At 41.5% G+C, this 144,179-nt stretch overlaps 1 protein-coding gene across 1 annotated transcript; it reads right to left on the reverse strand.

Annotated features, from left to right (window-relative positions):
• Positions 1 to 12,571: 12,571 nt before the first annotated feature.
• On the reverse strand, positions 12,572 to 100,296 carry LOC126095164 (3-ketodihydrosphingosine reductase). The gene is made up of 8 exons (XM_049909886.1): positions 100,160 to 100,296; positions 89,699 to 89,814; positions 86,564 to 86,732; positions 86,259 to 86,398; positions 54,007 to 54,201; positions 39,519 to 39,686; positions 14,140 to 14,241; positions 12,572 to 12,788 (listed from the first exon to the last, which is right to left on the reverse strand). The coding sequence occupies exons 1-8, from the start codon at positions 100,194 to 100,196 to the stop codon at positions 12,678 to 12,680; spliced, it is 1,038 nt and encodes a 345-aa protein (XP_049765843.1). The 5' UTR covers positions 100,197 to 100,296; the 3' UTR covers positions 12,572 to 12,677.
• Positions 100,297 to 144,179: the final 43,883 nt, after the last annotated feature.

Raw genomic sequence — 144,179 nt, forward strand, 5'->3', positions numbered from 1 at the left:
GAATGCCAGATCAGGACCCATGGGAAGGCGAGACAGTGCATCAGCATTCGCATGTTGAGCTGTCGGCCGGAAATGAATCTCATAATTGAAATGAGACAAGTAAAGAGCCCAATGCTGGAGGTGGTGTGCAGCCTTGTGGGGAAGTGACGTTCATGGATGAAACAAGGGAACAAGTGGTTTGTGGTCCATAACAAGATAAATTTGGAGCCAAAGAGAAAAACACCAAACTTATGAAGAGCATAAATAATGGCCAAAGCTTCTTTTTCAATTTGAGAATACTTTCGTTGGGCATCCGTGAACGTTTTGGAGGCATAAGCAATGGGTTGTTAAGAACTGTCAGAAAAACGGAGCGAAAGGACTGCACCAACACTGTATTGAGAGGCGTCCGTGGCAAGAACAAGACGTTGGCCACGTCGATAAGTAGTCAGGCACGGGGCCTGTTTCAGCATAGTCTTCAATTTCTGGGAAGCCACATCGCATGACGCGGACCAGTGAATAGGCACGTTTTTATGCAACAGGCGATGCAATGGCTGAGCCACCGAAGCAGCAGACGGTAAAAACCTGTGACAGTATGCTATTTTCCCCAAGAAGGCCTGCAGTTCCTTAACAGATGTAGGGTGAGGAAGGGCATTGATCGCAGTGTCAGTTTGCTGAAGCGGACGAATACCATCCTGAGAGAGTTGAAACCCCAAGTACATGATAGATGCCTAAAAATTTTTGAAATCTGAAGGTTACACTTAAGACCGGCAGTCTGTAAGACATGAAAAAGTGTGCAGAGATTCTGAAAATGTTCTTCAGTGGTGGAGCCAGTGACAACAGTGTCGTCCATGTAATTTATACCCACAGGGACAAGGAGCAATAATTGTTCCAAGAATCGCTGAAAGAAAGCAGGGGCACTGGCAACCCCGAATGGCAATCATTGGTATTGATAGAGGCCGAAAGGCGTGTTAAGGACCAGAAACTGCCAGGAAGCAGTGTTAAGAGGAAGTTGATGATAAGCTTCTGACAGGTCAAGTTTAGAAAACTACTGGCCTCCAGCAAGTTCAGTGAACAATTCTTCAGATCGGGGCATAGGGTAAGTGTCGATGAGGCATTGAGCATTTACAGTGGCTTTGAAATCACCACAGAGATGAATATCACCATTGGGCTTAGGCTGGTATTACACTATCAAATTTCTTTGTCAAAGATTTGATCAAAGATGTGATCAAATATTCCGTCAAATATATTTGACAAAGATCTTTGATGTAGCGCTAGAAGGGGTATTACACTGTCATCAAAGTTTTTGTCAAAGTTCAAGATGGCTGACAAAAACTTGTTATTAACCGCAGCAGTTGTACATACCCCAATTGCATTGTGTGCACATGCGGAAAAGAAGTGGGGGAAAAAATGGAACCATACATACGAGGTTGACAGTCTTAAAAGTCCTGGGATTACAACTTGATAATAAATTCAGTTGGGAGGAGCACATCCCAGAACTGCAGAAACGCCTTAACAAATCTGTTTGCAATTCGAGTGTTAGCAGACATAGGCAACATAAAAATGAAAAAGCTTGCATACTTTCATTCCATAATGTCATATGGTATAATATTTTGGGGTAAATCTTCAAGTCAAACAAAAGGTTTTTAGAGTCCAAAAGCGTGTAATACGTATTATTTGTGGAGTAAATTTACGGACGTCCTGTAGAAACCTCTTCAAAGAACTGGGTATACTAACTACTGCCTCTCAGTATATTTACTCCTTAATGAAATTTGTTGTAAATAATATATCTCTTTTTCCAACAAACAACTCAGTTCATACATACAATACCAGGAACAAAAATGATCTACACAAGGACTTAAAAGCACTTACTTTAGTTCAAAAAGAGGTCCACCACTCAGGAACACTCATCTTCAATAATTTGCCAGCAAACATAAAAAATTTAGTTACAAATAAAGATCAGTTTAAAAGGAGCCTGAAAGACTTACTAGTGGCCAACTCCTACTCCACTGACGAAATTTTTAATAGAAACAAATGATGTATTGTATTTATTCATACTATTAGTATTGTTATTTCAGCTTAAAAAAATTGACATGTTCCACATCCACGAGGATCTCCTCAGCACGGATCTATGGAACGAAAAACTAATCTAATCTGGGTGAAGCCGTGGGTTTTACGACGACACGATAAAATCATTCAACAAAACTTCTTACGTGAGCTTACAGTGGAAGATGTCAAGTGGTACATCAATTACTTAAGAATGGATGAGCATACATTCCTGTATGTGCTCAGTGAAGTGTATCCTCATATCACAAAGCACAATATTCACTTGAGAACTGCTACATCTTCAGAAGACAGGCTCACTGTAACACTCCGATTCCTTGCTACGGGTGAGGGTTATGTTATGTTAGGTTAGGTCAGGTCAGGTCAGGTCTCGTCTCCAATCTTCTTATTTTATTTTTGTATTCAGGGTGCCTCACGTTGTAAAGCGCCTCATCAGCTTCATACATCTCTATTAATTTTGCAGTTGTCGGCACACACCAATTGCATTTACCGGCAATGTTTATAAAAACACTACAGACAACAGAACGCTGCAGCGATGCTAGCGCTCCATGTGGTAACATGTCACATTGCAGTGAACAAAAGACAAGCGATTTCTTTGATCAAATCTACAACGAGGCCCTAGATTTGATCAAATATTGGACGACATTTGACAAAGTTCCTATTACACCATCAAATATATTTGACAAAGATTTTGGACAAAGATATTTGACAAAGAAATTTGATAGTGTAATACTGGCCTTAGCAACGACAATGACAGGAGAGGACCACTCACTGGAAGTGACAGGAAGCAAGACCCCTAAAGCAGTGAGACGATCCAGCTCCCGTTTGACACGATCATGAATGGCCACAGGAATGGGACGAGCCTGAAAAAACTTAGGCCAAGCAGTGGATTTGAGCATGATATGAGCTTCAAAATTGTTTGCATGGCATAACCCAGGAGAAAAAAGGGACGAAAATGTTGTTGACAGGGAATCCAAGTGAGCATAAGGAATAGCATCAGAGACGATATTGACACAGTCATCAATGGAGAACCCAAAAACGCGAAAGGCATCGAAACCAAAAAGATTCTCCGCGTTACTATGGTCGACCACAAATATGGGAACTGTGCAAACGACAGATTTGTAAGATACCTCAGCATCAAATTGTCCCAAGAGAGAAATCTTCTGTTTATTGTACGTCTGTAATTGCCTAGTGACATGTGATAGGATTGGAGAACCCAACTGAAGATACGTCTGAGAATTGATGATAGTGGCAGCAGAACCAGTATCCACCTGCATGCAAACATCCCAACCAAGTATTTTGACAGTGAGGAATAACTTCCCTGAAAGGGAAGAAGTACCATTGACAGACAACACAGAAGCAGAATCAGCGTCACGTTCATGAACATCAGGTATGCGGTCAGATTTGCAAACGGATGACACATGACCCTTCTTTTTGCAATTGTGACACACGGCCCAACGTTGGGGACAATCCTCCCGTGAATGTTTCATAAAACACCGCGGACATGAAGGAAGTTGCTAGGGGTTTTGCTACAGTTTCTTAGGGGTTTGTTTACGATTAGGCCGAGGCTGCGCTTGGGAGCGTACTGCGGCCACGTCGGCTGGCAGGGACACACCGCACGCGTTGTTAACAGCGCACAGAGGTTGTATTTCCCCAACATCACCCCACACCTCTATTTGCGTTCCAGCGGCGCAAGAAATTTCAAAAGACTGCGCAATGGAGAGGACTTCATCGAGAGTTGGATTTGCCAACTGAAGGGCACGTTGCCTAACGTCATTGTCGGGCGCCGACCGGATAATAGCATCCCGTACCATGGAATCGGCGTAGGATTCTTTGTGAACGTCAATAACAAATTGACACTTTCGACTGAGGCCATGAAGTTCCACAGGCCCAAGCGTGATAGGATTGATTCGGTTGTTTTTGAAAATGATAAAAGGCAACACAACAGGCTACCACATGCATATGCTTTTGAAAATATACGGACAGAATTGAGCACATTTCAGCAAAGGACAAAGACGCAGGACCTTTCAAAGGAGCCAATTGTGACAACAACCAATACATTTAGCTGAAATCCATGAAAGGAACAGAGACTTACATGTTTGTTCGTCCACGATATGAAATGCCAAGAAGTGCTGTCAAAGACATTTTTCATAATCAGACCAGTCTTCCGCCGTCTCATCGTAAGGAGGCAAAGGAGGGATACACAATGATGAGAGATGCCTTGCATTGGATGCCACGACGAAATCACGAACTGCCGATGTGAGAAGCATTTGCTGTTCAATGAGATCTTGCAATAGTTGCTCTAAAGTAGCCATTGAAACCAGTGGGTCAACAATGAAAAAGAAAAATTCACTACCTCGTCGCCAGTTGTTATAACGTCAAGTTGAACACACATATTTCAAGGATGACACAATACATATAAGTCACAGATCAAGTAAACAAAGTAAGACGTGTGTACAAGGTGACAGTCAAATCAGCACTGAGTCCAAGTCTAGCGGCCGCTAGCTGGCGCGGCTGCTGCATGGCTGGCAGACAGCGCCGCATGTAGAGGACGCGCGTAACTGCACGGCAGCACTTTGAAAGATCGGCAAGTCACGACACTTTGTGCTTTCTTTCTACATGTTACAATCCGATACTTTCTATGTATGAAAAAATACAATAAAATAAAAAAATCAGCAGCGTCTGTTTCAAAATGGACAAATTACAAAATGTAGTAGTAATATTCTAACAATAGCATACTAGCACTTTGCCTTTCACTATTTCAGCAGAAACAACATCATACTACAAATACCTCACTTAAATGCGTGGGCCACATATTATAGTGCTGTTACCGAGGCAGCAGCTGTTCCTTAGTGACATCACAGCGTTAGTCCATAGCAGCAGAGAACACTTACAGCCCAACCGTAGTTTTCTGTGGACCTTGGGGTCAATCATATTTGGCCCACTATAAAAAATCAGTGCTTGGGAAAATCCCTGGTGAACAGGTGGGTACAAAAGAGTAACTGCATATATTATGTTTTACTGTGTAATCAGAACATTTATCATCACCTGTATTATAATTAATTTACTTACAAATGTGTCTTGCTCATTTTACAGCTTACGAATTATTTGGGAGTAAAGGGGACGACTCACCGAAAGGCAGAACTGCTGTGTCGTCAATAGCCCACAGATGGCTCCCCACTCCCCCATAAGCCGCTAGATGCTTCCCCCCAACACCCTGCCTCATGCCTCTCTCCACCCCTCACCCCACCTCACACCCCCACGGTACACTTGCTATGCAAGAGCTAACCAAGATCTGTACCTTTTGTTTGTGTACCTATCGAGGACATAGCATTTCTGCCTTTTGGTGAGTCATCTCCCTTACTCCTAAATAATTCATAATCTCAGTTAGAACTTTCTGTACATTCTTTTTACAGATTGCTACCTATAAATACCCCTGTAGACCACTAAGTTTTGAGTACAACAAAATGCTGTTCGAAGAATTCTACAGTTTAGACTATATACAATTTAGACTATAACTTACAAACAGAACACTTAGCTTCATCATGCATTGAAGCAGCAGATATCAAATGCAGGGAAACTAAGGAGGGAATTCCAGGCAGATGCTGTACATTTAAGTACTTTTTAAGAAGAATTGCAGAACAAATTCGGATATGTTACAAAACTTTGTGCACAGTATACAGGGTGTTACAAAAAGGTACGGCCAACCTTTCAGGAAACATTCCTCACACACAAATAAAGAAAAGATGTTATGTGGACATGTGTCCGGAAACAATTTCCATGTTAGAGCTCATTTTAGTTTCGTCAGTATGTACTGTACTTCCTCGATTCACCGCCAGTTGGCCCAATTGAAGGAAGGTAATGTTGAATTCGATGCTTGTGTTGACATGCAACTCATTGCTCTACAGTACTAGCATCAAGCACATCAGTACGTAGCATCAACAGGTTAGTGTTCATCACGAAAGTGGTTTTGCAGTCAGTGCAATGTTTACAGATGTGGAGTTGGCAGATGCCCATTTGATGTATGGATTAGCACGGGGCAATAGCTGTGGCGCGGTATGTTCGTATCGAGACAGATTTCCAGAACGAAGGGGTCCCGACAGGAAGACGTTCGAAGCAATTGATCGGCGCCTTAGGGAGCACGGAACATTGCAGCCTATGACTCGCGACTGGGGAAGACCTGGAATGACGAGGACACCTGCAATGGACGAGGCAATTCTTCGTGCAGTTGACAATAACCCTAACGTCAGTGTCAGAGAAGTTGCTGCTGTACAAGGTAACGATCACGTAACTGCATGGAGAGTGCTACGGGAGAACCAGTTGTTTCCGTACCATGTACAGCGTGTGCAGGCACTATCAGCAGCTGATTGGCCTCCACGGGTACACTTCTGCGAATGGTTCATCCAACAATGTGTCAATACTCATTTCAGTGCAAATGTTCTCTTTATGGATGAGGCTTCAATCCAACGTGATCAAATTGTAAATTTTCACAATCAATATGTGTGGGCTGACGAGAATCCACACGCAATTATGCAATTGTCATCAACACAGATTTTCTGTGAACGTTTGGGCAGGCATTGTTGGTGATGTCTTGATTGGGCCCCATGTTCTTCCACCTACGCTCAATGGAGCACGTTATCATGATTTCATTCGGGATACTCTACCTGTGCTGCTAGAACATGTGCCTTTACAAGTACGACACAACATGTGGTTCATGCACGATGGAGCTCCTGCACATTTCAGTTGAAGTGTTCGTAGGCTTCTCAACAACAGATTCAGTGACCAATGGATTGGTATAGGCGGACCAATTACATGGCCTCCACACTCTCCTGATCTCAACCCTCTCGACTTTCATTTATGGGGGCATTTGAAAGCTCTTGTCTACGCAACCCCAGTACCAAATGTAGAGACTCTTCGTGCTCGTATTGTGGACGGCTGTGATACAATACGCCATTCTCCAGGGCTGCATCAGCACATCAGGGATTCCATGCTCACGGAAGGTGGATGCATGTATCCTCGCTAACGAAGGACATTTTGAACATTTCCTGTAACAAAGTGTTTGAAGTCACGCTGGTACATTCTGTTGCTGTGCATTTCCATTCCATGATTAACGTGATTTGAAGAGAAGTAATAAAATGAGCTCTAACATGGAAAGTAAGCGTTTCCGGACACATGTCCACATAACATATTTTCTTTCTTTGTGTGTGAGGAATGTTTCCTGAAAGTTTGGCCGTACCTTTTTGTAACACCATGTATAGAGTTACTGCTAGACGTCTGTAAATGCACCAGGAAAAAGTAAATGTGGCATGCCCTTTGAAGGAGTAAGCATGAGAATCATCCATACAAACTGCAGGATGACCTGAAGGATTTGTTAAGAAACCACAATGAGAAGTTACCAAAACAAGAAAACCATTACTCAAGACATATCAATGAAAAACTCTGGTTGAGTTCCAATTTGAATGTTAATAACCTTTACCAACTCTTTAAAAGAAGTGAAGGAGCATACAGATAATATATTTTCAAGGGAGAATTTAATTTAATTTACGCTTTGGAGTACCACATTCAGACTCATGGGTATTGTGACAGACCGTTCCTCTTGCTAGTTAACAGTGAATATGAATCAGAAAGAAAGAAAACTGAAGAAGAGAGCAAACAGCACCATTTCTGGGTGGAAGCAGCATATTCAGTGGTGTAGAATAATACAGAGGAGACTAGTACAAACAAACCCTATGTTATCATAAGCACAGACCTCCAGCAGGTGCTAGACTGCCCTATCTCTAACAATTCTGCAGTACTGTGTCAAGTTAGCTGTCAAACTATAATCAAGCAGAGCATAATGTTGGTGAGAGTAAGGTGTGGATGTGTGTATCGCCTGAAAATGTTTCCAGTGGGAATCATTGGAAATTACCTCTTGGCACCTGAAGTATATAACCTTTGAATTTTCAGTCCCAAAATCGGATGAAGAAAGAACTTTAGCAGTGTGGTCATATCAATGTACAAGACATAACTGGAAAACTATCTGATTAACTTGAAGTATTTAACATCAATGGAGCAAAAATTTCCAATCACAGGGCACAGCTTTTTGCCTTGTTATTGAGATTTTGCTTTAACTGAGAGAAACAAGAGGGACCACCTTGTGTATGAGCCATTTGAATGGGTCCAGATAACAGCAATTGCAAGACCAAACAACTCATTTTTCGTCTGTTACATTCAGCAACAAAATTTCATTGATCTGAGCACAACTGAAAAGCAAATCCACAAAGATCCTAAATGCAAAATAACAGACTATGTTTGGATGAAGATGCCCTCAGATTCTCCAGCAGTACTTCAGTACTGCAAGAGTCACGGCTGCTTGCAACCTTGATACTCTCCAAACTTAGCAAAACTTTGTACAGGTCGAAACAACACTACAGTTCCACCTGGGATAATTAGCTTGAATAGTCTACCCAGACTGTATGGAGCCTGAAAAAAATCAAGACTTTTTTGGAACCTGAGGATAAAGTGAAGTGACAATGTGATGCTTAATCATTACAAAACATTCTTTTGCAACAATATTTCTAGTGTTCAGTGAATTCTGTTGAACAATGGGAAGCTCTAACAATAAATAACACAATTTGTAAGTATGATTTTATGTACATAGACTGAAGTGGTAAGTGAATTTTGTACCAAGGCTGACAATCAAACTCAGGTCTCCTGCTTACTAGGCAGGTGCGTTAGCCACTAAGCCACCTTGACACAGCTGTTCACACAACTGCACAGATTACCCTGGGACCCCTGATCCAAATTCTAACTGCCATCCCTAACCTACTTTAAAATTCCCCCTTGCACACAAACAGAACTGCCGAGGCCCTCCATGTTCTGGTATAGCACCTCAGCTTTGCATGTAAATGGGGCATCCAGCCTGAAACCCAGGTTCAGATACTTATACAAATAAAATGACACAATTTCAGAGACTTTACTGATCTCATACAGATATGATTTTATGTATGTAGACTGAAGTGGCAAGTGAGAATTTGTACCAAGGTCAGGAATTGAACCCACTGTATCATTTCATTTGAACAAATACCTGCACTTGGGTTTCAGGCGGATCCCCCATTTACATTCGATACTGAGGTACCATTTCAGAATATCGAGAGGCTCGGCAATTCTTTTCATGTGTAAGGGGGAATTTAAAGCAGACTGGGGATGGCAGTGAGAATTTGGATCCAGGAGGAAGGTGTGCCAGCATAATCCATACAGTTGTGTGAACTGCTGTGCCAAGGTGGCTTAGTGACTAACACATCTGTTTAGTAAGCAGCAGACCTGGGTTCGAGTTCCAGCCTTGGTACAAACTTTTCACTCACCACTTCAGTCTATACACATAAAATCATATCTGTGAGACCAGTAATGTCTCTGAAATTGTGTCATTTCATTTTTAATCATAAATATGTTTTCTGTTTCATTATTTTTATACAGAATAAAACCAAGAAACAATATTAAATAATTTCAGTAGCATAAATGTTGTAGCCCACAAAAATGTGCAAAGTACTTCTGTTAAAGTTACAATGTTTTTGCACTGATGTCTAACGATCATCTCTCTCATCTTGATTTTAAAGATGCACATTGTCAGAATTATTGTATATGAATAACTAATGAAAATCAAACAATGGAAACTCCAAGATGGATTATCAACAATATAAGGAAAACATCAGATTGTTACTCACCGTAAAGATGACACGCCGAGTTGCAGAGAGGCACAATGAAAAGGCTATTACCACTTAGCACTCAGTCAAAGCTGTTCCAGTACTAGCTGTCAGAGATGGTGGTCAAGTGTGCATGAGGCGTGCTTGCTTGTGTAAATGAATTTGTGTGTGTTTGGTGGGGGTTCTTCTGTGGAGAAGGCTTTGGCCAATAGCGAAATCTTAACAGTATTTTCATTGTGCTTGTCTGCAACTCAACGAGCCATCTTTACGGGGAGCAGCCCTCTATCCTTTTCCTTATACTGTTAATAACTTGTGAAATCATTTAAACTGATTATCAATGAGCAAATAAGTATTTGGCAAACATTTCAGCTGTTTACTTGTTTTTCTTCCCTCCTGAAAAATTTGCATTTTGAGGGTTACAATGTTTTTGCCAGCAGGTATTAGTTTATCATCAGTGAACACCTGGAAAGGCTTCAAGAAGAGTTCAGACTTTATTTTCCTAATTGGTCTCCAGAAGATTGGCAGCGAAAATTAGGATGATCACAACTAACATGATGGATTTTCTGATGAAACTAAATTGGATTGTGGTTTGGGTGCTGAATAACAATTGCAAAAAATGGCATTTGAAGACTTTTGGACCAGTTTCCTTCCTTTTTATCTAGGAGTGGCAAAGAAAGCCTTAAAAAGTCCTCATACAGTTCTCATCTACATATGTGAGACCGGATTATTCACACTAGCTATCATGAAAACAAAACACCGCAGTCGGCTAAATGTGGAGAGTGACCTTAGATGTGCTTTAACTAGTTTGAATCCAAACATTCAGGATCGGCCTGAGAGAGAGAGAGAGAGAGAGAGAAACATTTCAAACCGTCTCATTGATGTTCTGAATTTTTCTTGCAACTTTCATCACAAGAAGTGTTAGATGTGGAAAATGTTGTTCAACTGAAAACAATATCATTAGATATCCAAGATATAAAGACATTTCTATTCTGGCTAGCAAGTTCTTTGAAGCACTATAGTTTTGTATTGCTCTACATTTGATAACCCTCTTTTATTAAAGTGTAAACTGGAGGTTATTGTCAAAGTTTTTCAAAAGAAGCAAAAAAATTAATTAATACAGGTTGTTTATAAATGAATATCACGGTTTTAACACTTTCTAATATTTATTATATTAAACTTACAGTGATAAAAGATTTGTCAAATGAAATAGCAACTAAAACAGTTTTACCAAGAACCTTATAAATGTTCAATGTGAGCTCCATTTGTCACATGGCACACATCAAGTCTACAGCCGAGTTCTTCCCAAACGTTTATAAATGTGTCTTCAGCAATTGTAGCAACTGCTGCTTCAATTCAGTTTCTTAATTCAGGGAGCTCTGCTGGTAGCAGAGGCGCACACACACACAATCCTTGGTGAAGCCCCAAAGGAAAAAATCGCATGGCATTAAGTCGGGTGAATGTGGAGGCCATGCAAAGCAAGCCCTGTCATTGGGCCCCTTACGGCCTATCCAGCACTTGGGTACAGTGAAGTTCAACCAATGGCGTACTTCGCTATGCCAGTGAGGTGGGTGGCTGGAAAATGAAGTTCTCTGGCTCATCTTCTTCCAACTTTGGGCTACGAGTGAACGACTCTCTCACTCACTCAACAGTCTCTTCACTAACTCTTGGTCGCCCTGAGCTCCACCCCTTTACGAAGGCAGCCAGTATCTTCAAATTGATGATACCCTCTACCATTGTTATCGTCACTTGGAGGATCATAACCAAACTTCAGCCGGAACGCACATTGTACAATAACTACAGATTCAGTCTTTGTAAACTGCAAAACGCATTCAGTTCACTAGTTGCCATCTTCACTACTACCGCTGTCTAGCGGATTACGGCGGAAACACTGCGCGTTGCACATGGGCCCTGGTGCCAAACACAACTGTGAGTTGCTCTTTCATTTGATGTATCATTTATAACTGTAATTTTAATGTAATAAATATTATAAAGCTCAAAAACCCCGATATTCATTTATAAACACCCTGTAGATTAAATCCATACACATAGGAGGCATGAAACATTCTGGGATTGCAAAGAGGGGCACCAGGAAGAAAAGGTTGGCAACCACTGCTGTAGAGGGTAAAAGCTGTATGGGAAGAAGGAACTGGAATACAGCCAACAAATAATTACGGATATAGGGTGCAAATGCTACTCTGAGATAAAGAGGTTGGCACAATGGAGGAATTCATGGCGGGCTGCACCAAACAAGTCCAAACACTGATTTTAAAAAAAGAAGAAGAATCATTCACACCATCCATCTCTGCTCTGCTTTTGTAATTTCCTTACCATGTCACACACCTGCAATATCACCAGGCGACATTCAGTACTGAAATGGGCAGATGTCATAATTTTTTGGCTCATCAGTGTATGAGATTCTGCAAGTATGTTGCTCTTCATGAGATCTTGAAACTGATTATTAATGGTTTTGACAAGGATATTCAAAGAAATTGATTCGGAGTTTATGAAGAGTGCACCTTGGCATTTACTTCGAGTGGTTTAGAGAAGTATAAATTAGGAGGTGAATGTGACTTCCTCCAGATCATTCTCTGGTGCTTCTGTTGTATTTGGGAATTAAGGCTTGTCATCAGCTCCATGAATCAATTTACTAAACATTTATTTTCACAAATTAAGAAGCAAAACAATTACATTTTTAAACACAGCTTGCTGTGCTCTGACTACAATACCATTACCATTAATGTGCACATACATACACACACACATGTGCATCCCAAAGCAGTCCCTTGCAACATATGTACCATCAGGAAGTGATTTGGAAGGAATAAAAGAACAACACTGAAATACTCACACAGTTCATTTTTAATATGTAATGTAGACAAGTACATTATGTAGAAATACCTATTCATATTATTATCACAAACGTATCACAATAATTTTAGTATGAGTCTTTATATGTCATTCAGTCTTCTTTGTCGGCACTTTATGATTCATACAGTTCTGAACAATTTTTTGAAACGACAGCAAATATCCAGCACCGACTAGACGAAATGGGCCCATTAGTAGCACCTGGAAAATTAAAGCAAACAACATATAAATCATGTCAAGAATAACAAATGGTTACACATAATTAATGCTTTTGCGGAAGAAAGCCGTATGTAGAGTGCCAATAAAGACAATAAAGTGAATAACTTAAGTCAGTTGTTTCATTGCAATACCGTGCATGTGTACAAAGCCTGTGAACCTTGGTTCATATTTGATGATAAAGGAAAGGAGATGATGTCAATGTCTTCCCACATTTCAGTTCCCTGACAGAAATCATTGTGTCAGAGCAGCTGTAACTTCCCATGATGACTGAAGAAAGACTATTAAATTAGCATTGTTTTTCAGAGCACATTACAGAGATGACAGAATCAAGCCAGTGGTACTGTAGGGACATTAGGACATGCTGGAGGGGTAGTTAAATATATAATCATTGTAGTTTCAGTTTGATCACAATATGCTCAAGCCTAGAGATTTTTGTGCCATGACTGAAATGAATATTAAGGTCAGTACTGTACAGTAATAGCAGTAAGCATGGGCAAAAAATCATTCACATGCTATGACTCAAGTTTTTCAAAAATATGGTTCTGCTTGTGGGAGAAGTAAAATCTTAAGAAGCCAGCATACACTTGTGAGATTTCATTCTTACAAGCCAAAGATAATCATCAGAGTAGACTGGCCATCTGGGCAAAATTGCTACGTGATTTTTATCAAAATGATATTCAAAATGCCAAAACATCAGAGGTGTGCTACTCTCACAGATGAGTCACATGCAGGTTCTTTTTTTCTTTTAAGTTTTCCTAATATTTTAGCACATTAAGTGAACTTTAATATGGGGCAATGTCTTCATGTTGATCACATGTCCCATGATCATTGGTCACTCTTCATACTGCCTTGTAGGGATCAGTTGGAACAGGCCTAAGGACTAATCCTTGAGTGGTGTTTATCATCTTTTATATGTATTTTTTAAACCTTCCTCTGTAAAATGCTTTATGTGCAGTACATTAATAAAGCTTGTGTTACAGCAGAGATAGTGCTTCTATTTTCAGTATATCCCTGTCTGTATGTAAAATGCCTATATGATGACAAAAATGGCTCTAAGCACGATGGGACTTAACATCTGAGGTCATCAGTCCCGGTGACTTAGAACTACCTAAACTTAACTAACCTAAGGACATCACACACATCCTTACCCGAGGCAGGATTCGAACCTGCGACCCTAGCAGCAGCGCGGTTCTGGACTGAAGCACCTAGAACCGTTCTATATGATGACAAACCAGCAAATAATGCTCTAGGCAATGACACACAGATAAATGCATGTTGGACGAGATGCTGTAATATGAGCATTGTTGTAATAACAGAAAAATAAACTACAAACCTGTGAAAATAATTCTATCAATGAGGTCACTGGAGCCATTCCTGCACTAATAGTCCTCAGAAGCCAACTCTCAAATCCCACTGTGCTGAAGAACTCCTTACACTGCAACAAATTTAAAAAATTTTTAGTAATAAATAATAATCATATGTCAACATGATTACTTAATAAATTAAAAACAAAGATTCCATGACTTACCAAACGGGAAAGTGCTGGTAGATACGCACAATAAAGAAACACAAACACGCACACAAAATTTCGAGCTTTCGCAACCCCCGGTTACTTCGTCAGGAAAGATGAAAGGATGTGGGTTTTAAGGGAGAGGGTAAGGAGTCATTCCAATCCCGGGAGCGGAAAGACATACCTTAGAGGGAAAAAAGGACAGGTATACACTCGCACACACACACATATCCATCCACACATATACAGACACAAGCAGACATGTCTGCTTGTGTCTGTATATGTGTGGATGGATGTGTGTGTGTGTGTGTCTCCGCGCGCGAGTGTATACCTGTCCTTTTTTCCCCCAAGGTAAGTCTTTCCGCTCCCGGGATTGGAATGACTCCTTACCCTCTCCCTTAAAACCCACATCCTTTCATCTTTCCCTCTCCTTCCCTCTTTCCTGACGAAGCAACCGGGGGTTGTGAAAGCTCGAAATTTTGTGTGTGTGTTTGTGTTTTTTTATTGTGCCTATCTACCAGCGCTTTCCCGTTTGGTAAGTCATGGAATCTTTGTTTTTAATATATTTTTCCCATGTGGAATGTTTCTTTCTATTTTATTTATATCATTGATTACTTAATAACATTTACACACTGCCTGAAAGTTCTCTGAAAGCCTCTATTCTACACAATATTTCTGCAAGTATAACTGTAGATATATATGCCTTAAATAAAATGCCTTAGAGTCCCATCCTTGACCTGTTGAACAAACAAAATCCAAAACCTGTAGACATCCGTTTTGTGGTAACTGTAATTTTCCTATGTTAATAAGTTGAGATGATCTGTGAACGCCAATTTCTTACAATGAATGTGTCATCAGTGTAGCTCCAGAACACAGTTATTTTCAAAACTGAAAACTTCAATGCCCCTCTCTTCAAATTCTCCAAAAGTAAATTATCTATCTGGAGTGGAATATGGCTTTATATGGCAACAAAGTCACTGTCTTCAAAATATTCCATAGGAGATAAAAGAAAGGCTCTAAGCACTATGGGACTTAACATCTGAGGCCATCAGTCCCCTAGACTTAGAACTACTTAAACCTAACTAACCTAAGGACATCACACACATCCAAGCCCGATGCAGGATTCGAAACTGCGACTGTAGTGGCCGTGCGGTTCCGGACTGAAGCGCTTAGAACCACTCGGCCACAGCGGCCGGCTCCATAAGAGATATTAGCAATGCATTAAACTCACCGTTATATGAGACAAACTATGTGCACAACGCAAGAACGCAGTATCAAAAAATGACACAATCGCTTTCTACAGTCAAATAAATATGTTGGGAATGAACACTGGATTTACACTGGTCATTTAAATAAATAAAACACTTGTTAGATTCTGACTACAGCCTCATGTTCTTGAGATTCACTCAGCAGGGAACTAGATCTACATCTCCATCTACACTCCACAAACCACTGTGAGGTGCATGGCAGAGGGCATGTCCCACTGAAAACCGAGTTAAGCATTTCAGCTTTCGCTTTGCTACCCTCAATTTCAGTTCCTGCCTCCCTCGCTACGGACTGGTAACTAACTTTGGTGTCACTAACAGTCTTTACATATGGCCAGAATTTATTTGGATTTTGTGACATGTCATTTGACAATATTTTGCTACAGCAGTCACTGAAGGCATCACACATTGCTCTCTTGACAGCCAAATATGTTTCATTTAGCATATCTCTATCTATAGCCCTATGATTTGTTTTGCTCTTATTATGCAGTAATCTCTGTTGCTTTTGAAGTTTCTATACAGTGCCTGATACCATGGAGTTCCCACTCATTATGAACTGTTGTACTCAGAACTAATGGACAAACCATGAGGATTTGCAGTTGGACAATTCAAGTATCCATTTCCTTCTTAGTCTTACTCTTGTACGAGTTTCTGTACTGTCTGATGCTTACCACCAATTTGACACACCCATGTATATGTATGTCACATTCACACCATTTCATTGTTGATGCATTTGTTATCAAGCCACCAAAAAATAATATGTCACGTAGGTGATGCTACAATAAAAATAAGGCATTTATGACACATATGCCTGGCATTTTGCTGTAGATATTCTGGAATATCAAGAAATAAAAAACCAGAAAGTCACACTCAAAGTCCGACACCAACTGGCATAAGCAAATGATAGGATTCGAGTCAAAACAGTAGAAATAATGAACTGGCTGCAAGCCCCAATATGGAACATTCAATTCTCCGCAAAAACTTCAAGATTCACAATAGTGCATTATTACCTAATTTTGATCTGGTTTGTCAGACAACACTGTTATTTGTTTATTGTGACTATCACCTACAATTTTACTTCAGTAGTATCAGCTATTAAGGACAGAACATTTTCAATTTTAGTCAATAGCTTTCTTCTTTTCATTAAGGTCAACATCAGGAACATATGCCAGTTTCAATTATGTCAATATCAAAATCAGGATTTTATTATCTCATAAGTTTCGCACATAAATAGACAACATAAGTAATATAACTGACTCATATATAGTGTATTAAAAATAAAATAAAATTAATATTAATATCTAACCATCATACAAGCTTATTAAATAACTCTTGAAGAAAACTTTACCACTATGAAAAATTTCATGAATAAATAACAACATTTTCACACAAGACTAGTAGGTAATTTTTTTTTGTTTTTTTTACCAAACTAGTTCCACAATGTGAAAATTTTCAGTTTTTTTTATTACCAGCCTTTTCCCCGCAGCTTCATCTTCATATGCGTTTGATGTAGATATTGAACACATCTTGTCCCTTCCCTCCTCTTGTCTACCTCTGTCTGTCTATTTCCTCCCCCCCCCCCCCTCTCTCTCTCTTTTCATCTTCCTCTTTCTCTCTTGTTGTCCATTTCCTCCACTCCTCTCTCTCTGGCCAAATCTTCCTCCCCTCTTCCTATGAACATAATCTCCTCCCTCTCTCTCTTTCCAGCTCCACCTCTCCCTCTTCCACTACCCCTCTACACCTTCCTCGTGCATCTCCCCCCCCCCCTCTCTCTCTGTCTGTCTGTCTGTCTGTCTATTTCTTCCTACCCTTCGCTCTGTCCATCTCAACCTATCTGCAGCCATGCTCATCAGCACATGTAGTCCCTGCAATACAGTTCAAAGCAGGCCAACACTACTCCCACAATATGCCTGCCATGCAGGGCAGGGTACACATCAGGGGCTTGGAAATCACTTACTTGCACCTGATGTACAGGCCGCCATGCAAAGCAGGTTGATTTTACCCCAAAACAACATGCCTGTTGTGCAAGCCTGCCTACCTGTTGGGGCCCAGAATCAGTTTCTTGCTCCTGACAGATAGGCTGCCCTGCAAAGCAGATTGATTTGGCAAACAGATGCTGTCCCTACACAGAACGTGTGTCAAGCAGGGCAGCCTATATGCCACCAGGTGCAGGAAAAAGAACACATATTTGCCTATATCTCCCCGTGCCAAATTTGGTTGAAATTGATCCTGTTTTACCTACTCCACAAAACACAATAGCATAGGTCTTCCCACTGGTCATATCGTTGTGGCCAGGTACAATGCTTCCATAGAATGAACCTCTGCCTTTGTTGACCAACACCTCCAAATACTGTCCATCAACTCCCATCCTACATTCAAGACACTGCTCACTTCTCCCACCACCTTTCCACAGTTCCTGTCCCGTTATCATCAGACTCCTTGTTGGGCTGTGGATACAACATCCTAATATACTAACATCCCACTGCCCACCATTTTTCCCAATGACATCCTGATGCCAAAATCACCACCCATTTCCAAATCCTCTTAGCCAACCCCATTCCAGTCTACAATTATTTCACTTTCAAAAGCCAAATGTATAAACAAACCCATGGTCCTGCTACAGGTACTCGCAAGGCAACAACCTATGCTAATTTATTTATTAGTCATTTGGAGGAATTCTTCCTACCAAGTCCACATCTAAATCCCCTTGTCTGGTTCAGATTCATTGGTGAAATTTTCATGATCTGGACTCGTGAGATAGCAATTTGGAACTATTCCATCTATTATGACTTCAACTCCTGTTAATCTGTAATTTTCTTTTTCCCTTGGCTTATTTCTCAAAATTTTGCACATTCTCTAAATCGCACACATGTGGAAGGTGTTTGAAAATTCCAAAATATCAAGCTGTTTCCCACTTGGATACATTATTCACGGTAACAATTTTGATGTACTGATGCTGCACTTTGTTCTACTGGAAAATCAGTTAATTACAAGTTATACCTATTTGAAAATTCCACCTCATTATATAATAACAAAAAACTTGTGAGTCAATACATATTTCTAGATATAGTGACATCAAGTTACAAAGAGTGGCAGCTCAACTTTCAAATAACATATTTCAGATTCTGTTTACTTAATTACTGAGATAATTAATATCCAATTTCAGAAGCAGCCACATTTTCCACTACAGATTTTTCCACTATGCTTGTTAAATTTCCACCTTTGCCATTATACTTCTGCAGGCCTGAATTTTATGCACAAGATTATGTACTTTACTTATTTATTAAGTCTTTACTTAAGCTTACACATAATTTACCATGATTTTCAATATGATGTTTGTATTCCTAAGTTGGGTATTCCTGGCACAGATGCATAAAATGATTCCATAAAATTTTCTAAATTCTTACACCACAGCATTTGTCACAACCCAAATTTTTATTTATACTTATAGCCCATCTTGCACAGTAAAATTTAGCCTAAAGATTTCTCAAATGGTTATGTAGTTTCTGAAAAAAAATGTGTTCATACAAAAGTCTTTAATTAGTTCAGATGTCACTCAATGTCAGTCCATCTGCATCCAGTCCTGGTCAAGTTAACAAATATGTAACACCTATGTAGAGTGTGCTCTCAGCATCTGCTCACGCAATAGCTAGTCACAATTTGTTCATGAAAATACATGTAATAGCATGAACAAAAACTCAGTAATGTCAATGCCTAAAAATATTCAAATGATTTCTGTAATTCAAATTAATGAATATTCTGACCGAATTGTGTTGTAGTTGGCAAGAGGCTTGGACTATGATTGCTTCTAGTACAAGCGATTGTTGACAATGGTAACTTTAATTAAGAACTTAAAACTAGTCATTGTCCCAACAATGAACCTTGTGGCTAATAAATGTGTGGGAAAGTGATGCCAAAACTGTGAGGTTGTATGTGTTTTTCAGTAAACACCATCCTGTACTTACGATTTTCAGCTGTATGACGACAAACTGACATGAATGTGAAGAGACTACAGAAAACAAGTTGGTGAGCTCACATTTCATCCATAACCTCAACACCTACTCCAAAATCTGCATCACCTGCTTCTTTTCAACTCAATGAGCTATCTTCCTAGATCTTGATCTCCACATCTCAAATTGCTCCATACATACATCTTTTCATATCAAGTATGGCAACCACCAACAGCCTTTATCCCTAGATAATATCCTGCCCAGCTCATGATGAACAGATCTCCCATTTCATCTCCTCCTCGAATGCCAATAAACCTGTTGACCAGCCAGTATCACCTTGACCTTAAAAAGCTCAACCACATCCTTCACCAGGGTTTTGATTATTTCTCATCATGCCCTGACATGAGGAATATCCATCCCAAAATCCTACCCACATCACCAAAAGTATTATTCTGCCACTCACAAAATCTACAGAATATCTTCTGTCCATCCCTCCTTCAATTCTGCTCTGAATACTGTACCCCATGGGTCATTGCCCTGTGGTCGATCCAGGGCAAGACGAGTCCCATATACCCCTTCACCACATCCTACCACAGTCCAGTCACAGGCACACCCTACTCTATAAAAGGCATGGCCAACTGTGAAACCAACCACGCTATATATCTGCTATGCTGCAACTACTGTACAGCATTCTTTGAGAGCATGACAATTAACAAATTGTCCACTTGCATGAATGGCCACCACCACACTGTGTCAACCGAAGACTTGACCATATAGTTGCTGAACATGTTGGGCATCACAGAGTAAATGACTTCAACAGCTGCTTCCCTTCATTGGCCATTTGGATTCTCCCTTCCAATACAAGTTTCTCTGAACTATGGGAACATGGTAATTATCTCTCCAGCATATCCTGCACTCTCACAGTACTGCTTGCCTGAACCTCTGCTAACCAGTTTCCCACTGCCTCACTTCCCCCCCCCCCCCCCCCCCCCCACCCCTCTTGCTCTCTCCTCCTCCACCCTCCCTTTCTCACCCCTCTTTCTTTCCCCCCTCCATCTTCACCTTTCTCTCCTTTCCACTCCTCCATTCCCCCTCCCGCTCTCCATCGTGCTATCTCTTATACACTCTACCCTCTGAGTTCCTTTCATCTTGTGCAGCTGCTGAGTCATCTCTTGAAAGACCTGCCTCACACTATCTCATTATCCCTTCCTTTCGTCCTGTGACCTTTCCTATCCTCTCCCCACCTCCTCCTAATCAGGCAACTGCTCTCCGATAATCAATAATCAGTCTATCAGTCTCGCTGCGACCATGAGATTGTGTGTGTGTGTGTGTGTGTGTGTGTGTGTGTGTGTGTGTGTGTGTGTGTACTTTTACTAGAGAAAGAGCAAGAGCTCAAAAGCTAGAGTGAATACTGTTTTCTGTTCTGTGTTTCTGTACACCACTCATTAGTCCACTATAGGTGAGTGGTTGCCTTTCCCTTACTTTACGTATTTTTCCATCAATGAATTTCCATTATTGTTAGTTAAGTTTTTGTCATGTTTAATTTTAATCTGTTTAGATCAAACCAATATTCCAAACTCTTTAGGGAGCCAACGAGTCTTTGGGAAATTTGTTCTGTGGTCTGACTTTCAGCAAGTAAAGAAGTATAGTCCACACATAAAACTGAGTAGGATGTTATATTTAGAGATAAATCGCTTATATAAAACAATATGATTAGACTAAAATGGTATCTTGTGGAACTCCCTGTGAAATAGTTTTGCAGCCTGAAAAACAATTTACTGACCCGACATTACCCATAATCTTTGCTTTCTCTCTGCTAAATATGATTTGAACAATTTCAAAGCACTACTGTTGATTCTGTATCCTTCTATTTTGTGGAGTAGTAGAGATTGGTTTACACAGTCAAAAGCCTTCATAATGTTGATGGCACTTGTTATACTTTTACCTTTCTGGAAGCCAATCTTATTTAACATTATGATATTAGATACTGCTATGAAATTTTGGATCTGAGTTGTACAATTTTTATCAAATACTTTTGAGTAGACTGGGAGAAGGCTTACTGGTTGGTAGTTTCTTACACCTTCCTTTGATCTTTCTTGAATAGCAGCTTTGTTACTACTATTATACTTCTGTATTTGGGAAGCATTCTTCTTCTTTTGACTGATTAATAATTACAGGTAGGGGTCCTGATATTTTACCAGCAACTCTTTTAGTTACTTTAGTGGGTATTTCATTCCATCCATTCCAATTTTTATTTCTTAAGGACAATACTACTATTCTACATCTTTTGCTCCAATTTTTCCAAATTTAGTTAGGTCTTCCCTGTTATCCTGCCTGAATCCAAAGGGATGGACATTCTCTGATTTTGATACATATATTAAAAAAACTCACTGAAATATTCGGATTTTTCAGAGGAATTTACAATGGATTTGTCACCAAACTTGATTTTGGAAATTTATGGACTGCCATCTATGACACCAACTTCATATTTATGACCTACCACACAGCATTTGGTTTATTTGGATGGCTCAGAATGAATATTTTGTGTGCAATTTCTTTTGCTGTCTTCAGCATCCTTCCAGATAGAGTTTTATACCATTTTATAAAATCTATGTTTGTATTATTTTTCAGTTTTTTAACACTTGACAGTTTTGTACCAGCCGACATCTACTGTTGTTTGTATGAAATTTTTATGGCAGGCTGTAGTGGGAAAATTTTTGCAAAAAACTTCCAAGAAAACTATCATAAGTTTTATAACTTGTATTCAATGATCTGAAAGCCAAATTACTTCTTCAAGCCTACAACAGAACAAGTTTAGGCATATTTTGTTTGCTGAGGTATTGTTTGATGCTTGTTTTCTTAATGCCTCATTTATTTATTTGCAATGCAGAATGATCAGATATCCCTAAATCAATGCAGCATTTTCTTGTATCATCAAATGTATTATTTGTCAGAATTACAGTTTGCAGTATGCTTATTTTCTCTTGTGAATTCTGTGAAATTCAACTTGAAACCAAATTGTTTGAATCACATCAATAAATTGTGATAATTCACTGTATTCTTTTTTTTGTGTATGTTAAAATCAGCAAATTTCATCCTTTTCTTTTTCTCTTTTATTAAGTTCTGTAAGAGGCTCCCCAGTTTAAGTAGTAACACCTTTGCTACTCCTTTACCAGGGATTCTATACATCAAAATTATTAGAATAATCTGCTCCTATAACTCTATACAGCATTTTTTTTTTTTTTTCAGATCACCTCACAACTGTCCTTTCAAGTGCCTATTCTTTTAAATAATTTTAATCTCTATTGCTTAGCTTATGTAAACATTTATTTTTGCTGCTGCTTTCTCTATGTCCTGCGTTTCTAAAACCTTTTTATTTCTTGAACCTAGCTTACTGTTACTGTTTTGTCCCAGATATACTTTAAGATTTGTTCTGACTCCCAACTGTTGTTGTTGTCGTTGCTGATGTTGTTTTTGTTGTTAAAAGTCTTCATTATTCCATATCCTCTTTCGATTTAGTATGACATTTAATCTTTGGCAGATTGCTTTAATCAATTTTTTTTCATTATCTCTCCTAGATTTCTAAACATGTTTTTTGTGTTGCAAATGTAGGTCACTAAAAATTTTGGTGATTTTTTTTTGTTAGCAAAAAATTTCATCTTCTCTGTGGGGGTTCTTAAACTTGCTTTCTTGGCTATCTACTCCAAGTGACTGATTTACATTTCTGTGTCTTCTAAATTTACAGAAAGTACAACACAATCATTCAGGAATGCCAAACAGTTTACTTCAACACCTTGTTTTCCTCTTCCCAGTTTCATTGGCAATACTCAGTACCCTTTTTAATTATCTGTTCCAAAGTCTTCACTGTTTAAAAATGAAGATAACTTTTTAATGTTCCATTGGCGATAATGTCATTAAAAACAGACCACAAGCTCAGACTGAGGAAGGAAATCAGCTACGCCCTTTCAAAGGAACCACTATTAATATCAGAAACAAACCCACCATCATCAGCTAATACAGCACAGCCATCAACAGTGGCAGCCAAAATCAATATCAACTGAAGAAAAACAGTCTTCTTCAGAAGTGGCAGGAACTACAGAAGCACCATCATCATCTCAATCTACAGCAGAACCACCACCACTCTGACAACAGAGTCCTTCACCAGTGGCAGCTGCATCAGCATCGCCAGAATCAGGCCATTATCATCACAAGAACAAGCAGCAAGGAAATAAACAAAAACAACAACAGCAGAAGAAGCAATAGGGAGTCAGTCATCCTCATAACAAGAGAAAAATTTCATCACCAAACCATGTTAAGGATTTTTAGTATAAACTGGAGTGAAAGAAACAGTAAGATAAGTAACCTACAAAAAGTTCTTCCTGGTCAGTTTAGAACAGATAATTTTGATGACATCATATCTAGAATTGCAAATAATAACCTTATCATGCATTTAAATATTGGAAGGTTTATCAAATAATCTGGTCAATAAGCTTCATGACTTTGAAATACTGCTAGAGAACAAAATGGTCTGTGAAGGTCATTTTCTTATGTGAACACTGGCTTAGAGATGAATATATAAATTTATTGAACAAACTTACAGATTAAGAAGTAGCAACTGGCTTCTGTAGAAACAAAGGTATGATGGCTTGAGTATTATGGTACATTAATCAGTAAAATACCATATCAGGCAAAATTTAAATGATTTAAATGAAGAACACAGATGTCAGAGTTGCTGCATGGCACTTAAGGATTATAACATGCTGATATTGAGCATGTATCGTACCCCTGGTTACTCAATATCCTGCAGTTTTCTGGTCAAACATGAAAATTTACTCCATTAACTCAAAACTGAAAAGTTACATAAAAAAATGTTGTTTGTGCTAATTTCAATATATATGTGAGAATAAAATGACAAATTTGCCTTTAAGATGAAGGAGCTGATGTCCACACATTGTTTTATTCTAAATTTTATAGAAATGACAAGTTTAGACAATACTGCTAATAGCTTAAATTACAGAATTACAGGAAAATATACAGTAAACTTAGAGATCTCAGACCACAATGCTCTATTAGTGCCATTACTTTGTGTTACCCCAAGGTACACAAATAGGAAGGTCAGAAATTTTAAACAAGAAAATACAGAAATGTTAGTCAGTAAAATCAGCCTCATCTCATGGCCATTTACTGCTCAGTCCTCAGTAAATGAAAATTTCAATAACTTTCTGGATACCTTCCTGATGGTGTTCATGAGTGCTTTCCTTTTGTAACTATAAAAACTGACTTGCCTAAGAAGGGATCATGGATAACAAGGGGTATTCAGATTTCAAGCATGAGGAAAAGAGAACTTCCTTCATATGAAGGCATAAGTCAATACAGACCCAGAATTCTTAAATTATATAAGGCAATATAAAAAAAAAATCTTTGACAAAGTAGTCACACAGGCCAAAAAATTAGTGAATAATATTTACATTTCAAATGCTAAAATAAGTTTAAGGCAATATGGTCCATTGTAAACAATGAAATAGGTATCAAAAAGGCAGACAAGCAAAACTTGAACTAGATAGTTGCAGGTGAGACTGTTCTGAACCCTACATAGATCTGTGAAGCTTTTAACAGCCACTTCAGAAATCCAAGTCCAACTGACGAACTTTCAACTCCAAATGTGTATCCTGTTCCTACTTAACCTAACTCCACTGAATTCAAATTTGCACATATATCCCATTCAGAAATAGCTGATATAAAGTCTTTGAAGAATTTAAATTCTGTAAGCTGCGCAGAAACTCCTAGAAAAATAATAGAGGCAATCACCAACAGTACTGCATAGCCTCTGTTCCTTATAATCACTCAATCTTCCGAGGAAGGATGTTTTCCTAATACACTGAAGTATGCTGAAATACAACTCATTTATAAAAAAGACAGACTTGATGATGTGGGTAATAATCAACCAGTCTCTTTGTTATCGATATTTTCCAAAATATCTGATGAGTAGCACGCAACCAGATAGTTAACTATAATAATGTTATCCAGAACAATCAGCATGCTTTCCAAGGAGGACACTGCACTGTGCAAGACATCAATGAACTTATTACAGAAATTAGTAGTAGTTTAGATAGTAAAATGGGTGTATTAGGCATCTTTTGTGACCCAACTAAAGCCTCTGTCACAGCAGATCACAAACTACTACTTTGTAAGTTACAAGCATATGGTTTCAGTGAAAATTCGCTGTGTTGGATGTCATCTTACCTATTAAACAGGAAACAAAGAGTAGTAATAGAAGAAAATGGCAAGAGATTCTTCTCAAGTTGGAAAAGGACAGAATAAGGCATGACACAAGGGTCTATCCTTGGGCCCGTTTGGGCCAATACTGTTATTGTATAATATAAATGGCATGCCAACTAACAAAAATAGTGTTTCGAGAATTTCTGCATAAATTCTAGAACCACTCAGCCTTCTACCATCTCGAACAAACAATATTTTACATATGAGTGTGAGAGCGCGGAATCCTAACTACTGCGTGTCACATGTCTGTGTGTGCAGGTTTAAATTCAGTCACAGGAAGAATGTAGACACGGCAGTCAAACGGCACTGACAACTACCTTTCAGGCAGTCCTTGGATGTTTAGTGAGTGCGTATGAGAGGACCATGGAGTATTAATGTAACTCCGTGTCAATAGTGTCAGTGGCGATTGTTAGTGAAGAAAAGAACTCTTAAAAAACTCTTATTCCAGACTTGCTAGAGGCAAGAAGTATTTCATGAATCCTGTGATACAGAGTTATGGTTATTGAGCCAACTCTTTTGTGAATGTAATTAGATTTGTTTCTGATGTGAGGCAATATGAGTGACTTACAAGAAGTCAGATGTTTATGTGAGAAGGGAGAAGTTTCTTCTGTATGAAGTACAATACATCATTAGTTGATGAAAAGTAACCTTTGAGTATCTACTTATTTCACAAGCGAAGGGAGAATTTTAAATATTCCTGTACCTAGCCTCACTATTTGGAGAAGAAGTTTAAAGAGATTCCAGAAGGCAGCAAAGAAGATCGACTGTGGACAACATGTAAGTCATCTCGTAAAAGAAGTGGAAGTTTGCATACATATTTCAACACTTTAAGTTGTCCAAAGCATTAGAATGTGGCGACCAGTGAGAAAGGACAGAAAAAAAACTGGACAAAAAAATGAGGATAGAAGCTGTTGTATGTTGCCATAGCAACTAAACCAAGTACAACAAAAAATTTACTCGAACATAACGGAACACGCTCAAGTATTTAAAGGAAAAAAAATTTGAATTGAGAAAGAGAGAAGAAGATTCCAGTGTGCTTCTCTAAGAAGAAATACACTTAGAAAACTTCGATTTAGAAGATCTGGTTCGGGGAGTGTAGAGCTCTCTCACACATAGCGGGGATGCAGATGCGGAAACCAATATTCGATGCCGCTGGCACCAGTTGCTGTTCACTGGTGCTGACCTGCCTCTACATCCGCTCATCGACATAGAGTGCAAATTCTCCACCAGGTGAGCGAAAACAGAACTTTATTGTTTTGGTACAAAGTGGTACAAACTGTTCAGTGAACTTTATTAGTGTAGTTATCTTACTTAAAGTTAGTTAAATGCTTACAAGATCTAAAGCATGCAAGAATATGGATTACATACAACAAATCGAGGAAACTCGAGAACCAGCTATGGCTATGAAAGTTAGTAGGAAAGAGCCTGACTGGTCCGAGTAAGTAAATTTAATCAACTCAAAATGCGACTCTAAGTGAAAAACTAGAATCAGTAAATTCTCGATTAGATAGCCAGAGTGAAGCTTTAAATGCTCAATTAAAATATCAATTGGAGGCTCAGAGTGAAACATTAGGTTTGTTAAATGCCAAGTTCAATTCATAAAGTAAAGAATTTAGTAATCTATGTGAAGGCAAGGGTGCTATGAAGACTGAATTTGATGCATTAAATAATAAAGTAGATAATTTTAAAATATATTTAAAGAGTGAATTGACTAGTTCCTTGACCCTTCAGGTAAACCAAATGTTTACTGACCTTAGTCAGAAACAGAATGATAATTTCCTAGACCTATCAAAAAAGTTGGATTTTAACACTGAAGACAGATGTAATACTGTATCAATGAAAAGTTACGATTCTCTGGAAATGTATGTAATGTTAAGTTTAATGCTGTAAAGCAGGGATTGAATACTTTAAAAGAGAATGCAGATAAACTGGACAAATTAATGCTTGTCATTCAATTGCAAATTACAGGTGTAAGTACACGAGTAGACAATGTAGAAAGAAGCTTCAAAGAGAAAATAGCAAATTCTGATATCGTAAATATAAGTAGCCTGGAGGAACAACTTGAAGAACGGAAAATCACTGAGAGAATAACATCCGGGAATGTGTCGCCCATTGCTTCTTCCGAACTTACTGATACCAGAAATGGCATAGATGACCTGTGGAGAGAAGTCAAGCTTATCCACGACAAAGTAGAAAAACAGGTAATGTCACTTAATGTTGTGTTAACTAGTGAAGTAGTTACTGATTTGCAATGGGGAGCTAATTTGGGGTTATCCAGATAATTCCCTAAATTCAAGCCCAATGGAGATGTACATCCCACACATTTCTTGAAGAGGTTTAACCAAGCTTTGCCGAAAAATTGGGAAGATACTAAAAAGATTGAATTTGCTGTGGCTTACCTTTTATGGGAAGCCGCAGAATGGGGGACTGTAAATACTGAGAACTTTTCTTCTTGGGCAGATTTCCAAAATAAATTTAAAGAGAAGTTTTCTTAAATTACTCCCGCTACTCCTTTTTTAGTTTGGGCTTTCACTGGTCTGCAAGTGCCCAGAAAAAATTAATATCTGATCTGTGGGACCCAAAATATTACAATAACACTTGAGGTACTACGAGGAAGTATTTCGATTGGCATTTAACATGGGCAAAGTATTTAGATAAGCCAATGGAAGAGGAAGGATTAGTGCGATTTTTAATTAGATGATTACTGATCTATGCGAAGAAAGATATTTTATGTAGTGGTTGGAAAACATTAGAGGAGTTGTTATCTTTTGTTGATGCCCTTGATGCATTAAATACAGACTGCAATGAAAACTTACACCAAAGTGAAAGCCCAAACTACAAAAGGAGTAGCGGGAATAATTTAAGAAAACATGAGGCTAACTTAGCGAGAGTGCACCAATGCAATAAGAAAAAGTATGTCGACAATTATCAGAAGCAGGATCCACCTTCAGTGACTGCTCAGGAATTTGTACCGAGTAACAACAGAACACAAAATAGAGATGTGGTATCTCGTTAGGTAACCAGCCTGTAATTAGTAGTAATGAGGAAAACATGGTTCAATTTGGATCCAGGGCCGGGGTCCAGGTCGTGGAGATACATTAGGAGGCCTTGTTCCATATGAGTATGCTAACTTTACCCACAAAATACCCACAAAATACCCACAAAGGAATGGCTGTTGCTTGAAGAACAAAGCTTCACTACCAATAACCCACAATCTATAATAGCATGAACCGTGGAAAATTCTGAGGTTAACATATTTATAGATTCAGGGAGTGACGTATCACTCATCTCCAATGCATTCTTTATTCATTACAAACTAAGCAACACTTACCACTATTGCCAGTAACTGGAGTTTACATAGTCGGAATAACAGGATCAAAAACTAAAATTGTGAAATACGAAACCCAAGTGAACTGCAGTATTGGAAACATGTTATTTCATCAAACACTGTTGATAGTAGAAAATATAAATAGAGACGTATTATCGGGTTTAGATTGGTTATTAGAGTTTAAAGTTATAATAAACTTTGACGAAAATCTTCTTTGTTTTGGTATAGGGGACAGTAGATGTTGGATACTATTTGTGACAGATAACTACATTGGAAAACAAACAACTGTGTGTCAGTGTTTGCAATTAACTGCTACTGCACAACTGTCGCCAAAGATTGATCATGCAGATCATGTATCACACCGAACTGACATACAAGACAAAGTTAACGAGTCCCTAATATTAACCGATCAATAACGACAATATTTATATAAAATTCTAATGGGAGTATGAAGTAGTATTTTCTGATTTTTCAGGTAATATCAGTGACTACATCTGTAAATTTAAAATCAAAGATGAAACCCCATTCTTTTGCAAACCATATTCAATACCTGTAAGTTTGAAAGAAGCCGTTAGGGATTAAATCAATAAAATGATTGATAACAATATTATAGAACAAAGTTCCAGCGTAACAATCCTCTGGTCGTGGCGAAAAAAGCTACAGGAGCGGGGAGGGGGGGGGGGGGGGGGGGGGTACGATTAGTGTTAGACGCTCGTACACTGAATAGACATATAGAGACCGAGAGAGACCGACCAATTAATATTGACGAATTGTTATCCAAATTTGAAAAGCTAAGGTTCTTTAGCACGATGGATTTGACTGCGGGATATTGTCAAATAAAAATACATCCCGAATCCAAAAAGTATACAGCATTTTTGTTTGATGGTAAATCAAATCGTTTTAATGTACTGTCATTTGGACTTTATGTCTGTGTGTCCATATTTGTTGTTGTTGTTGTGGTCTTCAGTCCTGAGACTGGTTTGATGCAGCTCTCCATGCTACTCTATCCTGTGCAAGCTTCATCTCCCAGTACCTACTGCAGCCTACATCCTTCTGAATCTGCTTAGTGTATTCATCTCTTGGTCTCCCTCTACGATTTTTACCCTCCACGCTGCACTCCAGTACTAAATTGGTGATCCCTTGATGCCTCAGAACATGTCCTACCAACCGATCCCTTCTTCTAGTCAAGTTGTGCCACAAACTCCTCTTCTCCCCAATTCTATTCAATACCTCCTCATTAGTTATGTGATGTACCCATCTAATCTTCAGCATTCTTCTGTAGCACCATATTTCGAAAGCTTCTATTCTCTTCTTGTCGAAGCTATTTATCGTCCATGTTTCACTTCCATACATGGCTACACTCCATACAAATACTTTCAGAAACGACTTCCTGACACTTAAACCTATACTCGATGTTAACAAATTTCTCTTCTTCAGAAACGCTTTCCTTGCCATTGCCAGTCTACATTTTATATCCTCTCTACTTCGACCATCATCAGTTATTTTGCTCCCCAAATAGCAAAAGTCCTTTACTACTTTAAGTGTCTCATTTCCTAATCTAATTCCCTCAGCATCACCGGACTTAATTCGACTACATTCCATTATCCTCGTTTTGCTTTTGTTGATAGTCATCTTATACCCTCCTTTCAAGACACTGTCCATTCCGTTCAACTGGTCTTCCAAGTCCTTTGCTGTCTCTAACAGAATTACAATGTCATCGGTGAACCTCAAAGTTTTTATGTCTTCTCCATGGATTTTAATACCTACTCCGAATTTTTCTTTTGTTTCCTTTACTGCTTGCTCAATATACAGATTGATGTCCATGTGTGCATTAGTGAGGCACTAGGGGGGGGAGTTATTAAAGGATCTGATAATATATGCAGACGACATGCTGATAATATCAGCTACTTGGGAAGAACATTGTTTAACTTTGTGCAAGACTTTGAAAAAATTTAAAGAGAAAGGTATTACAGTGAAACTGTCTAAATCATACTTTGCGTGCCAAGAACTTAAGTTCTTGGGTCATATTGTAGGGGTACAGGGAATTAGACCAGACCCTGAATGCATCAAAGAATGTCCACACCCAAGAAATGTAAGACAGTTAAAAGGATTTATGGGTATGGCCAGATACTATAGACGGTACGTACTAGGGCAAGAACTAAATGACCCAAGAATTTTATGTTTACTAAGAAAGGTAGTATTGTGGATTTGGGATCAAGGTGCAAATGATGCATTTGAGAATGTTAAAAGGGCACTTGTTGAATCACCCATATTATATCATCCTGTGATGGGCAAATCGTTTAAAATTTCGACAGATGCATCTGATTACGGTATTGTGCCGAAGTTTTCCAAGGAGAGTGGGATCCAAATAATGTAGAACTCAGAACCATAGCTTCTTCAAGTCATAGGCTAAATGGGCATGAACTAAATTATACAGCTAAAGAAAAAGAAATACCCGCAATTGTATGGAGTATTCAAAAATTTCAAACACTAATATGGGGATCAGAAATCCATGTTTATACAAATCATCAGGCTTTAGCCTTTCTCAAGAATAGTCAATTATTACACAGTAGGTTAATGCGATGGATGCTTTTCTTACAGTAATATGATATTAGGACACAATACGTAAAAGGTTCCGAAAATATAGTACCTGATGCTTTGTCTAGGCTACCCATGAGAATGGAAGAACTGAAATGTACGGAAGGACCCAGCATTATTTTTACCATTAATTTTATGTCAGCAGAATATAGAACATCAGAGTAAAGGAAATGGCTCAAAGAATAACAGATAATATCCATAATGATCCCTATTTTACAGAAATATTCTCTATGTGTATTCAGAACTCATTACCTGCTAATCAAGTAGAAAAATGGAAAATTATAGGTCATAACTTGTTTTGGAGAGACAGCGTTGGCACTTGTGTATTCCGAAGGTAACTGAAGATGCACTTGTGCGGTATGTTCATACAGGATATGGACACTTCAGAATTAAAAAGTGTACAGCCCATATGAATAAGTTTTATTATTTTAAAAAGCTAGGGCATAGTATAGCATCTTTGATAAGAACTTGTGAAATTTGCCAGAAAGTGAAAGAGAATAAAACTTATAAGAAATACAAAATGTATCCTATTATTCCTAAGTTATTACTCGATCTCACAGCGGCAGATTTTTTTGGACCAGTTCCAAAAGGAAAGGGAGGAGTATCATACATTTTGGTCATCATAGAATGCTGGTCAAAATATGTTAAACTATATCCCATTAAAAAAGCAAGTACCCAAACAGTTATACACTGTTTACAGCAATACTTTCTGGAAGTAGGGGACCACAATTCGTGAGTAACGAATTTAAAGAATTCCTAGTGTGGAAAGGTATTTGTCAGGTATTAATATCCAATTGTAGCCCATCATCAAACCCACGTGAATGAGTAATGAAGGAAATTAGAAAATTATACCGTACTTACTGTCATGAGAAACATACTTTCTGGGCAACAAAAATTAAGGACTTTGAACTCATCCTAAATGAATTACCACATATATCGACTGGGTTGACGCCTTCAGAAGTTATAGATAAACCTTTTATAGGAGAACCTCATCTTCAAAGCTCCGCTCTGAAAAAAGAGGCCCATAAGTTTTTTCAAAAATATGAAAGACCACATCGAGTACAAATGATGACTCATACTGTTGTTGTTGTTGTTGTGGTCTTCAGTCCTGAGACTGGTTTGATGCAGCTCTCCATGCTCCTCTATCCTGTGCAAGCTGCTTCATCTCCCAGTAACTACTGCAACCTAAATCCTTCTGAATCTGCTTAGTGTATTCATCTCTTGGTCTCCCTCTACAATTTTTACCCTCCACGCTGCCTTCCAATACTAAATTGGTGATCCTTGATGCCTCAGAACATGTCCTATCAACCGATCCCTTCTTCTACTCAAGTTATGCCACAAATTTCTCTTCTCCCCAATCCTATTCAATACCTCCTCATGAGATATGTCATCTACCCATCTAATCTTCAGCATTCTTCTGTAGCACCACATTTCAAAAGCTTCTATTCTCTTCTTGTCCAAACTATTTATCGTCCATGTTTCACTTCCATACAAGGCTACACTGCATACAAATACTTTCAGAAACGACTTCCTGACATTTAAATCTATACTCCATGTTAACAAATTTCTCTTCTTCAGAAACGCTTTCCTTGCCATTGCCAGTCTACATTTTATATCCTCTCTACTTCGACCATCATCAGTTATTTTGCTCCCAAATAGGAAAACTCCTTTACTACTTTAAGTGTCTCATTTCCTAATCTAATTCCCTCAGCATCGCCTGATTTAATTCGACTACATTCCATTATTCTCGTTATACTTTTGTTGATGTTCATCATATAACCTCCTTTCAAGACACTGTCCATTCCGTTCAACTGGTCTTCCAAGTCCTTTGCTGTCTCTGACAGAATTACAATGTCATCGGCAAACCTCAAAGGTTTTATTTCTTCTCCATGGATTTTAATACCTACTCCGAATTTTTCTTTTGGTTCCTTCACTTCTTGCTCAATATACACATTGAAAAACATCAGGGAGAGGCTACAACCCTGTCCCACTCCCTTCCCAATCACTGCTTCCCTTTCATGTCCCTCAACTCTTATAACTGCCATCTGGTTTCTGTACAAGTTGTAAATAGCCTTTCGCCCCCTGTATTTTACCCCTGCCACCTTCAGAATTTGAAAGAGAGTATTCCAGACAACATTGACAAAAGCTTTCTCTAAGTCTACAAATGCTAGAAACGTAGGTTTGCCTTTCCTTAATCTAGCTTCTAAGATAAGTCGTAGGTTCAATATTGCCTCACGTGTTCCTATATTTCTATGGAATCCAAACTGATCTTCCCCGAGGTCGGCTTCTACAAGTTTTTCCATTCGTCTGTAAAGAATTCGTGTTAGTATTTTGCAGCCGTGACTTCTTAAACTGATAGTTCGGTAATTTTCACATCTGTCAACACCTGCTTTCTTTGGGATTGGAATTATTATACTCTTCTTGACGTCTGAGGGTATTTCGCCTGTCTCATATATCTTGCTCACCAGATGGTAGAGTTTTGTCAGGACTGGCTCTCCCAAGGCTGTCAGTAGTTCTAATGGAATGTTGACTACTCCCGGGGCCTTGTTTCGACTCAGGTCTCTCAGTGCTCTGTCAAACTCTTCACGCAGTATCATATCTCCCATTTCATCTTCATCTACATCCTCTTCCATTTCCATAATATTGTCCTCAAGTACATCGCCCTTGTATAGACCCTCTATATACTCCTTCTACCTTTCTGCTTTCCCTTCTTTGCTTAGAACTGGGTTTCCATCTGAGCTCTTGATATTCATACAAGTGGTTCTCTTTTCTTCTAAGGTCTCTCTAATTTTCCTGTAGGCAATATCTATCTTACCCCTGGTGAGACAAGCCTCTACATCCTTACATTTGTCCTCTAGCCATCCCTGCTTAGCCATTTTGCACTTCCTGTCGATCTCATTTTTGAGACGTTTGTATTCCTTTTTGCCTGCTTCATTTACTGCATTTTCATATTTTCTCCTTTGATCAATTAAGTTCAATATCTCTTCTGTTACCCAAGGATTTCTACTAGCCCTCGTCTTTTTACCTACTTTATCCTCTGCTGCCTTCACTACTTCATCCCTCACAGCTACCCATTCTTCTTTTACTGTATTTCTTTCCCCCATTCCTGTCAATTGTTCCCTTATGCTCTCCTTGAAACTCTGAACAACCTCTGGTTCTTTCAGTTTATACAGGTCCCATCTCCTTAAATTCCCACCTTTTTGCAGTTTCTTCAGTTTTAATCTCCAGTTCATAACCAATAGATTGTGGTGAGAGCCCACATCTGCCCCTGGAAATGTCTTACAATTTAAAACCTCATTCCTAAATCTCTGTCTTACCATTATATAATCTATCTGAAACCTGCCAGTATCTCCATACTAAGACATTATTTTCAGTAGATCCCACAACTGGATCAGAAAAGGGGAAGTACAACATAAAAGATGTGAAACTCTATGTCCCCCAGGGATGTTAACATTCTGAGTTAATGGGTGGAGTGATGACCGTCGGATCCAGAGTTGTTTTCGGCGTTTCTTCCAAAACAGTTTTCCTGCATCGAATTCCCTTAAAATCTTAAAGTATTCTGTCATCTATTCGTAACACTTATTAATATTCTGTAACCTTATTACTTAGAAAATTGGATATGACAATAGAGACTGATTTAAGAGAATCATTGAAAAGAAGTGATACCTAGACAATATAAAATTGAACTGATTATTATATTTATGGGTAATATAATATGAGGTGACTAATGAAACAACTGTGATACCAGAGTGCATAAATTTTCTATTTTGTATAAAGTATTTTATACCTTTTATGAGATGTGATGTAAATGGGAGGGTTAGTATAGGTTTTGAAAGGGGTGGGTATTGTAGATAAATTTACAAGAGCAAATAAATCATGGCTAACACAAAACATGCATCACACCTTTCAGACAACCCTCGCCATCCAGTATGTCTGATTTTTCACCATTTGCAGTTTCCATAGGGTTGCTAAGATTTCCTACGGTGACCTCAAGGGTGAGGGTGGGAATGTCCGTTCTGTAGGAGACGATTTAACACTGAATCTCCCCCGGCATCTCACTCAAGTACCTGAGGGGTAGGGATCCTGGGGATGGGGGATGGGAAGGATTTCCTTTCTTTGGGGCTATCTTCTTTCTCTTCTTTGATCTTAGCAACCATTTCTATTATCCCCCCCCCCCCTTCTTACTTCTCATTTGAGGACCTATCTATTTTTTTCTCCTCCTTCCATATTCACAAACTTATATCGCTTAAGTCCTTCCTTGTTTCCGAGGATTCTAATAACCTACATCTTATCTTTAGATAAGAAGGCCGAAGAATCAGACTACATGAACACACATCCACATACACACAAAAATACATTTAGACATAAACACTAAAATTACAGACTAAAAATCCTGTCATGATGTGCGAGTCGCCAGGTATTGTAGGGGACAATAATGTGTGTACACAGGGAAAGATGCACATAGTTTATATATATGTATATAAGAACTATGACGATTCTACATCGAGTATACATAAGAAAGAGAATGTAAGCCAGAGTGGAATTAATCGTGATATACATTTAAGAAAAGTCAGTGCAATAAGTACTCTGATGAACTGATGAATTGTAGGATAGTGGGAATTGAATCGTATACGTAGACATTATCTACTGAGAGTATAGAAGTAGAGAAGGACTCTGGAGGACTCTAGGGACTAAAACATATATTAAAAAGTGAATGTGAAGTGCAGAATAGATTTGTAGCTTTACCAGGGAATACTTAATTATAGTATACATAGAAATGTGTACTTGGGTAATGAATCATGAGGCCGACTCAGAAAGGATGGAGGGGGGAGGGGGGAGGGGGGAGGGGGGGGGGGTTGTACCCGTCATTTGCTAAGTATATAGGCAGGTTTACCTACATGGAGACCTGTGGCCTAAAAAAATAGCAATGTTTAATTATGGGCGTACCTACCAGAATGGAAAGAGGAAGTGCTCTCATAAGGTCAACCCACAAGCAAGGTATAGGTACTGATCCCAGGAGAAGGGGACAGTATTGTGACAGAAGTCACAAATTTTATAGGAGTTATTCTGGAAAGTGTGAATTCTATACAAAACTAGCATTATTATGTTTCATGTAAATAAATAAGTGTCAAAAAGAGCACTTTCCTTTTGCCCAGAGTTCCTCCAAACTATGAAAAATAATAAAACTAGTACATTCCAATTAATAAGGTAGCACAAAGAATAAGAATAGAATATAGATTACTCAAGTGTCATGAACACCTGAAGTTTACGATTGGAAATAAGGAAAGAGTCCTCATGATTCCTAAATACGAGTCAAACTTACTAAATCACTAATGAACACTCAGGTCTTGATATCAAAGTAAAGTGAGAATAGAATAAAGAGACGCTGAGCTAAGGATCATTCTAGAGAAAACAAGGTGTTGTTATTGAAGTGGAAGAGGTATATATAAACCCATGTAGGAAATGTATACTGCTAAAATGTAAACTGTTATTATGTGTGATATTATAAACATAATGATTATGTATAAAATATTGCGTGTTTGATCTGAGGGGAGGGATATGTACTGTTTCAAGAGAATTTCTGCATAAATTGTAGAACCACTCAGCCTTCTACTGCCTCAAACACACTATATTTTACATATGAGTGTGAGAGAGCGGAATCCTACCTACTGCGTGTCACATGTCTGTGTGTGCAGGTTTAAATTCAGTCACAAGAAGAATGTAGACACGGCAGTCAAACGGCACCGACAACTACCTTTCAGGCAGTCCTTGGATGTTTAGTGAGTGCGTATGAGAGGACCATGGAGTATTACTGTAACTCCATGTCAACAGTGTCAGTGGCGATTGTTAGTGAAGAAAAGAACTCTTAAAAAACTCTTATTCCAGACTTGCTAGAGGCAAGAAGTATTTCATGAATCCTGTGATACAGAATTATGGTTATTGAGCCAACTCTTTTGCGAATGTAATTAGATTTGTTTCTGATGTGAGGCAATATGAGTGACCTACAAGAAGTCAGATGTTTATGTGAGAAGGGAGAAGTTTCTTCTGTATGAAGTACAATATATCATTAGTTGATGAAAAGTAACCTTTGAGTACCTACTTATTTCACAAGTAGAGGGAGAATTTTAAATATTCCTGTACCTAGCATCACTATTTGGAGAAGAAGTTTAAAGAGATTCCAGAAGGCAGTGAAGAAGATCGGCTGTGGACAAGTCATCTCATAAAAGAAGTGGAAGTTTGCATACATATTTCAACACTTTAAGTTGTCCAAACCGTTAGATCTGTTGTGAGAAAAGTGAAAATTTAATTAGCCATCTTCAGCCGACTCTTGTTGAAATCGGGACCTGGGTGAGAAATATGCACTGAAACTAAATCTAATAAAGACACAAATCATCCAGTTTACCACAAAACAAACTGTACCACATCTATTTGAAATATCATATGAGGACAATCACCTTGTCACCACAAACTGTGCCAGATTTCTACGTGTAAGACTGAACAAGAATTTATTATGGTCAGACCATGGAGATGTCATTTGTCACCGTCTAAATAGTCCAAGATTTGCAAATGAATGTTATGAGTTGTATAATAGAAGTGCCAGTAAAAAAAGTTATATATCACACGTATTTTGTGTGTGTGATTAGACATGGTATAATTTTTTGGAGATCAGAGAAAACAAACTTACAGACAGTCTTTAGACTACAGAAAAAAATCATTAGTCACTGCAGATGCAGAAAAAAGACAATCATGCAGATCTCTGTACAAGGTCCTTGATCTTATGATTGTTCCTGGCTTCTATTACCTATGAGACAATTTTTGAGAATAGCCTGTTTACGCATGAAACAGATCTCAGTATAAGTTACCAACTCATAGGCGAAAACTACTGGAGAAGATGCCCTATTATATGGGTATGAGGCTAGGAATGAAATCTGTGAAAAATTTAAAAATTATGAACAAGCAGAATTTCATTTAAAAAAGCGTCTTAGCAAGTAAATGTTACTACAGTGTAGAAGAATCTATGACTGATTGTCACAAATAACTATGCCTGATGTGTAATTTTATTCTTTTTCACGCTAAAAAAGTACTTTAAGTAAATATTTACTCTTAATTTTACTTTACTTTAAACATGATTATATCAAATCATTTTATTGTACTTAAAATTATGAAACAGCTGTGAATTATTCTGTACACTTACAAATAGAAAGTAGCTTTAACCTGACAAGACACCTATGTTCCAATCGTTTGATTGTAAATGACATGTTATGTGACAAAGTTTCTATTCTATTCCAGCTTTCGCCTTCAGCAATACAGAGAAGCTAAGTCTGAATGGCCTGGCAGAGATTTGCACAACTATACTACTGACTTACCATCTCACTTAGTACAGTTTAATAGGACTGCTGGAGATAATTTTCATCTTGTCTTACACATGTATCTGTTATAAAGGACTTCGAGATTATGGCCATCAACTTCTATTTTGAGAATGTGTCAAAGTGTTTCAAAGGCTAGGTTTGCCAGTTTAGATGGAACATTTCCCTAAATTAATGTGCATACACAATAGAGAGAGTTTTCTTTGCAAACATTCTCATACTGACAACTTCTGTACTTTGACTGCAAACTAAATAAATATTAAGTAAAAATAAATGACCAGTTATTTTTTTATTGCTACGTCTCCTACTGAGAAAGCTTTAAAACAGAATAGAGCAATATTACAAACTATAAAAAAAGAGAAAACCACACCAACTAATACGTTTTACATACATCTTAGTTCAGTTGTCAACTTACCAGAGTATCCTCTACTAGCTGAGTAGCAACTTTTTCAGCAGAATACAGCCCTGCAGCCTGTGAGATTAGTTTGGTCTCTATTGGCTTTGTGCGCTCCTCTTCAGCAAATCCTGGTGTGTCGGTATCAGGAGGCAAGGCTAAGGTCACTGATATATTGTAAGGCTTACACTGCAGGCAAAAAAAGTAAAAACCTAGCATAAGGTTTCGTTGCTGCCAGACCATTGTCAAAAAATTTATTTCTAAAGTATCTGATAAAAAAGAATAATTTACCTTTACTGCACTGTCAGTCATTATTTAATACAGAAGCCAAGTGTTTGAAGAGAAGAGATGCCTTCTCAAAAATGAAATCCATGACTGACAAAATACATGATCAGCCAAACATTATGAGCACCTATCTAATAGGCAGTACATCCAACTTTTGCGCACGCGCACGCACCAAATTCCTGTAAATCCTGGGGAGGGGGACTATGCCACGTTCAATCACATCACATTCTAGATATGTTTGATCGGGTTCAGATCTGGTGAACTGAGGGGCTCATACATCAATTGGAACTTGCCACTGTGTTCCTTGAACCACACCATCATGTCCTGGCCTTGTGTCATGGCGCATTATCTTGTTGAAAAATGTCACTGCCGTCAGGACACATGATCATCATAAGGGGTGTACGTGGTCTACAACGAGTGTATGATACTCCTTGGCCATCATGGTGCCTTTCACGAGCTCCACTGGATCCATGGATGGCCATGTAAATGTTCCCCAGAGTATAGTGGAGCTACCACCAGCTTGTCTCTGTCCTGCAGTACAGGGTGTCAAGAAGCTGTTGCCCTGGAGGACGTTGGATTCGTGACCCCCGCCCCGTATGATGAAGAAGATATCAAGATTATTCAGACCATGCAACATACTGCCAATGCACCTATGTCCAGTGCCGATGGTCACATGCTCATTTCAGTCACAGTTGCCAATGTTGTGGCGTTAACATTGGCACACGAAAGGGTCATTGGCTGTGGAGGTCAGTCCTTAGGAGTGTTTGGTGAACTGTGTGGTCACATACACCTGTACTCTGCCCAGCATTAAAGTTCGATGTTATTTCCGCCGCAGTCTGTCCTATTTTACATCTGCCCAGCCAACGATGTACAAGATCTGTAATGAGAAATGGTGGCACAATTCCATGTCTGGACATGGTTTCACCTTGGTTTCGCCATGTGTTGAAGACACTCACCAACAGCACTTCTTGAACACCTGACAAGTTGTGCAGTTTCTGAAATGCTCATACCAAGCCTGTGACGAAGCAAGCTGCGATATTTTTACTTCCCCTCTTGTTCTGCCATCTGCCTCCTTAATTTCGTTTTATCACTTTTAACTAATTACCATTAACATACGTGAGTATAGTCTGTGTTTTCATAAAAGAGAAAGGTTGGCCCTCAGTTTTAAAGAATATAACACCAGATCTAATTTTGTGCTTAGTTGTATGTATGTAATTGCTTTTCTAATTTATTTTGACTATTGCTAGTTAGTATCTTTTATTATAGGGTGAAATCAGTAATTGTTTTGTAAATTATATTCTATTGTTGATGTGTAAACAAATATAAATTCATCTAAAAACAAAGATGATGTGACTTACCAAACGAAAGCGCTGGCAGGTCGATAGACACACAAACAAACACAAACATACACACAAAATTCAAGCTTTCGCAACAAATGGTTGCTTTGTCAGGAAAGAGGGAAGGAGAGGGAAAGACGAAAGGATGTGGGTTTTAAGGGAGAGGGTAAGGAGTCATTCCAATCCCGGGAGCGGAAAGACTTACCTTAGGGGGAAAAAAGGACAGGTATACACTCGTGCACACACACACATATCCATCCACACATATACAGACACAAGCAGACATGTCTGCTTGTGTCTGTATAAGCATGAAGCACACACCCTCTAAAACCACAAGAAAATCTCATCCGTGTCATCCCTAGGATTTTATTATGAAGAAAAGGCTCTTGGCTGTAGTAAGGCGCAGTCAAAGATGGGATAACAGTATGAAATACCTTAAGATGATGAGTTCTTAGTATAACAACTTCATAGTTTGGTGGCACAGTCAACAGACTGATAAACATAGTGGCAGGATTCTGATCTTTATCATTTAACATCCCATCCAAAGGCCTTTCATTTCAATGACCATCTGAATTCTGGAAAGTAGGGTGTCTACGAGGTGACTAATAAGCATCTCATTTTCTGCAATCTGCTCCAAGATGGCTGGGGCAATGTTCAAAAGGTCAGACAGGTGCTTGGTGCAGGATCAGGCCAGTTTTCTTGAAGGGTCTGTTCCATGCCCATCCATATGTTTCTAGTGAGGCTGACATCTGGGGCACATGTAGGTTGGTCACGAAGAAAAATTTCATTCTGCTTTGCAAATCAATCCTTCACCATAGATAATATTGTACTGGACACTGATCTTGCTGGAAACAGACTAATCCCTCAGAGCCAAGGAAACTGGTACACTTGCCTAATATCATGCAAGGCCCCAGTGAGCACACAGAAGTGCCGCAACATGAGATAGCATGGACTTGACTAATACCTGAAGTACTGCTGGAGGGAATTGACACCATGAGTCCTGCAGGACTGTCCATAAATCCGTAGGAGATCTCTTCTGAACAGCACGATGCAAGGCATCACACATATGTTCAATGTCTGGGGAGTTTGGTGGCCACTGCAAATGTTTAAACTCAGAAGAGTGTTCCTGGAACCACTCTGCAGCAATTCTGGACATGTGGGGTGTCGCATTGTCCTCCTTGAATTGCCCAAACCCACTGGAATACACAATGGACATGAACAGATGCATGTGATCAGACAGGATGCTTATGTATGTCTCACTTATCAGAGTCATATCTAAACTTATCAGGGGACCCATATCATTCCAACTGCATATGCCCCACACTGTTACAGAGCCTTCACCAGCTTAAGCAGTCCCCTGCTGACATGCAGGGTCCGTGGGTTCATGAGGCTGTCTTCATACCCATTCACATCCATCTGCTCAAGGCAATTTGAAATGAGACTCGTCTAACCAGGCAACACGTTTCCAGTCATCAAGGGTAAATGAGTGGGCCTTCAGCTCCAAAAGCCCATATCGACAATGTTTCATAGAATGGTTTGCATGCTGACACTTGTTGATGGCCCAGCACCGAAATCTGCAGCAATTTGTGGAAGGGTTGCACTTCTGTCACATTCAATGATTCTCTTCAGTTGTCATCGGTCCCATTCTAACAGGATCTTTTCCCAGCTGCAGCAATGTCGGAGATTTGATGTTTTACTGGATTCCTGATATTCACGGTACACTCATCATACAGGAAAATCCCCACTTCATCACTACCTCAGAGATGCTGTGACCTATCGCTCGTGTGCCGACTATAACAGCTCGTTCAAACTCGCTTAAATCTGATAACCTGCCATTCTAGCAGCACTAACCAATCTAACAACAGCGCCAGACAATTGTTGTCTTATAAAGGTGTTGCCGACCACAGTTCCGTATTCTGCCTATTTACATATCTCTGTATTTACATATGCATGCCTGTACATTTCTTTGGTGCTTCAGTGCAGTTCTCACTCTAGTGGGACCATAACAATATGAGTATACTTGGCAGCTTCACATCAGCCACTTACTCTGTCACACACCCCAACTTCACAGGAACACATCAAGCCCCACAGCCACTGCGAGATAATGTGCAGATATATTAGGGGTCAAAACAGATAACATGTGACTTTTATATCTGTGATGGACCATCACTCCCAAAAAATATCTTTGTGTTTGTTTGCAAGTTCATTAGTGTGGACTGGTATCATTACATTACACACCAATAGCCCAATTCCCACATGCCTACTGGATTCTCCAGTATCACAATATTGCTTTATTCATAATCACCCAGTGCCCTCAGGAATGCCATAGTGTGCAATGCAGGACATGTCATGATCTCTGATGCTATCAAATTCCCATCCTCTATAAGAGCAGCAACACAGCAAGAAACAGCCTGTTGGTGACAAGGTATGGCTCATGAATAAAGTGGATGCACTACTCAATACAAAGTGGTTCAGGAGTACAGCCATCAGCTGTTACAGAACGATGATGTGATAAGAGACACAACTCTTTGAATTAGAGTGTCAGTCAATGTTGCAAAATACTGCCACCACATGAGTGAATAACGTGAGAACTTCGTGCAGAATAATGCCGCTCGCCCCCTTAGGGTAAGGTGCTCCCACAAGCAAGTAAAGTAATTTACTCTCTCTAAATGTGTCCATACAGGCTGACTATGCCTTATTGTTCGAAACAATAAGGTTAACAATCATGCTGAGCTCATTCCAACATTTACCTAGAGAGTTGGTGGAATAATAAGAGGGACTGCTTACTGACCAGTAAAACATGGGTTCAAATTGCACAAGTTTGATTTTAATTTTTTCACATGAATAGTTAAAAGTATTTACTAAAACTGAAGATTAGCTTTCTGCAATAATAGCAGTATAATATACCAATATAGTTAAATTATAATACAATATGCTGTTATAGATAATCAAAAAACATACCATTTTATATTGTGATTCATGAAGCCTCTCACCGTCAACTAATTACGCACAGGCATGTTTCCATGAATATAATTCAAATTTCTTTAATGGCAACTAGTATGAAAAAGAAATGTGCATGCACTGAAGTGTGTTTTATTCAATACGCATGGTGCAGAAAATGTGTCTGTTTTGAATGATTTTATGACATCTATCACATGTCTTTCAGGACAAAGTTCAGGAACAGAAAGGAACGGTAAGACTTGGGTCAAAACCTGTCATTTTTTTGCCACTCATAGTTAACATCGCTTAAAATCCATTGCCAAATTTCAGCTGTGAATTCACACTGGAAGTTACCTTAAATAAATCGTATAGAATGTGTATTTCCTAGCTTAGCACTTGAAAGTGAGAGATGAATAGCCCTGGATTCATTAGTTATTGTTTCGGCAAGTGTAGAATATACAATCGGAGAAGTTTGTACATTGACAAAGTAGCTCGCTTCAAGGCTTTGTTCTGATCATAGTTTGAGCTCCAAAAAATATTGTGTACATTCAATCTCACCTGCATAAGTGAATTTAAATAACACACGCATATGGGCAGAAACAACTTGAACACTATATACCAGACTACGAATACACTGAAAGTGAAGAAACTGAAATTAGTTATCCTCATGAAGCAGTGGTGTATTGGAGAATGGATGCAGTAAGAAATGCCTATATCAGCATTGTCAAAAGAAATATCGATTTGTCCATCCTGTGAGTGAGTTGTATAGGCAGAAAAACAAAATTGCAGAACAATGCAACTGTCAACTGGAAATAACACAAAGATTAAATATTTGTCTCCCTGTCTGCACTTACATATCTATACAAAAGAATGTCCATGCTCAGTCTGGATGACTCATTGTTAACTGCCTTATGAATTTTTCTTTGAGAACTGACAAGAAACTTTGGACCACATTTAAAGTAGCAATGTGCTTCACACAAGATCTTATAGCGTACTAAACGAAGTTTGGGAAAATGGAAGAGGAAAATGTTTATATTTTTATGTGTCATGTTTTCTTCTGATCTGTGGGTACAAAATCCCTTCTGTTTCTAGCTTGTTAGTCACATCATACAAATTCTGAATTATTATCAGCTGCATTTTGGGCTCATACTGTGAAAGAGAATTATGCTTCATATTCCACCTTCTACAACAAACGAAATTCTAATTTCTGTCACTAGACTAAGAATTTCTCCATCAGAGGAAGGAATTTTATCAAACATTAGTAGACAAAATTGTTATGGACAGATGACCAAAGTTTTCAGTATACCACTGTGATAATATTCTTAAATTTCAATCAGTAGTATGTTATCCATTTTCTTCTCCTCAATTTCAAAATCTGATTAAACATCCATGATGATACTCAGAATATACTGACATTAGACTAGACCAGGTACGCCTTGTGGTTTCCATACTGCGGAACTCTGTAATATCGATCGGAACTACGCTGGACCCTGGAATACTTTTACAGATCAGTCTGACACCATGACTGAGATGTATGGGGAGGGGGAGTGTTTGTTGGGCAGGGGAGGGAGGGGAGTAGCAGCAGCGGCAGAATAACGCTAAAACCAAAAGCTCACACTTCACCTTCTTGACGTTTCATATTCAACTATTAAATAATACAAAAAACTAACTCCAAGACAAGATCTATAGGTACTTTAATGCTGTTTATGCATAACATTTTATGTGCTTTCAATTCTTAACTTGCGATATTTAATGTTTTATATGTTTTTACACTGTAGCGTTTACGAGTTCACGCGATGAAATAGTGATGTTTCTGCGACATCCCAAGTATTGTGCTTTGATTGTGATTTTTGTATGAATAAATACATAATGAACAGTGATCAGATCAGGCAGCGACTAAGTGCGCGCGCGCACACACACACACACACACACACACACACACACACACACACACACACACACACACACACAGAGAGAGAGAGAGAGAGAGAGAGAGAGAGAGAGAGAGAGAGAGAGAGAGAGAGAGAGGGGGGGGGGGGGGGGACGGACGGACCTCATATGTACATTGCAGTGCCAGACAAACAAAACACTTGAGACATTCGCATCAGCACTGCAGTGAGTCCTAGCACACCTAGATTTACTTCTGGAGGAGATGAAGCAGATACTACTACACACAAAATATTAGATCAGTTTATTAAGACTTGAACAGTCTGAAATAGTTAACTTGGAAACAATCTATGTCCACAGATTTTTTACTATCTCTCAACTCTGCAACCTATCACTCGATACAATACAAAATTATAGTCTCCTCTTAGTGTACAACTGACTATAAACTTTGAGACACAGTTCTGGCTTCTAACATAACTCTTGTTGCTACATCTGACTAAGATGATACTGTTGTGTGCAATGATTGCAGAGGATGAGTTGGATTGCACTATGACTTAAGTAATCTTCTGGCAGTGGTGGCATATGGAGGGTATGTCCATGCCGACATCTCTCATTTGTTGCTGCATATGGCAGCGGCTGTCATTACTTGTGGTTCTGTTGTAAGGTGCCAACTTCGATAGGGAACCTTATTCTTCAGATGTTACAGTGTATATTTATATTAAATTAATAAGGAAGTCCCAGAATCTTTCGGAACACATGAAGGCGAATAAAAAAATCTGGAGGAAGCAGGACAAGAACACATGAACTTTGGCATCATAAGTCTGTGTCTTTATCCTCTAAAATACCTTAATCCTCCGGACTTGTGATTCTTATTTTATATGATCTCTTAAAGGCATTAAGCCACATTAACTGACATTTAATTATAAGAAATCATACCAAGAATGATGGGCTTTTGATTCATCTTCAACACACTATTAGACTGAAATGGCATACTTTCATAAAACCAAGTTCTAATGCAAAAACAATGAAATATGGAAGTTCTTTCACCATCAATACGAAGTTTCCCACCATTTTCCTACATCAAATCATAGCAATAATGACACATTTTTTGCTGGTGCTTTGGAGCAACATATAGTCATAGAATGTAAGTTATAATATAAAACCCACCAAATATGAGCTTCATAAGATTAGGACAAAATTTAATATGGCATCTCCCAAGTTCTGCTTGAGACATAGACTTGACAAAGGTGTGACACAGGACAGCAAGGCTGAAGCGTCTGAGCTTTTGGGAAGCCTGTAAGAGCTGTACTCAGTAAAAGCCATACTCCTAAATATTTGCTACATATAGCTAACTGGCATTTCAAGGTGCAGCCTTAAGACTGGCCATTCCCTTTTTGAGAAACATCACAAGATCAACAGCTCCAAAAATGTTGACTGCCACCACACAAAATTTGTGCGCAAAGTATCCTAAATGTGTCATGATGATTTAAATTCTGTAATCCATTACTGACAAATGTATTTTAATGTACATATTTTGAGCCGACTATCTCAGAGCCTTTAATTAGGAGTCAGGTATGGGCCAGACTCACTCTTAACTAAGTCCGGCCGTGACACACAGAGCTGACAAATATAATTCTTAATTGACTTCTTGTAGCCTTGTATCAATATTTCCAATTGTTGCAATAGTTGCAAGAAATTTAATTAATTTTGACTTCTTGGGACTCGCATTCGGGAGGACCACGGTTCAATCCTGCATCTGTCCATCCTGATTTCCCTAAATGGCTTCAGGCAAATGCCGGGATGGTTCCTTTAAAAGGGCAACGGCCGACGTCCTTCCCTAATCCAATGAGACCAAAGACCTCGCAGTTTGGTCTCCTCCCCCAAATTAACAACAACAACTCGTTGGGAATTCTGCATTTACATGCATAGTCTCCTTACCAATTTGGAAACAATATTTTCTATAAAATATCTTTTGATTGCTTTCAATTAATGATTCAGTACCGCAATGAAAGAAGAGAAATGGGAATGCTGTAACACATAATAGACCAATTGCAGTTGCAAGTGAGGGAACTGTGAAAAAGATATTATACTTCTTAACTTTTTAAGTAACTCCAACTCTCTCTTGGAAAGCTTTATGTAAGGTGTTTTTGCAAAGGTGACTAAAAGTGAACTTAAAAAAAAAAATCAAAACAGGTTTCAAAATGACAAGTCTGGCTGTCTCCTTTTGAGACAGTTTGCTGACAACACTGTTGGGTACTGCTAAAACTCATCACTGAGTGACAGTCGTTGGATTCAGGATGACATACTGAATTTCTACTTGGGGAAATGAATGGCTTCTTGCCTCCAATCTGGCTAGATGTAAATTACACTGCCTGGCAAAGAAACTGAAGCACCCAGAAGACAAAGTCAAATGTCAATATAACTTTGTACACATATAATATTATGAGAAGAAAAGCTACTACTCACCGCATAGCGGAGATGCTGAGTCACAGATAGACACAACAAAAAGACTCTCACAATTATAGCTTTTGGCCATTAACACCTTCATCAACAATAGACACACATACACATACGCACCACATGCACACACACTCATGCAAACGCAACTCACGCACACGACTGCAGTCTCAGGCAACTGAAACCACACTGCGAGCAGTAGTGCCAGCGGATGATGGAAGTGGCGACTGGGTGGGGGTAAGGAGGAGGTTGAGGTGGAGAGGGGGAGGGATAGTATGGTAGGTTAGACGGGGGGCAGTGGACAGGGGGGAGGGGAGGGGGGAAGAAGCAGAAAAGGAGAGAAATGAAAAGACTGGGTGTGGTGGTGGAATAAGGGCTGTGTAGTATTGAAACGGGAACAGGGAAGGGGCTGGATGGGTGAGGACAGTGACTAACAAAGGTTGAGGCCAAAGGGGTCACAGGAAAGTAGAATGTATTGCTGGGAAAATTCCCACCTGTGCAATTCAGAAAAGCTGGTGTTGGTGGGAAGGATCCATATGGCAAAGGCTGTGAAGCAGTTATTAAAATGAAGGATATCGAGTTTGACAGTGTGCTCAGCAGCAGGGTGTTCCACTTGTTTCTTGGCCATAGTTTGTCAGTGGCCATTCATGTGGACAGACAGCTTGTTGGTTCCAGAATAAGATTTTCACTCTGCAGCGGAGTGTGCGCTGATATGAAACTTCCTGGAAGATTAAAACTTTGTGCCCGACCGAGACTCGAACTCGGGACCTTTGCCTTTCGTGGCCAAGTGCTCTACCATCTGAGCTACCGAAGCACGACTCACGCCCGGTACTCACAGCTTTACTTCTGGAAACATCCCCCAGGCTGTGGCTAAGCCATGTCTCCGCAGTATCCTTTCTTTCAGGAGTGCTAGTTCTGCAAGGTTCGCAGGAGAGCTTCTGTAAAGTTTGGAAGGTAGGAGCCGAGATACTGGCAGAAGTAAAGCTGTGAGTACCGGGCGTGAGTCGTGCTTCGGTAGCTCAGATGGTAGAGCACTTGCCCGCGAAAGGCAAAGGTCCCAAGTTCGAGTCTTGGTCGGGCACACAGTTTTAATCTGCCAAAGTTTCATATCAGCGCACACTCCGCTGCAGAGTGAAAATCTCACTCTGGAAACATCCCCCAGGCTGTGGCTAAGCCATGTCTCCGCAGTATCCTTTCTTTCAGGAGTGCTGGTTCTGCAAGGTTCGCAGGAGAGCTTCTGTAAAGTTTGGAAGGTAGGAGCCGAGATACTGGCAGAAGTAAAGCTGTGAGTACCGGGCGTGAGTCGTGCTTCGGTAGCTCAGATGGTAGAGCACTTGCCCGCGAAAGGCAAAGGTCCCGAGTTCGAGTCTTGGTCGGGCACACAGTTTTAATCTGCCAAAGTTTCATATCAGCGCACACTCCGCTGCAGAGTGAAAATCTCACTCTGGAAACATCCCCCAGGCTGTGGCTAAGCCATGTCTCCGCAGTATCCTTTCTTTCAGGAGTGCTAGTTCTGCAAGGTTCGCAGGAGAGCTTCTGTAAAGTTTGGAAGGTAGGAGCCGAGATACTGGCAGAAGTAAAGCTGTGAGTACCGGGCGTGAGTCGTGCTTCGGTAGCTCAGATGGTAGAGCACTTGCCCGCGAAAGGCAAAGGTCCCGAGTTAGAGTCTCAGTCGGGCACACAGTTTTAATCTGCCAGGAAGTTTCAGCTTGTTGGTTGTCATGCCCACATATAATGCAGCACAGTGGTTGCAGCTTAGCTTGTAGACCACATGACTGGTTTCACACGTAGCCCTGCCTTTGATGGGATAGGTGATGTTAGTGACCGGACTGGAGTAGGTGGTGGTGGGAGGAAGTATGGGACAGGTCTTGCATCTAGGTCTATTACAGGGGTATGAGCCATGAGGTACGGGATTGGGAGCAGGGGTTGTGTAAGGTTCAAATGGTTCAAATGGCTCTGAGCACTATGGGACTAAACATCTGAAGTCATCAGCCCCCTTGAACGTAGAACTAGTTAAACCTAACCAACCTAAGGACATCACACACATCCATGCCCGAGGCGGGCCTCGAACCTGCGACGGTTGTGTAAGGATGGACGAGTATATTGTGATATTGTGTAGGTTCGGTGGACGGTGGAATACCACTGTGGGAGGGGTGAGAAGGGTAGTGAGCAAGACTTTTTCCAGTGTTTGATTTGTCGTACCCACTATCGATGAGTACGTAAATGATTACTGTTGCACTTCTCTGTGACAGGTGTAACAGCCACCTTTAGTGCATTAGTACTGTTCATGTTTAGTGTTGTTGCAAGGTTTGTTTGTGTAAACAAGAGACGTCAACAGTGTCAGGCGCTGAGTAATCCCTATGAAGGAGTGGAGGTGCCACACACTAATGTGAGACAGTTTTATTAGCACTTGGCACAAGGTTAAAAAAGGTTTCATTGTGGGTTCCCATTTGTTTGACTGGTGAAATCATGTTGTTGTTGTTGTGGTCTTTAGTCCAGAGACTGGTTTGATGCAGCTCTGTGTTAGCCTCTTAATCTCTGAATAGCTACTGAAACCTACATCCTTCAGAATCTGCTTAGTGAATTTCTCTCTTGGTCTCCTTTTACAATTTTTACCCTCCACGCTTCCCTACAATACTGAATTGGTGATCCCTTGATGCCTCAGAACATGTCCTATCAACCGATCCCTTTTTCTAGTCAGGTTTTATCACAAATTTCTCTTCTCCTCAATTCTATTCAGTACCTCTCCATTAGTTACATGATCTACCCATCTAGTCTTCAGCAGTCTTATTCTGTAGCACCACATTTCAAAAGCTCCTATTCTCTTCTTGTCTACACTGTTTATCATCCATGTTTCACTTCCATACATGGCTACACCCCATCAAATACTTTCTGAAAAGACTTCCTGACACTGAAATCACACAACATCCAAATTTCTGCAGCATTTTGATGCGACAGTGACCTGATGCATTTGGATGTGCCAGTGACATGATGCTGCACTGCGTGGGAATGCAAGGGCAGGGATACCCATTGGGCGAGGTTCGGTTGGCCAACGTCCGGCCACTACAGTTGGAACTGCTGTATGGGCACCAAACACATTGTAACACCTTCACATCTGCAACTGCCACCCAAGAGCATGTAATGGACTCCTTGCAGCATTCTGTGTCATCCCGCACCTTTGGTTGGAGACTAGCAGCTGCTGGACTAGGGAATTATCGTTCCACCAGCAGTCTGCCGTTAACATCACAACACAAATGGCTGCATTTGGAGTTGAGCCAGGACTGGGAAGAATGGACTGTACATGAATGGCAATGCACAGTGTTCGGCAATAACTCACAGTTCTGAACAACTCCGGATGACCGTCATCAATGTTGGAGAGATCCCATTCTTGCAATGTTTTGGAGAGGCATAGCAATGATTCTCTGGCCATCATAATGTATAGGGAGCTGTCAGGTATGACTTCAGGTCACGGCTCATAGCACCTAAGACACTTCTGATGCCACAAGGTACATCAAGGGCATCCTGTGTACCTATGCGTTAACTTTCATGTGGCAGTATCGCGCTGACATTTTTCAACAGGACAATGTTCGCTCACACACAGCACGTGTCTCTATCAACTGTATGCGTGATGTTGAGTTACTCGTGTGGACAGCAAGACCCCTAAATCTGTTCCCAATAGACTGTGTGGAACCAGTTCAGATGACAACTTCATCCCAGTACCAGTACATCAAGAAGCAGTTACAGCCACTGAGGGGCCAGTTTGCCTCATGAGAGGATATAATGGCTTTACGACACTCTTCCTACCCAAATCAGTGCATGAATCCAAGCCAGAGAGGGTGCAACATCACACTGGTAAGTGGCCTCCTACCACCACGTTCTTTATAAATTTGACTCAAGTTTTGTATTCAGTGAGATAACATCAATATGTAGTTTCATTTGGTTTCCTCCTCTCCGTCTGAGTGATTCACTGTTTTGGTCAGGTAGTGTAATATGAATAAGTGAGGGAAACTGAATTATTTGAACAGTATTAATGATACACCACTTGACTCTGCCACTTCAATTAACCAAGGTGTAAGATTGATTAAATGGGACAACCACATAAAATCAGTTGTAGGAGAGGCAAATGGATGACTACAGTTTATTGACAAATTTATGGGATAGTTTATTGCAACTCTAAAGGAAATCGTGTACAGAATGCTTGGGCAACCACTGCATGACTGTTTGGGATTCTTACCAGGTGAAACTAAAAGAATACATCAATGCAATTCAGAGTGATGTTTGTAGATTTCCTATGGACTGGTTTGATCAATATAAGGGTGTCGTAGCAATCCTTTGTTAGCTTAGTCAGGAATGCTTGGAGGAAACAGAACTACTATCTTTTGCAAAACACTATTAAAAACTTTGGGAACTTAAATGGGAATCCATGGAAGAAAGATGATATTCTTTTTGATGAACGTCACTGAGAAAATTTTGAGAACTGGAATTTAAAGCTGACTACAGAATGATTCTACTGCTACCTACGTATAATTTGTGTAAGGGCCACGAAGATAAGGTATGGGAAACTAGGGCTCATACAAAGGCTTTTAGACAGTCGTTTTACCCTAGATTTATTTGCGAGTGGAACAGAAAAGAGGATGGCTAGTAGAGGTACAGGGTACCATCCACCACACACTCTACGGTGGCTTGTGGACTATGTATGTAGATGTAGATGTAAATGTAGGCTGCTGGAATTTGGGCACCCAGAATTTGCAACAGTCTGCAGAAAGATTGTACTGTCTCCAACATTCAGGTCAGGTAAGGACAAAATAAGGGAAATTATGGCCCAAGCAACCACTTTTTCCTTAGTCCATCTGAGACTGGAACACAAAAGAGAATGACTGGCAATGGCCCGAAGTACCTCTACTGTGCACTGTATTATGGCTTGGAGGAGGATATATGCAGATTTAGACCTAGGACAGAGAGTTTATGATTTGGAGTGGGGGGGGGGGGATGGAATAAATAGGAAATAAGAAAGAAAATGCAGTAACCACAGTATATATAGGAGAGAAAAGTGGTTCGAAAAAAACAATTGCAGAACTGATGGCTTGAAACAGAATAACTACTGCAGATTAAATTGCGCAAAACATCCCCCTTCCACCCTCACCACTTATGGAAGACTTTATCAACAAATCAGAACAACACAGGTAAAAAAAAAATTACAGGATCAGGAAAATTTTTTCTCAGACTTTACAAACATGAAGTGACAGAATGAAATAATGTTGTAATCCTTGGCTGTAGTCTTATTTTATGTTCTTCATATGGGTGTAGAATGCATAGAACGTAGGTCTACTTCTTGTGCTTGAATGGGTGTTCACAAAAATTATGCAGGCAAGTTGCACGAGAAACAGTGAGATAAAATAACTGAGAAATCTTCATAAAGTTAGCAAATCTGACAACTTTCAAATCTTTACATCCATAAGCCAACATTTGATAAGTACTGGTTGTTACTTCACTTTGGAACAAACATTACTGATCCACAATTTAAACCTTTATCTGAAATATGAAACAATTAAGTTACTGTTATATCAGCTGCATGCAAAGAAAACAATGATTACAGTACTAACCTCCATCTCAAGGGCCTCGGCCAATCCCCTGATGGCAAACTTGGTGCTGCAGTAAGCAGTGAAACCATAGAGGCCCAAGAGGCTAGCTTGGGATCCTACAAGCACAATATGGCTGCCCTCCCTGTTGTTCTTCATCTGAGGCAGCACTGCATGTGTCATCTGAAGGGTGCCCAGCAGGTTTATGTTCACCATTTTCTGCAGACAAAATCACAGGTACTTCTTACAATGCATGTCTTTGCCTTCAGCTATTGTTCCTTGTCAATGTACACTGATGTTTGTGAAAATTACGCACCCAGAAATAATGGAGTGAATAATATTAACAACAACAACAATAATAATCTATACTACTATATAAAGACAAGTTGTCGTTTAATATCGTTAATGTAAATCTTGAAAAGTCTTAGACCAATTTGCTTCAAATTTTTACAGAATGCTCTAACAAACATTCACACGGACATATGCTATATATATTTTATATATATAATTTATAAATATATATATATCATATAATATATATTTCCAAACATCTCAAAAAGGTCTTGATTGATTTACTTAAAATCTTTACATTATACTCTACTAAACTCAGGAAACACACACACACACACACACACACACACACACACACACACACACACACACACACACACACACAAAACCATGTAAAGACAAGTTGTTGTTTATATTTTTTTCCAAAAATTTTGACAAGTTCTAGACTGAATTACTTCATACTTTTACATGACACGCTCTAATAAACATTTAGATGGACAAAGACCATACTTTTTTAAAACATAGATAGTACATAAAGGGGGAAAGTTGTATGCAAAAATCTCGTAACCTTTTCGCCTGATTTACTTCACATTTTTACACATTATTCTAATAAAAATCACATGGACGTAGACTACATACTTCTTAAATATATAGTGTATAAATATATAAAGGGGTATGTTGTTGGCAGAAATCTTGATAAGTTCTTGACTAATTTACTTCAGTGTTTTACATGATGCTCTTATACACAGGTGTGCTATTGTGTACTGATACGCGTCATGTAACAAGCATCTGTGAGTAATATGTATAAGGACATAGCCTTCCAGACGAGGTGCTGTGTGTTTTTAAGTATTTTAGTGATGACAAATATTTATAATGTGCTGAATTTTATCCAGTTGACACCTTGTGCATGAAGTTCAGAGTGAAAGAACAGGTTTAACCAAAAAAAAGTTTATGCCTTGAAGATAACAATTAAGACTGTTGAAACTGGTTGTCTTGAATAAAAAATATTTTTGTGGTCTTGGCCTTTGAATGGTTTTTAACAATGTACACAGATCGCCCTTCAGTACTCTCAAGATGAGAAAATTCACTATAATACACATTTACAATGTATGAAAAGACAGTTTATGATTTACCGTAAAGAAGACGTTAAGTTTGCAGACAGGCACAATTAAAAGACACTCTCACAAAGCTTTCGGCCACATCCTTCATCAGCAAAAATAAAACACACACCATTCATACACACAAGCAAGCACACCTCATGCACACATAACTGCCAACTCCAGCAGTTCAGGGAGGAACACGACTATAATGTGCTACAATAAGTAGCAATCTATCTTTTCCTAGATTGTTGATATTCCTATCCAGAGTATCCATTGTCTAATAAACATTTACACAGACATACATTATACACAAATCAGAGGATGCTGAGGGAATTAGATAAGGAAACGAGACACTTAAAGCAGTAGATGAGTTTTGCTAGTTGGGCAGTAAAACAGCTGCTGATGGCCCAAGTTAAGAGGATGATGATGATGATGATGATGTTTGGTTTGTGGGGCGCTCAACGGCGTGGTTATCAGCGCCCGTACAATTACCCAGTCTTTGCTCAGTCCAATTTCGCCACTTTCCTGGATGATGATGAAGACAACACAAACACCCAGTCATCTCGAGGCAGGTGAAAATCCCTGACCCCGCCGGGAATCGAACCCGGGACCCCATGCTCGGGAAGCGAGAACGCTAAAGTTAAGAGGATATGAAACGTAGAGTGCCAATGGCAAGAAAGCTTTTCTGAAGAAGAGAAATTTGTTAACATCAAATACAGATTTAAGTGTTAGGAAAATCTTTTCTGTAAGTATCTGTATGGAGTGTAGACATGTATGGAAGTGAAACATGGACAATAAACAGTTTAGACAAGAAGTGAACAGAAACTTTTAAAATGTGGTGCCACAGAAAAATGCTGAAGTTTAGATGGGTAGATCACATAACTAATGAGGAGGTACTGAACAGGATTGGGGAGAAAGAAATTTGTGGCACAACCTGACTAGAAGAAGGAATTTGTTGTAACTTGGACACACAACACAATCAAGAATGTTGGTACAACTTTTATTAGACTCTGGCATGCATGCTGGTCACCACAGCACACACTCAACACAATAACATAAGGCAAGTGTATGCAAGCAGTAAAAACTTGATAACTGAGTGCGACTGTAGTGCGGCAGGGTTTAAACACGCACTCACCAGTGGAGGGCTCTAACGGAAGTTCACACAGTATTGCTCTTTCGAGGTGCACTCTTGTGGATGACAACACACTGTTAATGCATGCGGCTTTGAAGTGTGCCCACATTACTTCATTTCTCTTCCCTTGGGGAACAGCTCAGATTCGCGAGATGTCCACGACGTCTTCTTCCGCAAGGCTCTGATTGAGATGTTGTGCTGATACTGGGGCCTATGGTTGGAAGTACTTGGGGTGTGGGCAGTGTTGCAGTCCGCCTTCTCGTGTCAACTCATATGATAGGATTGGTGACATTGGTAGAAGCTCCATGTCCACATCAGGTCCAGAGCCTGTTGGTGGTGGTGCCCTCGCAGCTGGCGCTTGGGACGGAGGGGACGGCTCCGATGTGGGAACTGGCTGAGTCGGTACTGACAGGGCTATTGAAGAAGCTGCATCAGGCGCGTCCCCCAGTGATGGGGGACCCTCGTATGTTGTGGCAGGGTCCCAGCCACATCAGGTGATCTGTTGAGCAATGAAGACTGGAATGGCGATGTTGGCATCCCGGCCAGGGTTATCCAGTCATCCATGTGCAGGTGCAAATGGTTATAATGACATGCACGGAGGCCCTCCCCCATAGAGACGTCATAGAGGCAGTGGCCGCGACATTGGGAGGTGATGGCAGGAATCCATTTTGGGCGACGGTCAAACCTGCATGCACATATAGCCACCCCGGACCAGAAAGGGACAATGGCTGCACAGATGGTTTCCCTGACTGGGCCGCAGGGGATGTAAGAGCATCCAGGGTTGACAGCCCTGGAGCAGTTCAGCAGGGCTGTTGTCGCCGAACTGTGTGAACTGACAGGGCGACAGACACTGATCCAAGGCAACACTGGACAGGGTCCAAGCACATACTTTTTCATTTACATTTTAAATGTTCTAACCAACCTTTCAGCCTCACTGTTGGACTGTGGGTGGAAGTGCAGGGGAAAAATGTGGCGAATCCTGCAGGAGTTCAGACATTGCAGATAGAGGCAAACTCCTGCGACACAAACTGAGGGCTGTTATCAGAGACCAACATAGCCATAAGTCCTTTGATGGAAAAAATTTTCAACAACACTGCCTGGGTGGCAGATACTGACGTTGATGGCCAATGAATATCATATGGGAACCAAGAGAATGCATCAACGACTATTAGGCAGTATGCATTATGAAAAGGGCCATTGAAATCGATGTGGAGACAGTTCCATGCCCGTGAAGGTTGTGGCCACGGAGACAACATTGCCTGCGGGGCAGCTGGCTGCAATGTGCGTTGAGAACATGTTGTAACCGAACAATTGATGTCATCATTCAAATCATGCCAAAATGCATGACAGTGGGGTAACGCCTTGGTGCTGACAGCCCCCCCCCCCCCCCCCCTCCCAATGATCAGCGCACAGCAATTGCAGGCTCTCTGAATGGAGAGCTGAGGCAACTAATACACGAGGAGCTCAACATTCTGTATCGAGGAGTAGAACACCATCAATTACAAAGAAACGATGCTGAAATACATAGTAGTTGTGGAGGGGGTCGGATGCCCACAATGGAGGTTCCTCAGGCAAGCCACATTGTACGCAATGTATCACTTCCTCCCAACCAAAAACTGGGTCTGGACCAGCTGGAAGACAGGAGAGTGCATCTGCATTTGCAGGTTTAGCTGTGGGGTGGAAGTGAATCTTGTAGTTGTACTGAGAGAGGAGCAGCACCCAACATTGAAGGCGATGCGCTGTTTTGTCTGGCAATGACACTGAGGGGTTAAACAGTGAAACTACTGGCTTCTGATTCATGATGAGACAGAATTTTATATCATAGAAATTCTTCATGGCATAGACAATGGCGAGGGCTTTTTTCTCTCTTCGTGAATATCTAGTCTGAGCCAAATTAAGCGTCTGACGCATATGCAGTAGGCTGCTCAGAGCCATCAGAATATTTATGAGCTAACACCACCCCCAGCCCATGCTGGGAAGCATCCGTTGCTAACACTAACTTTAGCCCGATTGGTATGTTACAAGACAAGATACAGATTGTAACGAAGACTTTAGTTTGGAAAAGGCCATTTCACACACCTGCGACCAGTGGAAAGACGTCCCCTTATACAGCAAGACACGTAACAAATGTGGAACCGATGCTGCCCTTGACAAAAACTGATGATAACAAGCAATCTTACGTTTTTTTTAAAAAAAAAAACCTGGAGTTCCTTGACCGACGAGGACACGTAAGAGCCAACAGTGGCAGAGACATTCTGATGAAGGTGTTTGATACCAGCATTAACAGACCTCGAACACACGATAAACAATAGAAAGCTGAAAGAAGCAGCACTTAACCAAATTGCATTTTAACCCGGTGGCCTATAACACCGAAAAGAGGTATGTAAGGTGTTGAGATGTTCAGTAGTGGTGGAGCCGGAGACCACAATATCATCAAGATAGTTGGCACAGCTTGGCACAGGCCTCGTGAGTTGTTCGAGAAACCACTGAAAAATCTCTGGGGCACTGGCCACTACAAATGGTAACTGCAACTACTGATACGAGCCAAAAGACGTGTTAATGACCAAGAGCCATCAAGAGTCAGCATCAATGGGAAGCTGAAAATATGCATCAGAGAGGTTGATCTTGGAAAAATACTGACCACCAGCGAGCTTAGCAAAAAGTTCATCAGGGTGTGGCAAGGGATGTGTGTCAATGATAGACTCAGCATTGACATAAATTTTGAAATCGCTGAAAAAGGTGTAACATCCCGACAGCTTCTTGACAATGACTGTGGGGGTAGCCCATTAATTGGATGTGACTGGTTGGATGACTCTGGAGGCTGTGAGGCGGTCGAGCTCTGCCTTCACTTGGTCATGGAGTGGCATTGGCACCAAGTGAGCCATAAGGAAATGGGGTCTGGCCAAACATTTCATGGTGACGTGGGCTTTGAAATTATTGGCACAATTCAAACCAGCAGAAAACGAGGCAGAAAAATCAGAGCTAAAGGGTCGAGTTGTGTATAAGGCACTTGATCAGAGATGAGATTAACTTCACTGGAAATAGTATACCCAACAAAGTTACAGGCATTCAAACCAAACTAATTTTTGGAGCGTGCATTGTTCATTACTTGGACTGCCACCACCATATCATACCCCTGTGAACCGTCTGACAAACGGCAGAGGGAAGCTGTTTAAACTTCTGCAACCTCACACCATGATTCAATTTGAGTACCCACAGTCCTTGAAGGCTCAAACGATTGTGCAATAGTCAGAACATTGGAGAGGAAGGTGTTCTGCACACTGAAGAGCCCATTCATGAACCTCACAATCGGGGACCAACCAAACGATTGCGTCACAAACCATTTGGTCAGCATATGTCTCCTTACATACATCAGTAACAAAGTGGCAATGGCAGCTTAATCTGTGAAGCTCAGGTGCCCAAGGCTTATAGGAATATTCCTGTTTCCTGCGATGCCAATACAACTCAACTCTAGCAGCAACCATGTGTGTCTGTTTACAGCAGTATCTCGAAAGAAGGTTGCACATGTTATCAAAAGAGAGTAAAGACAGATCTTGCTGGGGATCAGTTGGCAAAGGAGTTGATACAAGTGAGGCAATAACCAAGACAAAAAGAAAGCATGGCATAAGGTAACATCAGTCATTCCAAATGCAGGAAAGTGCTACTGCAACTGTTTTTTGTTTGGCTTCCCATTCTTCGAAAGACTCATCATAAGACAGAAACAGTGGGGGATAAATGACCAGGACAGTGACAGGCAAAACAGGAGGTGCAAGGGGTGATGTGGCAAGTGATGTAGACTGAGACGGATCCAAACTGGCCAATACAGAGGCAAGAAATTACAATGCCTGGGTGTGACTGTGTTGCCCTGTGGCAAATGCCTGCTGCTGCTGCTAACTAAGATGCTACCAACACTGCAGTAAGAACCCCTTGCCAAACAACCAGACGGAGTGAAAACTCATCAGTAGCACCATCAGACACTGTAGACACAATGGAGGACCAACCAGAGACTGGAAACCACGCGGAGAACAATGCCACACTCCTCTTCACTTGTGTTGTAACTTGGACACGCAACAAAACCAAGAATGTTAGTGCAACTTTTATCAGACTGTGGCATACATGCCAATCATCTTAACATACACTCAACAAAATAAAATAAAGCAACTGTATGCAAGCAGTAATAACATGATAACTGAGTGTTACCATAGCATGGCAGGGTTTAAACAGGCACTTGCCCATGGCGGGCTCTATCAGAAGTTCAGAGTATTGCTCTTTTGCAGCGCACTCTTACGGATGAGAAAATACTGATAATGGGTGTGACTTTCAAGTGAGCATGCACTACTTCAGGAATGGTTGATAGAAACATTCTGAGACATCATGGGATCAGTAGTTCTAATTGGAGGGAAGAGGGGGGGGGGGAGGTAGGGGAATTGGGTGGGTAAAAGCTGTAGAGGGAGACCAGTAAGTAGATTCAGAAAGATGTAAGATGCAGTAGTTATTTGGAGATGAAGAGGCTTGCAGAGGATAGAATAGCACGGAGAGCTGCAGCAAACATCTCTGGACGGAAGATCCCAACAAAAAAACCGACTGGGAAAAAAAGTGGCATGCTGTGCTAAGAAAATGTGTTGTTTCATTTTCTTTCTCGCAGTTAGTTTTAAGTGCAATAACTGGGTATTTAAACAATTACACAAATTGCTTCTTTCATATATATTCTCTCTCTTTCCGTAGAATTTTACACAAAAATTGTATACCCAACAATATGTTGTTCAGGTTTCTTCCTTGCAGTCAGCTTTAACAGAAAACAGGTAAGTTGTAGTTATGGCTAACTTCATAATCCTACCCCTTCACAGATTAGAACTATGTGAAATAGTATCATTGAAGCCACTACCCTCACAGATCCAAAAGCTGCAGAGATCCTTCTCATACCCCATACACCAATGATCACCGTCGGTTTATCCCATCATTTTAAACAAATGTAATTCCCAGTCAAGGTTTTGTCTGAAATAACAATAAACAAGGCTCAAGGTCAGAGAGAGAGAGAGAGAGAGAGAGAGAGAGAGAGAGAGAGGGGGGGGGGGGAAGGGGATTGAAAGAGAGGAGGGAGGAGATGGACACAGAGATGGGGCAGGAGGACATGAACAAAAAGGCGTGGGGGGGGGGGGGGGCAGGAGATGGAAAAAGACAGGGGCAAGAGTGGGGAAAGGGATGGGAGGGGAAGTGGAAAGGGGGGGGGAGTGGAAGGGGAGGAGGGAGGGGGTTGAGAGAGAGAGAGAGAGAGAGAGAGAGAGAGAGAGAGAGAGAGAGAGAGAGAGAGAGCATGTTGGGAGGAAGAGATGGAAAGGGAGAGGAGGAGCAAATATGTACACAGAGAGTGGGAAGAAAGAGGAGATGAAGAAAGAGAGGGAGGATGAGGGGATGGACAGAGAGAGGGAGGACAAGGCAATTAGGATGTATATCCAATTCCCACACATACTTAGCAATTACAAAGCATTGCCTGGTTCACTAGTAGTAATAGTAATAATAATAATAATAATAATAATAATAATACCAACACAAATTTACACATTTGCTATACATGGATGATCTAAAACTACTGGCAGCAACAAATCAACAACTCAACCAATTACTAAAGATAACAGAAGTATTCAGCAATGATATAAATATGGCTTTTGGAACAGACAAATGTAAGAAAAATAGCATAGTCAAGGCAAAACACACTAAACAAGAAGATTACATATTGGATAACCACAGCGACTGCACAGAAGCGACGCAAAAAACAGATGCCTATAAATATCTAGGATACAGACAAAAAATAGGAATAGATAATACAAATATTAAAGAAGAACTAAAAGAAAAATATAGACAAAGACTAACAAAAATACTGAAAACAGAATTGACAGCAAGTAACAAGACAAAATCTATAAATACTTATGCTACACCAATATTGACCTACTCATTTGGAATAGTGAAATGGAGTAACACAGAACTAGAAGCACTCAATACACTTACACGATCACAATGCCACAAATATAGAATACATCACATACATTCAGCAACAGAAAGATTCACATTAAGCAGAAAGGAAGGAGGAAGGGAATTTATCGACATAAAAAACCTACATTATGGACATAATAGAGGGAAACATTCCACGTGGGAAAAATATATCTAAAAACAAAGATGATGTAATTCTTTATAGAACGGGCAGAAACTACCGTATTTACTCGAATCTAAGCCGCACTTTTTTTCCGGTTTTCGTAATCCAAAAAACCGCCTGCGGCTTAGAATCGAGTGCAAAGCAAGCAGAAGTTATGAAAAATGGCGGTACATGCCGCCACAACTAACTTCTGCCGCCGAATATATGTAGCGCTACGCAGGCATGTTTTGTAGGCACAAGGATAAATACTGGCGCCAAAATCTCAGTGTCAGTAAATAAATTTAAAAAAAAGTGGAAGCCGAGCTTTTTTTCTCCGCCGCGAGTTTCGACCACTGCATTTTCATACATTTTCCAACGAAGTAAATACAAATTCCGTATTGTTCATCTTCGAATGTAGCACAATTTCAGTGTACTACGAAAATCTGACTGGCAAGACCGTTTGGGATGTTTGTCAATATGGCCAACTCTACGTTCTGAATTTTTTCCTATCTGTGAGAAGAGGTGGTTGCTAATAGGAACCTGATGAAATTTGAATCATATACAGTATTCTCTTCACCACACGAATTATACGAATATAAACATTTTGCCATGTATTCTTTCGTGTTTGCTGCTATCTCATTTAAATCCTGTCTGCCTAATAAACTACGAAACTAGAGTGAGACAACAGCAAACGCGGAAGAATATACGTATCGTGTCATGTTTATATTCGTATTACTCTTATGCCTAATAGGGATACAGTCAGAAATGAAGCACGGCAAGTGACTAGATTTTTAAATCTAAAATGACTAATTTCTGTTTAGAATTTGATGTAATAAAGAAGCGACCGCAAAGATTTTCAAACGGAGAAAAATTTTCGCCAAACTCTCGTTCAGAACATGTTATATCATACGCAGTCTATTATTTGGTTCTTGTTGATCATTATCAAAGAAAGCAGCAGTGTAAGTAACAACAAATAGCAGTCTCTTGCCATTGTTTCGCTAATGAGACGATTCCTTTTTTTTTTTTTTAATTGTATGCGGCGGTAGCGCGCACAAAAGCAAGCCGTGCCGCGAGCCGCGACAGGCCGTAAACACGCACTATCAGAATGCGACAAACAATGCATGACACAGTGCAGTAATGCATTTTCAGCTTAAGAGTGACACAAACACCTATAACAAAGAAAATGGCAATTATCAGATCAAAGCAAAATAAGCAATCGATTCAAACCAGACGAAGCACGTGAAAAAGGAAGGGTACCCGTATAAATACGGACGGAGCGCCTGAAGCATAGCAATGGCTACCTGGTAAAGCGTAACTGCTAAGCTTAGACTCGAACCAAACTACTGTAGCTGTATCGTCATTCATTCGACCTAAATTGTGTCTCATATTACAATGGACAAACTTTGTTTTGATTTGGAGGTGCGGCCTAAAACTTTTCTCTCCCCTTGAATTTCGAATTTCAAATTTCAGGTGCGGCTTAGATTTGGAATTTTTTTTTCCTTTATTTCGAGTCTCATTTTTCAGGTGCGGCTTAGATTCGAGTGCGGCTTAGATTCGAGTAAATACGGTAGTAAAATACACAAAGCAATCACTCATATAAATACATCGGCTGCACCACTGCAATTTCATAACCACTTCTACAACCTTTTAGATCACATAACATCAACAGATACGAAGAAAGTAAATTGGAAAATGAAAACACTACATGGCAAGCACCCATATCATCCAACACAGCCACACATCGATCAAGACGCATCCAACACATGGTTAAGAAAAGGCAGTATATACAGTGAGACGGAAGGATTTGTGATTGCAATACAGGATCAAACAATAAACACCAGATATTACAGCAAGCATATTATTAAAGATCCCAATACCACAACAGATAAATGCAGACTTTGCAAACAACCAATAGAAACAGTAGATCACATCACAAGCGGATGTGCAATACTAGCAAATACAGAATACACCAGAAGACATGACAATGTAGCAAAAATAATACATCAACAGCTTGCCTTACAACATAGACTTATAGAACAACACGTTCCCGCATACAAGTATCCACCATAAAATGTACTGGAGAATGATGAATACAAATTATACTGGAACAGAACCATTATAACAGATAAAACAACACCACATAACAAATCTGACATCATACTCACCAATAAAAAGAAGAAATTAACACAACTAATCGAAATATCCATACCCAATACAACAAATATACAGAAGAAAACGGGAGAAAAATTTGAAAAATACATCCAACTGGCTGAGGAAGTCAAGGACATGTCACATCAGGATAAAGTTGACATTACACCAATTATACTATCAACTACAGTAGTCATACCACACAATATCCACCAGTACATCAACGTAATACAGCTACATCCAAACGTATACATAGAACTACAGAAATCTGTAATTATTGATACATGTTCAATTGACCGAAAGTTAATAATGCAATGTAACATATACTGTACAGTTAAAAGGAAGTCACACCTGATCATGTGTCCGCGTCACTTTCCATTTTTAACCAGACATAATGTCTGAGAAAGGAAAGAAATAATAATAATAATAATAATAATAATAATAATACATAGGCTGGGTAGTATGAAAATGCCAGAATGGGATTTTCACTCTGCAGCGGAGTGTGCGCTGATATGAAACTTCCTGGCAGATTAAAACTGTGTGCCTGACCGAGACTCAAACTCGGGACCTTTGCCTTTCGCGGGCAAGTGCTCTACCATCTGAGCTACCGAAGCACGACTCACACCCGGTACTCACAGCTTTACTTCTGCCAGTATCTCGTCTCCTACCTTCCTGCGAACCTAGCAGGAGAGCTTCTGTAAAGTTTGGAAGGTAGGAGACGAGATACTGGCAGAAGTAAAGCTGTGAGTACCGGGCGTGAGTCGTGCTTCGGTAGCTCAGATGGTAGAGCACTTGCCCGCAAAAGGCAAAGGTCCCGAGTTCGAGTCTCGGTCGGGCACACAGTTTTAATCTGCCAGGAAGCTTCAGTATGAAAATGAATCCATAAGTGGTTAAAATTAAGAGACAGATGATATCCATATGAACCCACCTGCTTCCTCTTTTGCATGTCCAAAAATTTCAGTGATACAACAAGCTCAATCAATGGAAAACACTGGTTTCAACAGAAAACATTGGTTTGTTTACCATTAAATTTTGTACTCACTTTTGATAGAGAGATCCCTAAACTGCCCATCTCCATTGTACGGTAGTAGCAGACAGTTCGGCACAGCCTGTCACCCAAGATCAAGGAAGTCAAGCAAGGAAGATGTGGTGAACAAAAGCTAAAATGCTCAGTGATTATGGGTGTTTATTGTGGTTATCAACAGCACTAGAAAATAATGGACAGTAAACCATGTAGCAACATTATTAGTATGGGGAGTCCACAAGAAAGGGTGTACCGATTTGGTTCAAACTGTAAGAGTAGAAGCAGGTAGACACTCCTTTCAATTCCCTAGAATATCTTGCCTGAGTAGGCCATAGGAAAAGAGAAAACACACTCTAAAAGTTTTCGAGTTAGTGACATGGGTTTTTTAACTACAAGGCTAAAGTAAAAGGGGTAGTGCACTGCTACTGTAATTTTTTTTCTTTTCGATTTTATTTTATTCCTTGCAATGTTACACTATTATTTATGAAATTTAAACATATTTATTGGTTCAATATATACATGCAAAATTAATTTATTCTGTAAAAAAGTTTCTGTTCGACGGGCTTACAGCTCAGAATTGGTATGCCAATCAGGCAAAATCACTGTGAGCAATGAAGCAATCATCTGACTGACACACCGTGTTGAAGATACCTGTTTGGTAAAACACCATACCCCGCTGCATAAAGAAGTCCATAACTGCCTCTTGCTGCATGAAGAAGACCGTAACTGCCTGCTGCACATCCTCGTCCAACAAGAATCGTCAACCCTTCAAGACCTTTTTTAAGGGACTGAAGATACGATAATCGCTTGTGGAGAGATCAGGATTATACAGCAAGTGTAGAAGTGTCTCCCATTTGAGTGTGTGTAACTTCTGCATTGTGACATTTGCAATATGTGTCTTATCATGAAGCAGCACCACTGTTTGGCACGTCATTCCACTGTGGAGGTTTTCAACAGACATGCTGTCACACATTCTTAATTCTCTGATGGAAGCCCATCAGTATTTGTCATTTGCTACCCAAGAAAAGAATAATTGCACGTTGGTCCAGTTCGGATGCATTTGGCAATTATATCACCATAGTTCACATTTACCACATGCATGTCAGAAAGACATGAATGCTACACTAATCCCTTGCCATGTTGGTGCTTACATACCCACATTGGAGTTGTGCTACGTTGCATGTATGCTGCAGCAAGGCCCTTGAACAGAAACTTTTTGATCACCCCACGATTATTTAAATTTAGTTAATTAATACATTTAAACAGGAATTGTTTTATATAATATATTTCTGACAGTTTGTGATTTCAACTACCCTTCAGTAGCAACATTCTGTTGCCATACCTCCACTCTCTTCTTTTTCTTTGCTCTCCTTTGTGCATGCATTCGGAGCTCTCTACAGTTGTGAACAATGTCTTATATCTGTGGTGATTTTCTGTGCAATCCTATTATTTTATTGCAAAATGGAAACCCATCAAGAATTTTCTACCAGTGACATGATTGGTGAAAATATCAAAACTATAACTTTTGATAAAGATTTTTTTGGGGAAAAAAAAAAAATCAACAGTGGTCTTCATTGCACTTCTTCAATTCATAAAGAAAAGGTATGATCACCAACTCCCCTGTGCCTCTGGATCCTCTAGCAAAAGCTATGGGCCAGCAGCTCTAGAGCATCTTACTGAAATTCTGAATGATAATTTCATAGTAAATGATGAAGATTTGATACTATACACCAAACCTGACAAAATATTTATGAAGAGGTATGTAGATTCTCCCTCTTTCTCTCTCTCTTCTTCACATACACTTACTACATGCAGTCCCATTTTATTTGCAACAGATTTCTTCTTCAAGTACAGACATGAACGACAATAATTATGATTATAACAGTTATTAATCTTATTCTTTGGTGTTCTTGTCTGATATGAAGAAAGTCATCAATTTTCCTGATGCTCATCCACATCAGAAGTTTGCATTATTAAAACAATAATTCCTTTCTCGGGGGAGGGGGTGGGGGTAGCTTGGTGTGGGAGGGGGGGATTTATCTTCAAATTTGGAGGAAAGAAGTGGAACAACTTGGCACTAGAAATGACGAAACTGCATTCATGAATTCAAAAACATGGGAACAATTTCAGGATGCGAAAGGCCGCTATGAACAAGTAACAATGAGAACATTACAACAATGGGCATTACCATTCCATGGAATTAAAAAAAGAAGTAAAAATGATGGTAACAGGAGGAATCACACCCAAGCTGGCAAACTGACAGTCACTGTATTACTTTAGCATTGTTGCTCAAGAATCCCTCACACTGTATTCAAAAATCTTTAGAAAGTGATTTTTCTTTTCCTATGGCCCACCCAGATGAGATATTCTGCAAACTTCAAGCATCTACCTGCTTCTACTAATACAATTAGAGCCAAATCAGTGACCTGCGTCCCGCAGCCTCCCCTTGTAAGACAGCCTGGCACAGTATCATTTTCAGGATATTTTCATGGAACAGTGTGGTATTTTATTTTCTACGTCCCCACTTGCTCCATCTGAATGCTGTCTGTGTGGCTGCTACAATGGCAATGTTACTCCGTGGACTTACTTATAAATCATGTGGAGGGCAGTACCACAGGAACAGACTGAGGTTCTCTTCTACTCCATGACACAATGTTTAAATGCTCTGTTTCCACCATGTGAAGCCTTCACACTATATCAGGTTCTCAGAGTCACAGATTTTGGTACAGTTCTGTACTACTAATCATCTGTCTATTGTGATGTACCAAATTTAGTGACATTTCTTTTTGGTTGGCTGGTTGGTTTAAAAGAAGGGGGGGGAGGGGGGGGGGAACCAAACTACGAGATCGTCGGTCCCTTGTTCCTGATAAAACACTGCCACAAGTGTTACAATAAAACAGACGAGACATATAACACAAAATGGAAAGAAAGGAAAAACAACAAGAATGAAGGAAAGGCAAGGAACACTAAAAGGAACAAAAGAGGACTAGAAAACAGAGAGATGCTAGAAACAGAAGAGAATAAAACAAGAAAGCAGATTACAGTGGCTGGCCAACCATGAGAATAGAAAGGAAAAGTCAGCCACTCTGCAAGACATTAAAACCACTATCGTATTTACACGAATCTAAGCCACACTTTTTTTCTGGTTTTTTAAATCCAAAAACCGCCTGCGGCTTATGATCAAGTGCAAAGTAAGTGGAAGTTCTGAAAAATGTTGGTAGGTGCCGCCACAACTAACTTCTGCCGTCGAATATATGTAGCGCTACAAAGGCATGCTTTGCAGGCACAAAGATAAATACTACTCTTCGCCAGAATATGGGTAGTATGACATTTCCCGAAACGTCGCAAGATAAATACTGGCGCCAAAACCTCTGCGTCAGTAAATAAATTAAAAGAAAGAATGTAAACATTATGCCATGTATTCTTTCGTGTTTGCTGTTATCTCATTTAAATCCTGTCTGCCTAATAAACTACGAAACTAGAGTCAGGCAACAGCAAACACAGAAGAATATACATATCATGTCATGTTTATATTTGTATTATTCTTATGCTGAATAGCGATACAGTCAGAAATGAAACATGGCAATTGACTAGATTTTTAAATCTAAGATGACTAATTTCTGTGCAGAATGTAATGTACTAAAGAGGCGTCTGCAAAGATTTTCAAACGGAGAAAATTTTTCGCTAAACTCTCATTCAGGACATCATCTATCTTATGCAGTCTATTATTTGCTTCTTGTTGATCATTATCAAAGAAAGCAGCAGTGTAAGTAACAACAAATAGCAGTCTCTTGCCATTGTTTCACTTATGAGACAATTCCTCTCTTTTTTTATTGTAAGCCGCAGCAGTGCGCACTAAAGCAAGCCATGCCGCGAGCAGCGACAGGTCATAAATACTCATTATCAGAATGCGACAAACAATGCATGACACAGTACAATAATGCATTTTCAGCTTACAGTGACGTAAACACCTATAACAAAGAGAACGGCACTTATCAGAGCTAGCAAAATAAGCAATTGATTCAAACCAGACAAAGCACGTGAAAAAGGAAGGGTACCCATATAAATACGGACGGAGCGCCTGACACATAGCAATGGCTACTTGGTAAAGCTTAATTGTTAAGCTTACGACTCAAACCAAACTACTGTAGCTGTATCTTCATCCATTCGACCTAAATTGTCTCTCGTGTTACAATGGACCAACTTTGTTTCAATTTGGAGGTGCGATCTAAAACTTTTATCCCCCTTGAATTTCAACCCTCAAATTTCAGGTGCAGCTTAGATTCGGGGAAATTTTTTTTTCCTCGATTTCGAATCTCATTTTTCAGGTGCGGCTTAGATTCGAGTAAATATGGTAACCTAAAAAAACTTTGGAGGACACAGCGGGACAAATGACATGCGCTAAAACTTTGATCAAATGATAAAACCCACCCTCAAGAATAAAACATAAAACTAAATCAGCCAATGAGGTGTTATCACATAAAACGAGCATCAACGAGTCCGGTTAACCCAAGATTTTGTCGTTGGGCAGTCAAAGTGGGACAGTGCACCAGAAGACGGGCCACTGTCAACCGGGCACCGCACCGACGCTGAGGTGGGTCTCCACGGCCCAAGCGTGCCCAATGCGGAGCCGGCAGAGAACAACTGATTCCCTGTGAGAGGTCCGCATGGAAGACTTCCACACATTCGTAGTCTCCTTAATGACATAAAGTTTGTTGTGCACACTGTTATGCCATTCTGTCCTGAAAAGCCAAAAAACCCTGCGGCATAAGTCAGGTTCAGAGATGCCCATCTGAAGAAGCAGCTTTCGCATAGCCTGTTTGGCCAGCAAGTCGGCAAGGTCGTTGCCTGGGATGCCGACGTGTCCTGCGGTCCACACAAACACCACTGAATGACCAGACTGATCCAGGGCATAGATAGACTCCTGGGTGGATGCCACCAAAGGATGGTGAGGGTAGCACTGGTCGATAGCTTGTAGGCTCCTCACAGAGTCAGTACACACAATAAACAATTCATCGGGGCATGAACATATGTGCTCAAGAGCAAGATACAGTCACCAGCTCGGCAGTGAAAACACTGCAGCCATCGGGGAAGATATGCTGTTCAATACGTCCTCCATGGACATAGCAAAGCTGACGTGAGCATCAGCTATCGAGCCGTTGGTGTAAACCACTTCGTGGCCTTAGCACTTGTCAAGAATCGAGAGGAAGTGGGCAGCAGAGAGCCGCAGGTTTAATTGAGTGTACCCGTGGTCTAGGGGTAGCTTCTTTGATTCATAATCAAAACGTCTTCGGTCCCGGGTTCGATACCCGCCACTGCCTAAATTTTGACAAATAATCAGCATTGGAGGCCGAAGACTTCCGGCATAAGAAGTCAGCCTCATTCTGCCAACGGCCTTGTCAAAGAGGGCGGAGGAGCGGATAGAGGTTCAGGGCACTCTCTTGTCCTAGGGGTGGGAAATTGCCCCTAAAGGCGGAAGAATCAGCAATGATCAATGACATGAGGATGCAGAAGGCAATGGAAACCACTGCATTAAAGACACGTACCGTGTATCCACAGGACATGTGGCCTGTAATTGAAGAAGTGTCATGATGATCTCTCCATTGGCAAAAGATTCCGGAATAGTCCCCCATTCGGATCTCCGGGAGGGGACTGCCAAGGGGGAGGTTATCATGAGAAAAAGATTGAATACTCAATGAAAGGATAACTTTCTACGAGTCAGGGCATGGAATGTCAGAAGCTTGAACGTGGTAGGGAAACTAGAAAATCTGAAAAGGGAAATGCAAAGGCTCAATCTAGATATAGTAGGGGTCAGTGAAGCGAAGTGGAAGGACGACAAGGATTTCTGGTCAGATGAGTATCGGGTAATATCAACAGCAGCAGAAAATGGTATAACAGGTGTAGGATTCGTTATGAATAGGAAGGTAGGGCAGAGGGTGTGTTACTGTGAACAGTTCAGTGACCGGGTTGCTCTAATCAGAATAGACAGCAGACCAACACCGACAACAATAGTTCAGGTATACATGCCGACGTCGCAAGCTGAAGATGAACAGATAGAGAAAGTGTATGCGGATATTGAAAGGGTAATGCAGTATGTAAAGGGGGACGAAAATCTAATAGTCATGGGCGACTGGAATGCAGTTGTAGGGGAAGGAGTAGAAGGAAAGGTTACAGGAGAATATGGGCTTGGGACAAGGAATGAAAGAGGAGAAAGACTAATTGAGTTCTGTAACAAGTTTCAGCTAGTAATAGCGAATACCCTGTTCAAGAATCACAAGAGGAGGAGGTATACTTGGAAAAGGCCGGGAGATACGGGAAGATTTCAATTAGATTACATCATGGTCAGACAGAGATTCCGAAATCAGATACTGAATTGTAAGGCGTACCCAGGAGCAGATATAGACTCAGATCACAATATAGTAGTGATGAAGAGTAGGCTGAAGTTCAAGACATTAGTCAGGAAGAATCAATACACACAGAAGTGGGATACGGAAGTACTAAGGAATGACGAGATACGTTTGAAGTTCTCTAACGCTATAGATACAGCAATAAGGAATAGCGCAGTAGGCAGTACAGTTGAAGAGGAATGGACATCTCTAAAAATGGCCATCACAGAAGTTGGAAAGGAAAACATAGGTACAAAGAAGGTAGCTGCGAAGAAACCATGGGTAACAGAAGAAATACTTCAGTTGATTGATGAAAGGAGGAAATACAAACATGTTCCGGGAAAATCAGGAATACAGAAATACAAGTCGCTGAGGAATGAAATAAATAGGAAGTGCAGGGAAGCTAAGACGAAATGGCTGCAGGAAAAATGTGAAGACATCGAAAAAGATATGATTGTCGGAAGGACAGATTCAGCATACAGGAAAGTCAAAACAACCTTTGGCGACATTAAAAGCAACGGTGGTAACATTAAGAATGCAACGGGAATTCCACTGTTAAATGCAGAGGAGAGAACAGATAGGTGGAAAGAATACATTGAAAGCCTCTATGAGGGTGAAGATTTGTCTGATGTGATAGAAGAAGAAACAGGAGTCGATTTAGAAGAGATAGTGGTTCCAGTATTAGAATTTAAAAGAGCGAAGAGCTTTGGAGGACTTACGGTCAAATAAGGCAGAAGGGATAGATAACATTCCATCAGAATTTCTAAAATCATTGGGGGAAGTGGCAACAAAACGACTATTGTGTAGAATATATGAGTCTGGCGATATACCATCTGACTTTCGGAAAAGCATCATCCACACAATTCCGAAGACGGCAAGAGCTGACAAGTGCGAGAATTATCGCACAATCAGCTTAACAGCTCATGCATCGAAGCTGCTTACAAGAATAACAAACAGAAGAATGGAAAAGAAAATTGAGAATGCGCTAGGTGACGATCAGTTTGGCTTTAGGAAAAGTAAAGGGACGAGAGAGGCAATTCTGACATTATGGCTAATAATGGAAGCACGGCTAAAGAAAAATCAAGACATTTTCATAGGATTTGTCGACCTGGAAAAAGCGTTCGACAATATAAAATGGTGCAAGCTGTTCGAGATTCTGAAAAAAGTAGGGGTAAGCTATAGGGAGAGACGGGTCATATACAATATGTAGAACAACCAAGAGGGAATAATAAGAGTGGACCATCAAGAGCGAAGTGCTCGTGTTAAGAAGGGTGTAAGACAAGGCTGTAGCCTTTTGCCCCTACTCTTCAATCTGTACATCGAGGAAGCAATGATGGAAATAAAAGAAAGGTTCAGGAGTGGAATTAAAATACAAGGTGAAAGGATATCAATGATACGATTCGCTGATGACATTGCTATCCTGAGTGAAAGTGAAGAAGAATTAAATGATCTGCTGAACGGAATGAACAGTCTAATGAGTACACAGTATGGTTTGAGAGTAAATCGGAGAAAGACGAAGGTAATGAGAACAGCAAGAAACTTAACATCAAGATTGATGGTCACGAAGTCAATGAAGTTAAGGAATTCTGCTACCTAGGCAGTAAAATAACCAGTGACGGATGGAGCAAGGAGGACATCAAAAGCAGACTCGCTATGGCAAAAAAGGCATTTCCGGCCAAGAGAAGTCTACTAATATCAAATACCGGCCTTAATTTGAGGAAGAAATTTCTGAGGAAGTACGTCTGGAGTACAGCATTGTATGGTAGTGAAACATGGACTGTGGGAAAACCGGAACAGAAGAGAATCGAAGCATTTGAGATGTGGTGCTATAGACGAATGTTGAAAATTAGGTGGACTGGTAAGGTAAGGAATGAGGAGGTTCTACACAGAATCGGAGAGGAAAGGAATATGTGGAAAACACTGATAAGGAGAAGGGACAGGATGATAGGACATCTGCTAAGACATGGGGGAATGACTTCCATGGTACTAGAGTGTGTGTGTGTTTGAGGTTTACGGGCGCTAAACAGCGTGGTCATCAGCGCCCAAACGCATAAAAAACAGGAACACATGCAGTGAAGGGACTAAGACAAACAGCGAACAAGGAGAATGGCTAAAAGACACAGACCTGACGCAGTTCCAAATCCTCACATACAGAGGCAAAACAAGAGGAGAAGGAACACACTAAAAAGGAAAGGAAACACAAGGAAAAGAGAACAGAAACCGAAGGGAAACAAGGAGGTAATCGTGACTGGCTGACCTCTTATCTAAAACCTGGGTGAGCCAGTCACCCAGCAGCACATTAAAACCCTCTCCCTAAAATCCGAGGCAACAAATTGGACAGGACACAAAACCGTAAGACCTTAACTACAGTCGTTGCGTCATCTTGTAAAATAGAGGGCAAATCCGGTGGCAAAGAAACCACCGCCCTCTGGTCAGAGAATAAAAGACAGTCAAGTAAAATGTGGCGGACAGTAATCTGGACGCCACAAGAACTGCAGATTGGGGGGGTCCTCCCGCCGAAGTAAAAAACCATGCGTTAAGCGACTGTGCCCGATGCGGAGGCGAGTGAGGAGAACCTCATCCCGCCTGCATGACTGGTAGGACGTACGCCATGGCCGCGTAGTAGCCTTGACCAGATGCAGATTATTTTCACCGACTGCCAGCCACTCCTCTTCCCACTGACGCATAACGCAAAAACGCAGGATGGAGGTAACAGCATGGAGGGGGACGGCACATTCAACAACATGAGGGAGGGAACATGCATCTTTGGCAGCCACATCCGCCAGTTCGTTTCCCCTAATACCCACATGCCCCGGCACCCAGCAGAAGGAAACCTCCTTCCCCTGCCGTTGCAGGTGGAGAAGGGCATCATGGATGTTCTGGACGACCGTATCCGCTGGGTACAAGTGTTGCATGGTCTGAAGGGCACTCAGGGAGTCAGATGATGATGATGATGATGATGTTTGGTTCGTGGGGCGCTCAACTGCGTGGTTATCAGCGCCCGTACAATGACCCAATCTTTGCTCAGTCCAATTTCGCCACTTTCCTGGATGATGATGAAATGATGAGGACAACACAAACACCCAGTCATCTTGAGGCAGGTGAAAATCCCTGACCCCGCCGGGAATCGAACCCGGGACCCCGTGCTCGGGAAGCGAGAACGCTACCGCGAGACCACGAGCGGCGGACAGGGAGTCAGAACAGATGAGGAACTTAAGACTGGGAACACATCTCATCTGCTCCAATGCCCGCAAGATCACAAACAATTCGGCATCAAAGATGGTAAACACCGCAGGAAGCCGTAACTTGACGACTCCATCAGGGAAAACAACAGCACAACCAACAGAGTCCCCCTGTTTAGAGCCATCCGTAAATACTGGTACATGGTCAGGATGCTGGTTTAAAATATCATAAAATAAGGAGGTAAAAACAAACGCAGGAGTGCAGCTCCTCCGGTACACTGACTAGTCTAAAAGGACGCTGGGCCTCTGGAGCAACCAGGGAGGCAGGCAAGTAAAACCTTGTCGTTGGGGGGCCACATGCTCCACACCAAGGGACTCAAGCAAATGCTTGGCACGAATCCCAAATGGTCTCGTTGCCCTGGGACGACTGGAAAAGAGACGTTCCATAGGCAGTCGGGCAACGGTAGGGTACGCAGGGGATGTAGGACAGGCAAGGAATTGACACACCCGTCGCACCATGAGGAGTTTCCGCCGGATGGCGAGCGGCGGTTCCCCTGCCTCAGCACACAGGCTGGGGATGGGACTGGTACGGAAGGCACCAGTGGCCAGCCTGATACCCTCATGGTGTACTGCATCAAGAATCTCCAGATACGAAGGCCTTGCTGACCCATACACGGTGCAACCATAGTCAAGACGCGATACGACGAAAGCCCTATAAAACTACAGCAGACGTGCCCGATCTGCTCCCCAGGACCGATGGCTCAGACACTTCAAAATATTCAGTGCCTTCAGGGCCCGCACCTTGAGGTCTTTAGGTGAGGCAACCACAACAACTTGGAATCAAAAGTGAGGCCCAGGAACCGCACAGTGTCGCTAAAAGGAAGAATGGTGTCCCTCAGACGCAATTCAGGGGAGGTAAAAAGACGTCGAGAACGATTAAAATGAACACACACACATTTGTCTGCAGAAAAGGTAAAACCTGTCTTCGCAGTCCATGCCTCTAATCGCTGTATCGTAAGCTGCAACTGCCGACTAGCAGTGACAAGACTGGAGGAAGAACAGAAAACAGCAAAATCGTCCACAAACAAGGAGCATTGGGCAGGACTCTGGATAGTGGACGTGATACTGTTAATGGCGATGGCAAAGAGGGTGACACTTAAAACGCTTCCCTGAGGAACACCATTCTCCTGCACATACAAATCAGATAGCACATTACCAACCCTATAACGAAAGAGGCGGCGGGAAAGAAAGGACCGAAGGAAGATGGGGAGACGGCCAAGAAAGCCCCACTCATGGAGTTGATTGAGGATATGGCGGCGCCAAGTAGTGTCATACGCCTTATGAATGTCAAAGAAGACACCAAGACAATGCTGGTTATGTAGGAAGGCCTGCTGGATGGCCGCCTCAAGCAGGGTCAAGTTGTCTATAGTTGAACGACATCTCCGAAAGCCACACTGAGAGTGGCTAAGGAGCCGCCTGGTCTCGAGCAGCCAAACCAGGCGACGGTTGACCATGCGTTCCAACGTCTTCCCGACACAGCTCGTCAAAGCAATACTTCGATAACTACTGGGTTGCGTTCGATCCTTCCCCGGTTTGAGGAGAGGAATCAAAATCGCCTCCCTCCACGAGTCAGGGTATGTGCCGGATAACCGTATCATATTAAAACAATTCAGGAGAACTTCCTTGGTAGGCAGCAACAAGTGCTGCAGCATGCTGTACCGGATTTGATCATGACCAGGCGCAGTATCATGAGCCACAGACAGCGCCGAATCCAGTTCCCACATTGTGAAGGGGCAGTTGTAGGGTTCAGAATTTGGAGACCGGAAGTCCAAGTGACCCCTCTCGATGGCAGTTCGGTAGTGGCAGAAATCTGGATCACAGTTAACAGTGGTGGTAGATTCCGCAAAATGCATGGACAGTGTCTGGGCAATGTCTCTCGGCGTCGTGAGGAGACATCCCTGATGCAGCAATGCCGTGACAGGTAGTTGGCTGCGTGTCCCGGAAATCCTCCTGATGGCTTCCCATACTTTCGTAGAATTAGTGGAGCGGGAGATGGAGTTCAAGAACAATTGCCATGACCGTCGTTTGCTCTCTTTAATCACTCGCCACGCTTTGGCCCTTGCCAACCGAAAGGCTGCAAGATCGTCAGCTGAGGAACGGCACTTGAAGCAGCGCAGAGCTGCACGGCGGGCTCGGATTGCGGAGCGGCACTCAGTGGTCCACCAGGGGACAGGACGCCTCTTGGGAAGACCTGAGGACCGTGGGATCGACAATTCAGCAGCATGGGAGATCATGGCTGTAACATGGTCGACCCATTCGTGGACGCTGGCACGGTGTTCCAAAACAGCCAGTTGGCTGAAAAGGGTCCAGTCAGCTCTGCAGAGGTGCCACTGAGGTGGCACTGATAATGCCACAGCCTCATCCAGGAGGCGAATCCAAAGGGGGAAGTGGTCACTAGAATGGAGGTCAGCAACAACCTCCCACAGAGCAGAATCCGCGAGTGCTGGAGAGCAAAAGGAAAGGCCAATAGCCGATGACGACCCGGAAGCAGTACAGAAATGAGTGGGAGCACCAGAGTTGAGGATGCACAGTTCTTCAGACATCATGAGGCTTTCCAGAATGCGACCCCTGGGGCAAGTAGTCGGAGAGCCCCATAAGACATTATGAGCATTGAAGTCCCCCAGCAGAAGAAATGGGCGGGGGAGTTGGCTAATAAGGTCTATGAGAGCCTCAGAGTCTATCACATCCTGAGGTGGTAAGTAAACGGAACAGACTGTGAGCCTCCGACCCACAAGAAGGTCAACTGCAACTGCTTGCAAGTCCGTAACGAGAGGGAGCTCAGATGAGGGATGCATGTCACGGACAAAAACCGCAACACCACCCTTTGTCCTTTGCCCCATCAGATCATCTTTTCGATATACGGTATAGCCCCGTAAAGAAGGAGCATCAGTGGCCCGAAAATGTGTCTCTTGGAGACATAAGCACAAAGGGCACTCTCGTACAAGGAGTTGTAATTCGGCCACATGCGTCCTGAACCCATTCAGGTTCCACTGTAATATGGGAGCCAGTGATCAGGGGGGCTGAACTTTCACCCTTCCTCTGTGCTTCAGAGGAGAGCCCGTACTCGCCGGAGATTTATTCCTGGGGTGAGAAGATCGCCCCCGGTCGACATCAATGTCCATCAGCTCCGATGACGACCCACGGGAGATGTCAGACAGTACGATGGCCTCGTCATCGGACCGACCCTGACTAGTCTCCTCAGGTGGCAAAACCTTCACCTTTGGAGTCTTTGTCTTGGAGGGCTTAGAATGCAGAGCCTTGTCAACAGGTGGAGCTTTACTCGCCTGGGCAGAAGGCGCCATAGGGGGAGAGGCAGCAAGTACCCCAATGTCAGTAAACACAGCCTTGTCCGACGTTGCAGGGAGAGCCGCAGGTTGCAAAACAACCGCAGCAGCACAAGTGCACTGGCAAACGCAGGTATTAGTGCTAACACTAGCAACCTCCGTTTGCGTAGCAACAGTGGCCATTTGTACCGGTTTTTCAGAGCGGAAGTGAAAGATGTTGTAAACACAGGAGGTTGCATGGCCTTAAAGAGCTTCTTGGCCTCACCATAGGGGATGCGCTTAGATGTTTTAATCTCCTGTATCTTCCGTTCTTCGAGATAGATGGGGCAGACCCGGCTCCAGACAGGGTGACTCCCAGAGCAATTCACGCACTTCACAGGCGATGAACAATCGGCTCGTTCATGGGCAGGCTGACCACATTTACCACAAGTGGCTATCCCATTGCACCCCAATGTAGTATGCCCAAAGTGCTGACATTTAAAACAGCGCATTGGGTTGGGGAAATATGGCCTTACTGGCAAACGTAAGAACCCCGCTTTAACATGCTCTGGGAGTCTCGGGCAACTGAATGTGAGAATAAACGAGTCGGATGTGACTAGGTCCACATCGACTCATTTCATAATATGCTGCACGTCAACAATACCTTCATCAGCCCATTCAGATTTTAACTCATCTGTGGGGATATCCACCAAGTCCCTACATGTCACAACACCCTTACTATAGTTCAGAGTGGAGTGGAGCTCGGTCTCGATAGCGTACTCTCCGAGACAGTGTGCTTTCCGAAGAGAAGCGACTTGACGGGAACTAGAAGTCTCAACTAACAGAGTCCCATTGCGCAGTCGCTTCACAGATTTAAGTGTTCCTGCAATTCTCTCAAGACCCTTGTGGATGTAAAATGGAGAAACCCTCTCAAAGCTACCCTCCTTCCGTTTAATAATCAAAAACACATTCTGATTATCAGCATGTGCTCTGTTATGACAGTCTGATAAATCTCGATCAACGCCAGGCGCTGGAGGACTCGCAGCACGAAGTCGCTTCTTCGATGGGGTGTGTTTTCCTACCAGTGGCCCACCCAAGCCACTGGTAGGGGGAAATGTAGAGGTCGAAGGGTCCATTGCGGTCCCACGAGCAGCTAGGGAACTAAAGGTCTGCTCAGACAGAGCCCCGCGTGCCTGAGTAAGCCTTATACAACTGGGGTGTGGCAGGTGCCCCAGAGGTTTCCCGCTTGCAACTGTTCCACCCCAACAACCATGCATCTCATAGGCGCAGAGCACACCGGAAGATTGAGGGGTTTTTATAGAGGTTGGCCTTCCTCGCAATCCAGGCGGTCAAGCCAAGATTACCATTCCCCGCAGCACACAACATTTCACCGCCACGCCATACGGTGGTCGCTGAAGCATGTCCGGGGGTTATGGTGACAGGAGACTGGCGGCGCTGACCTGTCCCCAGCTCAGGACCCCGGGGTCGCCAAGCCCGTACTCAGCAAATGAATGCTGAGCCCCTGGGGGCTCCATGGTACTAGAGGGAGCTGTAGAGGGCAAAAACTGTAGAGGAAGACAGAGATTGGAATACGTCAAGCAAATAATTGAGGACGTAGATTGCAAGTGCTACTCTGAGATGAAGAGGTTAGCACAGGAAAGGAATTTGTGGCGGGCCGCATCAAACCAGTCAGTAGTAGACTGAGGACACAAAAGGGCCATGTGAAAGGTCCAGGCGAAGCTGCAGCCTAGGTGTACACCATGGAGGTGTACGTGAATGGACCTCAAGTATTGGTGGTAAAGGCAAGGACTCCAGTTCAGAAAGAAGGGATCAGACATGAACTGCAATTGGAAGCCCTGACCTGGGCCGCTGATGCGGGAGATGAACTGCCGTGGGTGAGAAAAAGAGACGGTGATTTGGATGCACAGGAGAACTACGAATGTGTGCTACGTAACTGGCCAGCAGTTGTGCACACCTAACCTGCAATGCAGGCACTCCCACTTCCACAAGGACGCTGGACACCAGACTCGTCCTAAAAGCTCCTGTCACTAGGCGAATGCCACAGTGGTGCACTGGGTCGAGTAAATGCAACGTTGAGGGTGCCACCGAACCATAAACCACACTCCCATAGTCAAGGCGAGATTGAACAAGGGCTCTGTAGAGCTGCAGCAGCTTAGAGCAATCTGCACCCCAGTTGGTGTTGCTCAGGCAGCGGAGGGTATTGAAGTGCTGCCAGCACTTCAGCTTAACCTTAAGCTGACGAAGGTGAGGAAGCCAAGTGAATCAGGCATCGAAAATCAGTCCTATGAATCGATATGTCTTCACTACAGTGAGTGGATCGTCATTAATGTAAAGTTCTGGTCCCGGACAAATGTTCGACACTGACAGAAGTGCATAACACACGACTTTGCTGCCAAAAACTGGAAACCACAGGCTAGAGCCCATGACTGCGCCTTGTGGATGGCTCCCTGTAGATGCCGCTCAGCAACACCAGTACTGGTGGAGCAGTATGAAATGCAAAAGTTGTTTGCATAGAGAGATGGTGAGATGGACGGCCCTACAGCTACTGCTAGACCATTAATGGCCACTAAAAATAGAGAGACACTTAATAAAGAGCCCTGCGGGACCCCATTCTCCTGGATATGGGGGGGGGGGGGGGGGGGGGGGGGGGGGGGGAACTAAGGGAGGCACAAACTTGGACACAGAAAGTACAAAGCGACAGGAAATTCTGGATAAAAATCGGGAGTGAGCCTCGGAGACGCCACTCATATAATGTGGCAAGGATATGATGTTGCCAGGTCATGTCATACACTTCTCATAAATCAAAAAAGATGGCAACCAAGTGATGGCATCTGGAAAAGGCAGTTCGCATGGCAGACTCCAGGGACACAAGATTATCAGTGGTAGAACGACCCTGGCAGAAGCTGCCCTGACATGGAGCCAGTAGGCCATGTGACTTTAAGACCCAACTCAACTGCCGACACACCATACATTCCAGCAGCTTACAAAGAACACTGGTGAGGCTGATGGGCCGATAGCTATCCACATCAAGTGGATTTTTACTGGGTTTGAGCACCAGAATGATGGTGCTCCCCCACCATAATGATGGAAAAACGCCATCGCACCAGATCCGGTTGAAGATGACGAGGAGATGTCACTTGTAGTCGGATGAGAGATATTTAATCATCTGACTGTGGATCCGATCTGGTCCAGGAGCTGTGTTGGGGCAATGTGCAAGGGCACTGAGGAGCTCCCACTCCGTAAACGGGGTGTTATAGGATACACTGTGGCATGTAGTAAATAAGGCGACTTTCCCTTCCAGCCACTGTTTGAGAGTGCGAAAGGCTGGGAGGTAATTCTCCGATGCAGAGGCTCGAGCATAGTGCTCAGCAAAATGCTCGGCAACCGTGTTTGCATCAGTCGATAACATGCCATTTATGGTAACACTGGGAACACCTGTTGGGGTCTGGTACCCAAAAACACGTTTGATCTTTGCCGTGGCATCCAATGGTCGAGATGTATCTCTCCCAACACTCCTGCTTCCATCATCTGATACATTGGCGAATGTGAGCATGGAGCTGTTTAAAGGCTATGAGGTGCTCCAGGGAAGGGTGCCACATATGCTACTGTAGACCTCACCGAAGCTCCTTAATTGCTTCAGCGACTTCTGGTGACCACCAAGGGACTGTCTTTTGCCGGGGGCACCCTAAAGAGCGATGGATCGTGTTTTCTGCCACAGAAACGATTGTTGTAGTCACCTGCTCAACCATCACATCGATGTTGCTGTGTACAACAGTGACAGCAGAGATGATAGTCTCCCAGTCTGCCTTGTTTAAAGCCCATCTGGGCAGGCGTCCGTGCACCTGATGCTGGGGCAGTGACAGGAAGATGGGGAAGTGGTCACTACCACACAGGTTGTCATGTGCTCTCCAGTGTATAGGTGGGAGAAGTCCTGGGCTGCAAACTGATAAATCAATGGCTGAGTAACTACCCTGAGCCATACTGAAATGTGTGGCGGCCCCAGTATTTAAGAGGCAGATGTCGAACTGAGACAGTAAAGTTTTGACATCTCTGCCTCGGCCAATATGCACAGTGCTGCCCCACAAGGGGTTATGGGCATTATAATCTCCAAAGAGTAGGAAAGGTATAGGGAGTTGATCAATCAGTGCAGCTAATACATTCGGGTATTCTACAACATCTGGAGGAAGATATACATTGCAGACAGTTATTTCCTGCATCGTCCTTATTCTGACAGCCACAACGTCAAGAGGGGTTTGAAGGGGCACATGTTCACTACAGTCTGAGTTTAGGACGTATACATAAACTACACTTGACACTCAATTATAGTCACTGCGGTTCCTGCAATATCCCTTATAGCTGCGGAGGGCAGGGGTCCACAATGCCAGAAACCAGGTTTCCTGGAGGGCAATGCAGATAGCAGGTGTAAAGCTTAACAGCTGCCGTAGCACACCCAGGCAGTGGAAAAAACCACGCAATTCCACTGGAGGATGACATCGTTAGACTGGGAAGGCATGGAACATTCAATGAGGCAGTTTATGCATCAGGGTCACCTGCTGCCACTGACTTTTTGCCTGAGCAGTCTATATCCATTTTGTCTGAGGGTCCGGCGAGATTATGTCTTCAGCAGTCGCCAGAATCTCCACCTCATCCACAGATGCAGAGCTTGGAGGTAGCGGTGGTGTGGGTGCCACCACAATTCCCTTGGTATTGGTGACCTTCTTTTTGGATTTCGCTCGCTGTTCCTTGGGTTTTCTTGGCAGGGAGGACTTCTCTGATTCAGTCTCCGGGACTGAGGATGAGCATGAAGCCCTGTGACCAGCTGCTTTTGGGCTCTTCAACCACTGCCAGGTGTCATCTCTTCCACTAGCAAAACCTGAGAAGGGAGAGACCCAAGGGACCCCCTTCCTAGCGAGAGCAGCTGAAGAAGTTGTACACTTCTCAGGCTGAACAATGGGGATGGACGTTCCCGATGGTTGGGGGGTGTTACTCCTGAAGTAGGTAGTGCAAGAATAACAGGGAGCCCCACCATCAAGGGGGCAGATGTAGTCTTCTGGCTCTGAGAGGTGACTGGGGGTTGGCAAAGCTGATGGGGCTAGAACTGTTGTAACAGCGGGATAAGATGACGTCATATGTACAGGATGTAGGCGTTCAAATTTCCTCTTAGCCTCTGTGTAGGTCAGGCGGTCAAGAATCTTGTACTCCGTGATTTTCCTTTCTTTCTGGAGAATCCTGCAGTCTGGCAAGCAAGGCGAATGGTGCTCTCCACAGTTGACGCAGATGGGAGGCGGGGCACATGGAGTATTGGGATATGATGGACGTCCGCAATCTCGACCTGTGACGCTGGAAGTATAGCAGGAAGACATATGACCGAACTTCCAACATTTAAAGCACTGCATTGGGGGAGGGATATAGGGTTTTATATCACAACTGCAGACCATCACCTTTACCTTGTCTGGTAATGTATCACCCTCGAAGGCCAAGATGAAGGCACCAGTGGCAATCTGATTATCCCTCAGACCCTGGTGGATACGCCGAAGGAAATGTACACCTCACTGTTCTAGATTGGTGCGCAGCTTATCATCGGACTGCAAAAGAAGGTCCCTGTGAAATATGATACCCTGGACCATGTTTAAGCTCTTATGGAGTGTGATGGTAACGGAAACATCCCCCAGCTTGTGACATGCGAATAAAGCCCTTGACTGGGCAGAGGATGCTGTTTTGATAAAGACTGACCCAGATCTCATTTTGGACAAGCCCTACACCTCCCGAAACTTGTCCTCTACATGCTCAACAAAAAACTGAGGCTTCATCATCAGCTCTCGAACGTACAAGAAACTGGGGCGAGTAAGAGCTGCTGCCATCCTTAGCCTGATGTTGCTGCCATGGTGTGGCCAGAGAGGGGAATGATTTGGGGTCGTACTTCTGTGTGTTGAATTGAGCTCGTGAATGCTTCGAGACCGCTGGTGTTTCACCACCAGCAAGAGATGATGGACTACGCTTCACCTCATGTCATCCGCCCTGATGCCACCCACTCCGACCAGGAGCCCTCCCCACAGGTGCCACCCAGAACCAACAGGGTACATGGCGGCCCCACCACAACGGTCTGGCTACTGTGCCGGATATCAGGTGTAACCAAGCAAACAAGTCCATTATCATCAGCGTAGAAAATGATATTGCACAGCTGATGGAAAAATACGCACCCAGGATGGTGACCTCGCCCAACAGCTGGAGAATGAGAAGAAATGCAGATCCACGTCGACAAAGGATGTGAGAGATCTCAGCGCATGATGGACACGATGCACCATGTAAGGCGCCCTTCCCCAATTGGCTCACTCCTCAGGAAAATTTTGAAAAATGGAGGTCAAACCCTACAGGGGACCATCACAAAGGCCAAAACGTGAGAGACTCCTTTCAGTCACCACTTACGACAGGCAGGAATACCTCGGGCCTATTCTAACCCCTGGACTCGCAGGAGGTTTCTTTTTGGTGTTGCAATTTGCACTAATTTTTGTGTATTTCCTGTTGCAATTTGAAATGATAGAATGGCCAAATTTTCAACCATATCAGAATATATTTTAAATGCTGAAAACCCAGCACAGATACAGGTCATATGAATAGTGTTGCAATTAAATGCTCACAACTATCACAAAGTGTGTTGTATTCTGGGAATCCTCAATTGTTGAAAGGCATGATGTTAACAAGAATTCCATCGACAGCTGGTAAAATTGTTGTTTTATTGATAGACAACCAGTCTAACCACCTAAAAGCCACATCATCAGGCGCAACAATCTTAAAAGGTCATTGGCATACCCATTGCTCCTAGTCAAGATACATTATTCAATGATTATTATCTATATCACACTGATGAACGAAGGTTGACAAAGACATGATCCATTAATTTAGTTAAATTGCTGGTGGGTGGATCATGTAATTTAGGCCCTTGTTTTAAGATTTGCCTGTGTCAGTGTGTTGGCAGGGCAAGAGTAGAAGTGCCCATTGAAGCACGAGCCTGTTAGCCAGTCTTAGTCACCTGAGCGGGCCCCTTCTACTCCTCCCACAGCTAGGTTGCCCTACCATCACACCAATGCACACAAATCTTAAAACAAGGGCCTACAACGACATGATCCACCCACCAGCAATTTAAAGAAATTAATGGATCACATCTTTATCACCCATTGTTTCACAGTGTAGATAACATTCACTGAATAATATACCTTGACTAGTTGTGCTGGGTACAACTATGACCTTTTAACATTCTTGCAACTGATGATGCGGTTTTAGATCATGAAATTGGCTGTCTAACGATAAAACAACAATTTTACCAACTGTCAGTATAATTCTTCATAATATCATGATTACAACTATATTCAAATATGCCAAGCATTAGAAAGTGTTACAGGGAGGACATTACAAAGAATGGGTATTCTACATCGCTGTTCCATCAAAAACAAGCATGATTGACTTATGAAAACAAGATTTTTTTAAAAAAAAATTAGTTATTGTAATACACCGCTGTTACTAACACCTCTTGCTACAAACCTTTATATCCTCTATCGATAAGTCTTCCAAGCGGCCTGCCACCGACGTTCCTGCACAATTGACCAACATCTGCACTGAGACTCCACATGTTGCTTTCCCCACAACAGATTTCACATCTTCATAATTGCCACCCACATCCACTGAAATTAACTATCATAGTAAAACAGCATTGCAACTGAGTCAGCACAACTCTCAGAAAAAAAATACACAATTTACTTGCACCTGTAGTAATTTCCAAGAAAGAACTCTGCTTAGAGAGAGTATTATAATGGCCACAATATATAAGAATTTTCAGTTGCACTTACATGAAAAATACTTAAGTTCCTGGTTCTGAGTATCGGTAATGCATGTCTTCAGCTCTTCGTATGCCTGGCTCAAGCGTTCTTGGTTTCTTGCAATTAATGTGACACTTGCACCTCTTCTTAGAAGATTTGCTGCAACTTCCTTTCCAATGCCGCTCGATCCTCCTGTCACCTACAATAAATGTCACAGCTGTTAATATATATGTTAAGTTGGGGCACAGACCATCCAAGTTTCCTCTGAGACACCCCAATCCCAGCTATATTCTACAGCTATTTTGTGACCTACTTAGAGCACACTGCATGTGACAAAGAACTAATTTCCCATCACTCTGTTACCAGTGACATAAACTAACTACTCATTTCAGCTTCTGAAAAGCTATTCCTGTTTCTTGTGTCACACATTGATGTGCCCACACTACCTTTGCTCCAAATGATGTCCAGTTAACAGATGTTTAGTTATTTATGGTGTTGGATTCTGTACCCAATGGCATAGCACATGCGTCTGATATTAATGATATGAAAGCAATCAAACATACTGACCCTGCCAACATAAGCCAGATGTACTCAGATGCCCAATCTTGCTCAACTTGTGTGTTACTGTTAACCAAACACTCAACATATGATGCAGTGGGCTCACAGTGACATGCCACATCAAACTATTTTACTTTACATCACAGCAACAATTTCTAATTCACTTGCTAATCAGTGTATACGTAGAAGCATTACATTTGCAGCATACTGCTTTCCAATGCAAGAAATTAACATAAGAAAGGAGCTTTTTACTTCTCTGGACCTTTTCTATTCTTTTTTATCTCTCTGTTAACTTGTTTACTTTTAAATGTTTCCTGTTAAATGTTGATAGTCACAAATCAATTAACCATAACAGTTCACAATGTGAACCTCTCATACTCTCCACCGTATAGCTGATCTCTTCTGGTCCCTGGCAGATCAGTTCCTGAGAATATATAGAGTATTAAACAACCGATTTCAAGCAAGTTCATTAATCCATTTGATATAAATATGAGTGATCCTCTCTCTTACCGGCAAATTACAAAAGATCTAATATACAAAACAATTATGATACATTTAAGGACAAAACTATTACTTCAAGTAGGTTGTATTGAAGGACAGCTCGGTAAATTCCTGTCAATTAGTTTGATAGCTAAAATAAAGCCGATATTCATGTACAGGAGTAGAACTTAATTTTTAAAAGTATAATCTGCAACTCTCAACAGTACTTTTCACCATAAAAAATCTGTTTATGAAACAAAGATCCTGTAATGAACTTGGATGTGGTGTTATTACCTTAAATTTCTTTCAACTGTAAATGCAACACATACATTACATTACAAAATTCCCACCGATACCCAATATGTATGTTATAATTTTATTCACATGCACTTCTTCAATGAACATGACATTTTAGGCTGTTTCATGGTTTTCACATAACCACGTTCATTCCATAAACACTATGAAAAAAAAAGCTACACTAAACTCTCACTAATCCCACCCTCAGTAGTCTGGCCTCTCAGTAATATCCAGCCCACATCCTAAACAGTGCACAACAATGAATTACTGTGCACAAAAATTTTGTTAGTTAATTATAAAGTTAAACAATGCTACACACATTTGAAATTGTGCAATTCTTTATAGTTCAGTATCATGTCTTCTACAAGGACACATGTTGCAATAGACCTCAAACAGAAACTTGAAATTTCAGATAAAGAAAGATCTTATTTGACACTATGCAAACCAAATCAATAGTGAGTTGGGAAAACAGAAGGTTATGTGAAAGAGTGTGAATGAAGAACCAGATATAGCTGTTTATATATACAGTCCATACAACAGTGCAATAAAGGCGTTCTCAACACAGTGACATAAACACACTACCAGTGCAATATTGTGCTCAGAAGAAAGTGTGGATGGACAGAGAAATACTGTCTCAGTCGTTCCACAAAGTGTTTATACCAGTAGGTACAAAAGAGCTGAAGAAGAAAAAGCTTTCACTGAAAGCTACCCTTACTACTGACAATGTTCCCAGTCATCCTTCTGACTCAACGTCCGATGGTATACAAACACTCTTTCTTCCACCCAATGTGATATCACTGTTTCAGCCTAAGGACCACAGAAATTTGGACTCAATTCAACGTCATTATCGACATGCACTTCTTTTCTCCTTGCCAAACAAATGTCAACATGACTCTGTCAAGACTATGCTGAAAGTGTGGAAAGCAATCAAGTTATGTGATAATGTTTTGGAAGCAGCCGAGGCATGGTATACAGTGGGGAGTGTTATCATAATGAAAAGTTGAAATAAAGTTTGACCATCCAATGATGCAGAGTTGGATATAGTACTGAGCAAGTGGAATGAGCCAGTCAATTCGGAATCATCAATTGCTAATAGTTTGTACACTGCAATGTTCCACACACTCCCAAGATAAGGAGAAATTAATGATGATTAGGCGAAAGGAGGGAAACTAGGAGACAGACCACACTTTAACAGATGAAGAAATAATAAAAAGCACGCAGGAAAGTATTGATGAAAGAAATGAAGAGTACATAGGACAAGAGAGCATGAAGATTTCTTACATTGCTGGTGCTGGAGCTGCAGATGTGTTCCTGGAATATATTAAGCAACAACCAGATACATGCAGTACCGATATAACGCTTGTAAATCAGCTGTGTGATAAAGCATGCTGCCACTGTGTATCAGTGTTGTGACAATTAAAAATTTGTGACATTTCACAGGGAGTGATACTACTGTATAATTATGCACACACTCAAGGAAAACAAAATTTAAAAAGGAATGTATCTTTGGATTTTATAAAATATATGTGCCAAGTTTTTAAAATTGCATCTTTGGATTTAACAAAATATATTCCCTATCTTTTTAAAATAAATTTCAAACACACTCAATAATACAGTATTTGTGCTAATCTGGCACCCAAACGTCCAAGGAATGGCTGGATTCAATTTACAGAAAATATCATACGGGAAACCGTTGATTCACCTGATATTAGCCACATTTCTAATTGTTGTCAACCAGCACTACACAGAGTCTTAACAGTCACAAATTTGCCACTCATGAACACTTTAATTATAAGTCAATATACTAAAAAAGATAAGTTTACAACTTACAATGGCATGTTTTCCTTTAAGGCTGACTTTTTTGCTCTTTTGCCGTAAGATCCAAATGAGAAATATTACAAACACAAGTGAAATGGTAACAGCCAACAAAATCAACATTTTCACACCTGAAAACAAAAATTCACTTTAGTTTAATCAACAACCTATAAAATTTATGCACAAAACATAATACCTACTCTGTCAACAGTACACATCATCAGGTGCCAATCATTAAAGCTGTTTGATTCCTAAACATACATGAAAGACATTCCTACAAGAAATATGCCTAATGTCTCGTGAGAATGTATTCCCTTTTGTAAATGTCACTGGGCCATAAAGCTTTCTTGGCTTCTATGTAAAAGCTTACATATTATATGCAATGAATTACTGAACTAATTTAATGCTTTCAAGAGAAGAATTAAAACTTGGAAATGTTCTTGATGTCATGTGGGTCACGTAATCTACACAGTATTTCAATCTGAGCCTTTTAACTTTTCTGCAATACATTACTCAAATAATCCTACATGCTCATACTGTGATCTAAACGCCTATCATCATCATCATCATCATCATCATCATCATCATCATCATCATCATTATTATTATTGGGAAGGATTTGTAATACTTTTGGTATTCATTGCTTCTGGTCAGTTATAAGATAGGATCTTAAGGCCCTAACTGGTCAGATCAAATATGCAATAAATAAAATAACATAATATAAAATAAGGAACAATCTACTCACCAAGTGGCAGCAGAAACACACACACACACACACACACACACACACACACACACACACACACACACACACACAAAACAGGATTTAACTTTCACAAGCTTTCGGAGCAAGTGGCTCCTCCTGGCAGAAGTTCTGGGTGGTAGTTATCTCAATATGAAAGGCCGAATAGTGCTTACATAACAGCTGGTACATCTACATCTATTTGATTGCTCTGTTTTGCTCTGTTATTCACAATAAAGTGCCTGGAAGAGGGTTCACGGAACCACCTTCAAGCTGTCTCTCTACCGTTCCACTCTCGAACGGTGCATGGGAACAGCGAGCTCTTAAGCTTTTTTGTGCGAGCCCTGATTTATCTTTTTATGTCGTGATGATCATTGCTCCCTATGTAGGTGGGTGCCAACAGAATGTTTTCGCACTCTGAGGAGAAAACTGGTGATTGAAATTTCACGAGAAGATCCCATCACAACGAAAAACGCCTTTGTTTTAATGATTGCCACTCCAATTCATATATCATGTCTGTGGCACTATCTCCCCTACTCCGTAATGATACAAAATCAGCCGCCCTTCTTTGTACTTTTTCAATGTCATCTGTCTGTCCCATCTGATGCAGATCCCACACCGCACAGCAATACTCCAGAATAGAGTGGACAATTGTAGTGTAAGCAGTCTCTTTAGTAGTCCTGTTGCACCTTCTAAGTGTTCTGCCAATGAACTGCAGTCTTTGGTTGGCTCTACCCACAACATTATCTATGTGATTGTTCCAGTTTAGGGTATTTGTAATTCTAATACATAAGTATTTAGTTAAATTTACAGCCTTCATATTTGTGTGACTTATAGAGTAATCAAAATTTAGCACTCATTACTTCACGAGTATAAAGAGTGTTTCGCTAAAACGATATTTTCTGAATCCGTGCTGACTACATGCCAATAAATCGTTTTCTTCGAGGTACTTAATAATGTTCGAATACAGTATATATTCCAAAACCCTACTGCAAATTGACGTTGGTTATATGGGCCTGTAATTCAATGGATTACTCCTATTTCCCTTTTTGGGTATTGGTGTGACTTGAGCAATTTTCCAGTCTTTAAGTACAGATCTTTCTGTGAGCGAGCAGTTGTATATGAGTGCTAAATATGGAGCTATTATATCAGCTTACTCTGAGAGGGCATGACATGTTGTTTCACAGGTGGCTCTCCCTTTCCTAGAACAGGTTTTGCCAGTTACAGGGCTGGAATAGGTGGTGGCAGGAGCGGTGCATAGGGCAAGTCTTGCAGCGGGGACCATCACAGGGGTAGGAGCCAGAGGGTGGAAGATGGGTGCAGGAGCATAGGGTCAGACAAGCATATTGTTGAGATTGAGAGGGTGACAAAAAGCTATTCTAGGTGTGGTGGGCAAAATCTCAGACAGGATGGATCTCATTTCAGGGCATGATTTTAGGAAGTCAGGGCCTTGTTGAACAAGCTGATTGATACATTCAAGACCAATATAGTACTGGGTGACAAGTGGTGTGCTCAGAACAACCATGTTTGCCTTGAATGTCAGGGCTGTATGGGAGGGAATGTTTGACATGGAAAGAATGGCAACTGTCAAAATGGAAGTACTGTTTTTTGTTGGTACGTTTTATGTGGACGGAAGTGTGTAGCTGGTCTTCGGTGAGGATGAGCTTCACCATGATGACATCTTTGCCGTATGATCTCATGGTGAGCCTGACTTGTTAAAAATTCCTGGAATCTCTAAATACCTTCTCCCAATTAAGTTTCACGTGGTCCTATTCCGAATCCCATGCCACTTTCCTTGATGTGATCACGTTTCCGTCCACATCTACCAAAAAACAACAGTACTTCCATTTTGACAGTTGCCATCCTTTCCACGTCAAATGTTCCCTCCCATACAGTCTTGGTATTCGAGCCAAACATGTTTGTTCGGATGCAGACTCTTTACACTAATACACTACCACTCTCACTTCAGCCTTCACTGGACGTAATTATCTCAAGTCCCTAGTTCACAAGCAGATTTCCTGGGCCATCACATCCAATCCTGGTGATTCCTCCAAAAAACAACTTCTGAGCACACCACTAGTACTGGTCTTGAACGTATCAATCAGCTAGTTCGACAAGGCCATGACTTCCTACAATCATGTCCTGAAATGAGATCCATCCTGTCTGAGATTTTGCCCACCACACCCAGAACAGCTTTTTGTCACCCTCCCAATCTGCGCAATATCTTTGTCAGACCCTATGCTCCTTCTGCACCCATCTCCCTACCCTCCCCGCCCCTCTGGCTGTCCCCACTGCAAGACTTGCCCTAGGCACCCTCCTGCCACCACCTATTCAGCCCTGTAACTGACAAAACATATACTAGCAAAGGGAGAGCCACCTGTGAAACATCATGTCACATACCAGCTTTTATGTAAATACTGTTTGGCCTTTTATATCAGCATAAATACCACCGAGTTATCGGTCAGGAAGAATGCGCATAGGCACAGGATGTATACAGGCAACACATGATATCCTGTTGCAGAGCATGCTGTACAACATGACAGTCATGACCTCAGTGGCTGTTTCACCACATGCGCTACCTCGATTCTTCCCCCAGACACCAGTTTCTCAGAACTCCGCTGGTGGGAGCTAGCACTACATGTCCTTCATTCTCGCCACCCACCTGGCCTTAATTTATGTTAATTCTTTCTGTCACAGCATTTATTCTCAGGAAATACTCCTTTCTTTGCTATATTTTAGTTTTCTGACTATTTTTCGCCATCCCCCTCCCACCCCTGTTACATGCAATGCACTTAGCTTTTCACTATTATTAACTCATGCATGGTGTTTTAGTAGTAATCTCTGTCTTGCATATTAGCATATTACCCTGTCTTCCACCTTTAAGCTCGCAGGTTTTCAAATCTCATCCACTGCAGTACCCAACAATCAGTCCTTCCTCCTCATCCTGTCCCGTAAGTCTCCCATGACCCGGGTTTTGGTGACTTTTCTAAACTGTATCCCTTCCCCTAAACATTTCCAGTTCTTTTCCTTCACCCCTCTTCCTTCCCCTTCAACTCTTCTGCCAGAAGAAGGAGCCACTGGCTCCAAAAGCTTGTAAAAGTTAAATCCTTTTGTGTGTGTGTGTGTGTGTGTGTGTGTGTGTGTGTGTGTGTGTGTCTGCCCCTGCCACCATTCACTGAGTAGACTTTTTTATCTATCCATTTAAATTATATTATCAATAATTGATTATTTTCGTTATTATAATATAAAATAAGACATTCTTGTACACTGCTCTGTACATCATATTTAATACTTACCACCTCACTTTATCTAAATATTCTACAGTAAGTCTGAAAATGCTCATATTCATGTTTGTCCTCTCCCTCCTCAAATTTTTGATCATGTATTCACTAACTATACATATTGATACGATTCTAAATGGATTTCATTTATTCCATTTTTGTGATTTGATTACTAGCACAGCAAAGAGCACCTTTTTCCATTCATTCATTCATCGTGTTCTGTATGTCCCATGATGGAGGAGGAACTCCAGGGATGCAGAATGAGTCAAGATATATATATTAACAAAAGACAAGGAAAGTAGTGTGTGTGTGTGTGTGTGTGTGTGTGTGTGTGTGTGTGTGTGTTTAGGGCACTCCACAACATAGTTATTAGTGCCTTTATGTTGCAAAATTGTCTCCAATGAATATAATTAAAACAGAGAAAACAAAAAAAGCCTAAAATATAATTTCACTTAGAATTACAATCACACTATTCCACTATCACTCACATCCACTTACCCATTACAGTGAGGTGATAAATGGCATGGGATACCTCCTAATATCATGCCAGATCTCCTTTTGCCCAGCATATTGCAGCAACTCTACATGGCATGGACTCAACAATTTGTTTGAAGCCCCCAGCAGAAATAGAGCCATCCTGTCTCTGGAGCCGACCATAGTTGCAAAAGTGTTGCCAGTGTAGGATTTTGTGCATGAACTAACCTCTCGATTACACCCCATAAATGTTCAATGGGACTGATGTCAGGCAGTCTGGGTGGCCATATCATTCACTCTAACCATCTTCAAACCAACTGCTAACAATTGTGTCCCGGTAATATACACATTGTCATCCCCAAAAATTCAATCGGTGTTTGGGAACAAGAAGTCCGTGTACAGCTGCAAAAGGTCTCTGAATAGCCAAACATAACCATTTCCAGTCAATGATTTGTTCAGTTGACCCATAGGACCCAGTCCATTCCATGTAAACAGAGCCAGCACCATTATGGAGCCACCACCAGCTTGCACAGTGCCTTGTTGACAACTTGGCTCCATGGTTTTGTGGTTCTGCACCACGCTCCAACACTACCATCAGACCTTACCAACTGAAATCGGGATTCATCTGACCAGGCCACAGTTTTCCAGTCATCTAGGATCCAACCGATATGGTCACAAGCCCAGGAGAGATGCTCCAGGAAATGTCGTGCTCTCAGCAAAGGTGCTCGAACTGGTTGTCTGCTGCCATAGCCTATTAACACTAAATTTTGCCACACTGTCCTAGCAGATAAATTTGTCAGATGTCTCATATTGATTTCTGTGGTTATTTCACTCTGAGTTGCTTGTCTGTTAGTACTGACAATGCTACATAAATGCCGCTGCTCTTGGTGAAGGCTATCAGCCAGTGCACTGTTCATGGTGAGAGGTATTGGCTGAAATTTGACATTCTCAGCACACTTGTGACACGGTGGATCTCAGAATATTGAAATCCCTAATGGTTTTCGAAATGGAATGTCCCATGTGTGTAGCTATAACTACCATTTTCTATTCAAAGTCTTAATTCCCGTCATATTGCCCAATCACATTGGAAACCCTTTTACATGAATCACCGGAGTGCAAATGACAGCTCCACCAATGCACTGTCCATTTATACCTCGTGTACACGATACTACAGCCATCTGTTTATGTGCATATCGCAATCCCATAACTTTTTTCACCTAAATGTAATACGCAAACAATATTTTATCTTGTCAGTGTTAAAATATATCATTTAAATCTTAACCGAACCACAAACAAAGAATAAAAAAGTAAATCGAGATAATGTGACTGGCTGATTACTTCCTAAAACCCAAGATGAGCCAGGCAGCTTACACATTTTTTAACTTCTCCCGGAACTTTAGGGGAAATATCTGACATCCCACAAAATTTTAAAAATCATACCACATTTGTCTCATTGTCAGCTAAAATAAAGGGCAGATCAGCTGGCAAACTAACCTTTGATCTCTAGTCTGAATATAAAATACAATCAGTTACAGTCTGACATATATACTGCAAGCACCCTGGGTCCTTGCACCAGAGCAGGGACCCATGCTATGTGACAGTACCCTATCGAAAGGTGAGGCCAAAACAGAGTGGTTTTCAAATGGGAACTGCAAATGTTTGATGACGAGGTTACAAGACAACCGAATCCTCAAACGGAAAACACGTCTGGTATGTCATACAAGGCATTAGTGACAGTACATGTGCCATATGGTAGGAATGTCTTACCAACACACCTAATTTGTATGCCTGGTATGTGAGTGAGATTGCTTCCTTGACCAATTTATGTGTTCGTATGAATCACTCTCAAGGAAATGATGAAAACACAATAATTTGTCTAATAAGCTGCAACAAATGAATGCAACAGTTTCACAATCGCGCAGTTTTCCTGTGTTCTGTCAAAACATATGTTTTTAACGTTTTTGAAGTTGTGTTCTGTTTTGGAAGTGTTGACTCTTGAATTACTTTGTTATAACATAGTTCACACCTGTCTATTTGTTGTTTTCATTTCTGTGAGACATCTACAAAATCTGTCTAAAAAGTATCCGACCTGTGATTTTCCCACGCAAAATACAGACGATAACACGGTACCACCCTACACAGTAAGGAAGAGACCTTTATGCACATGCGTGAATTTTGTCCCCGCCTTCCAGCACATCAGTCGCTGCCTGTCGGTCGCAAGGTGCTACACAATGTGTTCGTTGGATTACTGACTCTCTCAAGATGACTGAATGTGCTGAGCAAAGATACTGCATCAAATTTTGTCAAAAGCTTGGTGATTCTCAATTTGAAACAATTTGTAAGATCCAGCAGGTGTTCGGAGATGCGATGGGTGTAATACAAATTAAGGAATGGTTAACCAATTCAAAAATGGCCACACATCAGCGGAGAGTGACCAGTGTTCTGGCAGGTAACTGCTGGGAGTGCAGCTGTTGAGAGGGTGCAATATTTGGCGATGGCAGATCGTCATTTTACCGTGCGGTAGACTGCCCAAGAGGTTGGAGTGAGTAAAGATTCTGCACATGTAATTTTGCGTGATGATCTGAACATGCACCAAGTGGCTGCGCAATTCGTGCCCAAGTTGTTGTCATCGGAACAAAAACACCTCCATTTTGACATTGCACAGGACCTTCTGGACACCATCAACAATGATCCTGGGTTTCTGAACTCCGTGATAACTTGAGATGAGTCACGGGTGTACAGGTATGACCCAGAAACAAAAAGACAGTCGTTGCAATGGAAGCATCCAGAATCTCTGAGGCCGAAGAAAGTGTGGCAGGTGCAAAGCAAAATCAAGGTGATGCTAACTGTCTTCTTTGATATCCGTCGAATAGTGCATCATGAATACGCACTGGAAGGACAAACAATGACAAAGGAGTACTATCGAGATGTTCTCCGGCAGTACGGTACGAAAGATCAGACGTGTGGATGGCGAAAAACTGGCAACTGCATCACGACAACGGCCCCGCACATTCATCCCATTTGAGCCAAAATTTCTTGGCCAAACATGGAATTACAGTATTCGCCAACCTCTGTACTCTCCAGAAATGACTTCTTGCGACTTCAAGGTTGTTCTCAAAATTGAAGACGCCACTAAAAGGATCCCATTTTTGAGAGTAGAGAAGAGAGAATGCGGAACACGAGGACAGAACTGAATGTCATTCCAAAAGAAGACTTCCAGAGGTGTTTCCGGCAGTGGAAGGATCGGTGGACTAAGTGTGTGAAAGCACAAGGGCCCTACTTTGAAGGGGATTAGGGTCCGAACCCCGTCAGGTATTCAAAATATTTTTTCAGCCAAACGTTGGATACTTCTTAGACAGGCCTCGTATGTGGTATCTCTCCTGCTCTCAATATTTATCATGTTTACTTGCGATGGTATTCTTACCACATGACTTATACTCTATAAACGGTGTATAGTATGACAACTGCCAAGACTACAAAAGGGGAAAAAACATTTCAGTGACCAGATGGACAGATCATAATGTTGTGGGGAAAAAAGTGAAGGACAGGAGAGAGAGGAGGTTCGAACATGGGTCATCCACATAGCAGTCCAACACCGTGACCACTGAGCCATGACAAAGCTGCTATTTCAAGCTGCTCTATATTGCACTTCTTATCCTTCGACTGTTCAGTGTTTCTATTTTGCCTTTTTTCCACAGTTCAGTACATCTTCTTCCTGTTTTCATGCTTTATCTGTATCCACTGAGCCATCTACCACAAAACCTGAAGGGGAGTTTCCTCGTTAGATCTGCTTGTAAAATAGCTGCATCATTGTGGCACTCGCCTAAAGTTTCAATGAAATTGGATTAAAAACACATATGAGTGCAGTTTCTCCGGTACCTCACTAAAATTCTTGGCTTCTTCAGTAGCTGTGTGGCAATCGGCTCCAGTTCTGAGTCAGTGTCAGTAGTTGGCCTATACCACGTGTCAAAAGATTATGAATGACAAAAAGCTTCATTGTTCAAACATGATTTGCAAAAACTGCCTCCATGGAAGGCCAAATTGTTTGGCATGCTTGTGAATCTGGAAAAGCAGAAACCTGTACATCTCGCACACAATGAGGAGCTGCTTCTGAATGGCAAGTGGCAACAACCCAGGCTCAGGCAGTTTTGCCTTGCTGCAAGCAGGTGCCGAGTATTTGGTGTGATTAGATCTTTAGTACCTGCGACTATATGCCTCCAAGTATTCCAGTATTAATTACTTGAACCCATGCTGGATCTCTGGCATATCCTGTGAGTTATTCAGAGTTCCAACCACACTGGATTGCCTTTGTGGACGCAGGCAGATTGTTGGCTACATGACAATATTCCTACGCATCATTACATATAGTTCATAATGAATGAGCTTTCATAGCGTTGTTATCCAAAGTTCATGTTTTGTTTTTTGTTCAGTAGTATTTGCTACAGGCGTCCATGTGCTCAATCTAAGAAGCAGGCCGTACCTATTTTCTTCTCCTAAAGAATATAAGATGGGTACAAAGAATAACCAATGAAGATATTCTGAATCAAATTGAATAGGAGAGATCTTCATTGCACAACTTGACTAAAATGGGGATAGGTTGGTAAGACATTTTGAAGCTGAAGTAGTAGTTTGTTTATTAATAGAGGGGGGGGGGGGGGGGGAGGTTAATTGCAGTAAAGGGAGACCAAGGGTTGACTACAGGAAGCACATTAAAATGAATGTAGGCTTGTGTAAGACAACCTAGAATGGAGAACTGCATCGAAACAGTCTTGAGACTGGGTACAACAACAGTTGAAATGCTACCACCTAATTAGGCACTCTTTCTATAAATTATGTGATGTGAGGATTGATAAGCCCAGTTATGGTAATAATAATAATTCGCAGGAGAGCTTCTGTAAAGTTTGGAAGGTAGGAGACGAGATACTGGCAGAAGTAAAGCTGTGGATACCGGGCGTGAGTCGTGCTTCGGTAGCTCAGATGGTAGAGCACTTGCCCGCGAAAGGCAAAGGTCCCGAGTTCGAGTCTCTGTCGGGCACACAGTTTTAATCTGCCAGGAAGTTTAATAATAATGATGATGACAATAGCCCTAATAATAATATAGGGTGGAAACAGTAGCAAGCTGAGAAAACTTAAAATGAAACATTTATCCAATCCAAACAAGACAGTGTCCATATTGTTTTGTAATACAGCATTACAAATGAAGCAGTTTTCACCTAAGGAATACTGCGAAAGTGGTTAGTGTTACCACTAAGTTGCCTAGCATGAGTGGAGGAAATATTTTGTTCATGCAAAGTAACTACTGTCAGCTACATTTTTAGATTTTGAATTAACTACTGGACATTATAGTAATTTTCTTGCGCATATTTTATCAACTTGCTGTTATTACCACGTAACTGAATGCCACAGTGACAGTATCTCACACTACACAAAACTGTCGTTTATCTGCTGTGACATCTGCATAACCACTGAACGTGGTTCATTATGGGTTATATTTACACTTAATTAACAGAACGTTTCAGCTAGTGGAAATGTGTGTGTGTGAGAGAGAGAGAGAGAGAGAGAGAGAGAGAGAGAGAGAGAGAGAGAGAGAGAGAGAGACGAACCTATAATTGGAATATGGGTTACAAACACATTTTCACTGTCTACGAAGTAGTAGACGGTGTATGGCTACATACTTCGCTTGGCGTAGAAGGTGTTCCTTCATGAAATTAGATTTCCGGTTAAAAAACGAGACGGCATTTTTTCTACGATCATTAAAGGTAATTACAATCCGTTCGATAGATCCCCCTCACAGAACTACGAGATTAGTTAAACACTACTATTCAATTTCAACCACATACACACACACAAAAAACTGACTAAACAAAGTTTTGAAAATAGACCGGAGGTATTATAGAAGTTGTTATGCCTCAGTACAGCCCCAAAAAACATTATATCACGATGTTAGTTAGTCACATAAATTTTGTTACGTTCACACACCATTCGAAGACATCTGACATTGTTCACTGCAGCTCATTTTCCAATTACAGTTTATACTGACCGGTAACACCTGTAGATGTTGTCACACGATATAAACAACTACTAACTTTGGCAGCTAGTATACTTACAATCTTTGGTCTGCAATGTCGATTCAAAGATGTAAATAAATCCTTGCCAAATGGCAAATGTCAACTAGCAAGTAAACTTCTGCAAGTTGCTTGCAGAAGCTAATTCTGTAAGTTACTCGACATGGAAACACCTTCAGCAAATCGACTTCCGCTATTTCCGTCTACTTGCAGAAGTAGTTTCCGTAAAGTAGTGGAAAGAGTTTCTTGCATTTTGTTGCAAGTGCTTGCCACTTGCTGTTAGTTTTTCTCAAATTTGCAGGAGTTCTGTGTGTTCAATACCGGTGTAACAACGTCAGGTTTGAAAGGGAGAATGACACAAAGACAGATGAACGAACCAAAGAAATGTACAAAACCTAAACTTGTTTCAAATCAATTCAAGGTTCCCCAGTAACCGATTTCACATCTACCGCGGGACAGCGACCTTAAGTCTTGCAATTCCAATACAGTATATCGATCTCAATAGGCAACAAAGAAACGCATAGTGCCCCCTGTACGTCGTAATACACGTGTGTTTGCTTATTTGACCTTCAGTGTGAGTGCACCATTTAGCCATTAACAGCGAAAATTGGAATATGTTCAACTTCTTGACAGGTATCGAAGCACTGCTCTATCATTCCATATTAAAGGACTAATAATTCTTGTAGGGAATGGAAACTTAAGATTGTTAAGATCTGAAAGGAATTGTTCTCAAAGTTGATCATTCATTTTATTTATATATTTCAAATTCCATGAATCCATATAGTGATGAATCACAAGGATGTGGAATGAGTCAGGTTTACATATTTATAGATGCACAATACACATTAGTACAATGTCAGGAAAGTAGCAATCTGGTGATATAAGCTTAAAGGGTGTACTAAAATTAAATAGATACAGTTCAAATAAATGTGCTGTAAAATACTGAAAATAACTTTTGGTACAGAAAAAAGAAAATTCGTAGGTTGATCATCTTAGGCAGTGAAGACAAATTACACAAACATAATACAAACAGAGACTAGAATATGAACAGGAAATATAATAAAAAATTACAGAGACAGTCAATGAGTATGCCTACTCTGCTGTAGGCTTTGATATCAGATGGAAGAGAATTGAAAAGTTTTGTGACAGAATAATGAATGCCTTTTTGTATGATACTTAGCTGTTTTAGTTCTCTGTGTAAATCATTTCTAGACCTTGTATTGTGATCATGGTATGCATTATTGAATGTGAAAAGAGAGTCGTTATTTAAGACAAAAATCATCAAAGAAAAAAGTACTGACATGTGGTGGTTAATATTTGAAGCTTACAGAACAGGTTTCTGCAAGAATATCCTGGATGAACACCACTCATGATTCTAATTGCTTTCTTTTGTGCACTGAAGATTATTTTGGCTAAAGGTTGATTACCCCAAAAAATTATACAATATGACATGATGGAGTAGAAATAGCCAAACTAAGCTGCTTTGATACTATACATATCACAAATGGGGGTAGTTACATCCAGGGCGTTAGTTGCTACACTTAGTCTTTTATGAAGATCTAGAATATGCCCAGACCAGTTTAAGTTCTCATCAATTATAACGCCCAGAAACTTAAAGGTGACACACTGTAATATATTTTTATTGTCACAGTGTAAGTTGATTGCTTCATTTTTTTGCAGTCGTGCATGAAATTGAATATGATGTGTTTTTTTCCATATTTCGTATGAACCCATTAGACTTAAACCAGTGTAGGACAACTACAAGTACAGCATTACATTTATTTACTTGTTCACTGATTGATTAACTTTCAAGCATAATAGTAGCGTCATCAACAGAAAGAGTAAAATTGCTCTCAGTGTTTGTGCAGAGTGGGAGAACATTGACAAAGATAAGAAATAGTAAAGGCCCAATGGATCCTTGTGGCACTTCACACTTTATTGTTCCCCAGTCAGATGAGACAGGACAGCCACCAAAATCATTTACTATCACTTTATGATTCCTATTGTGTAGATATGATTTAATCCATCTACCAATAATACCATTTAAACCATAAAAATTGGCCTTCTTTAAGAGAATGTTGTGATCAACACAGACAAAGGCCTGTGACAAGTCACATAAAATTCCAGTATGTGACGTTTTGTTATTTAGTGACTCAAGAATTTCAGTTGTGAGAGCGAAAATAGCCTGCTCTGTTGTTCTGTTCTTTTGAAAGCCAAATTGATTTTTGTTAAGGATGTTGTGAATAGTGAGGTGCTCTATGGTTTCAAAATAGCAATCTTAAATCTCTCTGGGACAAAACCTTGCTGCAAAGATTCATTAAAAATGTGGCACAGAACTTGACATATATAATTACTACAGAGCTTTACAACTTTCGACGAAATGTTGTCGATACGAGAGGAATTTTTGTTTCTTAAAGATTTAATCATAGTTTTGACTTCATTAGTGGTGACTGGAGCTATATAAATTAGGTCATATATGCTGCAGTCAACTCTTTCTAATAAATTCATGGCCATGTTTAATGAAGCCTTACAACCAACACGATCTGCAGCAGTTAAGAAATGATTGTTAAATATGTTAGAAATTGCTACAGGATTATGTACCACCTTGTCATTATGGCTTATCTTTATGGTGCTATGGTTCCAATTATTTTTGCCAGGCGCTCCCTTTATGACATTCCAAATTGTTTTAATTTTGTTTTTATAGTTATCTGTTTCAGATTTAATACATAAGCTTTTGCATTTGTTTATCACCTGTTGTAAAACTTTATAGTAAAGTTTATAATAAGATCCTTTAAGGTGATCAATTCACTGTCTTTCACAGGCATGCGATTCCCTCTTGGTCCTGCAATAAATTTTAATTCCTTCTGTAATCTATGGTTTACAAGAAGAAGCCTCAGTGTTCCTCCTGACAGTTCTTCTTTGAAAAGACATTTCAAACAGGGAGATAAATTCATTTAAGAAAATGTTAAATTTATCATTTACATCACTTATCCTAAAATTGGGTCCCATTCTATTTGTGATAGATGGTAATTAAAGCCAGAAACAGTTTCAGTATTTACACATCTAAAGGACTGGTAGATCTACATGCCTTTTCTGTACAAACTGATGTTATTAACTTTAAGCAGTTGGCCATCATGATCAGAAAAGCTGTTTATGACTTGGATTATACTTGCATTGCTGATTCTGTTCTTGTCAATGAAACTATTGTCTATCGGACTTTTGCAATTTTCTGTAACTCTAGTGGGGAAGTTAACCATAGCAACCAAGTTGTTAGAATTCATTAAATGTATCAGGTCAATCTTACTGTTACTTAAGAAGTTGACATTAAAGCCCCCAGCAACTATTAAATTTCTGGATTTGGAAAAAAGTTTGCCCAAAAGCGTGTCTAACTTATTCAGAAAAATACATTTCCCTTCAGGAGCTCTGTAAATTGTAAGCAATGTAACTGACAGGTTCCTTGCAGTTATTTCAATCCAAAAGACTTCAAAATGTTGATCTGCAGAATATTTGTTTAAATCTGAAGGTTTATAAATAATTTTGTTGTCTGTCTACTTGTTCTACAATAATAAGTAGCTAAATTATACACCTCAAGTTGCAGCCCTTCAGTTGCATTTGTAATATGATGCTCAGTAAGGCATAAAACATGTCCATAATTAACAAAATCCATATGCAAGATTTACAGATAGAAAGTCTAATTTATTTTTGAGAGGTCTGACTTTCTGAAACAAAATAATAAGATTGTTGGAGCTATCTTCACTGTCCTGTTGTGAGTCCCTTTCTATGTTCACACCATATTTCACTTTTTTACTTAAAACTGAATTGTCCCTTTAGTGACCTATGTCACAGCCAGGGATTTGTCCACTCGATGATGTCTCTGTGGATGTGAGGGTTCCAGCTATAAGAAATCACTGCTTCTGTTTTGCTCTGTTCTTACTCTTGATAAGACTCATGGTGCAGATTTTCGCTTCTGTATACAGCAGTAGAAATACTTCCAAGCTCTTTAGGTCTTTTGGATGAAACATCAGATGGCATTGATGTTTCCATGGATGAAGTATGTGAGAAATTTATATTATTGTTGTTGTTAGCCCCTGAAGAAAGCTTTACCATACATAGAGGAAGCAAGCTATTGTCTCTAAATTTAGCAATGTTAGGCTGAGATGCATGTATTTGTGTGTCCCCTGCATTCTTATTCGTTGCCTTGATAGAATGTTATGGAGTACCTTCTGTAGCACAATAGCTGACTATTGTGGCAGAGCAGGTTGAAAGAGTTTTTAGTATTGTAGTCCAGTTCCATGGTTTTGGTATTACTGATGCAATGTTTTTTCATAGTTTGACGATCAAGTAGGTAAAAAGACAAGGGCTAGTAGAAATCCTTGGGTAACATAAGAAATATTCAATTTAATTGATGAAAGGAGAAAATATAAAAATGCAGTAAATGAAGCAGGCAAAAAGGAATACAAATGTCACAAAAATGAGATCGACAGGAAGTGCGGAACGGCTAAGCAGGGATGGCTAGAGGACAAATGTAAGGATGTAGAGGCTTATCTCACTAGGGGTAAGATAGAAACTGCCTACAGGAAATTTAAGAGACCTTTGGAGAGAAGAGAACCACTTGTATGAATATCAAGAGGTAAGACGGAAACCCAGTTCTAAGCAAAGAAGGGAAAGCAGAAAGGTGGAGGGAGTATATAGAGGGTCTATACAGGGGCGATGTACTTGAGGACAATATTATGAAATGGAAGTGGATGTAGATGAAGATGAAATGGGAGATACGGAAGAGTGAAGAGTTTGACAGAGCACTGAAAGACCTGAGTCGAAACAAGTCCCCGGGAGTAGACAACATTCCATTAGAACTACTGACAACTTTGGGAGAGCCAGTCCTGACAAAACTCTACCGTCTGGTGAGCAAGAAGTATGAGACAGGCGAAATGCCCTCAGATTTCAAGAAGAATATAATAATTCCAATTCCAAAGAAAGCAGGAGTTTACAGATGTGAAAATTACCGAACTATCAGTTTAATAAGTCACAGCTGCAAAACACTATCACGAATTCTTTACAGAGGAATGGAAAAACTGGTAGAATCCGACCTTGGGGAAGATCAGTTTGGATTCCGTAGAAATATGGGAATGCGTGAGGCAATACTGACCTAATGACTTATCTTAGAAGAAAGATTAGGGAAAGGCAAACCTACGTTTCTAGCACTTGTAGACTTAGAGAAAGGTTTTGACAATGTTGACTGGAATATTCTCTTTCAAATTCTAAAGGTGGCAGGGGTAAAATACAGGGAGCGAAAGGTTATTTACAATTTGTACAGAAAGCAGATGGCAGTTATAAGAGTCGAGGGGCATGAAAGGGCAGCAGTGGTTGGGAAGGGAGTGAGACAGGGTTGTAGCCTCTCCCCGATCTTATTCAATCTGTATATTGAGCAAGCATTAAAGGAAACAAAAGAAAAATTCGGAGTAGGTATTAAAATCCATGGAGAAGAAATAAAAACTTTGAGGTTCATCCATGACATTGTAATTCTGTCAGAGACAGCAAAGGACCTGGAAGAGCAGTTGAACGGAATGGACAGTGTCTTGAAAGGAGGATATAAGATGAACATCAACAAAAGCAAAACGAGGATAATGGAATGTAGTCGAATTAAGTCGGGTGATGCTGAGGGAATTAGATTAGGAAATGAGACACTTAAAGTAGTAAAGGAGTTTTGCTATTTGGGGAGCAAAATAACTGATGATGGTCGAAGTAGAGAGGATATAAAATGGAGACCGGCAATGGCAAGGAAAGCGTTTCTGAAGAAGAGAAATTTGTTAACATCGAGTATAGTAAGTGTCAGGAAGTCGTTTCTGAAAGTATTTGTATGGATTGTAGCCATGTATGGAAGTGAAACATGGACGATTAATAGTTTAGACAAGAAGAGAACAGAAGCTTTCGAAATGTGGTGCTACAGAAGAATGCCGAAGATTAGATGTGTAGATCATGTAACTAATGAGGAGGTATTGAATAGAATTGGGGAGAAGAGGAGCTTGTGGCAGAACTTGACTAGAAGAAGGGATCGGTTGGTAGGACATGTTCTGAGGCATCTAGGGATCACCAATTTGGTATTGGAGGGCAGCATGTAGGATAAAAATCGTAGAGGGAGACCAAGAGGTGAATACACTAAGCAGATTCAGACAGACATACGTTGCAGTAAGTACTGGGAGATGAAGAAGCGTGCTCAGCATAGGGTAGCATGGAGAGCTGCATCAAACCAGTCTCAGGACTAAAGACCACAACAACAACAACATAAAAGGTTTCTTTATTAACAGGTGATGCCTTCCACTCCTTTCTCACTGGGATCTGATATTCATTCTAATTTGTTGTAATAAGTCGGTTTAAGGTAGTTTGACGTCTAAGAGAGTTCTGGATGTGCCAGCTTCCTGGCCTCAGGTCTACAGTTTTGTTAAACAAAATATCTGGGTGAGCTTTAATCCAAAGTAAATTAATGTATTTGTTTCTTCATGAATATTCCATATTTCGTCAGCTATGTCAATAACGAATTTATTGTTACGTTTACTCCAATTTCTGCTCTCTATGGCCTGAAATAGACGACAGTGAGAATTTTGGGGAAAACTTAAGTGTATATCCAAAGGATATGCAAATAGGAAATGGAGGTGGCGTATTTGTCACAGCAGACAAAAAACTCAAATCCACAGAGATAGAAATTGAAGCTCCTTCTGAGATAGTTTGGGCAAGACTCAGTATCAGAGGTGGGAGTGAAATGATAATTAGATCCTTCTACTGCCCACCAGTTTCATCTCCTGATGTAAACGAAAACTTTTGAGAAACCATCAGTTCACTTGTATATAAGTTACCCAACTGGACTGTAATCATTGGCAGAGACTTGAATCATCCAACAATTAACTGGGAAAAACACAATTTTGTTAGTGGTGGATGTGAGAAGACTTCTTATGAAACTTCTCTAAATGCCTTCTCTGAAAACTACCTAGAACAGATAGTTGGGAACCCTACTCATGATGGAAATATATCAGATCTAATGGCAACAAGTGGACCTGCCTCTTTGAGGATGTCTGCATCAAAACGGGTATCAGTGACCATAATGCAGTTGTGGCAACAAACTTGGCATCGATTTGTTTTAGAATCTCACAACATATTCTGAACTCATACATAGTGAGGTACCTCCTCAACGCCAACCAGTATAGTTTTCGAAAACAATGATCATGTGAAATCCATCTCGTACTTTTCTCACAAGACATACTGAGAGCTTTGTTTGGCGTCAGCATTAGACACCATGCTAGAGGTTGCGATAATCGATAGCGATCCAGCACTTGCAACCTCTCTGGACTCGTTGACGCTTGCAGCGCCGCCATATGGCACAGACAGAGATTTGCAGATCGCAACGGCCGAGTCAGCTACAGGTCGTGAGCAAAGTCAGATTAGAATAGCCTTCAGCTCGATACTAGGTTCACAGCCTCTAGTTCGAGCATATATTACGCACGTAGTACCAGAATTGTGTTATCTTGCTTGTTGTATAATCCAGTTAATGTTTGTTAATGAGTCATTTGTATTCAAGAAAAGTAGTCTTTATTAGTTAAGTTCCTGGAGTGCAGTAGCAGGACAAAGCTAAGTAAAAGTTATTTACTAAAGTATTCCAGTATTAATTATTATAGAATGTTGCAGATTCCTACAACCACCCCACTCGTGCTAGCCTCTATCATCCCACTGCAAATCCCAGGGCTACTGATCGAAGAGCATCCTGCATTTCTGTGAGGTCATGACACGCTATCATCGACCTACACATCACTTTGGATTAAGACAAACAGGTAGATTCAGTGTTTCTTGATTTCCAAAAAGTATTTGATTCAGTACTGCACCTATCTCTCCCATGAGGCAACACCTTCTCGTAGCACTGTTCTTGTGGGCGGGAGAGTTTGTGTGCTCCAAGGAAGGTGAGAGCTACATTGGCGGTAGCGTAGGTACTGGCAGGTCCAACCTAGCTGAGCAGGTCTCAGCAGAGGAGCCAGACAAAGTGTGCCTCACAACGACCCGTCTTATATCCTATACCCTATATATCCTATTCCCTACCCTCTCCTCAGTTACCATTCCTTTTCTTTCTCTAATTACCTCAACACACCACTGCCTTATGGTTGGTCTCGGGAGGGATGAAGGCTAAGAGAGAACCCTGAAAGAAAATCAGGAGTGGGGCCCCAAAGGCGGTTGGAAGGCGTACTACGTCCCCTTTCGGCAGCTCCTGCAACCGAAGTGATATCACTGATATTGCCTTTCCTCTGGATATTATCATTTAGATCAAGAGGGAGACCGTGATGATTGGGCAACTCACATGTCTTCATATTTATCGCTCAGGCTTGTAGCATCCTGGAGAGGACACTTCAGCGACGCCCGAGGACTTCGGCACAACACGGGAAGAGGCAGTTAGCGGTTGTAAGCTCTGTCTGATTGGCGTAAGACTCGAGTGCCAGGGGCCACTTCCGACGGTGGGAGACATCATTGCATCTCATTGGACAGCTACCGCCGCCTCAAGCTGGGCAGCCCCCAGCCAATAATGTGCTGTCCCGCCACTATCTGCCTGCTTCACGGGGTGTGTGGAGCTTAGAAGTAATCTTCGACAAGCGGGTTGATATAGTACACCTACTAAAAACAAAAATGAAATAATAAAGAAATCACTATTTCATATTGTCACCTGGAATGTTAGGACCATGTGTCCCAGGTACATTGACGATGCCCAAGAGGTTGATTTCATCCGTAAGACTGCCGTAATTGACAGAGAGCTCCATCGTTTGAATGTTGACATCGCAGGACTGCAGGAGACGCGGCTTCCAGATGCGGGCTCTATCAGGGAGGATAATTACACATTCTCATGGCAGGGTAAGTCTCAAGACGAGGCAAGACTTCATGGCGTAGGATTTGCTGTTAAAAACACCCTCCTGGACTGTACTATGCCACCATCTGGTGGAACAGAGCGAGTTATTGCTTTAAAAATATGCTGCTCAAGCGGCACTGTCAACATCCTAAATGTGTACGCTCCCACCTTATCATCCACCATGGAAGAGAAGGATCTGTTTTATGATTTATTCAGCGACAGAATATCTAAGGTACCTAGCACCGAGACACTGTGTATTCTAGGGGACTTTAATGCTAGAGTTGGATCAGAGAATGACATATGGCCGAATTGCCTGGGACATCATGGGGTGGGAAAAATGAATGAAAATGGCCAGAGACTGCTTGAAGCTTGCTGCTTTTATTGACTCTGCATTACAAACACATATTTCCAGCTTACAGATCAGCACAAGGTTTCCTGGAGACACCTACGCTCTCATCACTGGCATCAACTTGACTTCGTCATAGCTAGGCGTACTGGTCTCAAAAATGTGCTACTGACACGAAGTTATCATAGTGCTGATTGCAACACTGATCACGCCCTGGCGGCGTGCACATTGAGGCTCACTCCTAAGAAATATTGCCACGCGAAACCGAGAGGTCATCCTCGTATCAACACAGATCATGTTCATGACACACAAAGAAAGCAGGATTTTGCCAGTAATTTTGAAAGTTCTTTCCCAGGAAACGTGTAAGCAGAAAGGAATGTTGATAAGAAATGGGCAAAACTCTCGGGTGCAATCTACAACTCAGCAGTATTGACCTATGGAATAAAAGGAAAAAGAAATAAGGACTGGTATGAGCAAAATTTGGAAGAAATGGAACCAGTCACTGAGGCTAAACGGAAAGCCCTGCTTGCTTACAAAAGAAACCCAAATGAAAGAACTTGTGATGACCTACGAAAAGCAAAGAACAGGGCACAGCAAACATCCAGGAGATGTGCAAATAACTACTGGCTGAATTTATGTGCAGGTATACAGAAAGCGGCCGATTCTGGGAATGCTAAGGCAATGTACGATGGTATTTAGAAAGCAATTGGACCAGCTGTCAGAAAAACAGCTCCTCTGAAGTCCAAGACGGATGAAGTCATTACTGATGAAGGCAAACAAATGAAACGCTGGGTTGAACACTACCTCGAGTTATGTTGTTGTTGTTGTGGTCTTCAGTCCTGAGACTGGTTTGATGCAGCTCTCCATGCTACTCTATCCTGTGCAAGCTTCTTCATCTCCCAGTACCTACTGCAACCTACATCCGTCTGAATCTGTTTAGTGTATTCATCTCTTGGTCTCCCTCTACGATTTTTACCCTCCACGCTGCCCTCCAATACTAAATTGGTGATCCCTCGATGTCTCAGAACATGTCCTACCAACCGATCCCTGCTTCTAGTCAAGTTGTGCCACAAACTCCTCTTCTCCCCAATTCTATTCAATACCTCCTCATTAGTTATGTGGTGTACCCATCTAATCTTAAGCATTCTTTTGTAGCACCACATTTCGAAAGCTTCTATTCTCTTCTCGTCTAAGCTACTTATCGTCCACGTTTCACTTCCATACATGGCTACACTCCATACAAATACTTTCAGAAACGACTTCCTGACACTTAAATCAATACTCGATGTTAACAAATTTCTCTTCTTAAGAAACGCTTTCCTTGCCATTGCCAGTCTATATTTTATATCCTCTCTACTTCGACCATCATCAGTTATTTTGCTCCCCAAATAGCAAAACTCCTTTACTACTTTAAGTGTCTCATTTCCTAATCTAATTCCCTCAGCATCACCCGACTTAATTCGACTACATTCCATTATCCTCGTTTTGCTTTTGTTGATGTTCATCATATAACCTCCTTTCAAGACACTGTCCATTCCGTTCAACTGGTCTTCCAAGTCCTTTGCTGTCTCTAACAGAATTACAATGTCATTGGCGAACCTCAAAGTTTTTATTTCTTCTCCATGGATTTTAATACCAACTCCGAACTTTTCTTTTGTTTCCTGTATTGCTTGCTCAATATACAGATTGAATAACATCGGGGATAGGCTACAACCCTGTCTTACTCCCTTCCCAACCACTGCTTCCCTTTCATACCCCTCGAGTCTTATAACTGCCATCTGCTTTCTGTACAAATTCTAAATAACCTTTCGCTCTCTGTATTTTACCCCTGCCACCTTCAGAATTTGAAAGGGAGTATTCCAATCAACATTGTCAAAAGCTTTCTCTAAGTCTACAAATGCTAGAAACGTAGGTTTGCCTTTCCTTAATCTTTCTTCTAAGATAAGTCATTAGGTCAGTATTGCCTCACGTGTTCCAACATTTCTACAGAATCCAAACTGATCTTCCCCGAGGCCGGCTTCTATCAGTTTTTCCATTCGTCTGTAAAGAATTCGCGTTAGTATTTTGCAGCTGTGACTTATTAAACTGATAGTTTGGTAATTTTCACATCTGTCAACGCCTCCATCCTTTGGGATTGGGATTATTATATTCTTCTTGAAATCTGAGGGTATTTCGCCTGTCTCATACATCTTGCTCACCAGATGGTAGAGTTTTGTCAGGACTGGCTCTCCCAAGGTTGTCAGTAGTTCTAATGGAATGTTGTCTACTCCCGGGGCCTTGTTTCGACTCAGGTCTTTCAGTGCTCTGTCAAACACTTCACGCAATATCATGTCTCCCATTTCATCTTCATCTATATCCTCTTCCATTTCCATAAAATTGTCCTCAAGTACATCGCCCTTGTCTAGGCCCTCTATATACTCCTTCCACCTTTCTGCTTTCCCTTCTTTGCTTAGAACTGGGTTTTCATCAAAGTTCTTCTTATTCATGCAAGTGGTTCTCTTTTCTCCAAAGGTCTCTTTAATTTTCCTGTAATCAGTAACTATCTTACCCCTAGTGAGATAAGGCCTCTACATCCTTACATTTGTCCTCTAGCCATCCCTGCTTAGCCATTTTGCACTTCTTGTCGATATCATTTTTGAGACGTTTGTATTCCTTTTTGCCTGCTTCATTTACTGCATTTTTATATTTTCTCCTTTCATCAAACCTTTTTGCAGTTTCTTCAGTCTTAATCTACAGTTCATAACCCATAGATTGTGGTCAGAGTCCACATCTGTCCCTGAAAATGTCTTACGATTTAAAACCTGGTTCCTAAATCTCTGTCTTACCATTATATAATCTATCTGATACCTTTTAGTATCTCCAGGGTTCTTCTATGTATACAACCTTCTTTGATGATTCTTAATCCAAGTATTAGCTATGATTAAGTTATGCTCTGCGCAAAATTCTATCGGGCGGCTTCCACTTCCATTTCTTACCCCCAATCCATATTCACCTACTATGTTTCCTTCTCTCCCTTTTCCTACTGACGAATTCCAGTCACCTATGACTATTAAATTTTCGTCTCCCTTCACTACCTGAATCATTTCCTTTATTTCATCATACATTTCATCAATTTCTTCGTCATCTGCAGAGCTAGTTGGCATATAAACTTGTACTACTGTAGTAGGTGTGGGCTTCGTGTCTACCTTGGCCACAATAATGCGTTCACTATGCTGTTTGTAGTAGCTTACCCGTACACCTATTTTTTTATTCATTATTAAACCTACTTCTGCATTACCCCTATTTGATTTTGTATTTATAAGCCTGTATTCACCTGACCAGAAGTCTTGTTCCTCCTGCCACCGAACTTCACTAATTCCCACTATATCTAACTGCAACCTATCCATTTCCCTTTTTAAATTTTCTAACCTACCTGCACGATTAAGGGATCTGACATTCCACGCTCCGATCCGTAGAACACCAGTTTCCTTTCTCCTGATACCAACGTCCTATTGAGAAGTCCCCGCCCGGAGGTCTGAATGGGGAACTATTTTACTTCTGGAATATTTTACCCAGGAGGACGCCATCATCATTTAATCATACAGTAAAGCTGCATGACTTATGTCTCTGAAGTCCAAGACAGGTGAAGTTATTACTGATGAAGGCAAACAAATGGAACGCTGGGTTGAACACTACCTCGAGTTGTATGCAGCCGAGAATGAAGTTAGCAAGGATGCATGTGACGCCATCAAATAATTGCCAGTTATGGAAGAACTAGATGCAATGCCTACTATGGAAGAACTCAGTAGAGAAATAGATTCTCTTGCTAACGGAAAGGCCCCAGGTGAAGATGGGATCCCTGCAGAGGTTTTAAGTATAACAAGTCGGTTCTTCTCAAACATATATATTCACTTATCACAACCAGCTGGGAAGAAGGTTATGTCCCAATGAGTATGCGGAATTCGAGGATAGTTACTCTATATAAACAGAAAGGGAACAGAAGTGACTGTAACAATTACCGAGGCATTTCATTACTAAGTGTAGCCGGGAAAGCTTATGCAAGAGTCATCCTAATGCGATTACGAATCTTAGCTTCCAGAATCTACCCAGAATCTCAGTGTGACCTCAGGCCTGGCCGATCAACCGTAGATATGATCTTCTCCTTAAGACAACTACAAGAGAAATGTCTTGAGCAGCAGAGGCCACTTTATATTGCTTTCATTGACCTTGTTAAAGCGTTTGATTTAGTGAGCAGAAATGGGCTTTTCAAACTGTTGCAGAATATTGGATGCCCACCTGAACTACTACAAATAATTGTCTCTTTCCATGAGAAAACACAAGCAACAATCTGCTTCAACGGTAAAACATCAGAAGCATTCCCTGTTAATAGCGGTGTGAAACAGGGGTGTGTGTTAGCTCCTACATTATTTGGGATTTTCTTTTCCCTTCTGCTCAGATTTGCCTTTGAAGACTGTGAGGAGGGAGTGTATCTACATACGAGGTCTGATGGAAATGTTTTCAACATTGCTCACCTCAAGGCCAAGACCAAAGTAAATACAGTTGTTGCCCTTGAGCTGTTATATGCGGACGATGCAGCTCTGGTAGCGAACACAGAAGATGAGGTGCAATATATAATCAACAAATTATCACATGCCTGTGAAAAATTTGGTCTACTCATCAGCCTTTAAAAGACTAAGATCATGGCGCAGAGCACTACCAACCTCCCACCCATCAGCATTGATGGCAATCCTCTCCAGGTAATTGATGACTTTACCTACTTAGGATCCACAATATGTAGCAACTTGTCCATGGACACTGAAATTACTAACGGAATCACAAAGGCATCATCTGTCACGGCTAGATTGAAAAACAGAGTATGGAACAAAGGACTGCTCACCACAAAAACTAAATTAAAAGCCTACAACGCTTGTGTTATAAGCACCCTTCTCTATAGCTGTGAGACTTGGACAACTCTTTCTAAGCATGAATCTCGACTCAACAGCTTCCATCTCTGCTGTCTCTGGAAGATGCTTCAGATCTCTTGGAGAAATAGAGTACCCAACACCGAAGTCTTTCATCGTGCAAGCACAACAAGCATCTTTGCACTCCTGAGTCATCGACGTCTAAGATGGTTGGGACATGTCAGGCACATGGATCCTGAATGGATACCAAAACAACTGCTGTACGGAGAACTTCAGGAGGGTGTGAGGCCAGTGGGATGACCGCATCTTTGTTTCAAGGATGTCTGCAAGAGAGACCTGACCAAGACCAGAATCAATCCAAGTCGCTGGGAAAGCATTGCAGATGACTGTGTCAGGAGGCAAGTAACTGTGCGCAATGGCGTCAAGCTCTCAGAGGACGAACGCACACAGGAACAATACAGGATGAGGACAAAGCGAAGAGACAGAGGGGCTTCTGTTTGAAGTCCCTCAAATTTGACATGTCCAAACTGCAGTAGGGACTGCCACTCTCCAGTGGGACTTTTTAGCCACAGCAGACGCTGCAGACTCTGAACCAAGCATGTTACACCATCATCCATCAAGGATGGATGGATGCCATTATTGCACCTATGCTTATTGTCAAAACTATGATCATATGGGGTATCAAGTGAAATTTGTGACTGGATTGAGGACTTTTTGGTACAAAGGACACAGCATGTCATCTTGGATGGAGAGTCATCAACACATGTAGAACTAACTTCGGATGTCTCCCAGGGAAGTGTGTTGGGATCCTTGCTATTCATGTTGCATATTAATGACCTTGTAGACAATATTGGTAGTAAAATCAGGCTTTTTGCAGATAATGCAGTTATCTATAATGAAGTACTATTTGAGAGAAGCTGCATAACTATTCAGTCAGACCTTGATAAGATTTCAACATCGTGCAGAGATTGGCAGCTTGCTATGTTCAGAAATGTAAAATTTTGAATTTCACAAAATGAAAAAACATAGTATCCTATGACTACAAAACCAATGAGTCACTGTTGAAATCAGCCAACTCATACAAATATCTGGGTGTAGCACTTCGTAGAGATATGAAATGGAATGATCACACAGGTTCAGCTTTGTGTAAAGCAGGTGGTAGACTTTTGGTTATTGGTAGAATGCTGGGAAAGCGCCATCAATCCACAAAGTAGATTGCTTACAAATCACTTGTGCGACCAGTTCTAGGATATTGCTCAAGTGTGTGGATCCATTTCTGATAGGGCTAGTGGGGGATATTGAACATATACAGAGAAGGGCAGCATGAATGGTCGCAGGTTTGCTTAAACCATGGCAGAGTGTCTCAGAGATACTGAACAAACTGAACTGGAAGACTCTTGAAGATAGACATAAACTATCCCAACAAAGTCTATTAACAAAGTTTCAAGAACCAGCTATAAATGATTACTCTAGTAATATACTATAACCCCCTACATATCGCTCACATAGGGATTGTCAGGATAAGATGAGAATAATTACTGCATGCACAGAGGCATTCGAACAGTCACTCTTCCTATTCTCCATAAGTGAACGGAACAGGAAGAAACCCTAATAACTGGGTACCCTCTCCCATGGACCTTACAGTGGTTTTCAGAGTACAGATGTAGATTTAGATGTTTATGTAAGGATGCTTTTAGAATCAGCAATAATTACGATTCTTTCGTCATTCTGGGTTAGAGAGTAGTTAATGACCTCCATGACTGGTACTGCTTCTGCCTGATATGAAAAGGCTGATGAAAGAATCTTACACTGTTCAACATGACAGATTCTTGGACATAAGAAAGCACAAGCATGTTACTTTCTGATGTGATTTTCGAACCATCCATGGAAATATGTAGAACTTTGTTCCATTCTTCTGGAGATATGTGCAGGTTATCACATTTAGGCTACTGCAATGTATGAACTTAAGTCCAATTCAAGCATTGGTCCAGAGAACGTGCAGAGACGAAATGGCCTCTCATAAATAGGAACTCCTCTTTTGTTATAATAATTTTCAAAAGATGGTTCAACATCTGAAAACTTCTAAATAAATTTGGAGGTTCATATAATATTCTGTTGTTCGAGATATTGTGTAGCACTTCACATTTCTTAATTACTGGATGAGTTGTAAATGCTATCCTCTCTAATATACACCGAGACAACAAAATTCATGGGATAGCAATATGCACATAGTAGTAGGGTAATGTTCAATCTGGTTCACTTTTGATATCAAATTTATATGTCAATTAATTATATTGATCAATTAAACTGCCCTTCTCCTTCCCTTTAAACTACTTTTGTGCTAAGTCGTTTATGATTCCCTGGAATACCTATTGTTATGCTAACTGATTTATGACCCCTGGGGATAATCAGTACTTCTGAGAAAGCTACCACCCCATCCCACTTTCCCTCCTCCTCACCCACCCTTCTCAGAAAAGGGACACTTGTTCGGTTCTGAGCCACTTTCCCTCTCCTAGGAAATCCCCCCACCCTCCCCTATCCTCATTTCACCCCTCCCCCAAATGGAAACTGGCGGGAAAAAGACTCAGTCTGTGCTGGAGAGCAAGGGTCTCATGACATGAAATTCAAATCAGGGTCAATAATCGGTGGCCACGTATTCTTTATTTAATCAGTTTGTGGGAGACAAGACTCCTCCCTGGTGTGAAATAATTCAATTGCTGTACCTCCACTATAATGATGTCACCTCAAATCCTACTGGTGGAGGCTGGGGCAGTTAGGTCACAGTAATTACTCCATTGATCCCACAACGAATCAGTTCCTCAGAATAGCGAGGCACTGTTGATTGATTGCTTGCATATTTGGCAGGAAATACCCCATCACATTGATTGATTGGAATACTGCAGTTTGCAGGAGAAACAGTCGTCATATATCCGAGGTCTTGTATGTACCAATGCATGATTACGACGCTGGGAGAAGCAACTTCCCTACCCCTCCTCCCTCCAATCTCCTCCTCCCATCTCCTCACCCCTCCGGTTACTTCCTGTCAGGCAATGTGTCAGGTGATGGCAACTCTTTGCAATTGATATCTGGAAAATTCCTGTCGAACACATGCTAACTCTCTCTCTCTCTCTCTCTCTCTCTCTCTCTCTGTATCTCTCTCTCTCTTCTCTCTCTCCCTATCTTTCTCTCTCAAGTGGCTGCAGCAGAGAGTGTCTGTCACATGCAACTGGAATGCACACTAACCTCACTTTTGTCCTGAACAAAGCTGCCTGGTAAATCCGCAGCCATCATAAAATGTTGGGCTGTGGATGTCTTGGAAGTTGCCCATTTGTGCTACTCCTTCTCAATCAGATTGATTGACTACCTAATTAAATCTATACCCTCTGTGTCAGACCGTCTCTCCTTGCTTCCTGTTGGTAGATACTAGGATTGGCGTATTTGGCAGGAAATTCTGTGGCTATCCAGGATTCCACTCTACAACCACCTGGTTTCTAAACTCTACTCTTCTCCCCTTCTGGGTTCTCCTTGCATCCTGTTTATGGATATTAGCACAGTTTGGTGGGAAATCCATTACATTGGAGGTAGGTGGAAATGGTTCTGAGAATTTCAAAAAATGTTCAAATATGTGTGAATTCCTAAGGGACCAAACTGCTAAGGTCATCGGTCCCTAGACTTAAACACAACTTAAACTAACTTAACGCTAAGAGCAACACACACACCCATGCCTGAGGGAGGACTTGAACCTCCGGCAGAAGGGGCCGTGCAACCCATGACATGGTGCCTCTAACAGCATGGCCACTCCCCACGGCTGAGAATTTCAAATTTCAGCTCAGTTGCGCTATGCCCTTAAACAGTTTGCAGGAGACAGTGCAGGGGATTGACTGGAGTGTGCACGCAATACCACTACCGGAAAAAATAAACTAATAAAACGGGATTTTAACGTTCCAGCAATGTACCATTCCCGACAAGTAGCGTGATTATCATTTGTAAGTGTATACCATCTGAAAAATTACGGTATGTCCACATTCACTCGAGCTGGGTGTCGTTTTGGATGACCTACCATAGCTTCCCATTAGCAAAACCCTCCCACCATGTAGTCATTATCACATTTTTGGCGATGAATAAAGGGCATAACTACGATTAAAAAGTCCTCATGCCTTTTGTTTATGTTATGTACATCCTTACACGATAGCCGGTGTATGCCGGAGCAAGAAGAACTGATACTCCCAAAAGTCACAGACCTCTGCTAATTCTCTCGAAATCCCATACTGTTGCGACAGCAGTGCTCTATTGTAATACTAGTATGTGTGCCCTTAACACTTAGAAGAAGTGGTATAGACCACACACCTCAACTCCCCTCTCGTCAGAGTATCGCTTACCTGGCATATTCTCACGAATCTCCTAGTCTTGTATATATAGCATCTGAATCCACCTCATTTTGATGAGTGAGAGATGTTCCTCACCACGTCACCGGTCCCAGGTAATTCTGTCAAATCCCATCAAGTTTCTACAGCTGTGTACTGATAACTATAGTGCTGTATATTCCCCCACCTATCACTGACTAGGTAGATGCACATGGAGTATACACAGACTGCGCAAGATAATTCAGGAGCATGACACCTACAACTCATTGATGTCCAATGACTGCCTACAAATATCCAATGCACAGTTCCTAATCCCCTTAATCTATCCCTGTGATTACTACGCTAGATATACCACTATTTATTGGCATCGGAATTTTGATTGACAGCATAGTGTCTCTCTCTCTCTCTCTCTCTCTCTCTCCCTCCCTCTCTCTTTCCCCCTGTCTCTCTCTCATTATTTCTATAACATCCAACAGAGTATACGAACTATAAAAGCTCCGCTAATGTCACCCGGTAGTGAATCTGATAGGACTCTACTGAGTCTATCTTTTCCAATATATCCAAAACAAATACTGTGTGTGCGTTGTCATTGACCATAGGTGATGATCCCATTAAAACTACATATTTTGGTCCACTGGAGCAGGTGACCAGTGATCGAAGTCGCCTCCACAGATTTGTGTAAAGTTGTTGTGCCTGCACTCTAGGAAAACCATATCCCACAGACTATCAATTACAAGAGACAGCTCTTGTGTTGTCATAGGCAGTTTGATAAACTGCTTTCTTTTCTTTTTCTTTTTGTTGTAACACGTCCAAGTATTGTATGACTACAGCTTTGGACACAACCACGCATTTTGTTATTCTAGTATGCCAATGAGGCCTGTGTTGGCTGCTAAACTGACATTAACACGTTTCGATCCATCGACTTCTACAGGAAGCTGAACATCGCTTAGTGTAAGGTAAGCTGCTCCCACAACACACAGCATCGTTGAAATAAAAGACAGGTGGTGTTCATTATTGACAAAAATGTCGAAGACACGAGCTATCCAAAGGTGATGACTTCTACATTTAAACTCATGTTTTACATCGACAGGGTAACTGACATCACGATGTTCCGTTTTTCAAGAGACCAAGAGCACTGATCTCTTATATTTTCGGTGCATATTCCAGCCACGTATACGATCACTCTTTCTGTTGTGAAGGTGGTGGTCATCATGACATCCAATTTTGGACACTGCGTCTTTCATTTCTTTGGCTTACAATGCATAACCCTATGTAGAGCAAGGGTATTTTCGATACTAAAGGCCATAGAGCTCGACTAGTGTGTACCATCAGTTGTCAATCGCACCGCGGAGGAATGGAATGATTTTCATACTCCAAGGGGACTATGTAAGTACCCTCATTCTCCCACATTTTTGTCATATTCGCCTCAGTTTTATGTACTTTCCTTCAATCTTCGTAATTTTACCAGGTTTCCCATAATTTAAATGCATTTTATCCAGTTACTCGAGTACAAACCACCACTCTCGACGACTTGTCATGTCAACAAAACGTCTCATCGCTCGATCTCGTGATGCTATCAGCCAATGACTTGCAGCATGATTCTCAATTTATGTATCATTGCTAAACCAACCACATTCATTACCTTGCGACTGCTTTGTACATGTGGACATGTCACGAACCCTGTTACACTGCTTACACCACATATCACAATACTGTTTCTTAGTGTACCAAATAGCCATCAGCAGGGAGGAGGCGCAAAAACTACGTTCCTTAGCCAAAACACTTTACAAACTGGGTAAGATTTTATTTCGACTGGCCATCGCTCCCTATGTTGATGGGTCACAAAGTATTCTCGCATTCATGCATCCTGAGAAAAACTGTAGATGATCTCTCTATGAATTTTGCAACTGTTTCTCTATCTTTAACCAATCCTCTCTGCAACATTGTCTCCAAATTCATTTGAAACTGATCAGAAGTAGAGCACAACATACGCTACAGTCGAAGTCTCATAAGGCAACAGAACGAGCTGGCTTCCACATAATCTATACATTTTGATATTTCGCTTTCGGAAAGAGCATAACATATGTTCCAAACTGATACAGCCTATTGATGCTAGAGATATAGACCTGTGTTCTCATACCAATGCTGTAACTGCTGATGACATTGCTATCCTGAGTGAAAGTGAAGAAGAATTACATAATCTGCTAAATGGAATGAAGAATCTAATGAGTACAGAATATGGACTGAGATTAAATCGAAGGAAGACGAAAGTAATGAGAAGTAGCAGAAATGAGAAGAGCGAGAAACTTAACATCAGGATTGATGGTCATGAAGTAGATGAAGTTAAGGAATACAGCTACCTAGGCAGCAAAATAACCAGTGATGGATGGAGCAAGGAGGACATTAAAATCAGACTAGCACTGGCAAAAAGGGCATTCCTGCCCAAGAGAAGTCTACTAGTAGCAAACATAGGCCTTAATTTGAGGAAGAAATTTCTGAGAATGTATGTTTGGAGCACAGAATTAGGTGGACTGATAAGACGAAAGTAATGAGAAGTAGCAGAAATGAGAAGAGCGAGAAACTTAACATCAGGATTGATGGTCATGAAGTAGATGAAGTTAAGGAATACAGCTACCTAGGCAGCAAAATAACCAGTGATGGATGGAGCAAGGAGGACATTAAAATCAGACTAGCACTGGCAAAAAGGGCATTCCTGGCCAAGAGAAGTCTACTAGTAGCAAACATAGGCCTTAATTTGAGGAAGAAATTTCTGAGAATGTATGTTTGGAGCACAGAATTAGGTGGACTGATAAGGTTAGGAATGAGGAGGTTCTGTGCTAAATCAGAGAGGAAAGGGATATGTGGAAAACACTGATGAGGAGGAGAGACAGGATGACAGGACATCTTAGACATGAGGGAATGACTTCCATGGTACTAGAGGGAGATGTAGAGGGCAAAAACTGTAGAGGAAGGCTGGGATTGGAATACATCCAGCAAATAATTGAGGACATTGGTTTTAAGTGCTACTCGGAGATGAAGAGGTTGGGACAGGAGAGGGATTCGCGGCAGGCCGCATCAAACCAGTCAGAAGACTGATGACCCCCCTCCCCCCCCCCAAAAAAAAATTGCCGTTCTGGAAAGACTGTTTCGTACCAATGTTACTCATACCACCCATCCAATTACGCACGATCTCTCTAGATGCATGCATGCTGAGGAGGTTTGCACTCCTTATTGGTGTATAGTTGATATGAGCCTGAAACAACTGAGGGTATTGTGATGATATAACCGGCGGTTAAGAAGAAGAAATGTATGGTTTATGCATGATGGAGCTCCAAATGAATAAGTTTGAAACATTTTAAGTAAATCACTTGTGCTATCGATTCTGCAGTACTGTTTGCGCTGTTTGGATTCCATGCCAAGAAGGTGTAGGAAAGAGAGAACTGATCATAGAACATAAACACACACTCCTGAGGCTATAGGGTTCTGCACTTAAATCCGTTATAATGTTAAAGCAGTGTGGTTTTCCGATATATTACTTGTGTGGAAATATATTGCCAACACCTCACATACACCCACCCCTCAAATTTTGTACCACTATGGACACAAACTTTAAGATTATAAACTTACTACATTCTACACCAAAGAAATAAAATAGATTCTTTGCTATACATGCACTACATAGATTTCTGAAGGTGTATAGTGCCCACACTTCACACAAGACTACAGTTTGGAAATTATGCTATATTGGCTTCAGCATGTGTAAGTGCAGAACTGTGTAGCCTTAGGAGTGTGTGTTTATATTCTATGATCATTCCTCTCTTTCTAGTACCTTCTGGGTATGAAATCTAAACGCTGCAACTGTGCTGCAGAATCGATAGCACAAGTGATTTATGTAAAATGTTTAAATTTCCTTCGTCTGGAGCTCCATCATGCATAAATCATACGTTTCTTCTTTTTCTTAACCGCCTGTTATATCATCACAACACTCTCAATTGTTTCAGGATCATGTCTGCTATACACCAACAAGGAATGTTAATCTCCTCAGCATGCATGCATCTAGAGAGATCGTGTGTAATTGGATCGGTGACATGAGTAACACTGCTGCGGAACAGTCTTTGCAGAATTGCAATTACAGTACTGGCATGAGAAAACCGGTCTGTATCACTAGCATCAATAGGTTGTGTCAGTTTGGAACACATGTTATGCTCTTTCCAATAGCAAAATATCGAAATGTGTTGATTACGTGGAATAAGCTAGTTCTGTTCCCCCACGAGACATCGAATGCGGTGTATACTGTGCACTAATTCTGATAAGTTTCAAATAAAATCGGAGACATGTTGCAGGGAGGGTTGGTTACAGATGGAGAAACACTCCCAAGATGCACAGAGAGGTCATCTAGAGTTTTTCTCAGGATGCACGAATGCAAGAATACTTTGTGACCCATCCACGTAGGGCGAGATGGCCAGTCGAAACAAAATCTTACCGGATTTATAAACTGTTTCAGCTAAGGAATGTAGTTTTTTTGGCCTCCTCTCTGCCAGTGGTGGATACAGAAAAACCTCAAAGAGGGGGACTAAAGATATCTTGAGCTACCTATACTTTTACTGTAATAAAAAATAATCAAGTCACATGTAAAGTTTAAGAAAGTTTTATTTAAACTGATTATACACATATACAAGACAATGCCATCTTATGATATAAAAAAGTTGCAATTGTGGTTCTCTTCCTTAAATGAAGAATTATACAAATACGCATCAATAATTTCGCATATGGGAAACTATTGTTACGTTATCAGTAAATATATTATTACAAGTATCATAACAATAATTGCTATAAATTACTATTATTAATGCTTCACAATCAACTGATCAATCTCACTCTTGACTAATCTTCACCCTTGCGCTTGTTACAACTAGGAATTTTTACTTATTCATTCTCCAGTCTTAATATTTCTGCTTCTGAATGTAAACTAACTTGCTATGTGGCGAATAGTCCGTATTTATAATGCTACATATCGAAGCTTCTCTGTACAAGAAAACAGTAGAATATTCGCGTCTTTTCTCCAACAAATGCCAGACAGAATAATGTATTGACAGCACCAGAATGGCTGTGACTTTTCTCATAGGTATGTGTTAGCTATCTACGTGCCAGACGGAAACATATAAACTACGATGACGCGAACGCGCATGCTACATAGGAAAGTACACCTACTCGCTAACTTGATTCTGTCGACTTGACTGATGAAAGAAACGAATGAGTAGCGTTCAGGCTGACTGACTGGGGCGGTGCGGGGGCAATGCAGGCAGACCCGCAATGGGAGGGCCCCCCCTCCCCCCCCATATGTATCGGCCACTGCTCTCTTCTGATGGCTGTTTTGTACACTAAGAAACAGTATTGTGTTACGTGGTGCAAGCAGTGTAACAGGGTTCGTGACATGTCCACATGTATATAGCACTCGCAAGGTAAGGGATTTGGGTGGTTTAGCAATGGTACATAAATTGAGAATCATGCTACAATGTCATTGGCTGATAGCATCACAAGATCGTCTCGATGAGACATTTTGTTGGCATGACAAGTCATTGAGAGTGGTGGTTTGGAACATGAGTAATTGGGTGAAATGTGTTTAATTTATGGGGAACCTGGTAAAATTACGAAGATTGAAGGAAAGTACATAAAACTGAGGTAAATACAACAAAAATGTGGATGAATGAGAATACTTACCTGATCTCCTGGGTGTATGAAAATCATTCCATTTCTCCACCTATTCCACCTATACAAATGACATCTGATGGTGCACACTGACCATGCTCTATGGCTTTAATTCATGTAAATAGCCTTGCTCCACATGTATTTATGCATTGGAAGGTATAAAAATGAAAGACACAGTGTCCAAACGATCGAATGTCATGATGACCACCACCTAGGAAACCAAAACAGTGATCATATACCTGGGTGCAATATGCACTGCTAATGCGAGTAATCAGTGGTCTTGGTCTCTTCGAAAATGGAACATTGGCTACCCTGTCACTGTGGAACATGAGTTTAAATGTAGAGGCCATTAACTTTGGAGAGCTGTTTGGAAATGCTCCACAATGCTGCAAACTCTTCCAGTTTCCATATGTTGCGCTGTCTTCGACATTTTTCTCAAAAAGAAACACCACTTTTATCTTACACTTCTACCATCTCGTGTGCTGTAGGGTCAGCTTAACTTGCACCATGCGATGACCAGCTTTCTGTGAGACCTGAGGGATAGAACTGTGTTAACGCTGGTTTAGCAGCTGACACAGATCTCAAAGTCACAGCGGAAAAACAAAATGTATGGCGATGTACAAAGCTGTAAACATACACTGCTTATATGTGTTACAGTAGAAAACAATATATAGAACTATTTGTGAAAGAACAACATAGAAACGCTCTCTTGTGATTGATAGTATGTGGGATGGGATATAGTTCTCCTACAGTACGGGCAACAAAACCATACGCAGGTACGTGCAAGTGACTTTGATCACTGGCCACCTGCCCCAGTGGACCAATGTGTGTGTACGTAATAGGATCATCACTTATGCTTTATGTCAACATACAGGCGGTATTTGTTTTCGAAATACTGGAAGACGGGGCCTTGTTAATACCTTACTGCATTCTGTACCAGGTGACATTAGCAAAGCTTTTGTAGTTCTTAGTGTTACTCTGTTGGATATAATAAAAATAACTAGGTGACAGAGGGAGAGATAAAGAGAGACTGTGTTGTCAACAAAGTCTCTGACGCCATTACACAACCGTATTTCTAATGCAGTAATCATAGGAATATGGTAAGGACATGTGCAGGGTGATATTTACAGACAATCATTCCATATCGATGAATTGTGGGTGTTATGCTTCTGAACTGCTTTGTGGGGACCATGTATACTCTGCATGGCTGTAAATATCCTTCTTTACGTTAGTGTGCTATTTTTCTCGTTGTGATAGCTCTTTACTTAGCCAGCGATGAGTGGAGGACTAGACAGCTGTCTAGCTAATGGAACAGTACTGTCAGAATGTGATGGGATTTCGAGAGAAGTAGCAGGCGTCTGTGACTTTGCAAGGGACATCTCTTACGCGTGGATTCAAATGCTATTATCAAAGACTGGAAGATTTTTGAGAATAAGGCACTTATGCGAAACTCTGTCGGAAGGAGAGCTGAGAGGTGACCTGTATACCGCTTCTTCAAAGTGTTGTTGGCAAACATATTTCAACCTCTCACATACATCTCACAAAGTGACTGCAATGAGAAAATTAAGAACTTATACAAAGATTTTTACCGATAGACAGTCTGCAGCAGAAGTTGCATCTTTTGTTCTAACGATAAATAGGAGACAACATTCTTCTGTGAGATTTGTGTGCCTACAAATTGATGGAATGACATCTTAATAAGTAGATTAAATTTACATTTATATCTACATGCTTACTTGGCAAACCATCATTTGGTGTGTGGCAGAGGGAACCCTGTATCAGTGTCAGGCATTAGTAGTGAGAAAAACTATTTTCTGAGACACTTTGTTAGTGTGCATTGCATGTATTCAGGGGCAAATGTGATTGATTAATGGCTGCCATGCCCCTCCCCTCAAACGATTGTTCTGCTAAGTGGTTTACGAGGTGCATTCAAGTTCTAAGGCCTCCGATTTTTTTTCTCCAGACTGGAAAGAGACAGAAACATGCGCATTGTTTTAAAATGAGGCCGAGCTCATTGTCAATACATCCCAGAGATAACAGCACCGTATGGCAGATGGAATTTTACCACCAGCGGCGAGAATGAGAACTGTTTTAAATACTTAAAATGGCCACGTTTTCCTTACTTGAACAGCGTGCAATCATTCGTTTTCTGAATTTGCGTGGTGTGAAACCAATTGAAATTCATCGACAGTTGAAGGAGACATATGGTGATGGAGTTATGGATGTGTCGAAAGTGCGTTCGTGGGTGCGACAGTTTAATGAAGGCAGAACATCATGTGACAACAAACTGAAACAACCTCGGGCTCGCACAAGCCGGTCTGACGACATGATCGAGAAAGTGGAGAGAATTGTTTTGGGGGATCGCCGAATGACTGTTGAACAGATCGCCTCCAGAGTTGGCATTTCTGTGGGTTCTGTGCACACAATCCTGCATTACGACCTGAAAATGCGAGAAGTGTCACCCAGGTGGGTGCGACAAATGCTGACGGACGACCACATGGCTGCCCGTGTGGCATGTTGCCAAGCAATGTTGACGCGCAACGACAGCACGAATGGGACTTTCCTTTCGTCGGTTGTGACAATGGATGAGACGTGGATGCCATTTTTCAATCCAGAAACAAAGCGCCAGTCAGCTCAATGGAAGCACACAGATTCACCGCCACCAAAAAAATTTCGGGTAACCGCCAGTGCTGAAAACATGATGGTGTCCATGTTGTGGGACAGCGAGGGCGTAATCCTTACCCATTGCGTTCCAAAGGGCACTACGGTAACAGGTGCATCCTACGAAAATGTTTTGAAGAACAAATTCCTTCCTGCACTGCAACAAAAACGTCCGGGAAGGGCTGCGGGTGTGCTGTTTCACCAAGACAACGCACCTGCACATTGAGCTAACGTTACGCAACAGTTTCTTCGTGATAACAACTTTGAAGTGATTCCTCACGCTCCCTACTCACCTGACCTGGCTCCTAGTGACTTTTGGCTTTTTCCAACAATGAAAGACACTATCCGTGGCCACACATTCACCAGCCATGCTGCTATTGCCTCAGCGATTCTCCAGTGGTCAAAACAGACTCCTAAAGAAGCCTTCGCCGCTGCCATGGAATCATGGCGTCAGCATTGTGAAAAATGTGTACGTCTGCAGGGCGATTACGTCGAGAAGTAACGCCAGTTTCATCGATTTCGGGTGAGTAGTTAATTAGAATAAAAATCGGAGGCCTCAGAACTTGAATGCACCTCGTATGACCTCCTAGGAGTTGATTTATGACCTCCTGAGGATTATTTGTCCTGAGAAACTCTCTCACCCCTACGTCTCCCCCTCCACCCCCTCGGGAAACCGCCAAACTTCCACCTCCACCCATTCTGATACAAGAACACTTTTCATATCAAATTAATTGACTAATTAATTTAACCAATATATTAATTTAGACCTCACCACTGGGAACCTCCCCTACAGCATCAGGGAATAGGTGGCTGAGGAAGTATCTCATAACAGGAAATTCAATTATGTAGCAAAGTATATACTGTTTATTTATAAAATCCAATTTGCAGGGGCTGTATTCTCTTGCTCATCATTCTCTGCTGTTTGGGAAGATGCGGCTCTTGTAAAATACATTGATTGAAGTAATTAAATAGATCACTTTCTTCCGATTGTGCAAGGAATACCGTCAACACAACTCATATCAAGTAATTACACTGGTAAAAATCTTTCAGTCGTAAAACGAGCACTGTCTGCCTTCCCCTGGGCCACACCGTGCGCCAGCCACCTCACGTACTCCCACACGCACAGGGCTGACTCGTGTGGCACGCAGGCTGGAAGGCGCACTAATCCTCTGAATAAAAGCTTCAGATGGCGGAAACCTTTCGCTATTTCATGCCTGGAAAACCACCTCCACTCTCTTTCAATTTCTTGTTTCTGGTTGAACCAGAGTGTCCAAACCTGTCCCCATATACTACAATCTGATTGGTTCCCAGCAAATTAGCAGGCAGAGCTTGTGTCTATATAAACTCTACCCCCTCCAACCGAAACTCGTTCTGCCATTGTTTGCCGGTGTCTCAGATCATCTTCTTGCTCCTGTGTGTGTGGCTACCAGTTTATTTGGAAAAATGAAGCAATCATCGGAATCATGCAGCAGTGGCATTGTCAGTGGTGGCCAACGTCCGAGGCAATGGAACATACTTGGTAGGCTAATACTCAAATTAGCGACTGCAAGTTTTTCTTCGACTAAGATTGTCTTAGCGTAAACACATTTTGTCTTATTGTTTCAGCATACGTCCACTAAATTGAGGATGAAATGAATGCTGAGATACATCAGAGACAGCAACTGTAACAACAGCAGCAACAGCATTGTAAGCAGTATGTATATTTTCCTTCATATACGTAATACGAGGTTTGTCCGAAAAATACGTATAAAAGTTGAATAATGTCTTTATGTTAGAAGTTGCAGTCACCGCCAGGTGGGACTACTGCTGTAATCAATCCCATCAACGCTCAGTTCGAGTCAGAGCACTCTGCGCGAAGGTGGGAGTGTGCGGCAGCTTGTTGACAGTTACCCTTTTTCACCTGTCGTCGGCATGGAGCTCTCTCTAAATGGCTCTGAGCACTATGGGACTTAACTTCTAAGGTCATCAGTCCCCTAGAACTTAGAAGTACTTAAACCTAACTAACCTAATGACATCACACACATCCATGCCCGAGGCAGGATTCGAACCTGCGACCGTAGCGGCCGCGCGGTTCCAGACTGTAGCGCCTTTAACCGCTTGGCCACCACGGCCGGCATGGAGCTCTCTCTGATTGAGGAACAGCGTGTCAACATCAAGTTTCTTGCAAAGCTAGGCAAGAAAGGCCGTGAGATTTTTGAGTGTTTGAAACAGGTTTACGGAGACAATTCTCTGAAGGAACCAACAGTGAACAAGTGGTTAAAAAGGTTCCGGGATGGCCGAGAAGAAGTGAACGATGACCCTCGCCCAGGACGCCCGTCGACATCGAGTTCCGATGCAAATGTTGAACGAATTCGGGCTTGTGTTCTTAAAGACCGTAGATTGACAGTCAGAATGATTGCTGACGAGCTGTCAATCCCCAAAACAATCGTTCACGAAATCCTGACGCAAAAACTTGAAATGAAGAAATTGTTTGCGAAAATTGTACCGAAGCTCTTGATGCCAGAACAGAAAACAAAGAGGGTTGAGTACTGTGGGGATTGGTTGGAAGCAGAGGAACGAGGGGACTTTCTCAACCGACTCATCACTGGAGACGAGTCCTGGTTTTACGAATTCGATGTGGAACTCAAATCTCAAAGCCAGGAATGGAAACTAGCAGGACAACCGAGAACAAAAAAGTCGCGAAAATCAAGGTCCAATGTGAAGACAATGTTGATTGTTTTCTTTGATTCTAGGGGCATTGTTCACAAGTAATTTGTCCCTCCTGGCCAGAGAGTGGACGGAAATTTTTACGTTGAAGTTCTGACACGTCTCAGAGCTCTTGTGGCCCGAGTTCGACCGGAGTTGGCAAAAGCGGGCAGGTGGATCCTTCATCACGACAGTGCGCCCGCCACACGTCGCTCGTTGTGCCAGAGTTTTTGGCCCGAAGCTCAATCACCGTGACAGACCACCCGCCTTATTCACCCGATTTAGCCCCGTGTGACTTCTTCATGTTCCCGAAATGCAAAATGGTGCTTCGGGGGCGGCACTTGGGAGATGTGGAAGCCATCAAGGCGGAAACGACACGGCAACTGAACAACATCACAACTGACGACTTCCAGCAATGTTATCAACTGCGGAAACGGCGTTGGCAGAAGTGTATCGCGTCTCAGGGCGAGTACTTTGAAGGAGACCATATTGTAATACGTGAATAATTGTAAAATAAAGTTATTATTCAACTTTTATACGTATTTTCCGGACAAACCTCGTATGTTACTGTTATTTAGTGGTCAGTCAGTGAGTCTTTGCTGTTTTACATGATTTCGAAAAGCAGAATCGATAACTGTAACTTTTTCACTAAGAATTTTGTAGTATTGAATGCAAGTCGTCCCATTGTTTGAGTACACGGTCAACATATAATTGGTGAGCTGGCTGCTGAAAGACAGCAGCAACTGCGTCGGCATTGTAAATAGTACATATGTTTTTCTTCTTCGTTGTACTGTGTGTACATAATTTATTGCGGTTTGACAAAAAATTTCATAGTGTATGTAACGTACTGCATTTACTCTGTTGTTGTAGATCTTTTTCAGTAGGAGGAGTTGAACAGGGAGGGGCGTGTGTCAAGGATAAGCAGGAGCCATCGCAATCTCCTGTAAGTGAGCATTCTAAAAAAAAAATGTCGTAGTTTTCCGCGTGTGTACATGCTTTTATTATTTAAAAAAAATTAATACGTAGTTTTAGGTGATATCAATGAGGTTGACGGTTGGCTCTTCCCCAATTCGTGGGAGGATGAAATTCCACAGCGGGTGGAGGAGATGGTGAGGGGTTGCCGGATGACCTGAGGGAGATGTCAAGGAGCCAGAGCGAAATAGGTAATTTGTACACACATTCTCGTTCTGTATACAAATAATCAGTGTTCTTTCTTTCCTTGCAGCAGCAGTAGCTGGCGATGTCTGCAACGTTGTGCTTAATTGTGTTCGTTATTCTCTCCCCGATGTTATTGAATCTGTATATTGAGCAAGCAGTAAAAGAAAAAAAAAATTCGAGTAGGTATTAAAATCCATGGAGAAGAAATAAAAACTTTGAGGTTCGCCGATGACATTGTAATTCTGTCAGAGACAGCAAAGGACTTGGAAGAGCAGTTGAACGGAATTGACAGTGTCTTGAAAGGAGGATATAAGATGAACATCAACAAAAGCAAAACGAGGACAATGGAATGCAGTCGAATTAAGTCAGGTGATGCTGAGGGAATTAGATTACGAAATGAGACACTTAAAGTAGTAAATGAGTTTTGCTATTCGAGGAGCAAAATAACTGATGATGGTCGAAGTAGAGAGGATATAAAATGTAGAATGGCAATGGCAAAGAAAGCGTTTCTGAAGAAGAAAAATTTGCTAACATCGAGTATAGATTTAAATATCAGGAAGTCGTTTCTGAAAGTATTTGTATGGAGTATAGCCATGTATGGAAGTGAAACATGGATGATTAATAGTTTGGACAAGAAGAGAATAGAAGCTTTCGAAATGTGGTGCTACAGAAGAATGCTGAAGATTAGATGGGTAGATCACATAACTAATGAGGAGGTATTGAATAGAATTGGGGAGAAGAGGAGTTAGTGGCACAAGTTGACTAGAAGAAGGGACCGGTTGGTAGGACATGTTCTGAGGCATCAAGGGATCACCAATTTAGTATTGGAGGGCAGCGTGGAGGGTAAAAATTGTAGAGGGAGACCAATAGATGAATACACTAAGCAGATTCAGAAGGATGTAGGTTGCAGTAAGTACTGGGAGATGAAGAAGCTTGCACAGGATAGTGTAGCATGGAGAGCTGCATCAAACCAGTCTCAGGACTGATGACCACAACAACAACAAACATTCTCTCTCTCTCTCTCTCTCTCTCTCTCTCTCTCTACGCCAGGGTGTGACCACCGGGGGAGGCAAAGCCTGCTTCGTCAAATGGGGGGTCCGGTGGGGCGCCACTGGTCGCCGCGCGAGAAGCCGCTGCTGCCGCCCCCGCCGCCGCCCCCAACGCTAATCCCGGACCAGCTCGGCTCTGGCTGCCGTGGGCCACCCTCCGCCAGCAAGTGGGTCAGAGCTGCAGCAGCAACCGAGCTGCTAGCACTGGTCCAATACCGCGGCATCTCCTCCTCCACATTTTCTTCCTCGATAATCTCGCAAGGTGTGGCGCAAACGCCTCAACATCTCACTGCAAGCAGCTTCATCGTCTGGTCGTAGGACTCCTGTGGCTAGCGCCAGTTCCCTCTCCTGTCCCTTTAGCGAAGAACATCAGGTCGGTGATACCATACCGCAGTTAGAATACTCGGTGACTGCGGACGCCTTCGAGGAGCGAATCGTTCACTAGAATCGAGAATCCGGCAGGAAGGTATAGCGACCCTGTTGCGTTTCTCAGAGCGTGCCTTCCTGTTGTGGAAACATAACTCCTCGAGATCGTTAGTGACCCATAGTGTCCTGCAGTTAAATGCAGTGTAGCGCTGTGTATCGAACTGTTGAACCAGCCCCACAGTCGCCCCTGGCGTTAAAGAGACAAGTCTTCATTATCTTTGGGGGATACTGGGGTGATAACGCGGAGCCCGTCGATAACAGAGTGGTTTTGTGAATCCACTTGAGAGCTATACTGCCCGCTTTTCCGAGGTGAAAGTGAGAACATCAGCTGATGCACTCAGACGAATACTACACCTAGACATCCGTACCCATGTCTATGATCCAGTAAATGGACGGTCCAGCTACATCAAGCTTCCTAAGGATACAGCAGACAAGAGGACATGTATTAATGTCGAAAGTAAAACCGACTAGGCATGTTTTGCATGATCAGTTCTATCTTGCGAGAAAGATTACAATCATATCCGTAGTGCACATCTCGATACAGTAGATACGTGGACATTCGTAAGTGTTATAAGTTTGATGTTATCGAGGTACCTATCACGATCCAGGACATACCTAAACTTGAGGCGCAGCATATGGGAATATCGATTCGTGTCTATGGCCTGGAGAAACGCAAGTCAGACGAGCAGAACGAACATATAGTCGGCGGAACCCTCCATTTCTCAGAATTTGCCGCTGAGCGTAAGTTGCATGTAAACATGTTCTTATTCCCTGATGGGAAAAATATGGAGAAAGAAAAATATCACTATGTTTGGATCGAAGACATGTCCCAACTCCTTTCTTCCCAGCTGTCAATAGACTATCGTGTAAAGCATATTTGCTTAAGCTGTCTCAGTTATTTTTCCTCAAACAAGTTACTAGCAGCACATCTGCTTCGAAGGGCCAGGTACGCCTAGACTGACGCACCACTTCCTTTCTTATGCAGGCACCACTCAAGAGAGTCGTTGAAACTCTACCTCGGGACGATATACATTTTGCGGTCTCCTGAGGAAAACAAATTCCTAAAGTTTAAAAATGCTCACCATCAGGAGCGATACCCAAGTGTTGTGTGTGCCGATTTTGAATGCCTCCTCACTCGTGTGACCCACTGTGAAGGTAATCCTATGCCCTGACATACTACCTTTACAGAAAAACACGTACTACATGTGGCAGCATTCCGAATTGTACCGTCCTGTGATTCAAGTCATAATCGCTACAAATCTTATGTCGGGGATAATCCTGCAGTTTGGCTGCTCACTGAGCTCAAAAACCTTTCGTGGAGGTTGACAAGCTTTACAGTGACAACGTTCCCAAGATCAGATCGAAGGAGAATGAAGATTTGTACAATAACGCGGTTGACTGTCATATTTGTGGGCTGCTGTTAGATAGAAAAGCTGAATCTCCTCGCAGGGACCACTGTATCGTACTGGAAAGTTGTGCGGCGCAGCTCACAATACGTGCAATTTCAAGTGCCAGTTACCAAGGCACATACCCGTTTTCTTCCATAATTTAAGAGGGTATGACACTCACTTTCTTCTTGAACACTTGGCTCATTTCGGCACGGAGAAGGATCAGTTCAGTGTCCTACCTGAGAGAGTCGAGAAATACATTTCAGTCTCCAAACGAATGACGCCTAGACTGACGCGCCACTTCCTTTCTTATGCGGGCACCACTCAAGAAAGTCGTTGAAACTCTACCTCGGGAGGATATGCATATCACTCGTGCTGCATTTTGAGACGAGGAAAAGTTCCAACTTGTGTTAAGGAAGGGGGTATGAGTATGACTATGAGTATTGTATGGCGAAAGACAACGAAACCAGGCTACCCAACATAACGCAATCTTACAAGCGATGTCATAACGGATACAGAGTATGAGCATGCTGTGAATGTCTGGCGGGAATTCAACACCTTCACTTTGGGGGCGTACACACGCTTTACATGGACACAGACATGTGCTTGATTGCCGGTGTTCTCGAGAAATTCCGAAGCCTGTCATGACCACATATTCTCTGGATCCCGCCTTTTATTACACGGCACCTGGGTTGTCTTCAGGCGTAATCACCGAGCGGTCTAGGGCGCTGCAGTCATGGACTGTGCGGCTGGTCCCGACGGAGGTTCGAGTCCTCCCTCAGGCATGGGTCTGTGTGTTTGTCCTTAGGATAATTTAGGTTAAGTAGTGTGTAAGCTTAGGGACTGATGGCCTTAGCAGTTAAGTCCCATAAGATTCCACACACATTTGAACATTTTTTGAGACGCAATCCTCAAGAAAACGAAGTGCAGCATTGACTTATTGACCGCTCTGGACGGTCTTCACTTATCGACCAAGAGCAGCTGCGTTTGTGTAGAGTTTTCAGTGCTAACAGACAACCAACACTGCGTGAAAAAACCGAAAAAATCAATATGGAATGTACGACGAAAGTGTCCGTTAGGTCAGTGAGGCAAAATTTCGCGTTAATGGGCTATGGCAGCAGACGACTGATGCGAGTACCTTTACTCACAGCACGACATTGCCTGTAGCACCTCTCCTGGACTCGTGACCATGTCACTTGGACCCTAGATGACTGGGAAACTGTGACCTGGTCAGATGACTCCCGATTTCAGTTGGTAAGAGCTGATGGTATAGCTGGTGTATGGCGCAACACCCATGAAGCCATGGACCCAGATCGTCAAGAAGGTACTATTCAAGCTGGTGGTGTCTCCAAAATGGAGTGGCTGTGTTTACATGGAATAGGCTGGGTCCTCTGGTCAAACTGATCATTGACTGGAAATGGTTATGTTCGGCTACTTGGAGACCATTTGCAGCCATTCATGGAATTCTTGTCCCTAAACAAAGATACAGTTTTTTATGAATGACAATGCGCCTTACCATCGGGCCACAATCGTTCGTGGTTTGAAGAACATTCTGGACAATTCAAGTGAATGATTTGGCCACCCATCAAACATTTATGGGACATCATGGGACATAACTGGGGCGTCAGTTGGTGCACAAAATCCTGGTCTGGCAACTTTTTCCGAATTATGGACGGTTATAGAGGCAGTATGGCTCAATATTTGTGCAGGGAACTTCCAACAGCAGCAGGCCCGACATGATATTAGGAGGAATCCCGTGACTTTTGTCACCTCAGCGTATATTCGCCGCCGAGCCATTGTCGCCTAAATGAAGTAACATTTTCCGCACCTCTACTAAGACAGCATTTGTAGGAGCTGATTTCATCGCCCCCAGATAAGTTTGGATACAGCTATATTGAAAAGTATCTAATTTACAGAGGTGATCGATGTTGGCATTCTCATACACTGTGCAAGCGTAATCGTTCCTGCTCTTAATTAACACCTTGTGTATGATCGATAGAACATTGACATTTGCGCTCCAGCAAACTCTGGTTAAAGTTCTGATGATGTTCCTGATTGCGAGACAAGTATATGTACTGGAACTAATGCGAGGAATAGAATGAACTGAACCAGATTCCCAAGAACTTGGTTGACGGTTTAACTCTGAAGACTTTGAAGAAAAAATATCAGTGCCATTTGCACATAGTCAATCCTTCACTTCTGCTATTGACTCTGCCGGCCGTAGTGGCCAAGCTGTTAAAGGCGCTACAGTCTGGAACCGCGCGGCCGCTACGGTCGCAGGTTCGAATCCTGCCTCGGGCATGGACGTGTGTGATGTCCTTAGGTTAGTTAGGTTTAAGTAGTTCTAAGTTCTAGGGGACTGATGACCTTAGAAGTTAAGTCCCATAGTGCTCAGAGCCATTTGAACCATTTTTTTTGCTATTGACTCTATCAGCTTGTCAGTTGCAGAGCTCTCTGTAGAACCAAAGGAATATAAGCATATATCATCAGCTAACAGCAGTATGTGAACATTTAGAGGAATAGTTTCTTCAAGATCAATTGAATAAATTATGTAAAACAAAGTTCTAAGAACTGCTCTTTGGGATAAGCCTGTGGATAGAACCAGAGGGCCTATAAATTGTTTCTGGTATTTGAAAAAAAAATTTCTCTTTGCGAGGAAAGTATTAATACTGTATTCCAGCCGCTAGGAAGATCAATTCGCTTTAGCTTTTCTAATAGGATGGAGACCTGGATATTATCAAAAGCTGAGGTCACATCTAAAAATAATGATGTTAAGAACTTCTGTTCTTGGAAAGCTTGGAAATGTCATTGCACAAACTGCTCTTCCTTTAATAAACCCAAATTTTGATTGAGGCAGTAGTTCATTATTGTCCAGTCATATCTCAAGACGATCTCTGATAAATTTTCCAAGAGTTTTCCCCAAACAAAATGATGAGATATGAATTTTAGTGTCTTTCCCAGGTTTCAGTATAGGAGTGATAATCCATTTCTCTTCGCCAGAGGAACAGTGTATTGCATAACAGTTTTGTGGAATGACTTTTTCTCAGCTTTCCAAGAATAGAATTTCTTAACATCATTATTTTTAGATGTCACATCAGCTTTTGATAATACCCAGGTCACCCATGCCTCTTCCCCACGTTTCATTGAATATCCATAGAAGTAGTTCGGAAGCATCCAGTGGAAGATGTTTTATCATTTCGTAGTGAACACAATCAATTCTTGGAGAAATATTGGAAGAATTATTCATAACAACTTCCAACTCATGTATGGTGAACGGAATTAACGGATGGTAATTGAAATCTGTTTCCTGTGGAATAGCCATGAGGACTTCAGAGCAAGATGGAGGAGGCATATTTGACACAAATCCCTCTAATCACACGGGATCCATTAGTGGAGAAGTAACTGCATTAGAATGGTTTGGAGATAGGGTTGTCCTCCAGACCTCTGAAATGTCAGAGACTTTATTCAATCTATTACAGCAATTGGCCAAAGCCTCCTTTTCTTGTTTTCTTCAGGAATCTCCTAGTAATCGTATCTTTTCTTCTTTACTCTAGGAACCGCTGCAATGTCTGTCCTCTACAGTATTTAGATAAGGCTAACCTCCGTTTAGCAACGGGTTTGAAACACTCAGAGTCCGCTTAGAAAACACCTTGCTTTGCGGAGTAAATCTCTGTTTACCGCTGACGTATAGAGGTGCTACCTACTAGATCTATGGCTGATATAAGTGCAGCGTAAGCTTCCCTAGTCTTCCATGCCGGATTCTGTTTTCCGAGAAATTCAAGAATAGTTTTTTGATATTTTTCCAGCGAGCGTCCTTTATTTTCCGTGGGCTCTTTGAATAATAGCTCCTTCTCATATTTATTTCTAGGCACAATACTATTTTAGTGGGGAAATGATTTGTAGGTACTGACAGTCGTGAAGCGAAGGTAAGCAGACAGTGTAACAATGTAAACAAAGGGACATCAAAAAATGTTAACAAATTTTTGCTTTCAGACAGCCATGGCAGAGGAATTGCAGGAATTCTTCATTACCAGCAAGATCTCAATAATACAAGTGCTGTAAAACCTGGAGCAGGTTCGTAGAAAATTCTGAAGGACTGTGAAAACGGTAATCGAGTGTCACAAAATCAGTGCAATATGATAAAGGGCGGTGCAAACGATGTATATAAGATTGAACTCAAAGTAGCGATCAGAAAGTTAAGAGAGACACTATGTACATTAGGGAATCAGAATGTGAACATAAGAGGCATAATACACAGGTATCAACTTACCTAATCTTCATGTGTAAACAAAGAGATACACGAAGCCACCAGGACTTACAAAAAGATCTGACAGTCCACTTTAAATGCCGTTTTTATCTTCTTAGATGATCTTGAAAGCAAGCACTTTATAACACATGGAATGCATCTAAATAAATGGGACAAGTCACTAATCAACAAGAGGACCAAATGTCCGTGGTACGTGTTTTTTCTGCACGTGAGAAATATGACGCAGTTGCATTACCTTCAGAAAATGAGACCTGCAAAATATCTTGCAAAACCAAGGCCATCAAAGTCTGGAAGACCTTTCCCTACTAACGAATCCAGCTGCAGAGGTAACAGCTGCAGCAGCAGCAACAAAAGACCAAGAACAAGTCTCTGTAGAGGGAAAGGAGATGGTCACAGCATACTCATCTGCAATAATAATAACAGCAGCAGCAATAGATGGCACAGGAGCAACATCACCAGCAGAAGGTGAAGCAGCATTCACACTATCACCGCCCGTAGAAGCAACATCAGAAGGCAATGTTAAGACTTAGACCCAGAAGAACAAAAGCTCGATCAACACATCTCACGGTTTCCTTATTGGCAGGTAGCGTCACACAAATAGCAGAGTAATTGGAGCACCAAAGTCAGAAAACCAAAATATGTTAACTTTTTTCTATCAAAATATGGAGAATTTAGGGCCACTTGTACAATCTCGAGACAAATCCGGGGCTAGCTAACTGAGGAATACGTTAGCCAAGTGCGCGTTGTACGTCGTCATTTTTTCCCGGAACAGCTCTTTGATAATTTGCTACACTGAATGAACTACTACAACAAGATTAAAAATTTAACAGTTGTGCTTGTCCTCAGTCATTTTTAGAATGTGCAAAATATTCGTTTTAAGCAATAAAAGGCACACAGAACTATTAATTTTTCATGACGAGACGTGGTAACGCTATTGGTGTAGACTGTCCACGTCATTGAACTCCTCGTCCAACGTTGTGTAAATTATGATAAGTAAAGGAAATGTGAGCAAATACTAGCATATCCAGTTTCATAGAGAATTTTATTAGATTCGTGGAGGTGGAAACTACAACGTGATTCGGCTAACAGCTCACAAGATATTTACGTTTTTATTCCGCTGGCCTATCTTGATTCACGAGTATTCAGAGCGGGTGGACTCTGCCATTGCCGGAGCATGGGGCGGGGTTGGCCGAGAAACGCAAGTCACTGCTGCCCAGGCGCAGCCACCGGTTCTGGAAAATTCGAAAGCTGGCGAATGGATACGGAATGTGTCGTAAATCAAAAATACTGCTTAGCTTGCAGCAGTGGACACTCCTTCTCAAACGGTTCGACGAGTTCGGAGTAAATATACACTACTGGCCATTAAAATTGATACACCACGAAGATGACGTGCTACAGGCGCGAAATTTAGCCGACAGGAAGAAGATGCTGTGATATGCAAATGAGTAGCTTTTCAGAGCATTCACACAAGGTTGGCGCCGGTGGCGACATCTACAACGTGCTGACATGAGGAAAGTTTCCAACCGATTTCTCATACACAAACAGCAGTTGACCGGCGTTCCCTGGTGAAACGTTGTTGTGATGCCTCGTCTAAGGAGGAGAAATGCGTACCATCACGTTTCCCACTTTGATAAAGGTCGGATTGCAGCCTATCGCGATAGCGGTTTATCGTATCGCGCGTTGGTAGAGATCCAATGACTGTTAGCAGAATATGGAATCAGTGGGTTCAGGAGGGTAATACGGAACGCCGTGCTCGATCCCAACGGCCTCCTATCACTAGCAGTCGAGATGACAGGCATCTTATCCGCATGGCTGTAACGGATCGTGCACCCACGTCTCGATCCCTGAGTGAACAGATGGGGACATTTGCAAGACCACAACCATCTGCACGAACATTTCGACGACGTTTGCAGCAGCATGGACTATCAGCTCAGAGACCATGTCTGCGGTTACCCTTGACGTTGCATCAGAGACAGGAGCGCCTGCGATGATGTACTCGACGACGAACCTGGGTGCACGAATGGCAAAACGTCATTTTTTCGGATGAATCCAGGTTCTGTTTACAGCATCATGATGGTCGCATCCGTGTTTGGCGATATCGCGGTGAACGCACATTGGTAGCGTGTATTCGTCATCGCCATACTGGCGTATCACCCGGCGTGATGGTATGGGGTAACATTGGTTACACGTCTCGGACACCTCTTGTTCGCATTGACGGCACTTTGAACAGTGGACGTTACATTTCAGATGTGTTACGACCCGTGGCTCTACCCTTCATTCGATCCCTGCGAAACTCTACATTTCAGCAGGATAATGCACGAGCGCATGTTGCAGGTCCTGTACGGGCCTTTCTGGATACAGAAAATGTTCGACTGCTGCCCTGGCCGGCACATTCTCCAGATCTCTCACCAACTGAAAACGTCTGGTCAATGGTGGCCGAGCAACTGGCTCGTCACAATACGCCAGCCACTACTCTTGATGAACTGTGGTATCGTGTTGAAGCTGCATGGGCAGCTGTACCTGTACACGCCATCCAAGCTCAGTTTGACTCAATGCCCAGGCGTATCAAGGCCATCATTACGGCCAGAGGTGGTTGTTCTGAGTACTGATTTCTCAGGATCTATGCACGCAAATTGCGTGAAAATGTAATCACATAATATATTTGTCCAATGAATACCCGTTTATCATCTGCATTTCTTCTTGGCGTAGCAATTTTAATGGCCAGTAGTGTAAAAAGTCAGAGACAAAGTAGGAGCCGAGCGAGATGGCGCAGTGGTTATCAAAATGGACTCACATTCGGGAGGACGACGGTTCAAACCCGCGTCCGGCCATCCTGATTTAGGTTTTTCCACGATTGTCTTAAATCGCTTCACGCGAATGCCGGGACAGTTACTTTGGAAGAGCGTGGCCAACTTCCTACCCTATCTTTCCCTAATCCGATGACCTTGCTGTTTGGTACCCTCCCCCAAATCAACCAACCGACGAAGTAGGGACTGATAATGTTATGGATTGTAATAGTCAGGACAGAGATAAAGTTTTGGCAGGTATAATTCTACAACGGTTGGACTGGAAGGTATCGATGGAAGGTATTCTAAGACCAAAAACGTTCACAGTTATTAAAGGTGGTAGCGTGACGTCATTCGCGCCCTGATAGGACAGCAGATAGGAGGACGCGATATTGTTCCGGAGAACGTGGCTGGGATCTGAAGCGAATGGACGTGTCTTGAGGCAGCTCCACAGCTATGGCAAAGTACGCTTTGAGTTGGCGCGTATTACACAAATAATGTTGTCGAATGTTAAGTGGTGTAGGAAGTGAATTTGTTTGATGATTTTAAGTATTTTTGACTTGGTGACATACTCAGAGAATTAGATGATGTCAGATAATGCGCAAAGCTATTGCCAGCCGCGACGACATTGCTACAATGCAAGTGAATAAGTAGACTGTCTTTACTGTTGTGCTGTGCGCTGTCTCAGCGTTGTGTGATTGGCATTGCTGATGACTTTTGGTTACGACAGGGGAAGCCTTTACTCATTTTGTGATCATTGAAAAAGTGCCAGCATTTCTAAAAGTATCCTGGCGGTGTGTCGTATCAAGAATCATGTGGCAGGTACAGTTTCAAACAGAGTAGAATGGTCGGAAATGATTATTGTACCTTCTGGTGCAAGTAACTTGTCTTATGTATCCATAGTTTTGGGCCGAGATGCAAAAGTTACTTTCGCGAGTCTACAGTGAATTATGATCAAGCTAGCCGGTACTGTATGCCACTAGTGTAACGACTATATACTTGTGAAAATGGAGGACATTGATTTCAACAATATATCAAGATTTCCCCCCCCCCCCCCCCCATGAACCATGGACCTTGCCGTTGGTGGGGAGGCTTGCGTGCCTCAGCGATACAGATGGCCGTACCGTAGGTGCAACCACAACGGAGGGGTATCTGTTGAGAGGCCAGACAAACGTGTGGTTCCTGAAGAGGGACAGCAGCCTTTTCAGTAGTTGCAGGGGCAACAGTCTGGATGATTGACTGATCTGGCCTTGTAACACTAACCAAAACGGCCTTGCTGTGCTGGTACTGTGAACGGCTGAAAGCAAGGGGAAACTACAGCCGTAATTTTTCCCGAGGACATGCAGCTTTACTGTATGGTTAAACGATGATGGCGTTCCCTTGGGTAAAATATTACGGAGGTAAAATAGTCCCCCATTAGGATCTCCGGGCGGGGACTACTCAAGAGGACGTCGTTATGAGGAGGAAGAAAACTGGCTTTCTACAGATCGGAGCGTGGAATGTCAGATCCCTTAATCGGGCAGGTAGGCTAGAAAATTTAAAGAGAGAAATGGGCAGGGTAAAGTTTGATATAGTGGGAATTAGTGAAGTTCGGTGGCAGGAGGAACAAGACTTTTGGTCAGGTGAATACAGGGTTATAAATACAAAATCAAATAGGGGTAATGCAAGAGTAGGTTTAATAATGAATAAAAAAATAGGAGTGCGGGTGAACTACTACAAACAGCATAGTGAACGCATTATTGTGGCCAAGATAGACACGAAGCCCACGCCTACTACAGTAGCACAAGTTTATATGCCAACTAGCTCTGCAGATGATGAAGAAATTGAGGAAATGTATGATGAGATAAAAGAAATTATTCAGGTAGTGAAGGGAGACGAAAATTTAATAGTCATGGGTGACTGGAATTCGTCAGCAGGAAAAGGGAGAGAAGGAAACGTAGTAGGTGAATATGGATTGGGGGTAAGAAACGAAAGAGGAAGCCGCGTGGTAGAATTTTGCACAGAGCACAATCTAATCGTAGCTAACACTTAGTTCAAGAATCACAAAAGAAGATTGTATACATGGAAGAAGCCTGGAGATACTGACAGTTTTCAGATTGATTATGTAATGGTAAGACAGAGATTTAGGAACCAGGTTTTAAATTGTAAGACATTTCCAGGGGCAGATGTGGACTCTGACCAAAATCTATTGGTTTTGAACTGTAGATTAAAACTGGAGAAACTGCAAAAAGGTGGGAATTTAAGGAGATGGGACCTGGATAAACTAACTAAGCCAGAGGTTGTACAGAGTTTCAGAGAGAGCATAAGGGAACATTTGACAGGAATGGGGGAAAGAAATACAGTAGAAGAAGAATGGGTAGCTTTGAGAGATGAAATGGTGAAGGTAGCAGAGAATCAAGTAGGTAAAAAGACGAGGGCTAATAGAAATCCTTGGGTAACAGAAGAGATATTGAATTTAATTGATGAGAGGAGAAAATACAAAACTGCAGTAAATGAAGCAGGCAAAAAGGAATACAAACGTCTCACAAATGAGATCGACAGAAAGTGCAAAATGGCTAAGCAGGGATGGCTAGAGGACAAATGTAAGGATGTAGAGGCACATATCACTAAGGGTAAGATAGATACTGACTACAGGAAAATTAAAGAGACCTTTGGGGAAAAGAGGACGACTTGCATGAATATCAAAAGCACAGATGGAAACCCAGTACTAAGCAAAGAAGGGAAAGCAGAAAGGTGGAAGGAGTATATAGAGGGTCTATACAAGGGCGATGTTCTTGAGGACAATATTGTAGAAATGGAAGAGGATGTAGATGAAGATGAAATGGGAGATATTATACTGTGTGAAGAGTTTGACAGAGCACTGAAAGACCTGAGTCGAAACAAGGCCCCCGGAGTAGACAACATTCCATTAGAACTACTGACGGCCTTGGGAGAGCCAGTCCTGACAAAACTCTACCATCTGGTGAGCAAGATGTATGAGACAGGCGAAATACTCTTGGATTTCAAGAAGAATATAATAATTCCAATCCCAAAGAAAGCAGGCGTTGACAGATGTGAAAATGACCAAACTATCAGTTTAATAAGTGACAGCTGCAAAATACTAACGCGAATTCTTTACAGACAAATGGAAAAACTGGTAGAAGCTGACCTCGGGGAAGATCAGTTTGGATTCCGTAGAAATATGGGAACACGTGAGGCAATACTGACTCTACGACTTATTTTAGAAGCTAGATTGAGAAAAGGCAAACCTACGTTTCTAGCATTTGTAGACTTAGAGAAAGCTTTTGACAATGTTGACTGGAATACTCTCTCAAAT

Source organism: Schistocerca cancellata, chromosome 8 (genome assembly GCF_023864275.1).
Source record: "Schistocerca cancellata isolate TAMUIC-IGC-003103 chromosome 8, iqSchCanc2.1, whole genome shotgun sequence".
NCBI lineage: Eukaryota > Metazoa > Arthropoda > Insecta > Orthoptera > Acrididae > Schistocerca > Schistocerca cancellata.

What these genes read in the sequence shown, in the direction of transcription:
- LOC126095164 (XM_049909886.1), bottom strand. Translation starts at nt 100,196, where the DNA reads ATGAGCTGCAGTGAACAATGTCAGATGTCTTCGAATG. An exon ending in AGCTAGTAGAGGATACTCTG is followed by an intron (nt 14,242 to 39,518) that starts GTAAGTTGACAA and finishes AATTTGTTGCAG; the next exon opens with TGTAAGGAGTTCTTCAGCAC. An exon ending in TGATAGAATTATTTTCACAG is followed by an intron (nt 12,789 to 14,139) that starts GTTTGTAGTTTA and finishes TTAATTTTCCAG; the next exon opens with GTGCTACTAATGGGCCCATT.